This window comes from Bos taurus, chromosome 29 (genome assembly GCF_002263795.3).
Source record: "Bos taurus isolate L1 Dominette 01449 registration number 42190680 breed Hereford chromosome 29, ARS-UCD2.0, whole genome shotgun sequence".
NCBI classification, from domain to species: Eukaryota; Metazoa; Chordata; class Mammalia; order Artiodactyla; family Bovidae; genus Bos; species Bos taurus.
Window position 1 is genome coordinate 930,073 of NC_037356.1, and position 121,896 is coordinate 1,051,968.

General features: G+C 43.4%; 2 protein-coding genes across 5 annotated transcripts; one reads left to right on the top strand and one right to left on the bottom strand.

Moving 5' to 3' along the window:
* Nucleotides 1-44,911: 44,911 nt before the first annotated feature.
* Nucleotides 44,912-81,592, top strand: VSTM5 (V-set and transmembrane domain containing 5). 4 transcript variants are annotated; one of them, XR_009493303.1, is made up of 5 exons: nt 44,912-45,026; nt 72,763-73,089; nt 73,202-73,342; nt 73,451-78,260; nt 79,318-81,592. XR_009493303.1 is itself a non-coding variant. In NM_001206964.1 (4 exons), the coding sequence occupies exons 1-4, from the start codon at nt 44,936-44,938 to the stop codon at nt 73,492-73,494; spliced, it is 603 nt and encodes a 200-aa protein (NP_001193893.1). The 4 variants fall into 4 exon arrangements, 1 of the variants encoding a protein (NP_001193893.1); XR_009493302.1 differs by having other exon boundaries at nt 80,825-81,592; XR_009493304.1 differs by having other exon boundaries at nt 73,451-73,963; nt 76,009-81,592.
* A 2,738-nt stretch (nt 81,593-84,330) lies between these two features.
* On the bottom strand, nt 84,331-113,463 carry MED17 (mediator complex subunit 17). The gene is made up of 12 exons (NM_001034730.2): nt 113,100-113,463; nt 109,525-109,691; nt 108,593-108,812; nt 106,239-106,375; nt 106,064-106,148; nt 105,279-105,431; nt 103,585-103,715; nt 102,316-102,500; nt 91,166-91,303; nt 88,195-88,312; nt 86,390-86,549; nt 84,331-84,918 (listed from the first exon to the last, which is right to left on the bottom strand). Exons 1-12 carry the CDS (start codon nt 113,347-113,349, stop codon nt 84,707-84,709), a joined length of 1,956 nt encoding a protein of 651 aa, NP_001029902.2. The 5' UTR covers nt 113,350-113,463; the 3' UTR covers nt 84,331-84,706.
* Nucleotides 113,464-121,896: the final 8,433 nt, after the last annotated feature.

Below are 121,896 nucleotides of genomic sequence, written 5' to 3' on the forward strand. Positions count from 1 at the left end.
CTTCCTCACTTTGTGGATGCACCTGGAATCTAACTCCTGCTTAAACAAACTTGTAGCCAATTCTCCAATGCTTAGCCTCATATTTATCCCATCTTTCCAGAAGGACTTGGTGCCACCCTGTCTGAGTCTGTAAAGGGTCCCATGGTGTAAATAGGCCCTTGACTTTTCCCCAGAATTTTTTTTCTGCTCACCCAGAATTAGCCCTATTCCATTCCATCTTCCAAAATTTTGTTTCTATCATATCTTTTCTCCTCTATTAATCCTTAAGAGTGTGTGCTTTAAAAAAAAAAAAATCCTCTTATCATTGTTAATTTAGAGGGGTTTCAAGAGGGAACAGATCTGAATGGGTATGTTCAACCTGCCTCCTTCAATCAGAAGTCCAGGCCTTGGGTTTGGCTCCCCATTTTAAATAAACTTCAATCACTTTATCACTTTTGGTTGAGCATGAGAGTGAAGTGAAAGTGTTAGTCACTCAGTCATGTCCAACTCTTTGTGACCCCATGGACTGCAGTCCGCAAGCCGCCTCTGTCCATGAAATTTTCCAGGTAAGAATACTGGAAGGGATAGCCATTTCCTTTTCCAGGGGATCTTCCTGACCCACGGATTGAATCCGAGTCTCCTGCATTGCAGGCAGACTTTTTACCATGTACATTTCCTTAAACTTGTCCAGGAGTCTTTCATACTCTAGACCTGGGTTTGGGAGCAGAATGGATGGTGTTCATCATCTGAGAAATGAATCACCTGTCTCCACCACTTTCCATGAGGATTTCAGGTGTTTCCCCAAAAAGGATTTGCCTCTAATGGCCCAAACTTTGGAAAAATCCTTTTTAGGCAAAGTATCTGTCATATCCATGTTTAATCACATTACTTATCAATCAAATGAATGGATTGGATGAGCAGTAAAGAGTGCGACTCAGTTGTCTTTCTATGGGGAGTTGTCTAATGCAGAGACTCTCAAACACCCATCCACAAGTGTTTCCACCAATTCACAACAAAAGGAGAAAAATGGGACTGTTGTATTAATGTCCATTCAGTGAAATACATTCAATGTATAAGGCTACTTTGTTGTTAATCCTTCCCACTTTAATGTTAAATTATTTTAATGCCATGCTGGAAAGTGTAGATTTTAGAGTTTATTGTTTTACTGATTTTTGTTTCTCAGCAAAATAAAACATTGTTGACCTTCTGTTAGCTAATTGTTAAAATTTTCACATTTCCATGAAATTCTTGAGCCTGGGAGCTGTGGGTACAATAGGAGTTCTCAGTGGAAAGGACTTTTGGAGCCATGGAGGGGCATGAATGGGGCCAGCAGTGGGTGAAACAGTGGTGTCAGCAAGCTGTGGTTTGAAATCTTCCCACAGCTGCCCATTCTTCTTCTCCATTCCCATTACCCTCTCTGAGGTCACACCAGCTCTAAATGCCTACACACCACACTGTCCAAACTGAGAACTGCCTGTCTCCTATGAATGCTGTGGCGTGTTGAGGGGTGTTCCGGGAAAGAGACTGGGGGGGCCACTCATCACTGTGTGTCAGGTTTTATTACCTGGTCTCTCACGGGGGTGTTTTTGCCTCATCTTGGTTCAACATTCTGGGACTTCTTTTCTACATATGACAACTTGACATATTCTGGCTATAAAGGCAATGTGATACTGGAGAAGGAACTCTGGACTCAGAGCCAGAAACAGGACACCACTTTCCAGCCATGCGACGGGGGCAACCTCTCTGACCTCAGTTTCCTCATCTGCAAAATAAACATAATGATGCCACTTTCATGGACTTGTTGCAGGAATTAATTATTTTAACATAGGTTTTAGTCCATTTGGGGGGCTATTGCAAAAGTACCATAGATTGGCTTGAACAACAACCATTTATTTCTCACAGTTCTGGAAGCTGGTTAAGCCCAAGATAAAGGTATTAGCAGATTCTGTGTCTGGTGAGAGCCTCCTTCTTGGTTCATGCATGTGTGTGCTCAGTCACTAAGTCATGTCCAATTCTTTGTGACCCTGTGGACTGTAGAACACCAGGCTCCTCAGTCCATGGGATTTTCCAGACAAATAATACTGGAGTGGGTTGCCATTTTCTTCTCCAGGGGATCTTCCCAATCCAGGGATCGAAACTGCATTTCCCGCATCTCCTGCATTGCAGTTGAATCCTTTACTACTGAGCCATCGTTGCCTTCTTTCTGTGTGTCCTCACATGGTGGAAGGGGCAAGGGAAATCTCCTGGGTCTCTTTTATAAGGTCACTACTCCCATTCAGGAGGCCTCCAACCTCATTACCTTATCATCCACCTCCTAACACCATCACAGTGGGGCTCATGATTAAGCACATGAATTGGGAGGGGACACATATACTCAGTCTATAGCAGGATGGAAAAGCAAGCATGGTCTCTAGCATCTCAACAGTACTCAACAAATGTTATTTGAATCTGATGGTAAGAAAATAAGAGCTGAGAGCAGTTTTCCCCCCAAACTCCGATTCCCGTAAGAGGAATTGCAAATGTGGATTATAGGTTAAGTAGGCAGCTATGAAGCAGATCATGATTCCTCAGCTCATGTCCCTCATCCAGGACTAGTGTTCCCACTCTCTGCTCACAACCTCCTCACCCTGAATCCCTCAGTCACTGGCTCACTTGGCTTCCCTCTTAAGTTTCATTCCTTGTTTAAAATATGTGTGTGTGTGTGTGTGTGTGTGTGTGTGTGTGTTAATGTATTTGACTGCACAGGACTTACTTGTGACACATAGGATCTTCGATCTTCAGTGTGGCATGTGGCGTCTTTAGTTGTTGTTGCCTGTGGGATTTGTTTTTTAATTGCAGTGTACAAGATCTTTAGTTGTGGCATACAAACTCTCAGTTGTGGCATGTGGAAATCAAACCCAGCCCCCTGAGTTAGGAAAGTGGAGTCTTAGCCACTGGCCTGCCAGGAAAGTCCCTTTAACACTCATCCTTATGTTGTAACACCTGGGATTTAATAACTGGATCATGGAGTTGCTTGAAAACCCACTGGGCCCTGCCTCTGTTGTTCTCAGAATCCCTGGGTACCACAAGTCTACTCTGACCCACCCAGTCTTCCCCCTGCTCCCCATCCACAACCTATGAGAACAATTGAACCACAAACACATGAGAAACCCAAGTCACCAGACATTTGGTCGGTCTTCCTGCCTCCATACCCAGCAAAGCCCTTCTTTTGGGGTCAAGTAGGGCCTATCCCTCAGAGAAGGCAATGGCACCCCACTCCTGTACTCTTGCCTGGAAAAATCCCATGGACAGAGGAGCCTTGTAGGCTGCAATCCATGGAGTTGCTAAGAGATGGACACGACTGAGTGACTTCCCTCTCACTTTTCACTTTCATGCATTGGAGAAGGAAATGGCAACCCACTCCAGTGTTCCTGCCTGGAGAATCCCAGGGATGGGGGAGCCTGGTGGGCTGCTGTCTATGGGGTCGCACAGAGTCAGACGTGACTGAAGTGACTTAGCAGCAGCAGCAGCGGGGCCTCTCCCTAGGCTTTCCAAGTGGCAGTAGTGGTAAAGAACCCTTCTGCTAATGCAGGAGACTTACGAGACTCAGGTTCAATCCCTGGATTCAGAAGATCCCCTGGCAGAGGGCATGGCAACCTACTCCAGTATTTTTGCCTGGAGAACCCCATGGACAGAGGAGCCTGGTAGGCTATGGTCTATAAAGTCACAACAATTGGGCATGACTGAAATGTGTCCAAACATTGACCCCCACCTCAAAGAGCACAGCACAGGGTCTGTCCCCAGGTAAAGCTGACTCTGTCAGACAGTATTGCCTGCCCAAATGAGTCTGGTCTGATTCCTCAGTCTAAACTTGAGCTATTACAACTAGCTAGTGAGAAAGATATATCAGTTTTAGGAACTAAAAAACCATGTCCTCTTAGCACATCTCAGTGTAGTATGAAAACGTTGACCCCACCTCAAAGAGAGGGTGGGTTATCCACTTACCAATGTCTCTCCTACAGGACCTTGTCAGTTTTCCTCACTATTGCATTCCCAGAGACTAGCACATAATAATAATTAAAGAATTTTTTGAAGAATGGATAAGTGAACAAAAATGAAAGAATGAAAGTGGGGGTGAAAGAAAAGACATCTCTTCTATCAACAGCATCATGAAAGGAGAGCTGAGGGTGATAGGTGGGAATCTGGGCAAATTCAAAGGGACAGAGTTAGGAGGCAGAGTTAGTCTCCACAAGGTGTCTCTTTCTTTATCTTGAGTTGGGGGTGGGGGATTATCTCCTGAAAGGGAGGGGTGGCAAGGAACAGGAAATAGGATTGAGGGCAGAAGTGAAGGTTTGAGACAGTTGCTGTGGGGGGTGGACTAGTGTCCACTAGAGCCTTGTGGAGGGGTCCTGGGCAGCAGAGTGGCCTGGCCAACCATGATGCCAGGGCAGCAGGTGCCATCAGCCCCGAAAGGGAACAGATGGGACAAAGCCTAATTCCAGGAAGAGTTATGAGGAGTAAGACTTGCAGATAGAGCTAGTCAACTCAGATCAAGAATTTGTGAGGCTCCTACTATGTCCTAAACCTGCTCACTGAGTACAAAGAAAAATTGGAGAGCTTGACCGCAAGGAGATCCAACCAGTCCATCCTAAAGGAGATCAGTCCTGGGTGTTCACTGGAAGGACTGATGCTGAGGCTGAAACTCCAATACTTTGGACACCTCATGTGAAGAGTTGACTCATTGGAAAAGACCCTGATGCTGGGATGGATTGAGGGCAGGAGGAGAAGGGGACGACAGAGGATGAGATGGCTGGATGGCATCACCAACTCGATGCACGTGAGTTTGGGTGGACTCCGGGTGTTGGTGGTGGACTGGGAGGCCTGGCGTGCTGCGATTCATGGGGTCGCAAAGAGTCAGACATGACTGAGTGACTGAACTGAACTGAACTGAACTGAGATTTGGAGGAACTAGAAAATGCATCAAGTATGGGGGAGTCATAAATGCCTAAGTAAAACCACAAGAAGTCTCAGACAGCGACTCAATTGTGAATGTGAATGCAAAGGATGCAAAGACCAAAGGTGTTTTCTCTTCTCCCTTTTCATTCTCCTTTTAAACCAAAATTCACATCCTTGTCTTCATGTCCAGAATTCTCCAGCAAATATGACCAACACTCAGTAATCCTGTATCGCCACCTGGTGGGATTTCAGTGTACAGTGTTAGTCGCTCAGTCGTGTCCAACTCTTTGAGATCCCACAGACTGTAGCCCACCAGGCTACTCTGTCCATGGAGCTCTCCAGGCAAGAATAGTGGAGTGGATTGCCATTTCCTTCTCCAGGTGAGATTTCAAGGTATTACATATTTAGCTTCCAGAGGAAAAGATTCTATTCATAGATTATAAGACCAGGAGAACAAAGTGCATTCATTCAGCAATATTTATTCCCTAAAACTCTGTAACAGTCACAAGCAATACAAACAGATATCTTCAAGTTTCTTCCAACTTAATAAGAAAAAAAATGTAATAGTTTATTAGGACTTATATTAATTTATAAATTGAAAGTGTATATGAATTCAAATTTAATAAGAACTAAGACCTGAAGACCTGATAGCTGAATTATGATTCCTTATAGAAGAGAACTGGAGAAGGCAATGGCACCCCACTCCAGTACTCTTGCCTGGAAAATCCCATGGATGGAGGAGCCTGGTGGGCTGCCGTCTATGGGGTTGCACAGAGTCGGACACAACTGAAGCGACTTAGCAGCATAGAAGAGAACATAGTGTCCACTATTAAACAGAAAATAAAAAGTCTAGTCCATCCATGAAAACTGTTTTGGTTTCTGAGCCTACTCTCATCTTCTCTGGCTTCCCAAATTTTACTCCAGCCAAGTACAACAAAATCCCACATCTTCAAAGGTGCTAACAGGCAAGGCAACTCTAGGCACAAAAGGGAGAATCAACTGAAGTCAAAAGTCCTGAACTTGAGCTAAACAAAGAAAAGTGAGCTTGAGCAAGTCTCTTTTTGGCTGCACTGAGTCTTATTGTGCACGTGGGCTCAGTAATTGTGGTATTCGGGCTTAGTTGTCCCCTGGAATTTGGGATCTGAGTTCCCTGACCGGGGGTTGAACCCGTCTCCTGCATTGGAAGGCAGATTTTTAACTGCTAGCTTACCAGAGAAGTCCTGAGAAAGTCTTTTATGTTTCTGAGTTTGGATCCTTATTAGTGAAATGTAATTTAAAATATTTACCTTTGGGGATGGTTACAAGGATTAAATGGAGAAGGCAATGGCACCCCACTCCAGTACTCTTGCCTGGAAAATCCCATGGACAGAGGAGCCTGGTAGGCTGCAGTCCATGGGGTCGATAAGAGTCGGACACGACTGAGTGACTTCACTTTCACTTTTCACTTTTCACTTTCATGCATTGGAGAAGGAAATGGCAATCCACTCCAGTGTTCTTGCCTGGAGAATCCCAGGGACGGAGGAGACTGGTGGGCTACCGTCTATGGGGTCACACAGAGTCGGACATGACTGAAGTGACTTAGCAGCACAAGGATTAAATAAGGCAATAAAGCAGGAAACACACTTTAAAGTACTTAAAATTTGGTTATTACTGATATGGGTCAGTAATAGGAAAAATGAGAAAGGAAAAATGCATCCCTTTCTCACTGATGAGCTATCACTGGCCCAGATAAATGAGGGAAAGTTGAGGTCAATGCTGTGAACATCTTATCAAAGATCTCTTGCTAATTTATTTAGTTTAATTAATTAATTAATTTTGACTGCACTGGGTCTGTGTTTCTGCTCAAGGGCTTTCTCTAGCTGCAGTGAGCAGGAGCTACTCTTCATTGGAGTGCATGGGCTTCTCATTGCTGTGGCTTTTCTTGTGGTGGAGCCCGGGTTCTAGGGCACACAGGCTTAGTAATTGCAGCACATGGACTTAGTTGCCTCGTGGCATGTGGGATCTTCCTGGACCAAGGACGAACCCGTAGCCCTTGCATTAAAAGGCAAATTCTTAACCACTAGACCACCACGGAAGTCCTAAGAATGTTTGCATTTCAAAAAAAAAAAACTACATAGAAAAATTGTATGTATGGCAGACAGATTCTACCTTTTATAATCACATCAAAAATATGAAGCACCTGCGAATAAATAAAAGTTGTGCAAGGTTTTAACAAAGAAAATTTCCAAACTTATTGAGACACATTAAAGATAATTGAATTAAATTAAGATAGATCATGTTCATGGATTGTAAGATGTAATATTGTAAAAATGTCAATTCTTTCAAATCAACTATCGAGTTGATGCAGTTCCAGTCAAAATTACAACAGTTTTTTTAATAACATTTGACAAGTTAATCCTCAAATTTTTGTGGAGATGCAAAGGGAAAGGGACAGGCAAGATGCAAGAAGAACCAGAAGAGGGGAACACGGAGGACTCGGACTACCAGGTATCAAGGCTTGCTGTGAAGCTATAATGTTTAAAACAGTATGGCTTGGTACAGGGTCAACAGACAGACCTATACAACAAAGTCCAGAAAAAGGACTTGATATTATATGAGCACTTGATACATGATAGAGGCTGGCAAAAGACAGTTTTTCAGTGAGTGCTGCTAAGACAATTAACTCCCCATATAGGTTAAACGTATAGATTGCACTTCCCTGTTGGCTCAGCTGGTAAAGAATCTGCTTGCAATGTGGGAGACCTGGGTCCAATCCCTGGGTTGGGAAGATCCCCTGGAGAAGGAAACAAATACCCACTCTAGTACTCTGGGCTGGAGAATTCCATGGACTGAATAGTCCATGAGGTCACAAAGAGTCGGACACGACTGAGCGACTTTTTTAAATTAATGACTGGGTTCTTTGGTAGCTCAGACTGTAAAGAATCTGCCTGCAATGCAGGAGACCCAGGTTCAATCCCTGGGTCAGGAAGATTCCCCTGGAGAAAGGAATGGCAACTCACTCCAGTATTCTTACCTGGAGCATTCCATAGACAGAGGAGCCTGGCAGGCTACAGTCCATGGGGTCACAAAGAGTCAGACATGACTGAGCAACTTTCATTTCATAGGTTAAACAGAGATCAATTCCTGGTGTATCCAAGTCCTTAAGTTAAAAGGCAAAATTATAACGCTTAAAGAAGATAAAAAATAGGAGGATATCTCCATGACTCTGGAGTAGGAAGCTTTATTAAAATAAGTATAAAATAGGTGAGTGTGTGTGTGTTAGTCACTCACTTGCATCTGACTTACTCTTTGTGGGCCCATGGACTGTAGCCTCCCAGGCTCCTCTGTCCATGGAATTCTCCAGGCAAGAATACAGGAGTGGGTGACCATTCCCTTCTCCAGGGAACCTTCCTGACCCAGGGATTTAACCTGAGTCTTCTACATTGCAGGCAGATTCTTTACCATCTGAGCCACCAGGGAAGCCCTAACTGTTAAAGAAAGCACTGATAAATTTTGACTACATCAGAGTTAAGAAGCTCTATTCATCAAAATATACCTTAAGAGAATGAAAAGGCAAACCACAAATTTAAGACATACATAACTAATGAAAGGATTCATATTCAAAATAAAGTACTCCTTCAAATCAGTGAGAAAAAAAAATCCCATAGAAAAATAGTAAAGGTATTGGTGTGGAATCAGTATTTTTAAATATATATATATATTTAATAACCTTTACAGGGAAACCCTAGATTCCAATGACAATGATACAATGCTACAGACTCATCAAATAGGTGAACATTTCTAAAGTTGGTATTATTAAGTGTTGTTGGGGATGTATAGCAACCAGAATTTTCATACATTGCTGTTGGGGATTAAATTGGCACAAATGCTTTGGAAAAATGAGTTATCTACTAAATTTGAATGCATGTGTATTTTGTTGTATATCTAAATTTGAATGTATGTATATTGTCTTGGCAGGAAAGTTATGACAAACCTAGACAGTGTTTAAAAGCAGAGACATTAATCTGCCAACAAAGGTCCATATAGTCAAGGCTATGGTCTTCCCAGTGGTCACGTACAGTTGTGAGAGCTGGACCATAAAGAAGGCAGGGTGCTGAAGAATCGATGCCTTCGAACTGTGGTGCTGGGTAAGACTCCTGAGAGTCCCTTGGACAGCAAGATGATCAAACCAGTTAATCTTAAGGAAAATAAACTCTGAATACTCATTAGAAGGACTCATGCTGAATCTGAAACTCCAGTACTTTGGCCGTCTGATGCAAACAGCTGATTCATTGGAAAAGTCCCTAATGCTGGGAAAGATTGAGGGCAGAAGAAGGCATCAGAGAATGAGAAGACTGGATGGCATCACCAATGCAATGGACATGAACTTGGGCAAACTTTGGGAGATGGTGAGGGACAGGGAGGCCTGGCATGCTATAGTCCATGGGGTCGCAGAGTCAGACATGACTGGGCGACTGAACAACAACATGTATATTTTCACTCCTAGATACATTTCTTAGAGAAACATACGTACAACTGCAGCAGAATACATGTATACGAATATTCACAGAAGCATTCCTCAGGAGTCAAAACACCGCAGACCACCCAAATACCCATCAAGAATGTAAAAGAAAAGTAAATGATGGTGTTCATATACAGCTGGGTTCAGAAAAGCATTTCCTGTGAAGGGCCAGAGAATAAACATTCTAGGCTTTGTAGGTCTGTGTCTCAAAATCTTAGTCTTTTTCTCCCCAACTTTATAAATATAAAAAAGCATTCTTAACTCATGGACTATATAAAAACATGGCCCATGGACTGTGGGTTGCCAACCCCTGATGTAGAGGAAAACTACAGAGCATTGAAAACAAATGAACTACAGCTATCTGCAACCCTGTAAATGATTCTTACAAACATGACACTGAGCTAAAGAAAAACACAAATATGCACATATATACAAATCATATATAGAAAATCATAAACAAAACCTACAAAAATATACTTCTGTTCACATAAAATAAGCACAATGACACTATAGGATTTAGACATGTACAAACAGGCCTTAAAACCACAAAGAAATGCAGGAAAGTAGTTACCATACATATCAGGATCATGGACACTTACATGTGAGGGAGGGGACTGTGACCTGAAAGGGACCTCTGGGCTCTGCCAATATTTTATTTCTCAGCCTGGATAATGGTAACAGAGGTATTGGCCTTATCATTATTTGTTAACTCATGTGTTTGTGTTTGTTAATTCTCAAACTGTGTGTTTATGTTTTATGCATTTTCCTGTGGATATTGTGTTTGGACAGTATCAATTGAGCTTGAAGTTGAGGTTGACAAAGACAACAGTGCAGGAAAGAATAGAAGAGAAACCTACAGTCAGATGACCTACTGCTCAAGCAACAAGGAAGAGGAACTGAGAGGAAGATGTCCCTGAGGAAAGAGGAGGCTGGCCGTGTTCAAACATATGGAATTCAAAGGTGGGGTAGCCACTGGGCCAGAGAAGCCCTGGTTAGAAGCAGCACTGGGCAGTGGCAAGAGGGCTGCCTAATTTTTCTGGTTCTGATGGGAACTGGGACTGGAAAGTCACTCTACAGATTCCAGCAGAGCACAGACACCAGACAGGCTGGAAGGGCCACTGGAAGAAAAGAACAGGACTGACGAGGTGGGACAAGGCAGCTTGGAGCAGCCTGAACAGTGGAAACGGTGAGCAGTTTATACCCTCTCTGTGCCTCACTCTCCACACTCCCTCCTGGGCACAGGGAACCATGCAGGAGAGCTTGTGCAGAAGGACAAACATTTTAACATGCAAACTTTTTTTTCCCCTACTTTTGGATGCACTGTGTGGCATGTGGTTCTTAGTTCCCTGACCAGGGATCAACCCCATGCCCTTTGCAGTAGGAGCACAAAGTCTTAACACTAGACTGCCAGGAAAGTCCATAAAATACATGTGAAAGTGCAAGTTGGTTGCTCAGTCATGTCCGACTCTTTGCGACTTTTTAAAAATACCTACTTTTTAAGTTTGTCATACAGATCAAGAAATTGAGAATCAAGGAAGTTAAGAGATGTGTTTAAGGTGACAGATTAGTAAATGGTACAGATGAGATTGGGGGCTAGGACCCCATCTTATCAATGCTGTAGTCAGCCTCCCTCCCCCACACTGCCAAAAGCCAAAACAGAACAAATAGGGGAGGCTGAGAGACAGACAAGGACAGAGAGACACAAAGGGACAGAGATTGATTTTAAGGAGTCGACTCATGCCAGTGGCAGGTCTGAACTCAGCAGAACAGACCCTGGGGCTATATGCTCAAGCAGGCTTTCTATGATTCAATATCGAAGCAGAACTGCTTCTTCAGAAAATCTCAGTATTTGCTCTTAAGGCCTTTGACTGATTGTGTGAGGCCCACCCACATTGTGAAGGGCAATCACCTTTACTTAAAGTCAGCAGATTATAAGTGCTAATCACTTTCACAGACACCTTTACAGTAACATCTAGATTAGTATTTGAACAAGTTGTCATCATACTTTGGTGAAGTTTTCTGTGGGTTTTCGGTTGGGGAAGCACACTATACGGCTTGTGGGATCTTAGTTTCCCAACTAGGGATTGAAAGCCCTGAGTTCTAACCACTGGGCTGCCAGGGAAGTCCCTGTAGCGTAGTCATATAAAATTAACCATCACAGCTGGACATGAGAACCCCCCATTGACAGACTGGCCTAACATATGGTGATTGAGTTAACTTAGGCAGGTGTCCCAGGTAGGAAGCATGGCCACATTAGTGTTCCCACCATACAGCCAGGAGAATGAGGCAAGGCCGTATTGACTGACCTGTCCTGGTAATTAGCATCAAGGCTGGGTCTGCCCCTGTCTCCAGATTCCAATGCCTGGCTCTTTTCTTCTGGCCACACCATTCTCTGTAGCTGCTCCTCACTTTCCCTCTGCTCCAGGGTGGCCCAGGCACTAAGCCCAAGCTTGCCAGGCTTGGTTGGGCCTTGCAGTCCTGGCCTGTTTCACCCTCCTAATGAGAACACTGAACTGTATTGGAAATTAATTTCTTTTTGCTAGAGTGTTCAACAGAACTATACTGGGCATGTTTAATGCTAAAACAGGCAATCTCCTGTACCAAAAATGGCCTCCCTTCTCTGTGGGCACAAAAAAACCACCAGTCATCCTTTGGCTCGAAGGTCTGCAGAGAGAAGTCTTCTCTCTCCCACTTTTCTCGTGGCCTGGTGAAGGACAGGGAAGCCTGGTGTGCTGCAGTTGATGGGGGTCACAAAGAGTCAGACACAACTGAGCAACTGAACAACAACCTGTGAAGGACAGTCCCCTGCTTAGAAAAGCTAAGCCACACTCCACTTGTGGGTTCAAACCTAGCAAGCATGTTTGGGCCACTGTTGGCTAGGGACCAGTTTCATATCAGGAACAAACTGCATCTTGGGAAATTATTCATCCTAATAGAAGAACCCCTCATATTTGGGGGCAGGTGTTTCAGCAACAATGGAGAGAGACATGAATCTCAATGTCGGGTGATGCCTACCTCTCAGATCGTACATTGGGAGGTGTGATGAGGAGTGTGGACCAAGAAGCCAACGAGTGGGTGTCTAATACCTCCATAGGACAGCGGCTCTGTGGCTGGTGAGGGCATGTAGCGCCCATGGGAGTGAGATGTGCTTGTCCTCTTGGAGTAAGGGCTACAGCTCTTAGAGACATGAAGGAGAAAAGGTGAGCGATGGTCTCTTCCAGAGAGAGATGACTAGAAAAGCTTAGTGAATCCTAGGTCAGTTCAGATCAGATCAATTCCCTTCTATGTACCAGCCCGGGAGGCGCACAGATGAACAACACACAGCCCTTGTCTTCTCAGAACGGAAGGACTGGCGGGGGAAATAGACAATATCAATAAGAGTAAGTGCTGTGAGAGAAACATGCTCAGGGTGCCATAGGAGCCTGGTGGCGGGGCACCCCATCCCACAAAGGGGTCTGGCTACCAGAAGGAATTGACACTTGAGCTGATCAAGTATGAGCAAGAATTTACTCTTGCAGAGCTTCCTTGGTAGCTCAGTGGTAAAGAATCTACCTGCCAATGCAGGAGACATGGCTTTGAGCCCTGATCCGGGAAGATTCCACATGTCGTGGAGCAACTAAACCTGTGCGCCACAACTACTGACCCTGCACTCTACAGCCCGGGAAACGCAACTACTGAGTCCACATGCCGCAACTACTGAAGCCTATGCACCCTACAGCCGGTGCCCTGCAGCAGAGAAGCCTCCGCACGGAGAAGCCCGTGCCCTGCAGCAAGAGAAGCCTCAGCACGGAAAAGCCTGTGCCCTGAAGCAAGAGAAGCCTCTGCACGGAGAAGCCCGTGCCCTCCAGCAAGAGAAGCCTCAGCACGGAGAAGCCCGTGTTCTGCAACAAGAGAAGCCTCCGCACGGAGAAGCCCGTGCCCTGCAGCAAGAGAAGCCTCAGCACGGAGAAGCCCGTGTTCTGCAACAAGAGAAGCCTCCGCACGGAGAAGCCCGTGCCCTCCAGCAAGAGAAGCCTCAGCACGGAGAAGCCCGTGTTCTGCAACAAGAGAAGCCTCCGCACGGAGAAGCCTGTGCCCTGCAGCAAGAGAAGCCTCAGCACGGAGAAGCCTGTGCCCTGAAGCAAGAGAAGCCTCAGCACGGAGAAGCCCGTGTTCTGCAACAAGAGAAGCCTCAGCACGGAGAAGCCTGTGCCCTGCAGCAAGAGAGCCTCCGCACGGAGAAGCCCGTGCCCTCCAGCAAGAGAAGCCTCCGCACGGAGAAGCCCGTGCCCTGCAGCAAAGAGTAGGCCCCGTTCTTCACAACTAGAGAAAAGCCCGCGCAGCAGTGAAGACCCAGTGCAGCCAAAAATAAATAAATAAAATTTTTAAAAAGAATTTACTCATGGAAGAAAGTGAGACAAACACTCAGGCAGAAACAACGGTGTAAATGAAGACCCAGAAGCATTAACAGCAGGGGTGAGTTAAGGAAACAAGCTGAGAGTTCATAGGTCAGAAAATAGGAAGATAGAAGGCCAAGGAGCTAAGGCCAGTAGTGAGAGGGAGGGGCCACGCTCTGTGATCAAACTAGTAAACAGGTTAGACTTTATTCTATAAGCTATAAAGAGGCCCGACAGACTTTAAGTAGGAGTATGAGTCCACTGGAGAAGGGAATGGCAAACCACTTTAGTATTCTTGCCTTGAGAACCCCATAAACAGTATGAAAAGGCAAAATGATAGGATACTGACTGGGGAACTCCCTGGGTTGGTAGGGGCCCAATATGCTACTGGAGATCAGTGGGGAAATAACTCCAGAAAGAATGAAGGGATGGAACCAAAGCAAGAAGAATACCCAGCTGTGGATGTGACTGGTGATAGAAGCAAGGTCCGATGCTGTAAAGAGCACTATTGCATAGGAACCTGGAATGTCAGGTCCATGAATCAAGGCAAATTGGAAGTGGTCAAACAAGAGATGGCAAGAGTGAATGTTGACATTCTAGGAATCAGCGAACTGAAATGGACTGGAATGGGTGAATTTAACTCAGATGACCATTGTATCTACTACTGCAGGCAGGAATCCCTCAGAAGAAATGGAGTGGCCATCATGGTCAACAAAAGAGTCCGAAATGCAGTACTTGGATGCAATCTCAAAAATGACAGAATGATCTCTGTTCGTTTCCAAGGCACACCATTCAATATCACGGTAATCCAAGTCTATGCCCCAACCAGTAACGCTGAAGAAGCTGAAGTTGAACGGTTCTATGAAGACCTACAAGACCTTTTAGAACTAATACCCAAAAAAAGATGTCCTTTTCATTATAGGGGACTGGAATGCAAAAGTAGGAAGTCAAGAAACACCTGAAGTAACAGGCAAATTTGGCCTCGGAATACAGAATGAAGCAGGGCAAAGACTAATAGAGTTTTGCCAAGAAAATGCACTGGTCATAGCAAACACCCTCTTACAACAACACAAGAGAAGACTCTATACATGGACATCACCAGATGGTCAACACTGAAATCAGATTAATTATATTCTTTGCAGCCAAAGATAGAGAAGCTCTATACAGTCAGCAAAAACAAGACCAGGAGCTGACTGTGGCTCAGACCATGAGCTCCTTATTGCCAAATTCAGACTTAAATTGAAGAAAGTAGGGAAAACCACTAGACCATTCAGGTATGACCTAAATCAAATCGCTTATGATGATACAGGGGAAGTGAGAAATAGATTTAAGGGCCTAGATCTGATAGATAGAGTGCCTGATGAGCTATGGAATGAGGTTCATGACATTGTACAGGAGACAGGGATCAAGACCATCCCCATGGAAAAGAAATGCAAAAAAGCAAAATGGCTGTCTGAGGAGGCCTTACAAATAGCTGTGAAAAGAAGAGAAGTGAAAAGCAAAGGAGAAAAGGAAAGATATAAACATCTGAATGCAGAGTTCCAAAGAATAGCAAGAAGAGATAAGAAAGCCTTCCTCAGCGATCAATGCAAAGAAATAGAGGAAAACAACAGAATGGGAAAGACTAGAGATCTCTTCAAGAAAATTGGAGATACCAAAGGAACATTTCATGCAAAGATGGGCTCGATAAAGGACAGAAATGGTATGGACCTAACAGAAGCAGAAGATATTAAGAAGACGTGGCAAGAATACACAGAAGAACTGTACAAAAAAGATCTTCACGATCCAGATAATCACGATGGTGTGATCACTCACCTAGAGCCAGACATCCTGAAATGTGAAATCAAGTGGGCCTTAGAAAGCATCACTACAAACAAAGCTAGTGGAGGTGATAGAATTCCAGTTGAGCTATTCCAAATCCTGAAAGATGATACTGTGAAAGTGCTGCACTCAATATGCCAGCAAATTTGGAAAACTCAGCAGTGGCCACAGGACCGGAAAAGGTCAGTTTTCATTCTGATCCCAAAGAAAGGCAATGCCAAAGAATGCTCAAACTAGCACACAATTACACTCATCTCACACGCTAGGAAAGTAATGCTCAAAATTCTACAAGCCAGGCTTCAGCAATATGTGAACCATGAACTTCCTGATGTTCAAGCTGGTTTTAGAAAAGGCAGAGGAACCAGAGATCAAATTGCCAACATCCGGTGGATCATGGAAAAAGCAAGAGAGTTCCAGAAAAACCTCTATTTCTGCTTTATTGACTATGCCAAAGCCTTTGACTGTGTGGATCACAATAAACTGTGGAAAATTCTGAAAGAGAATGGGAATACCAGACCACCTGATCTGCCTCTTGAGAAATTTGTATGCAGGTCAGGAAGCAACAGTTAGAACTGGACATGGAACAACGGACTGGTTCCAAATAGGAAAAGGAGTACGTCAAGGCTGTATATTGTCACCATGCTTATTTAACTTATATGCAGAGTACATCATGAGAAATGCTGGACTGGAAGAAACACAAGCGGGAATCAAGATTGCTGGGAGAAATATCAATAACCTCAGATATGCAGATGACACCACCCTTATGGCAGAAAGTGAGGAACTCAAAAGCCTCTTGACGAAAGTGAAAGTGGAGAGTGAAAAAGTTGGCTTAAAGCTCAACATTCAGAAAATGAAGATCATGGCATCCGGTCCCACCATTTCATGGCAAATAGATGGGGAAACAGTGGAAACAGTGTCAGACTTTATTTTTCTGGGCTCCAAAACCACTGCAGATGGTGACTGCAGCCATGAAATTAAAAGATGCTTACTCCTTGGAAGGAAAGTTATGACCAACCTAGATAGCATATTCAAAAGCAGAGACATTACTTTGCCAACAAAGGTTCGTCTAGTCAAGGCTATGGATTTTCCTGTGGTGATGTATGGATGTTAGAGTTGGACTGTGAAGAAGGCTGAGCACTGAAGAATTGATGCTTTTGAACTGTGGTGTTGGAGAAGACTCTTGAGAGTCCCTTGGACTGCAAGGAGATCCAACCAGTCCATTCTGAAGGAGATCAGCCCTGGGATTTCTCTGGGAGGAATGATGCCAAACTCCAGTACTTTGGCCACCTCATGCAAAGAGTTGACTCATTGGAAAAGTCTCTGATTATGGGAGGGATTGGGGGCAGGAGGAGAAGGGGACGACAGAGGATGAGATGGCTGGATGGCATCACTGATTCGATGGACTTGAGTCTGAGTGAACTCCGGGAGTTGGTGATGGACAGGGAGGCCTGGCGTGCTGCGATTCATGGGGTCAAAAAGAGTTGGACATGACTGAGCGACTGATCTGACCTGATCTGATCTGATGGCCCATTTATAGAGTCCCAAATTGCAACAGGTATCATCAATTTCTATATGCCCACCCTCAAACTATTAGGTTCCAGAGTGGTCTTTCGAATGTACAAATCCAATGACATAGTATGCATGAGTGAATGAATCAGAAGAGTTATTCTAGAACAAAGAGAAAAGTTGTCAAGCTGCACTGAGGATCCAGCTGAGATTAGAAATCACGAATTTGCAATGACGTCAACCTCCACCGCTGTATCATTCTCTCCAGTAAGAAGCAAAAAAGTCACGTCTGTGAGATGGATACGAAGTTGGAATTTTGTCATGTCAGACCTGAGAGTGAAGGGTGTTGATGACATAGTAACTTTAAAAAAAAAAAAGTTTTATTGATTTATTTTATTTATTGTTGATGGTGCTGGGTCTTCATTGCTTCATGGACTTTTCTCTAGTCACAGAGAGGGGAGGCTCTAGCTGCCATGTGCAGGCTTCTGTTTGCACTGGCTTCTCCTGTTGCTGCGCAGGGCTCTAGAGTGCTCAGGCTTCAGTAGTTGTGGAGCCCCGGCTCCAGAGCACAGACCCAGTGGTCGCAGTACTCGGGCTTAATTTCTCTGCCATGTGGGATCTTCCCAGACCAGAGATCGAACTTGTATCTCCTGCACTAGCAGGCGGATTCTTCACTACCCAGCCACCAGGAAAGCCCCTGTGAGCCAGTAAATTTGAGGACTCACCATAAGCTGCAGGTTGGGGAAGAGGGAGCTTAGCACAGTGCCTGGCACATACTGGGGCTCAGTACATTTCTGTGGAATGGTGAGCTGAGAGGTACAGGGGTTTAAATCCCAGCAAGGGTGCCTCTTCTTCCAGTAAGACACACCCACTCTCCTGACCACAAACGTGGCCACGTGATCTCAGGCTGGCCAATCAGTGCTCCCCAGCTCCCTCACACAGGGATAGGCCTGAGGCAGTCCCATGACCACAACAGGCCCATCTGTGCTCTTCCCGGGCTGAAGTGGGGTAGCTGGAGGCTGGCCTTAGGCCTGTAGAGTTATGCCGGGAGAATGAGAGACTTGGGCTCCCCACAGCCATCTTCCCCACCACACAGAGAAACCCCCTCAACAGCAGTGCGGATAACAAGCAGAGCTGAGAGCTGAGTGAAATACTGTCCAGGGACATCCGAGACTACACAGCACCTTCGTGTGAATTAGGGAATTCCCTGGTGGTCTAGCAGTTGGGGGTCAGCACTTTCACTGCCACAGGCCTGAGTTCATTTCCTGGCTGGGGAACTAAGATCCTTCAAGCTTTGCAGAACTCAAGAAAAATAAGCAAATAAATAAGTATCTATAGATGTAGGTACATAGATACAGATATCAGAGTACAACCTGAACAACCCTAAGTCATAGGCCCTGGAAATAGGAACAAAGGTGAATGCCCTCTGCCGTGCTCAGTAACCCTGGTCGTGGCCACTCTGAAGGAGTGTTCCAGCCCAAGTGGTCATCCTGCCATCTTAGAAAGGCTGGAATTGGAGAGTAGGGGGACAGGAACATGCCTCTGAGAGTCATAGGTGAGAGAAGCAGCCATTAAGGAGGCAAGGAGTGGTTGGGTCAGGGCACAGATTGCACTTGTGTGCACATATTCTCCTGAGCTTGTTCAGGGCCAAAGTGGCTTTATTAAAGAGGGGACTCTTGCTCACTGCTCCAGGACTTAGCTGAAACTATCTTACCTACCTGCAGATCTCATGTAGGTGAGTATGTAAATGACATGTATTTCACATACAATGCCATGGGGATGGTGCTTCCTTAAGATGTGGTGCCCTTGTGCAGTCCACAACCTGAACAACTGTACACAGGAACCCCAAGTCTGACAAGTTCCTCTGACCCTATTGTATCTCTGCCATTTCGAGTTGAAAAAAAAACAAACAAACAAACATCAAAACTTCCTCTCTAAGTAAGCATAAAATGGGTTCTTACACTGGACAAGCCCTATTAATAAACACTGACAAACAAAGTGTAACCGAGAGATCAGGGCCCAGACTACAGGCTCCGGAGGTAAGAAAGTTATTTAAAATATCAGAGGTAGGGTTGATCTTGGTTACAGCAGAGTCAGAGATGGGCCCTGGGAGTGGGGTCTGAAGCAGATGGAGCGAAGGGGAGAAAGTTGAGCTTTGAGGCTAGGCCATGCTCACAGACACTGAAGTTCCCCAAGTGGGTTGCAAGCAAGAGGTAGAAAACCACCTCAGAGAATTATGGGTAATGTTCTTTCCCCTCAAACCCCTCCCCACTCTTTCCCACTTAAACTTGATTGGTTGGTTTGTCCCTAAATTTGCCTGAAGCCCAGCTGCACCAGCTAATGAGGACTTTCTATCTCTGGGGCTGGGGGGAAGCCAAATAAAATCCAATATGTTAACTCCCAGGACTTCCCTGGTGGCTCAGCAGTAAAGAACATGCCTGCAATGCAAGAGACCAAGTTTCAATCTCTGGGTCGGGAAGATCCCATGGAGGAGGAAATGGCAACCCACCCCAGGATTCTGACTTGAGGAATTCCATAGACAGAGGAGCCTGGTGGACTATAGTCCATAGGGTCGCAAAGAGTCGGACACGACTGAAGTGAGTTAGCATGTACATAGTATTATGAGGAAACAAATACAACTGGGCTTAGAGTAATTGATATTGCAAACAAGTTTTAAAAATTATTGCTGTTGGATGAGGGGAGACTGGAGTTTTCAGACTACCCCCAGAGTCTGTATTTGGCTTGGTAGAGTATAGACTAAGGATGGCATTGCCCACATTTGCCACATGCCTTGACCTTGGCAGATGTTACTGCTCAACTACCACCCTGCTCCCTTAGAGCCCAAATATAGCCTCATAATCCCTTTCATCACTCTAGATTCATTAATCTTCAATCAAGTTGCGATAATGGGGTTTCCGTGGTGGATCAGTGGTAAAGAATCCACCTGCCAACCCAAGAGTCATGAGTTCAATACCTGATCCAGGAAGGTCCCACATGCTGTGAACTGAACTAAGCCTGTGTGCCACAACTATTGAGCCTGAGCTCCAGAACCTGGGAACCGCAACTCCTGAAGCCCCAGGGCTCTGGAGGCTGTGCTCCACAACAAGAGAAGCCACAGCAATGAGAAACCTGCGCACCACAATGAAAAGGAGCCCCTTCCCGCCGCAACTAGAGAGAAGCCTGAGCAGTGATGAAGATCCAGCACAGCCAAAAATAAATAAGGAAAATTATTTTTTTTTAAGTTGAGATAAGGGATGAACTTCTTTGCATCCTTGTTCTAGAGCAATGGTTCTTAACCCTGGTACATGCTGGAATCACCTGGGAGGAGGGGTAGGCAGATTTCAAAGACAGCCCTCAATGAGTCCCACTTCCTGGTGGTCATGTCCCTCTGGAATCCTCTCCCTTCTACTGTGGGCTGGACTGGGTAACTTGTTTCCAGTGAATAGAATATGCAAAAATAATGGAGTGTCATTTGCAAATGGGTTAGAAAGGAGTGTGACTTTCGTCTTGGAAGTGGACCTTGCTCAGTTGACCTTGACTGAAGCCTTCTGAGAGACTTTGGGCCAACACCTTGATTGCAACTTTGTGAGAGACCCTGAAGCAGAGGCTCCAGCTGAGCTGTGTCTGGACTCATGAATACAGACACTGTGAGATAATAAATGCATGTTCTTTGAAACCACTAAGCAATAGATAGCGAAAACAAGTGGGAAAATTTTTTTTAAAAAATACATACTGCTGCTGCTGCTGCTAAGTGGCTTCAGTCGTGTCTGACTCTGTGCGACCCCATAGACAGCAGCCTACCAGGCTCCTCCATCCTTGGGATTCTCCAGGCAAGAATGCTGCATAGTACCTCTAACTAATTAAATCAAGATTTCATAGAAATTTCCCCAAAGAAGACATATGGCCAGAAAGCATATGAAAAGAGGCTCTACATCACTAATTATCAGAGAAATGCAAATCAAAATTACAAAGGGGTACCACCTCACAGCAGTCAGAATGGCCATCATCAAAAAGTCCACAAACAATAAATGCTAGAGAGGGTATGGAGAAAAGAGAACCCTCCTACACCGTCGGTGGAAATGTAAATTGGTACAGCCACTATGGAGAACAGTATGGAGGTTCCTTTAAAAACTGAAAATAGAGTTAACATGTGATCCAGGAATCCTTCTCCTGAGCATATATCCAGAGGAAACCATAATTCAAAAAAATACATGCACCCCAATGTTCATTGCGGGACTACTTACATTAGCCAGGACTTGGAAGCAACCTGACTGTCCATCAATAGAGGAATGGATAAAGAAGATGTGGTACATATATACAACGGAATATCACTCAGCCACAAAAAGAATGAAATAATGCCATTTGTAGCAATATGGATGGACCCAGAGATTATCATATTAAGTGAAGTCAGACAAAGAAAAACAAATATCATATGACATCACTCATATGTGGAATCTAATTTTAAAGTATGAAATAAATGAACTTATTTGTAAAATAGAAACAGGCTTCTGCTACTGCTGCTGCTGCCAAGTCGCTTCAGTCGTATCTGACTCTGTGCGACCCCATAGACAGCAGCCCACTAGGCTTCTCTGTCCCTGGGATTCTCCAGGCAAGAATACTGGAGTGGGTTGCCATTTCCTTCTCCAATGCATGAAAGTGAAAAGTGAAAGTGAAGTCGCTCAGTCGTGTCCGACTGTAGCGACCCCATGGACTGCAGCCTACCAGGCTCCTCAGTCCATGGGATTTTCCAGGCAAGAGTACTGGAGTGGGGTGCCATTGCCTTCTCCGAACAGGCTTCTAGATATCAAAAACAAACTTATGGTTCAGTTCAGTTCAGTCGCTCAGTCGTGTCCGACTCTTTGTGACCCCATGAATTGCAGCACGCCAGGCCTCCCTGTCCATCACCAACTCCCGAAGTTCACTCAGACTCACGTCCATAGAGTCAGTGATGCCATCCAGCCATCTCATCCTCTGTGGTCCCCTTCTCCCCCTACCCCCAACCCCTCCCAGCATCAGAGTCTTTTCCAATGAGTCAACTCTTCACACGAGGTGGCCAAAGTACTAGAGTTTCAGCTTTAGCATCATTCCTTCCAAAGAAATCCCAGGGCTGATCTCCTTCAGAATGGACTGGTTGGATCTCCTTGCAGTCCAAGGGACTCTCAAGAGTCTTCTCCAACACCACAGTTCAAAGCATCAATTCTTCGGCGCTCAGCCTTCTTCACAGTCCAACTCTCACATCCAATATGACCGCTGGAAAAACCATAGCCTTGACTAGACGGACCTTTGTTGGCCAAGTAATGTCTCTGCTTTTCAATATGCTATGTAGGTTGGACATAACTTTCCTTCCAAGGAGTAAGCATCTTTTAATTTCATGGCTGCAGTCACTATCTGTAGTGATTTTGGAGCCCAAAAAAATAAAGTCTGACACTGTTTCCACTGTTTCCCCATCTATTTCCCATGAAGTGATGGGACCAGATGCCATGATCTTCATTTTCTGAATGTTGAGCTTTAAGCCAACTTTTTCACTCTCCACTTTCACTTTCATCAAGAGGCTTTTTAGTTCCTAAACATGGGTTGGGGGAGGGATAAATTAGGTGCTTACACACTACTCTCTATAAGTTAGATAATCAACAAAGACTTACTGTATAGCACAGGGAACTCAATATTCTATAATAATTTATATGAGAAAAAATCTGAAAAAGAATGAATATATGCATATGTGAAACTGAAATACTTTGTGGTACCCATGAAATTAACATGAAATTGTAAATCAACTATATTCCAATAAAATTAAAATTAAATAGGATTTCTAAGGTTAGGACCCAATCATTGGTAGTTTTTACATCTCCCCATGTGATTCTAGGAGAAGGCAATGGCACACCACTCCAGTACTCTCGCCTGGAAAATCCCATGGGTGGAGGAGCCTGGTGGGCTGCAGTCCATGGGGTCGCTAGAGTCAGACATGACTGAGCGACTTCACTTTTCACTTTCATGCATTGGAGAAGGAAATGGCAACCCACTCCAGTGTTCTTGCCTGGAGAATCCCAGGGACAGGGGAGCCTGGTGGGCTGCCGTCTATGGGGTCGCACAGAGTCGGACACAACAAAGCGACTTAGCAGCCGCAGCAGCATGTGATTCTAATATATAGCCAGACTCCACTGACTAGGCTTCTCATACAGTAAAGTGCAGAGGAGTCATCTAAGTATTTTGTCAAAATGTACACTAGGGTGGAGCCTAAGGTTTTGCATTTCCAACAAGCTCCCATGTTATGCTAATACTGATGGTCCCCAAGACTACACAAAGCAGCAAGGCTCTAGAGAATCTAGACACAGGGCAAGATAGGCCTGGGCTCAGTGTATGAGTCTGGAAATAGTGTGGAGCAGGAGGGTGTGAAGTGCATGAAGAGATGTTCCTTAGGTCTTGGCAATCAACTGGGCATGGAGGGTGGAGGCAAGGGGGCCAGCTATCTTAAGGTTTGAAGTCCAGAGGGCTGGGAAGAAGCTGGCATTTTTAGGTAAAATGAGGAATTTTAAAAGAAGTCTGATTGGGAGAAAAAAATAACCCATGATGGAAGCAACCTGTTAGAGATGATCAAGACATAATTTATGGGACCCAGTATAAAATGAAGATGTGGAGCCCCTTGTTCAAAATTATTAAGTACTTCTGCAGAATCTAAAATATGACACAATCAAACTTATCTACAAAACAGAAGCAGACTCAGAGACATAGAGAACAGACGTTTGGTTGCCTGGTGTGGGGGTGGGGTGGGGGGTTCAGTTCAGTTCAGTCACTCAGTTGTGTCCGACTCTTTGTGACCCCATGAAGCACACCACACCAGGCCTCCCTGTCCATCATCAACTCCCGGAGTCCACCCCAAACCCATGTCCATTGAGTCAGTGATGCCATCCAACAATCTCATCCGCTGTTGTCCCCTTCTCCTCCCGCCTTCAATCTTTCCCAGCATCAGGGTCATTTCAAATGAGTCAGCTCTTGGCATCAGGTGCCAAAGTATTGGAGTTTCGGCTTCAACATCAGTCCTTCCAGTGAACACCCAGGACTGATTTCCTTTAGGATGGACTGGTTGGATCTCCTTGCAGTCCATGGGACTCTCAAGAGTCTTCTCCAACACCGCAGTTCAAAAGTATCAATACTTTGGTGCTCAGCTTTCTTCACAGTCCAACTCTCACAGCCATACATGACCACTGGAAAAACCATAGCCTTGACGTGATGGACCTTTGGGGTTGGGGGAGGAAGGATGAATTGGGAGTTTAGGATTAGCAGATGCAAACTATGACATTATATATGGAAAAGACAGACAAGGTTCTACTGTATAGCATGCAGAACTATATTTAATATCCTGTAATCATAATGGAAAATAATATGAAAAAGAATATATATATATACTCAGTTATATATATATATATATATTCAGTTATATATATAACTGAATCACTTTGTTGTACACCAGAAACTAACACGGCATTGTAAATCAACTGCACTTCAATGAAATAATTATTTTTTAATTATTAAGAATTTCAAGGGATTTCCCTGGTGGCTAAGACTCTGTGCTCCCAAAGTAGGGGCCCTGGGTTTGACCATGGTTGGGGAACTAGACCCCGTATGCTGCAGCTAAGACACAGTACAGCCAAATAAATAAAAATTAAAAAAAAAAAAAAAAAAAAGAATTCCAAGATGGTGAGAGCAGAGCATTAATTCAATGATGGGAGGCCCTCTGAGCATGGGTCATACACCCTGGGACAGATTTGTCAAAAGCAAGACTTACCTCCTCTTTGGTGACCCTGACACCCCCTGTTCCAGCCCCTCTTCCTTGCTCTGTGCTCGGGGCTCCCTCCCACCTTCTCCTCCCACAAGGCTCTGGTCTTGCTGGCTCCTGTGGCTGCTCCTCAGTGAGACTGGAAGTTGATGGAGGGCAGACACTGCTTTGCTATCTGCCCCCCCCCCCCCCCCCGCCCCAACCAGGTCTCATAGCAGACTGGGAGTGGCTTGTTCAGTCCCGCCAGGGTGCTGGCCTGGCCTGGGTCCCTTTCCTGCACCTGCCTCCCCTGTGCCAAGGCAGATCTGTGCTGCCTTGAGCTACAGCAGTCTGCTTTCTCTCCCTCCACGCCCTCCCTGGATCTGTGGGCCTCTCCTAGATCGGTCGCCCCAGTAATAGGCTATGAACAGAGTTCACAGCCTGTAACTCCAAGGATGTTCCTCAATAGTTATTTTCAGCAGACTGCTTATGGTTTATATCAGAAAAGGCTGTTCCCAGGGGTAGAGGGTTGGAGAATTGGATGAGGCAGTCAAAAGGTACAAACTTCCAGTTATGAAATAAGTGTTAGGATGTAATGTATTATTATCAACGTGCTGTGTTGTGCTAAGTCGCTTCAGTCATGTCTGACTCTTTGCGACGCTATGGACTGTAGCCCACCAGGCTCCTCTTTCCATGTGGATTCTCCAAGCGAGAACACTGGAGTAGATTGCCATTTCCTCCTCCAGGGGATCTTCCCAACCCAGGGATCAAACCTGCATCTCTTATGTCTCCTGCATTGGCAGGCAAGTTCTTTACTACCAGCGCCAATACAGCATCACTAATATAATTAATACTGCTGTATGTTATATATAAAAATTACTGAGAGGAAATCCTGAGTTCTCATCACAAGGAAAAAATATTTTCTCTTTAATTTTATATCTGTATGAAATGGTGGATGTTCACTACACTTACTGTGGTAATCATTTCATGATGTATGAAGTCATATCATTATGCTGTACACCTTATACTGTGCTGTATGTCAATTATATCTCAATAAAGCTGGAAGAAAGAAAAGAAAATAGCTGTTCCCTCCCTGAGGCTCCTGGCTGATTATTTAACATCATTTGGTTTCCTCTGGTTGCCTGAGAATTGCTTACAATGCTAACCTGGACACCCTCATGATCAGATACCACTCTCAGGCCAGCCCCTAGATTTGCCTTAAAAGGGACTAGGAACTCTCCTTTTGGGCCAAAGTATGAATAAAAATTCATAATTTACTGGAAAAGTATGTAATCAAACTCATCTACTTGGAAAACTTATTATCCTGCAAGTGCTTAAATCAGGTCTCATGAGATGCAAGAAATTGAAATGTCTAGAGGATGAAAATAATGCAGTGTAGCCGTCTATGATCTTCCTTGGTGGCTCAGATGGTTTAAAAAATAAAAAATAAACAAATCCACCTGCCAATGCAGGAGATGCAGTTTTGATCCCTGGGCTGGGAAGATCCCCCAGAGAAAGAAATGGCAACCCACTCCAGTATTCTTGCCTGGGAAATTCTACAGACAGAAGAGCCTTGGAGGCTGCAGTCCATGGGGTCGCAAAGAATCAGACACAACTAAACAACAACAACAAATCACAGTCTACAAAATTCCATTGAATTTTACCTGTTGCAACTTTGTGTGTATGGTCCTGAAATTATAAGTAAATGGTGAGATATTTGGCATCTTGCTCTGTGACTTTATACTTAAGAAAGAAAGAAATGAATATTTACTGTGAAGCTAGTATGTGTCAGATACTGTGCTGGACATTTCACACATATCTGGCTTAACAGCCTAGAGAAGCAGAATAACACTGATGTGGAGAACAATCTTATAAACTCAACAGCTGGGTACAAGTGAAGTTCTGTTCTTACTAACTTGTGCCACAATTTCCTCATCTGGGGACTTTCCTGGTGACCCAGTGGCTAAGACTCTGAACTCCCAATGTAGGGGGGCCAGGTTTGACCCCTTGGTCAGGGAACTAGATCCCATATGCCACACCTAAGACCAGGCACAGCCAAACACATAAATATATATTTTCAAATGTTTCTTATCTGTGAACCAGAGCTTCTCAGGTGGCACTACTGGTAAAGAACCTGCCTGCCAATGCAGAAGACTTAAGAGATGCAGGTTCAATCCCTGGGACAAGAAGATCTCCTGGAGGAGGGCATGGCAACCCACTCCAGTATTCTTGCCTGGAAAATCCCATGGGCAGAGGAACTTGGCAGGCTACAATCCATAGGGTAGCAAAGAGTCGGACACAACTGAAGAGACTTAGCACGTATCTGTGAAATGATGTGAATGATAACAATAGTATTTTCCTCATGGGGCTGATGAACTGATTAAAGAAATAAGTGAATTATTACTTATAAGGCATTTAGGTCAGCACTGGCTTTCCATGGTTAATAATCTACCTTTATATTGCACAACCTTCTGAGGTAGTGTGATAATGCTCAATTTATAGATGAAGTAACAGAAAATCAGAGACATGAAAACAATTTGCACAACGTCACAAAGCTAATATTGCCAAAGCTGATAATTGAACTCAAGAATGCTCCAAGTACAGCTCAACACTGAAATTCCTGGCATTATTCATTTCCTGAGCTCCCGTCATGTGTCAAGCACTGCAGAAAAAGTGGAGAACTATGCTGTGTGTGCTATGCTAAATTACTTCAGTTCAGTTCGGTTCAGTTCATTTCAGTTGCTCAGTCGTGTCCGACTCTTTGCGACCCCATGAATCACAGCATGCCAAGCCTCCCTCTCCATCACAAACTCCCGGAGTTCACTCAAACTCATGTCCATCGAGTCGGTGATGCCATCCAGCCATCTCTTCCTCTGTCGTTCCCTTCTCCTCTTGCCCCCAATCCCTCCCAGCATCAGGGTCTTTTCCAATGAGTCAGCTCTTCACATCAGGTAGCCAAATTATGTGAGTTTCAGCTTCAACATCATTCCTTCCAAAGAACATCCAGGACTGATCTCCTTTAGGATGGACTGGTTGGATCTCCTTGCAGTCCAAGGGACTCTCAAGAGTCTTCTCCAACACCACAGTTCAAAAGCATCAATTCTTCAGCACTCAGCTTTCTTCACAGTCCAACTCTCACATCCATATATGACCACTGGAAAAACCATAGCCTTGACTAGACATACCGTTATTGGCCAAGTAATGTCTCTGTTTTTGAATATGCTATCTAGGTTGGTCATAACTTTCCTTTCAAGGAGTAAGCGTCTTGTAATTTCATGGCTGCAATCACCATCTGCAGTAATTTTGGAGCCCCCCAAAATAAAGTCTGACACTGTTTCCCCATCTATTTCCCATGAAGTGATGGGACCAGATGCCATGATCTTCGTTTTCTGAATGTTGAGCTTTAAGCCAACTTTTTCACTCTCCTGTTTCACTTTCATCAAGAGGCTTTTTAGTTCCTCTTCACTTTCTGCCATAAGCATGGTGTCATCTGCATATCTGAGGTTATTGATATTTCTCCCGGCAATCTTGATTCCAGCTTGTGCTTCTTCCAGCCCAGTGTTTCTCATGATATACTCTGCATAGAAGTTAAATAAGCAGGGTGACAATATACAGCCTTGACGAACTCCTTTTCCTATTTGGAACCAGTCTGTTGTTCCATGTCCAGTTCTGACTCTTGCTTCCTGACCTGAATATAGGTTTCTCACGAGGGAGGTCAGGTGGTCTGGTATTCCCATGTCTTTCAGAATTTTCCACAGTTTATTATGATCCACACAGTCAAAGGCTTTGGCATAGTCAATAAAGCAGAAATAGAGGTTTTTCTGGAACTCTCTTGCTTTTTCCATGATCCACCGGATGTTGGCAATTTGATCTCTGGTTCCTCTGCCTTTTCTAAAACCAGCTTGAACATCAGGACGTTCATGGTTCACATATTGCTGAAGCCTGGCTTGGAGAATTTTGAGCATTACTTTCCTAGCGTGTGAGATGAGTGCAATTGTGCGGTAGTCTGAGCATTCTTTGGCATTGCCTTTCTTTGGGATTGGAATGAAAACCGACTTTTTCCAGTCCTGTGGCCACTGCTGAGTATTCCAAATTTGCTGGCATATTGAGTGCAGCACTTTCACAGCATCATCTTTCAGGATTTGGAATAACTCAACTGGAATTCCATCATCTCCACTAGCTTTGTTCGTAGTGATGCTTTCTAAGGCCCACTTGATTTCACATTCCAGGATGTCTGGCTCTAGGTGAGTGATCACACCATCGTGATTATCTGGGTCATGAAGATCTTTTTTGTACACTTCTTCTGTGTATTCTTGCCACGTCTTCTTAATCTCTTCTGCTTCTGTTAGGTCCATACCATTTCTGTCCTTTATCGAGCCCATCTTTGCATGAAATGTTCCTTTGGTATCTCCAATTTTCTTGAAGAGATCTCTAGTCTTTCCCATTCTGTTGTTTTCCTCTATTTCTTTGCATTGATCGCTGAGGAAGGCTTTCTTATCTCTTCTTGCTATTCTTTGGAACTCTGCATTCAGATGTTTATATCTTTCCTTTTCTCCTTTGCTTTTCACTTCTCTTCTTTTCACAGCTCTTTGTAAGGCCTCCTCAGACAGTCATTTTGCGTTTTCGCATTTTTTTCCATGGGAACGGTCTTGATTCCTGTGTCCTGTACACTGTCACAAACCTCTGTCCATAGTTCATCAGGCACCCTATCAGATCTAGTCCCTTAAATCTATTTCTCACTTCCACTGTATAGTCATAAGGGACTTGATTTAGGTCATACCTGAATGGTCTAGTGGTTTTCCCCACTTTCTTCAATTTAAGTCTGAATTTGGCAATAAGGAGTTCATGATCTTAGCCACAGTCAGCTCCTGGTCTTGTTTTTGCTGACTGTATGGAGCTTCTCCATCTTTGGCTGCAGAGAATATAATCAATCTGATTTTGGTGTTGGCCATCTGGTGACATCCATGTGTAGTCTTCTCTTGTGTTGTTGGAAGAGGGTGTTTGTTATGACCAGTGCATTCACTTGGCAAAACTCTATTAGCTTTTGCCCTGCTTCATTCTGTACTCCAAGGCCAAATTTGCCTGTTACTCCAGGTGTTTCTTGACTTTCTACTTTTGCATTCCAGTCCCCTATAATGAAAAGACATCTTTTTTGGGTGTTAGTTTTAAAAGGTCTTGTAGGTCTTCATAGAACCATTCAACTTCAGCTTCTTCAGCATTACTGGTTGGGGCATAAGCTTGGATTACCGTGATATTGAATGGTTTGCCTTGGAAACAAACAGAGATCATTCCGTCATTTTTGAGATTGCATCCAAGTACTGCATTTCGGACTCTTTTGTTGACCATGATGGCTACTCCATTTCTTCTAAGGAATCCTGCCCGAAGTAGTAGATATAATGGTCATCTGAGTTAAATTCACCCATTCCAGTCCATTTTAGTTCTCTGACTCCTAGAATGTCGACGTTCACTCTTGCCATCCCCTGTTTGACCACTTCCAATTTGCCTTGATTCATGGACCTAGCATTCCAGGTTCCTATGCAATATTGCTCTTTACAGCATCAGACTTTGCTTCTATCACCAGTCGCATCCACAACTGGATATTGTTTTTGCTTTGGCTCCATCCCTTCATTCTTTCTGGAGTTATTTCCCCACTGATCTCCAGTAGCATATTGGGCCCCTACCGACCCAGGGAGTTCCCCTGTCAGTATCCTATCATTTTGCCTTTTCATACTGTTTATGGGGTTCTCAAGGCAAGAATACTAAAGTGGTTTGCCATTCCCTTCTCCAGTGGACCACATTCTGTCAGACCTCTCCACCATGACCCATCGGTCTTGGGTGGCCCCACACGGCATGGCTTGGTTTGATTGAGTTAGACAAGGCTGTGGTCCATGTGATCAGATTGGCTAGTTTTCTGTGATTATGGTTTCAGTATGTCTGCCTTCTGATGCCCTCTCACAACACCTACCGTCTTACTTGGGTTTTTCTTACCTTGGATGTGGGGTATCTCTTCACGGCTGTTCCAGTAAAGCGCAGCCGCTGCTCCTTACCTTGGACAAGGGGTATCTCCTCACAGACACCCCTCCTGACCTTGAACATGGAGTAGCTCCTCTCAGCCCTCCTGCACCCACGCAGCCACCGCTCCTTGGATGTGAGGTTGTGTCCAAGTCTTTGTGACCCCGTGGACTGTAGCCTGCCAGGTTCCTCTGTCTATGGAATTCTCCAGGCAAGAATACTGGAGTGGGTTGCCATTTCCTACTCCAGGGGATGACTGCTGCTGCTGCTGCTAAGTCGCACCACATGTCCCACTCTGTGCGACCCCAGAGAAGGCAACCAACCAGGCTCCCCCGTCCCTGGGATTCTTCAGGTGAGAATACTGGAGTGGGTTGACATTTCCTTCTCTAATGCAGGAAAGTGAAAAGTGAAAGTGTAGTCACTCAGATGTGTCTGACTCTTAGCGACCCATGGACTGCAGCCTACAAGGCTCCTCCATCCATGGGATTTTCCAGGCAAGAGTACTGGAGTGGGTCACCAGTGCCTTCTCCCCAGGGGATGGCAACCCTACAGAAAAAGTGGAGAACTGGAAGAGGTTCCAGCTAGGGGAGAAGAGAGGAGGCAAACACCCCCCCAACAGATGAAGGAGGTAATTTCAGGCAGTGATAATGCAGTGAAGATAATGAAACAGACTGATGTCAATAGGCAAAGACTGAAAATAACCTAAATGGCTAATGAAGACACAAATGGCAGTAGATCCATACAACGTGGCATATAGGTCACCTTAATTTTTTTTAATATGATGGCAAACCATGATTTTTAAAATATGACTACCAAGTTTTCATCATACCTATTATATTTTTTGTTTTATTTTTTATTAATTAATTTATTTATTTACTTTGTTTGACTATACTGGATCTTAGTTGTGGTATTCGGAACCTTCAGTTGTGACTCACAGGATTTTTAGTTGCAGCATGTGAACTCTTAATTGCAGTATGTGGGATCTATTCCTCTAATCAGAGCCTCAAACTTGAGAGCCCTGCATTAGGAGCACAGAGTCTTAACCAATAGACCACCATGAAAGTCCCTCATCATGTCTGCTTTAATTTCCTTCATTGTGCCCTTTGTGGCTTTTTCATAGACTTTTATTGAAATCAGACTTGACTAGCTCAAATCCCATGCTGTATATGAGATATCCAGCTCATCCTGGTCCCTAACAATGATGTCAGATACTGCTAGTCAACTAGCTCAAAAATGCTAGCTAATTCAGGGAAACTGTTATTTGTTTGTTTTTCTAATCTATGTGTTTGTTTTGTTATTTTTGACTGAAAACCTCCTGCAGATCATATTCTGGAATCAAGCACATGGCATCGATTTTTACCAGTGAAGAAGCTGAGACCCAGAGATATGAAATCATTTCTGTAATAGAACACCTAAATTAGGATTAGACTTTTGCTTTCCACCACGTATCTGTTGAACACCTTCTTTATACTGGGCACTGTGCAGGAAGAGACAGCCCAGAGACGGTACGGAAGAAACAATCTCTGCCTTTGAGAAGTTTTAGGTAGTTAGAATAGGAAAAAGGAGTCCAGAATGGTGGTGGCTAAAAGACAAAGAAGGGAAAAGCCCACAAAAATTGAAGGAAGAAAGGTCTGAGGACCAGAGTGAGAACCTCAGTTGAAGCAAACACCTCTCCTGGCTAGCCCAGTTTACATAGGGCAGGCTCATGGGGAGGAGAAAAAAAACATATAAAAGGAAGAGCCAAAATTGAGCCTCTTGCCTCCCTTCTCTTCGCGTCTTTTGGGTCAGCCCGCTCTCGCGCCTTGAGGATGTATTTTCCTTTGCTTGACAAATAAAACTGAGCTGTAACATTGGTCCATCTGTCACTTCAAAATTTTGCTGCAGCAAGACAGAACCAAGAAAATTACACCCTCCATTGGCAAGAAGTATAGTCTTAGAGATCAAGACTAAAAAGCATGAACCCACCAGAGAAATGTGTTCAGTTGCCAAGCACCTATTATCACAGCACTGGGCGCTAGACGCTGTGATAATAACTGACGTGAATCAGGGGTTCCCCTGCAACCATCCCACTTCGCAATTGTATTTTATTTGACTCTCCCAGCAGCATTACTGAGTAGGAATATCAAAATCCCATTTTACAGAGAAGGAAACTGCTGGAAAGAAATGCTAAACAGCCTGAGGTCACACAGCTAGAAGTGGAAAAGCTGGGCTTTTCCTGCATCTGTCTGACTCCAGAGCCAGAGTTCTTACCCAGTGTGCTCCCCAGAAGCACTACTATCATGCAGAAGGGATATTAAGCGATTAAGTTTTGGTATTCATCCCTAAGGGGGACCATAAACTAATAGGGAACAAGGCTTGTCTGCATCACAACTCCACAACTCCTTGTCATAGAGGCTAACACAGGCTGTGTGGTACAGGCAATTTGGACCAGCCAAGTTCAAGGGAGGAAAATAATTTCATTTTGAGTCTACCAACTTAGAAGTCTTGGCCTACATGGGGCTGCAGGGTGACATGGGGAATATGTATCAGCTCAGCTTAGGAACCTTAAGACACCATAAAAGCTCAGTTCAAAGCAACCAATTTTAATAAAAATTTGTACGGGTCTTTCATACTGCAACATTCAACACAATTCCCTCCCAGTTCAACCACCTGCCTGGCACCCTAACACCATGTACACAATAAACAACAAGCATATTTTCAAAGGAGACCAAAAAACAAACAAACCCCAGAACTTACAGGTTATCTGAATGTGATGACCAATTTTTCAGAGCCAAACACCAAGATATGTGGTCTCACAAATTCATATGTCCTTACAGGAACAACAGGATAGCAAATTAAAAATCAGAACTGGAAGCAGTCCTAAGATGGTGGAGGAATATGATGAGGAGACCACTTTCTCCCCCACAAATTCATTGAAAGAACATTTGAGCACCAAATTCCACAGAAAAACTTCTGAATGCTGGCAGAGGACATCAGACACCCAGAAAAGCAGCCATTGTCTTCGAAAGGAGGTAGGACAAAATATAAAAGATAAAAAGAGATGCAAAAGAGGTAGGGATGGAGATCCATCCTGAGAAGGGAGTCTTAAAAAACAGAAAAGTTTCCAAACACCAGGAAACACTCTCTCTGGCGGGTCTGTGGTGAGCCTTGGAATCTCAGAGGGCAAAATAACTGTGTGTGGGGGGGGGGGGTGGGGGGGTGGGGGGTGGTATAAATAATTAAAACCCACAGATTATGTGCCCAACAGCAACTCCCAGACGTGCAACAGCCCAGATGCTCGCATCACCCACTAGCAAGTGGGGGAGAGACAGGGAGGAGCAGGCGGCATTACTTAGGATAAGGACCGGGCCTGAATGCCCTGGGGGCAATCTGAGGGAACTAGCTTGAGCTAGCAACCCAGACTGTGGGATAGCTATCCTGTGATACCTCGAAAAGCCCTAACCACTGCCAGGCACGCTCACAGAACAAAGGACTGAGCAGAGCTACCCGTCTGTGGACCAGCCCATCTCCCGCTGGAGACAGGCAGGCGAAGGCAGCCAGAGCCAGAAGGGGGCAATCGCGGCCCCAGAGAGGCATCCTATACCAAACTGCAAGCAAACTTCGTTGCTAACCAAGACTTCTTGGGATTCTGGAAGATCGACATCCGCTGGGAGGGTCGCAGCCAGAGATCAGCTTCCCAGAAGAGAGAAGGTGCGCCCATTGTACACCCAGAAAACCGAGCAGCTCAGATGGGGGAGGGGATAAGTTGCAGCCTTCAACTGGGGGCGACTATGCGCACCAAGTACCTGGTCACCTGAGCTGCTCGGACCTGGGACGGGCGAAAAACGCAGCCCCAACCAAGTCTGCGCCTTTGTGGAGTTCCCGAGAACCTCAACCTGAGCAGCTTAGACCTGGGAAGTGCATGCAAACCAGGGCCTGCATCAGACAGTTCCTGGCAGAGCAACCTAGAGTCTGAGCAGTGTAGACTGGGAAAGCACACACGCCATGAGTGGGGGCAAACCCAGTGTGGCTGAATCACTGTGAACACATGCCAGTGATATTTGTTTTCAGTGTTCCTCCCTCCCTAAAGCACGACTGAACAAGCGAGCCCAGAAAAAAGTGACCACCACCACGCCCCTTGTGTCAGGGCAGAAATTACACACTGAAGAGACCAGCAAACAGAATAAGCTAACATAAACAGAGGGAACCGCTTTGGAAGAGACAGGTGCAATAGATTAAAACCCTGTAGTTAGCACCGACTACATAGGAAGGGAAATAGATGGAGAAACAGTGGAAACAGTATCAGACTTTATTTTGGGGGACTCCAAAATCACTGCACATGGTGATTGCAGCCATGAAATTAAAAGACACTTACTCCTTGGAAGGAAAGTTATGTCCAACCTACATAGCATATTGAAAAGCAGAGACACTACTTTGCCAACAAAGGTCCATCTAGTCAAGGCTATGGTTTTCCCAGTAGTCATGTATGGATGTGAGAGTTGGACTGTGAAGAAAGCTGAGCGCCAAAGAATTGATGTTTTTGAACTGTGGTGTTGGAGAAGACTCTTGAGAGTCCCTTGGACTGCAAGGAGATCCAACCAGTCCATTCTAAAGGATATCAGTCCTGGGTGTTCTTTGGAAAGAATGATGCTAAAGCTAAAACTCCAGTACTTTGGCCACCTCATGTGAAGAGTTGACTCATTGGAAAAGACTCTGATGCTGGGAGGGATTGGGGGCAGGAGGAGAAGGGGATGACAGAGGATGAGATGGCTGGATGGCATCACCGACTCGATGGACGTGAGTTTGAGTGAACTCTGGGAGTTGGTGATGGACAGGGAGGCCTGGAGTGCTACAATTCATGGGGTCGCAAAGAGTCGGACATGACTGAGCGACTGAACTGAACTGAACCGAACGTAGAAAGGGGCCTATAGACCGAGAGAAGTACAAGCCAGACCAAGGAACTATCTGCAAATGAACTGACCACACACTGTCCGCAACAGCTCCAGAGAAAGTCGTAGATATATTTTTACTATTATCATTTTTTAAATTAAATTTTTTTTGTTATTTTTAAGTCCCCATTACTCCTTCAATTTTCATTTTTATAACCTACTATTACCTTGCAAAAAAAAGAAAGAAAGAAAGACCCTATTTTTAAAGCAAACTTCATATATATAAATATATATATATATATATATATATATAATAATAATTTCTGTGACTTTGTGGGGGGTTTTTGTTTGTTTTTTGTTTTGGGGGTTTTTTTTGTTTTGTTTTGTTTTGTTTTTAATATTGTATCTTTGAGAATTTAACCTCTACTCAAGATTTTTAATCTTTGTTTTTTGGTATTTGTTATCAACTTTTTACCTTTAAGAACCCAATCTTCAGTACCCATTTTTACTTGGGAGCGAGATCATTGGCCTGATTGCTGTCTCCCCCTTTTGACTCTACTTTTTCTCCACCAAGTTGCCTCTATCTCCCCTCTCCCCCTTTTATTCTCTACCAAACTAGGTAAATCTCTTTGTTTGTTCCAGGCTGTGGAGAACACTTAGGGAACTGATTACTGGCTGGATCTGTCTCTCTCCTTTTGATTCCTCCTTTTATTTTCCTGGCCACCTCTGTCTCCTTCCTTCCTCTTCTCTTCTCTGTGTAACTCTGTGAACATCTCTGAGGGATCCAGACTGTGGAGAACACATAGGGAAGTGATTACTGGCTAGCTCGCTGTCTCCCCTTTTGATTCCCCCTCTTCTCCTCCTGGTCACCTCTATCTCCCTCCTCCCTCTTCTCTTCTCCATGTAACTCTGTGTACCTCTCTGGGTGCCCCTCACTGTGAAGAAACTTTTCATCATTAACCTAGATGTTTTATCATTGGTGCTGTATAGATGGAGAAGTCTTGAGCTTACTGTAAGAATAACACTGAAAACCAGAAGCAGGAGGCTTAAGTCCAAATCCTGAGAACACCAGAGAATTCCTGAATCCAGGGAACATTAATCAATAGGAGCTCATCAAACACCTCCATACCTACACTGAAACCAAGCACCACCCAAGGACCAACAAGCTCCAGAGCAATACACCATGCAAATTCTCCAGCAACACAGGAACATCACCCTGAGCCTCAACATACAGGCTACCCAAAGTCACACCAAACCCATAGACATCTCAAAACTTATTACTGGACACTTCATTGCACTTCAGAAAGAAGAAATCCAGCCCCACCCACCAGAACACCGACACAAGCTTCCCTAACCAGAAAACCTTGACAAGCCACCTGTCCAATCCCACCCACAGGGAGGAACCTCCACAATAAAGAGGAACCACCAACTTCAAGAATAAAGAAAGGCCAACCCAAACACAGCAATATAAACAAGACGAAAAGGCAGAGAAATACCCAACAGGTAAAGGAACAGGATAAATGCCCACCAAACCAAACAAAAGAGGAAGAGATGGGGAATCTATCTGATAAAGAATTCTGAATAATAATAGTGAAAATGATCCAAAATCTTGAAAACAAATTGGAATTACAGATAAATAGCCTGGAGACAAGGATCAAGAAGATGCAAGAAAGGTTTAACAAGGACCTAGAAGAAATAAAAAAGAGTCAATATATAATGAATAATGCAATAAATGAGATCAAAAACACTTTGGAGGGAACCAACCAGAATAACAGAGGCAGAAGATAGGATAAGTGAGGTAGAAGATAGAATGGTAGAAATAAATGAAACAGAGAGGAAAAAAGAAAAAAGAATTAAAAGAAATAAGGACAACCTCAGACACCTCTGGGACAATGTGAAACACCCCAACATTTGAATCATAGGAGTCCCAGAAGAAGAAGACAAAAAGAAAGACCATGAGAAAATACTTGAGAAGATAATAGTTGAAAATTTCCCTAAAATGGGGAAGGAAATAATTACCCAAGTCCAAGAAACCCAGAGAGTCCCAAACAGGATAAATCCAAGGCAAAACACCCCAAGACACATATTAATCAATTTAACAAAGATCAAACACAAAGAACAAATATTAAAAGCAGCAAGGGAAAAACAACAAATAACACACAAGGGGATTCCCATAAGGATAACAGCTGATCTTTCAATAGAAACTCTTCAGGCCAGAAGGGAATGGCAGGACATATTAAAGTGATGAAAGAAAAAACCCTACAGCCCAGATTACTGTACCCAGCAAGGATCTCATTCAAATATGAAGGAGAAATCAAAAGTTTTACAGACAAGCAAAAGCTCAGAGAATTCAGCACCACCAAAACAGCTCTCCAACAAATGCTAAAGAATCTTCTCTAGACAGGAAACACAGAAAGGATGTATAAACTCTAACCCAAAACAACAAAGTAAATGGCAATGGGATCGTACTTATCAATAATTACCTTAAATGTAAATGGGTTGAATGCCCCAACCAAAAGACAAAGACTGGCTGAATAGATGAAAAAACAAGACCCCTATATATGTTGTCTACAAGAGACCCACCTCGAAACAAGGAACACATACAGACTGAAACTGAGGGCTGGAAAAAGATATTCCATGCAAGTAGAGACCAAGAGAAAGCAGGAGTAGCAATACTCATATCAGATAAAATAGACTTTAAAACAAAGGCTGTGAAAAGAGCCAAAGATGGACACTACATAATGATCAAAGGATCAATCCAAGAAGAAGATATAACAATTATAAATATATCTGCACCCTACATAAGAGCACCACAATATGTAAGACAAATGCTAACAAGTATGAAAGGAGAAAATAACAATAACACAGTAATAGTGGGAGACTTTAATACCCCACTCACACCTACGGATAGATCAGCTACACAGAAAACTAACAAGGAAACACAAACTTTAAATGATACAATAGACCAGCTAGACCTGATTGATATCTATAGGACATTTTACCCCAAAACAATGAATTTCACCTTTTTCTCAAGCGCACACAGAACCTTCTCCAGGATAGATCACATCCTGGGCCATAAATCTAGCCTTGGCAAATTCAAAAAAATTGAAATCATTCCAAGCATCTTTTCTGACCACAATTCAGTAAGATTAGATGTCAATTACAGGAGAAAAACTATTAAAAATCTCAACATATAGAGGCTGAACAATATGCTGCTGAATAAACAACAAATCACAGAAGAAATCAAAATATGCATAGAAATGAATGAAAATGAAAACACAACAACCCAAAACCTATGGGGCACTGTAAAACCAGTACTAACAGGAAAGTTCATAGCAATACAGGCTTACCTCAAGAAACAAGAAAAAAGTCAAATAAATAACCTAAATCTACACCTAATGCAACTTAAAAAGGAAGAAATTATTAACCCCAGGGTTAGTAAAAGGAAAGAAATCTTTAAAATTAGGGCATAAATAAATGCAAAAGAAACAAAAGAGACCATAGCAAAAATCAACACAACCAAAAGCTGGTTCTTAGAGAAGATAAATAAAACTGACAAACCATTAGCCAGATTCATCAAGAAAGAAAGGGATAAAAAGCAAATCAACAAAATTAGAAATGAAAATGGAGAGATCACAAGAGACAACACAGAAATACTAAGGATCATAAGAGACTATTATCAGCAACTAAATGCAAATAAAACGGACAACTTGGAAGAAATGGACAAATTCTTAGAAAAGTACAACTTTCCAAAATTGAACCAGTAATAAATAGAAAATCTTAACAAATCTATCACAAGCATGGAAATTGAAACTGTAATCAGAAATCGTCCAACAAACAAAAGCCTAGGACCAGATGGCTTCACAGCTGAATTCTACCAAAAATTTAGAGAAGAACTAACATCTATGCAACTCAAACTCTTCCAGAAAACTGAAGAGGAAGGTAAACTTCTAAACTCATTCTATGAGGCCACCATCACCCTAATACCAAAACCTGACAAAGATGCCACACACACACACACACACACACACACACACACACACACACACAAACTACTGGCTAATATCACTGATGAACATAAATGCAAAGATCCTTAACAAAATTCTAGCAAACAGAATCTAACAACATATTAAAAAGATCATACATCGTGACCAAGTGGGCTTTATCCCAGGGATGCAAGGATTCTTCAATATCCACAAATTAATCAATGTAATACACCACATTAACAAATTGAAAAATAAAAGCCATATGATTATCTCAATAGATGCAGAGAAAGCCTTTGACAAAATTCAACATACGTTTATGATAAAAAAGAAAAAAGACTCTCCAGAAAGCAGGAATAGAAGGAACATCAGTTCAGTTCAGTTCAGTCGCTCAGTCATGTCCGACTCTTTGCGACCCCATGAACTGCAGCATGCCAGGTCTCCCTGTCCATCACCAACTCCCGGAGTTCACTCAGACTCACATCCATCGAGTCAGTGATGCCATCCAGCCATCTCATCCTCTGTCCTCCCCTTCTCCTCTTGCCCCCAATCCCTCCCAGCATCAGAGTCTTTTCCAATGAGTCAACTCTTCACATGAGGTGGCCAAAGTACTAGAGTTTCAGCTTTAGCGTCATTCCTTCCAAAGAAATCCCAGGGCTGATCTCTTTCAGAATGGACTGGTTGGATCTCCTTGCAGTCCAAGGGACACTCAAGAGTCTTCTCCAACACCACAGTTCAAAAGCATCAATTCTTCAGTGCTCAGCTTTCTTCACAGTCCAACTCTCGCCTTGACTAGACGGACCTTTGTTGGCAAAGTAGTGTCTCTGCTTTTGAATATGCTATCTAGGTTGGTCATAACTTTCCTTCCAAGGAGTAAGTGACGTCTTTTAATTTCATGGCTGCAGTCACCATCTGCAGTGATTTTTGAGCCCAGAAAAATAAAGTCTGACACTGTTTCCACTGTTTCCCCATCTATTTCCCAAGAAGTGATGGGACCGGATGCCATGATCTTCGTTTTCTGAATGTTGAGCTTTAAGCCAACTTTTTCACTCTCCACTTTCACTTTCATCAAGAGGGTTTTTAGTTCCTCTTCACTTTCTGCCATAAGGGTGGTGTCATCTGCATATCATGCCTCAACATAAAAGCTATATGTGACAAACCCTCAGCAAACATTATCCTCAATGGTGAAAAATTGAAAGCATTTCCCCTAAAGTCAGGAACAAGACAAGGGTACCCACTCTCACCACTACTATTCAACATAGTTTTGGAAGTTTGGGCCACAGCAATCAGAGCAGAAAAAGAAATAAAAGGAATCCAGATTTGAAAAGAACAAGAAAAACTCTCACTGTTTGTAGGTGACATGATCCTCTACATAGAAAACCCTAAAGACTCCACCAGAAAATTACTAGAGCTAATCAATGAATATAGTAAAGTTGCAGGATATAAAATTAACACACAGAAATCCCTTGCATTCCTATACACTAACAATGAGAAAACAGAAAGAGAAATTAAGGAAACAATTCCATTCACCATTGCAACAAAAAGAATAAAATACTTAGGAATATATCTACCTAAATAAACAAAAGACCTACATATAGAAAACTATAAAACACTGGTGAAAGAAATCAAACAGGACACTAATAGATGGAGAAGTATACCGTGTTTATGGATCGAAAGAATCAATATAGTGAAAATGAGTGTACTACCCAAAGCAATCTATAGATTCAATGCAATTCCTATCAAGCTACCAACGGTATTCTTCACAGAGCTAGAACAAATAATTTCACAATTTGTATGGAAATATAAAAAACCTCGAATAGCCAAAGCAATCTTGAGAAAGAAGAATGGAACTGGAGGAATCAACCAGCCTGACTTCAGGCTCTACTACAAAGCCACAGTCATCAAGATAATATGCTACTGGCACAAAGACAGAAATATAGATCAATGGAACAAAATAGAAAACCCAGAGATAAATCCACGCACATATGGACACCTTACCTTTGACAAAGTAGGCAAGAATAAACAATGGAGAAAAGACAATCTCTTTAAGTGGTGCTGGGAAAACTGGTCAACCAGTTGTAAAAGAATGAAACTAGAACACTTTCTAACACCATACACAAAAATAAACTCAAAATGGATTAAAGATCTAAATGTAAGACCAGAAACTATTAAACTCCTAGAGGAAAACATAGGCAAAACACTCTCCAACATAAACCACAGCAGGATCCTCTATAACCCACCTCCCAGAATATTGGAAATAAAAGCAAAAATAAACAAATGGGACCTAATTAAAATTAAAAGCTTCTGCATAACAAAGAAAACTATAAACAAGGTGAAAAGACAGCCTTCAGAATGGGAGAAAATAATAGCAAATGAAGCAACTGACAAACAACTAATCTCAAAAATATACAAGCAACTCCTGGAGCTCAATTTCAGGAAAATAAATGACCCAATCAAAAAGTGGGCCAGAGAACTAAACAGATATTTCTCCAAAGAAGACATACAGATGGCTAACAAACACATGAAAAGATGCTCAACATCACTCATTATCAGAGAAATGCAAATCAAAACCACTATGAGGTACCATTTCACACCAGTCAGAATGGCTGCGATCCAAAAGTCTACAAACAATAAATGCTGGAGAGGGTGTGGAGAAAAGGGAACCCTCTTACACTGTTGGTGGGAATGCAAACTAGTACAGCCACTATGGAGAACAGTTTGGAGATTCCTTTAAAAACTGGAAATAGAACTGCCATATGACCCAGCAATCCCACTGCTGGGCATACACACTGAGGAAACCAGAATCGAAAGAGACATGTGTACCCCAATGTTCATCACAGCACTGTTTATAATAGCCAGCACATGGAAGCAACCTAGATGTCCATCAGCAGATGAATGGATAAGAAAGCTGTGGTACATATACACAATGGGATATTACTCAACCATTAAAAAGAATACATTTGAATCAGTTCTAATGAGGTGGATGAAACTGGAGCCTATTATACAGAGTGAAGTAAGCCAGAAAGAAAAACACCAATACAGTATACCAACACATATATATGGAATTTAGAAAGAAGGTAACGAAAACCCTGTATGCGAGACAGCAAAAGAGACACAGATGTATTGAACAATCTTTTGGACTCTGTGGGAGAGGGCGAGGGTGGGATGATATGGGAGAATGGCACTGAAACATGTAAAATATCATATGTGAAACGAGTGCCAGTCCAGGTTTGATTCATGATACAGGGTGCTCGGGGATGGTGCACTGGGATGACCCAGAGGGATGGGATTGGGAGGGAGGAAGGAGGAGGGTTCAGGATGGGGAACACATGTACACCCATGGTGGATTCAAGTCAATGTATGGCAAAACCAATAAAATATTGTAAAGTAAAATAAATTAATTAATTTTTAAAAAATAAAATAAAAGAACTGTCTCTGAACATGAGAATTGTTTGAGGATATATGGCTGTCATAAAGCTAGGTCACTATAAACACACATCATTTGCTTCTATTGGAAGTGAAGAATGGCTCTTAAGGTTTTGAGGAAATAAACTCTGGTTGGTGTTCTTTTTAAACCAAGTGGTTGATTGGTGAGAAGAATTACCAAATACCTGAGGGATAAAGTATATGTCAAAGATTGCAAAGGAGAAGACTACATTTCATACTCATTATGAATCTTGAATTATATCCTTATAGAAAAAAACAAGCATCCTCAGTATTAGTATGTGTGTGTGCCCAGTCTCTTCAGCCATGTCTGACTGACTGGCTACCAACTGTAGCCCACTAGGCTTCTCTGTTCATAGGATTCTCCAGGCAAGAATACTGCAGTGGGTTGCCTTGCCCTCCTCCAAGGGATCTTCCGGACTCAGGGGTCAAACCCACATCTCCTGCATCTCTTGTATTGCAGGCAGACTCTTTACCACTGAGCCACCAAGGAATCCCCCAGTATCAGTATATAGACCTCTCAAATCTTAGTCCCAACATGCTTTTCTAGTTTTCTTCCCTATTCTTCTTCTCTGCCTCAACCAGATTTATTGCCATACACAGGACCTTGTAGGCACTAAACTAATAATTGTAAAAAGAAAGGAAGGGAAGGAAGGAGGGATGGAGAGAGAGAATGAACAAATGAAACAGCAGATATAATCATGGCTTAAATGGACTCGTGCTATCATGCTCCTCCCCTCTATGAAATCCTACTCTAAGTAAAGGATCTGATAAATTCAGATCAAAATGTCTTTAAATATGACACAAGAAGCTTCTAACTAACCTAGAGCAGTGGTTTTCCACTCTGGCTGCACTTTAGAATCGTCCAGTGAGCCGGCAGGTAATGACTCTTGCTCTGAGTCTGTGTAGCCTACTGGGCCTCCCTCATCAAAGATACACATGCTCTGTACAGCAATTGTTTGTTTTTCTAGCCCCTACCTCTTGTTAGGATTTCTGAAGACTTGTATCTTGTTCATGTTGTATTCCCAGCCTTTAGCACAGTGCCCAGCTTCATTCCATCAGTGTTTTATGAGTATTTACCATGTGTTAGGCCTGTGCAAATAAATAGGCTCTCAGTGAACAAATCTCGGATGCATGGATGAATGGAGGTATGGATGGTGGCTGGATAAATAGTGGATGGAAGAATGGTGGATGGGAGATGGATAGATGGGTGGATGGACTGAGGATGGATGGATGGATGGATGATGGGTGGATGGATGGATGGTGTTCAGATGCATGGATGGTACCTGGTGGACAACTATCACCACTGCCCAACGGCTCCACCCAGAGCAGCCTGAGGCTCCCTCATCCTCTTCTCATCCCTTTCATTCCAGACTGTCATTTCACTTTTCTGAAAGCCTTCTCGTTTCACATGGAGCCATTAGATGGTCCCTCTCGGTCCTCAGGCAACAGCTAATAGTTTCCCTCCCTTCTGCTGCCCAGCTGAAACCTGAATCAACACCAGTAAAGTGGGTGTGAACGGAAGGAGACTACATGATTTGCTATAATTTACCCCCGAGTGGTGCATTCCTCTCCTCCCTCCCTCCTCGCTCCTTTTCTTTGCCCGCTCCCTGGGAACTGGTTCAACCGGAGCAGCGCCAGTGCCCGGCATCTGCCCCCGGGGCCCGCGGGACGCAGCCGAGGAGGCGGGGCGCGCGCGGGCCGCGCCTTCGCGCCCCGGACGCCGGTGCGGGGCGGCCGGCGCGGCGGGCGCGCTCATGAGGCCGCCGCCGGGCGGGAGGACGCGGAGACGCGGCCTCTCGCTGGGAGTCCTCGCCCTCTGCGTGGCCGCCGCCCGCTGTCTGCAGAGTAAGCGCGGGCCGGGCCGGGCCGGGCGGGGGGCGGACTGTCCCGGGTGGGGGTCGCGGCCACCGGCCGGCGGGGCGGGGCGCGGCCTGGAGCGGGAAGCGGCCCCCGGTGCGATCGGAGCCGAAAGCCGCCGGGGGAGAGCCGGCTGCCCCTGGACCCTCCGCCTCTGCGTTCTGTATTCCTTGTTCTTGGAATAACCGGGCTGCGGCCCTGGCATCCTTGACCCCGGCGCACGCGCGCCCCGCCCCTGCTGTGGGGACCCCCTCTCCCTCGCGTCTTCTTGTGTCCCCAGCGCTGGTCCCTGGTGCTTTAGGCCCCCACCTCTTAGAGGAACCCCCAGCAGACCCTCTCAAAGAGGAAAGGGGGTAGGGGCCGGGGTCGGGGTCTGAAGTCCTCAGGCTGGAGATGGCCCTCACCGCTCTGCCGCGGGGGAAGGATTCAGATGTCTGGATCCCGGGGACCCAGACCACAGATCAGAGGGCATCTGCGCCTTCTCATTTAGTCACTCCCCTTATGATCACTCCCATTTTACAGATTAGTCATCCGAGGTTTCCAGAATGACCAGCGCGGGGCCGCGGGCGGGGAGGACCTCTAGGTAGAGCCGCTGCTTACTAAGCGCCTTTGCGCTTACTGTCCCCAGGGCTTGACGGCACGTCTATCATTGAATCCTCAGAGCAACTCTATGTACAAAGTGCCACTCTTCTTATTTCCCCTTAATTTTCATTGGAGTGTAGTTGCTTTACAGTGTTGTGTTAGTTTCTGCTGTACAGCAAAGGGAATCAAAAAGTGCCGCTCTCATGCCTATTTCACAAGTGAGGAAACAGGCACAGCTGTCGCCACCTAGGCAGTGATAGAGTTAGTATTTAAACCAGGGTTAATGTGGCACGGTTGACCTTTACACCTCTCCATCTACAGCCCAGTTTCGAAGGCTGCGAATCTCAGGAACCCACAAAGACTGGTAGGGACTGGGCCTCTGGCTGTCTGTGGAGCAGGAAGTAGGTTAGTCCATCAGATGAGTGGGTGCGTCTGGCGTCGTAGTGACCTTTACTATCATTTTGCACCCCTCCAACGTGTTTCCAACCAGACATTCTGACGTAACATCTGTACAGCTGTCCCTGAGGTTCAGGGGTCAGCCGTTCACCACAGTGCAGATTTCATTTATTCGTTCACTCATTCACGGCCCCCTCTGCTTCGAGGAAGCAGGCCACAGAGGTACTGGGAATTCTGTGGTTCAAAGGGTTGCCGTCAGACAAGCAAACAAGAGTGCTGGCTGGGAGTGGCCAGTCCTGAGAGGCAGGGAGTGCCAAAGTTCTGGAAGCTCTAGAGGCTCAGAACCCAGAGGTGAGGAATTAGACCAAGACTCCCAAAGGGAGCTGTGCCTACCCAGTGACAGATGGACAGAGCCACCCGGGAATGGGACAGTGGGACACAGGGCATCCTAGATGAAGAGGAAACGCATGCAAAACCGGGAGGAAGGGTCACCGTTTTGCAGTTCTCTGTTGAGGAGCGACTCCTGCAGAGCTGTAAACTGCAGGAAGGCAGGTCCCTAGCACTTGCCCAGTGCCAGCCGGCATCTGCCCTGTGCCCCTGCCTGAGGGGGGCTATGTTTCCAGGCCAGCCCCAATGACGTGGGGAGGGGGGCTCCACCCTCTCACCAGCTCCCTCCATTCTCTTCTTCTGCAGCCTCTGCCCAAAGCCTCCACCCAGAAAGCCAGATACGCATCACTGACACTGAAGCCTGCGTGAAAGCATGTGCCACAACCTCACACACACACACACACCCTGCATGTGCAGCCTTTTCTCTGTGAATGAGACCATTATGGATGGAATGCTTGTGTCCCCAAAGTTCCCATGTTGAAACCCTAACCCACAAAGTGATGGTATCTGGAGGTGGAGCCTTTGGGAGGCATTAGGTTTAGAGGAGGTCATGATGTTGCGATCCCCTGATGGGGAGGAAGAGACACCAGAGAGCCCCTCCTCTCTTGCTGCCTCGGGAGGACACAGTGAGATGGCAGCTGTCTGCAGGGAAGGAAAAGAGTCCTCCAAATCTGCCAGAACCTTGATCTTGGCTGTCTCAGCCTCCAGAGCTATGCTCCTTAAGCCGCCCAGTCAATAGTATTCTGTTACAGCAGTCCAAGCTGACTAAGACAGAAGTAAAAAGTGCTGATGTCATAAATACCCCCAAAATGTAGAAGCAGCTTTGGAACTGAGTAATGGGTAGAAGCTGGACAAGTTTGGAAGTACATGCTAGAAATACGGACTCTAAGGGCCGTTCTGGTGAGGTTTCAGATGGAAATGAGGAACAAATTGTTGGACAATAGGGAAAAGGTGATCCTTGTTAGAAAGTGGCAAAGAACTTAGCTGAGCTGTGTTCATGTTCCAGAGTTCGCATTGAATGTGGAGCTTGGAAATGATGAAATTAGATAATTAACTGAGGAGATTCTTAAGCGAAGTGTTGAAGGAGCAGCTTGGTTCCTCCTGTCTGCTTAGAGTAAAATGCAAGAAGAGAAAAATGACTTTAAGAAGGAATTCTTAAGCAAAAAGGAACAGGAACTTAAAGATGTGGAAAATTGTCAACCTATGTTATAAAAAAGAGAGTATGTTCAGAAGAGAGCACAGAGATTGTGACAAACCACTGTTTGATAAGATTAGCCTGGGTGTGAACCATGGGCCTAATCAGCGCCCCCACCAGGAACAACTCCAGTGTAGCTGCAAGAGTGAAGACAGAGGGAAGTGAGGGGAGGCTGTTGGACTTGATGGATGTATCGCTGTCTAGCTGTGTATGCTATTTTTCAGGATAAGAAAAGTATGAAGGCAATTCAGCCAGCATCAGAGTTATCTCCTTGGTTTCAAATGTGGGGGGAAGGGGGCAGGGTATTGGTTTCAACAGGCAAGGCGGAGGCTTTGCTGAGCCCCCTGGGGGGCCTGGGGATGTCCAGCGGAGCTGCAGGGGTGAGGTGACCCCTGCCTCGGTGGGTCCTGAAGGCAGAGCCTGGCACCACAGAGGATTATGAGTGAGTCTTAAGGGCTAATGGATTTACCTTGCTAGGTTTTGGACTCATCTGGGACCTGTCACTCCTTTCTTCCTTCTGATCTCTCCTTTTTGGGAATGAGAGTGTATATCCTATGCTTGTTCCACTGCATTTTGGAAGCACATTAACTTAGCTGGTTTCACAGGTTCTCAGCTGGAGAATAATTTTCTTCCAAGAAGAATCATACCTCAAGTCTTATCCAGTCTGATTTATTATAGATGAGACTTTAGAGTTGAAGGAGAAATGAGTTGACTTTGGGAACTGTTGGGATGGAATTAATTTTTTTTTTTCTTTCTTACTAACTATTCAGGCTTTCAGCAGATTGGGTGAGGTCCACCTACTTTGGAGAGGGCATTCTGCTCTACTGTCCTTTTTTTTTTTATTATTCATGCAGGAATTCACTGCATGAATTTTGGGGGACCAGGGACAGAATGTTATGGACTAAATGTTTCTGTCCCCCCAGAAAGCCATTATGTTGAAGCCCTAACTCCCAATATAATGGTATGTGGAGGTGGGGCCTTGATGGGGCAATTAAGTTTAGAGTTGAAATCATGAGGGTAGGACTTCTGTGAGGGGTTGGTGTCTCTCTAAGGAGAGAGAGAGACCACCAATCCCCCTCACTGCATATGATGGTACAGCAGGAAGGTGCCCGTCGACAAGGCAGGAAGAGGGCCCTCAGCGAGAACTGAGTCTTTTGGCACCTTGACCTTGGACTTTCCAGTCTCCACAACTGTGAGGAGTAAATGTCTGTTGTTTGGGCCCCTGGTTCATGGTATTTTGTTATAGCAGCACAAGCTGACTAAGACAGAGCCTTAAAAGCCCTGAAAGCTGGCAGGTCTCCTGCACCTGGCCAGGTGGAGTGCTTTTCCAGGACCTTGTTCATCTCCTGTCTCAGCTCTCAGCACCAGAAGTTAGCCATCAGGCCTCTGAGTATCAGTGCCCTGCTCATCTGGATGCAGATGATCCAAGACTCAAGTAGGAACGCCTTGGGTTTTTTTCTTGTTGGTTGGTTGTTTTTAATTGAAGTACAGTTGATTTACAATGTTGTGTTAATTTCTGCCATACAGCAGAGTGATTCAGTTATACATATATATACATTCTTTTTTAATATTCTTTTCCATTGTGGTTTATCCTAGGATATAAACCTATATAGTAGGACCTGTTGTTAAGTAGAACAATTTAGTTGGTGGCCTGAGCCAAGCCAGCTTGCTGCCTGCATTTCAACCCCAGCTTCTAAAAAGCAGCCTGCTCCCCTAGCACGCACCCACACCCACTCACACACGTGCACATGTGAACATACACACAACTATTCCGCATCCCCGCTTTACCAGGGTGGAGCCGGGGTGGAGGAGCTGGCCCTGCTGAGTCGCTCCTGGCCAGAGCCCAGGAGAACGGAGGAGCAGCCGGGGCCGGGGCTCAGCCTGGGGACCGGCAGGGAGGCCAGGGCAGCCACAGCCGCGTGGAACCAAGGTTCCAGCTTAGCTGGAGGTGGCATGGGGTGGGCGGGAAGGGAAGGACAGCCTAGGGAGAATCCCTGGAGAGACCCCAGGATCCATCACCACAGGATACAGCCCCGCTGGCACCTGCTTGGCCATCCGTGTTGGCACGCGAGTATTGTTACTGAGCGCATAAGGTGCACTCCACTGAGCCAGGCGAAACCGACGGATGAGGTGTGGGCTCTCTCTAATTTATAGACAATGGTCTTGCATACATATAAACATACCCACCCACAAGAATGGTGCTTGGGTATGCTTTTTAAAAACGCAGTAAAAAATGGAATCATGCTGTGCTTGTTACTCAGCAGCTTACTTTTTATAGCAATCTTTTTTTTTAGCTCTGTCCACATTGATAGCCAAGATCTTGCTCATGCCTCTCAACTATTAATATTATACGTATGTCCTATCCATATCTACTTTCTTCTTAGCTAGCCCGTCCTGAGAGACATAATATCTTGTGGCTGGCAGCCCTTTCTGTGGGGAGAGCAGAGCCCTGATATGGGGTGAATGTGGCGCTGCTGATGTGACATCGTGTGGAGGGCAAGCCAGGCTGACGGGTGCCCTCTGCTCACGCCTCCCCTGGGGGTGGTGCTCAGAAATGCCTGGGACTTACACTGAAGTTATTGAGGGAGGGGCAGCATCACCAGAAAGTCACCCTAATGGTTTCATCCCTGGTTTCCAAGAGAGTCCTGAGGCCACACTGTGCTGGGCTGGGAAAGGGCTGCAGTCAGGAGACTTCCTTTTTCCATTGTCCCCAGGGCTTCAGGCCACTTATTTTTTCCATCTGCTCTCAGGCTTTTTTTCCTTTTAGTATTCTGATGTATCTAAACTCATGGTGCATATTATAAATCAGTAGCTTTGCTGTAATCTCTGTGGCCTGGACTGAAATTGAGTTCTTCCCAAGAGAACGTGTATTGCTTCTATCGGTCACGGTCAGCAGGAAGCGTCCTCCTCCGTGGAGGGTGGGATGGAGAAGCTGAGGTTGAATCTTGAAGGATAAGCAAGTGCATACAGCAGGACGGGGTGGAGAAGAGAGCTCCAGGCATACAGCAGGTATGGAGGAAGCTAGGAGGACAGATCCTCATGGAGCCTGACACGGTCTGGGCATGCTAAGTGACAGAAGCAGTAAGGGTGTTGCCTCAGCAAGCACTTACTGGGGATTTAACTGGTCCCCCATCCGACACCCACTGACTCTGCACCCCCTTAGCCTGTGCTCTCAGGACCCTCTTCTGCCTGCACCTGGGTTTTTCCTAGAACACAGGCTTGGGTTAAGAAAGGATTTATCTATCCGGCAGAAATGGGAATAGGAGAGAGGCACAGTTGGCAAGTACAACGTTGGGCAATGATTTTCTTCTGTAACTGGTTTGCCAGGCTGGGAAGGCACCAGTCAGCCCTAAAGGGACACGCCAGACCATCAAGTGAGCACAGAATATTCCTGCTGCTCACCGTGGTCCAGGAAGCTCAATGGCCTGCCTCTGCAGAGGCACATCCCTGGGGGCAGCTCAGGCTGATACCATCTGGACCCCAGAGGAACCCCACAGCTCTGGGGCATCCCGTAAGTCCCCCACTGGGAAGGATAGGGCCCGAGGTCTGGTCCCAGTGCTGGCGGCAAGCCCTGTCACCTTCCTTCTCTGAGCGCACGGGGCCAGGAGGGTGGGTTCGTGGTTCTCAATCGGGGCTGCACATAAGAACCTCTTGGAAGGCTTGTAAGACCTACAGACAGCTATGCCCCTCCTTCTTGTCTCAAAGAAACAGGCTGGCAGGAAGTGTGCGCCTCTCTCCCATCGTCCATTCTCAGAACGTCTACCACTGTGTGCAGGAGAGTCTCGCTTCTCCCTTCAGTTCAGTTCAGTTCAGTTCAGTTGCTCAGTTGTGTCCGACTCTTTGCAACCCCATGAATTGCAGCATACCAGGCCTCCCTGTCCATCACCAACTCCTGGAGTTCACCCAGACTCACATCCATCGAGTGAGTGATACCATCCAGCCATCTCATCCTTTGTCGTCCCCTTCTCCTCCTGCCCCCAATCCCTCCCAGCATCACAGTCTTTTCCAATGAGTCAACTCTTCACATGAGGTGGCCAAAGTACTAGAGTTTCAGCTTTAGCATCATTCCTTCCAAAGAAATCCCAGGGCTGATATCCTTCAAAATGGACTGGTTGGATCTCCTTGCAGTCCAAGGGACTCTCAAGAGTCTTCTCCAACACCACAGTTCAAAAGCATCAATTCTTCAGCACTCAGCCTTCTTCACAGTCCAACTCTCACATCCATACATGACCACAGGAAAAACCATAGCCTTGACTAGACAAACCTTTGTTGGCAAAGTAACGTCTCTGCTTTTGAATATGCTATCTAGGTTGGTCATAACTTTCCTTCCAAGGAGTAAGCGTCTTTTAATTTCATGGCTGCAGTCACCATCTGCAGTGATTTTGGAGCCCAGAAAAATAAAGTCTGACACTTTCCACTGTTTCCCCATCTATTTCCCATGAAGTGATAGGACCAGATGCCATGATCTTCGCTTTCTGAATGTTGAGCTTTAAGCCAACTTTTTCACTCTCCACTTTCACTTTCATCAAGAGGCTTTTGAGTTCCTCTTCACTTTCTGCCATAAGGGTGGTGTCATCTGCATATCTGAGGTTATTGATATTTCTCCTGGCAATCTTGATTCCAGCTTGTGTTTCTTCCAGTCCAGCGTTTCTCATGATGTACTCTGCATATAAGTTAAATAAGCAGGGTGACAGTATACAGCCTTGACGTACTCCTTTTCCTATTTGGAACCAGTCTGTTGTTCCATGTCCAGTTCTAACTGTTGCTTCCTGACCTGCATACAAATTTCTCAACAGGCAGATCAGGTGGTCTGGTATTCCCATTTCTTTCAGAATTTTCCACAGTTTATTGTGATCCACACAGTCAAAGGCTTTGGCATAGTCAATAAAGCAGAAATAGATGTTTTTCTGGAACGCTTCTCCCTTACTGGTAGTTTAATCCTGACAAACCCACGGACATTCTGCCACTAGGCTTAGGTCAGGAGACAAGAATGTTTCTCTTTGAAGTTTGGTTTGGTTTAGTAAATGGTTCCTGAGCACCTAGTGAGGAAGGGGCATTGTGCCAGGGGCCAGGGACACCAAGCACGGTCCCTGCAGTGGGGATCACGTGACCCGGCGGGCAGGGTCGGGTCCCACCCGAACGATTGGTGGTCAGATGCTCGGGGAGTATGAGAGAGGCATTCAGCTGAGGGCTGGAAGGAGGCTTCTTGAACCAGCAGCCTTGAAGTCATAGTAGGAGGAAGCCAGGAGAGGAGGGAGGAGTAGGTTCTGAGCAACAGGAATAATGAGCACAGACACGGCAGCACCGTCTTCTTGCCCTTGGGGCCAGTAGCCACTGGCAGTGCCTTAGTTAAATCAGGTTTTTCAGCCCTGGTCAGTTTCTTCATATTCAATCTGATAAATTGTCTAGAGAAATGGGATTGGGAAAGTCTTGGATCTTAGGTGCCAGAGTAGTTCCTCTGATAGACTTACAGCAGCACCGGGGGTCAGGAGGGAGATGTGAGTCCTCCGCAGCAGACCCTGCCGGGGACCCCATGGGGCTCTCCGCAGCATGCCGTCAGCCCTGTGGCAGGGTTCCCAGCCCAGGCTCACTGTGGAGCTGGGGCACATTCCTTTTGAAAGCCAGTGCCCAGAAACGGGGCACCAGACCCTCTCTCTCCTCTCACCATCAAGCAAGCCCTCCACATGCTCTGGGATGGGCGGCCAGGGGTCCTTCAACAAGAACTGGTTCCTTTATGCAGGTAGACTGTCAGCTCAGCTCGAGCACCTCAGTCTGAGTGAACCATCCATCACGTCGTACCCTGCAGGGGTGCCGGCAATCCGGACTGGACTGTGTGCTCGCCTGCTCCTTCCAGCCGGGAAATGGGCACTCCCTCCCCCAGCCTGAGTGGAAAGCCCCCTGGGAGCTGCACTGTGCGGGCTGATTGAGCCTGGCAGAGGAGGGGACATTCAGGATGGACCCTTCCAGTGAGCAGAAACCTGAGAATGGGGAGGGTGATGTGAGCCGAGCTACAGAGGAAAGGCCGCAGCGGGGAGTGGGCCACAGTCTATGCAACAGCAAGTGGGGAGAGGTGACTAGTCTTGGGCGATGGGGCAGGAAAAGGAGGATGAGGCCAGGTTTCTTGGGTCTTTCAGAGGAGACACAGCTAGGTGGCTTTAGAGAGATTACTAACAATATTCTCCAGCCAACAAAGAAAAGAAAAGCCAGTACCTCCCAAGTGTTTACAATTGTTTTTTGACAATGAGACAATGATACCTGTGACTGTTTATCGGTCAAATGCTTTGTGCCAAGCACATTAACTGCTGCCTTCCATGCATGTGTGCATGCATGCTAAGTCACTTCAGTCATGTCTGACTCTTTGTGACCCCATTGACTGTATAGCCCACCAGTCTCCTCTGTCCATGGGGATTCTCCAGGCAAGAATACTGGAGTGGGTTGCCGTGCCCTCCTCCAGGGGATCTTCCCAACCCAGGGATTGAACCTGTGTCTCTTATGTCTTCTGCATAGGCAGGCAAGTTCTTTACCACTAATGCCACCTGGGAAGCCCTCTTCATAGTAATCTTGCCAATGGGGACTATGAGTCCCCATTTTATAGATGGGGAAACTAAGGCTCAGAGAGATTGAGGGACTTGCCTAAAGACCTTCATTCTCTCATCATGTGTTTATGGGAAGCCCACAGTGCCAGATACTGTGCCTGGCCTTGGGGATCCCATGGAAAACAAGGTAGACTAGCCCCCTGGGTTCATAGCTGACAATTGATCTAGGAGGATGGACCATTAATCAAGAGGAATTACAGAGGGGGATTTCCCTGTGATTGAGGCCCAGTGATTGAGACTGCACTTCCACTGCAGGGGGCGCGGGATGGATCCCTGAACCGGGAAGGTCTGCGTGCCATGTGACACGGCCAAAAGAAAAAAAAAGAGAAATTACAGCGGACTGGGTTAAGTTGATAGAGAGGAACATGGAGCTCTGGGAATCCAGAGCTGGGGCACCCTGGTGTTGAGGGACTTTAGAAGGCTCCCTGGAAGAAGTGATGTTTAAGGACCTGATGGACGTGAGTCTGGGTGAACTCCAGGAGTTGGTGATGGACAGGGAGGCCTGGCGTGCTGCAATTCATGGGGTCGCAAAGAGTCGGACACGACTGAGTGACAACTGAACTGAACTGAACTGGGCTGGAGAGGGGCTGGCCCTCAGTCTCACTGAAGGAGAAGCTGTGTACTCTCACCGCGGTCCCCAGTCACTCGTGCGTCTGAATTGTCTTTTGCTCACTCTGCACCCGTCTCCCAAGTGCCTTCAGGCATCCTGGGAAGTCCTCCCAGAAGAACTGTTAGAGGTCAGAGCCTCATCTCTGCCTTCATGCTCCTGTTGCACACACGTTTCCACAGAAGTGTCCGAGGAGGCACCTCCCTCCCAGTTTCCCAGGCTCACCGTAAGTCCTGCAGCCCAGCTCTGCAGAGGGTAAACCCAGGGGCACCTCACTCTCTTAAGACTGGGCAGGGGCAGGCAACCATCTCCGCCATACCTGGCTTTCTTAACCTCCAAGGAGAAACACAGCAGCGATATGACTGTAGCCTGTGGCTGTCCCGAAAAGCGTTCAGCTTTCCAGCAAGGATGGCTCTTGCTTAAGTTAAAAAGATTCCAGAAGGAATTCCACAGGGAGGAAATTCAGGTCACCCAACTCTTGCCACACTTCTGCAAGTGAATCATAGATTTACAAATGCTGATTCAAGTTCTAAACCTGTTATGCAATTTGAGCTGAAAGAATGAGCCTCCTTCACTCAACACTTCAGCTCCCAGCCAGCTTTACTGCTTCAGTCCCTGGTACAACTCCAACTTCTGCTTACATACCCCTGAGGATGGGGAACTCACCACCTCAATAAGCAAGTCAGTGCATCTTCAAAGAATTCTCTTCAATAAAAGAGAAATTATCTGTAAAGAAAAAAATATTCACTTTAATATTGTTGAATGGTCACCAAATGTTAGAAACTCTGATAAACTCCTTATATGTATTGCCTCCCTTAAACTTCATTCAGACGTCCCAGGCGGAGGCGGCTCAGTGGTAAAGAATACTCCTGCCAATGCAGGAGCCACAGGGGATGCAGGTTTGATCCTTGAGTTGAGAAGATCCCCTGGAGGAGGAAATGGCAGCCCATTCCAGTATTCTTGCCTGGAGAATCCCATGGGCAGAGGAGTCTAGCAGGCTACAGACCATAGAGTGGCAAAGAGTCAAAGAGTCGGAAGAGACTTAGCCCATAGACAAACGTTGAGAAACTTTGCTTTACAGAGTTGCAGGGGGTGAAGGAGGCAAAGGAAGTTGCTTAGCTCACCTCTTCTTTCTTCCTAACCCCAAGCATCTCTAGAAATAGGAGTGGATACAATCAAATTTGACTGATGCCAGAAAGAGTCCATTTCCCCCAGAAATCTTGCTGAAAGGCTGTCACGGAGTCTCAAGCATTCCTTTTCACACAATGGCCCTTCATTCTTTTGGTTTAGGCATTGTTAATGCCCAATTGGGTCTGCATTTCAGCTGCTAAGCCTTTAGTGTGGATTTGCTCAGTGGTTTTCAGTTTTGGCTGCACTCTGGTATCACATAGGGACTTTTAAAAAGCACAGAGGCTTTGGTCTCACCCCTAAAAATTCTGAACTCATAAGTCCAAGGTAGGCTTTTTAAAAACTTCCCCAAATGGTCTGATATTCACAGATTGATAATAACTAGATTAGATCAGGTGGTTCACCTTGGTTCAGCCTCCTGTGACTGGGGAAGTGGGTTTGCAGGGCCTTCTCTGCGGGGCACTGAGAACAGGTTGGGTGGCACTGTTTGGATGCAGAGTACTTGATTAGCCAAGTAGCGAATGGTGGACTTGCGTGTGGTGTGTGTGACTCTGGGTTGGTGCTCCATCAGGGTTAGACCCTTTTACTTCCTTCCCAAATATTTGTTGAATGAGAGGAGACTGGATTAAGTCTGGATGAAAAATCACAAAAGGGAGCTCCTCTGTGCCCTTGGGATTGTTCCTGGTGCTCAAGTGCTCTCATTCACATTCGTGTGGGCTTTTTAAAAGACTGAAGCACTGAAGCCAAGCCATGATGATCCTTAGTTACAAATGAGGAAAGGATGACTCAGAGAGGGAGGGGATTTGCATAGTCGCCCAGATAGGGCATGGCGCGGCCAAAACAAGACTGGGGTCTTCAGATTCTGGGGCTTCCCCAGCCAGCATCTTGTACTCCTCTGCCACCTTCTGCCCCCACAGGCAGTTGTGCCTTCTGGGCATCTGGAGAGAAGGGCGGCATTTCCACTCTGCAGTCAGAGGTGGAACTGAGAAGAGCCCCAGATGAATACAATGGCCCAGAAGCCACAGGGCGTTTCAAGCAGTAAAGGGTGCTCTGCAGTGTTCCAGATGGACAAGCTTATCTGCTGGGAATGAGGAGGAATTTGGAGGTCTGGAGAGATTGGGGGAAACTGCTCATAATAATCATAGAGAAAGGATGAGTGAATTTACTTGAGAAGTACAGTAAGGCAGTCTGGAGGACCATCTCGAGGGTACACTGTGCTCCGTTGCTCTGGAGACTGTCTGCTGTGGACTTTGTGCCGCCGTGTTGACTGCTCAGGCCTCAGGTCTGGGCAGAGAGGAAGTGGAGAACAGTTGATCCAGGGTGAGTGTTTTCAGGGACAGATGATGAAAAGGGAGAGGCTGCTAGAGTTTGAAGAATCTTGGCCAAGGAGAGGGAGGAGGTTCTTGTAGATGAGGGTGCTAGAGACATGGGGGCTGATGCCGGGACCTCACAGCAGATTTCTGCTTGTTGGAAGAATGAAAAGGAAATTCTGGAGGAATAGAGCGCTCACGTTGACGAGGGTGGATTTTTCTGGAGAGGGTGGAGGATGATGGTCTAAACCAGTGGTATTCAAAAAAACTATAATGTGAGCCACACACACACATGCCACATATATCATTCTAAATTTTCTAGTGGTTACCTTAAAAAAGAAAGAAAAAATAAAAAAAGAAACAGGCATGATTAATTTTAACAATGTATTTTGTTTTACCTAATATGTCTAAAATATTATTTCAACGTGTAATCAATACAAAAATTATTAATGATCTATTTTACATTTTGTTTAACATATCTTAATACATTAAACAGAATCTTCAAAGTCTCCCAAATCTGGTGTGCATTTAACATTTAGAGCACATCTCATCTCAGACTGGCTAATTTCAAGTGCTCAGTAGGTACTGTGAGGTGCAGCTCCTGTCTCAGAAAGCCCAGGCCTAAACTCCTGCTTCTTGTCACATCTGCCTCCCAAGTCTGTACCAGCACTGAGTGATGTGCTGTGTTGGGAAATGAGAGAGTGAAAACCTCCACCTCTGTAGCCCAAGCACCTCATCTTACTAGAGTAAGCTGTGGAGCGGTGAAGGGAGGGCTGGGCTCCAGTCCCAGCTCTGATCTTCTACTCAGCGGGAATTTGAACACATATCATGCCTCATCTTTTTTTTTTTTTTTAATGAATAAATGTACTGTGGGTTTAATAAGATTCTGCTCTAAAACATTCTGATCACAGACTATCTTTTAAATTGAGATATAGTTGATTAGTTTCAGGTATTTTGATTCAAAACTTTTATAGATTATATTCCAATTATAGTTTAAAATATTGGATGTATTCCTTGTGCCGTACAATATATCCTTGTAGCTTATTTATTTCATAATAGTAGTTGTATCTCATCCTCCCCTACTCCATCTTGCCTCTCCCCACTTTCTTCTTCCCACAATAACCTCTAGTTTATTCTCTGTATCTGTGAGTCTATTTCTGTTTTGTTATATTCACTAGTTGGTTTAATTTTTTAGAGTCCATATATAAGTGATAACATACAGAATTTGTCTTTCTTTGTCTTACTTATTTCACTAAGCATAATACTTTCCAAATTCATCCATGTTGTCCCAAATGGCAAATTTTCATTCTTTTTCAGGGCTGAGTAATTTTCAGTATAAACTGTGTATTTATACCACATCTTCTTTATCCATTCATCTGTTGATAGACACTTAGGTTGCTTTCATATCTTGACTATTGCAAATAATGCTTCAGTGAACATTGGGGTACACATATCTTTTCAAATTAGTGTTATTGTTTTTTTCGATGCATACCCAGGAGTGGAATTGCTGGTTCATATAGTGATTCTATTTTTAGTTTTTTGAGGAACCACCATGCTGTTTTCCATAATGGCTCTACCAGTTGACATTCCCACCAACACTGTACAAGGGTTCCCTTTGCTCCACATCTCACCAATATTTATTTGTAGTTTTTGATGAGGGCCATTTGACAGGTGTGAGGTGGTAGCTCATTTTGGTTCTGATTTGCATTTCCCTGATTAGCCGTGTTGAGCATCTGATTTTCATGGGCCTGTTACCCATCTGCCTGTCTTCTCTGGAAAAATGTCTATTCAAGTCTTCTGTATACTTTTTAATTGTATTCTTTGGGTTTTCTTTTTATAGTGAGTTGTATGAACTGTTTATACATTTTGAATATTAACCCCTTATTGGTTATATCATTTGCAGATATTTTCTCCCATTCAGTAGGTTGTCCTTTTACTTTGTCAATGGTTTTCTTTGCTATGCAAAAGTTTTTAAGTTTGATTAGATCTTATTTGTTTATTTTTACCTTAGACAGATTTTTAAAAAATGTTGCTACAATTTATGTCAGAGTGTTCTGCCTATGTTTTCTTTTAGGAGTTTTATAGTTTCAGGTCTTACCTTTAGGTCTTTAATACATTTTGAGCTTATTTTTGTGCATGGTGTGAGAAAATGTTCTAATTTCATTCTTTCACATGTATCTATCCAGTTTTTCCAGCACCGTTTACTTAAGAGACTGCCTTTTCTTCATTGACCATAGGTGCATGGGTTTATTTCTGAGCTCTTGATGCTGTTTTGTTAATCTTTGTGTCTATTTTTGTGCCAGTACTACACTTGTTTTGATTACTGTAGCTTTGTAGTATAGTTTAAAATCAGGGTGCATGATACGTCCAGTTTTGGTCCTCTTTCTCAAGGTTGTTTTGACTCTTGGGGTCTTTTGAGTTTTCATACAAATTGATGATTTTGGGCTGTGGTGTTGGAGAAGACTCTTGAGAGTCCCTTGGACTGCAGGGAGATCCAACCAGTCTATCCTAAAGGAAATCACTCCTGAATATTCATTGGAAGGACTGATGTTGAATCTGAAACTCCAATACTTTGGCCACCTGATGTGAAGAACTGGTTCATTTGAAGAGACCCTGATGCTGGGAAAGATTGAAGGCAGGAGGAGAAGGAGATGACAGAGGATGAGATGGTTGGATGGCATCACCGACTCAATGGATATGAGTTTGAGTAAACTCCAGGAGTTGGTGATGGACAGGGAAGCCTGGTGTGCTGCAGTCCATGAGGTCACAAAGAGTCAGACATGACTGAGCAACTGAACTGAACTGAACCAATTTTAAAATTATTTGTTATAGTTCTGGGAAAATTTCCATTGTTTTGATAGGGATTGCATTGAATATGTAGATTGCTTTGTATAGTATGGACATTTTAACATTAGCTCTTTCAGATCATCTTATCATGATATATATCAAAAGATACTTGATAGGATTGTTTCCTTAATTTTTCTCTGATAGGTTGTTGTTAGTGTATAGAATTGCAACAGATTTCTGTGTATCAATTTTGTATGTGCAATCTTATCAGATTCATTAATGAGCTCTATAGTTTTCTTGGTGGAATCTTTAGGATTTTCTATGTATAGTATCACATCTTTTGCAAACTGTCACAGTTCTACTTCATCCTTCCCAATTTGGATTCCTTTTACTTCTTTTTCTTCTCTGATTGCTGTCACTAGGACTTACAATAGTATATTGAATAAAAGTGGCAAGAGTGGATATCCTTGTCTTATTCCTTATCTTAGAGGAAATGCTTTCAGTTTTTCATCAAGTATGATTTTATTTGTGGGTTTGTCATGTATGACCTTTTTTATGTATGTATGACCTTTTTATGGTCAGGTATGTTCCTTCTATGCCCACTTTCTAGAGAGTTTTTATAATAAATGAATGTTGAATTTTGTCAAAAGCTTTTTCTGCATCTATCAAGATGATCATATTTTATTCTTCAATTTGTTAATGTGGCATATCATTCTGATTTTCTCATGTTGAACTGTTCTTATATCCCTGGGATAAATCACACTTGATCGTGGTGTATGATTGTTTTAATGTATTGTTGGATTTGGTTTGCTAGTTTTTTTTCTGAGGAATTTTGCGTCTGTGTTCTTTATCAGTGATATTGGACTGTTTTCTTTTTCTGTGGTATCTTTGTCTGCCTTTGATATCATGATGGTGCTTGCCTAGTAGAATAAATTCAGAAGACTTTGTTCATCTGCAGTTTTTTGGAATAGTTTCAGAAGGCTAGATGTTAATTCTTCTTTATATGTTTGGTAGAATTCACCTATGAAGTCATCTGGTTCTGGACTTCTGTTTGTTGAGAGCTTTTTAAATTAGTAATTCAGCTTCATTACTGCTAATTGCTCTGTTTATATTTTCTATTTCTTCTTGTCTCAGTCTTGATTGTATGTTTCTAAGAATTTGTCCATTTCTTCTAGATTATCGATTTTGTTGGTATATAGTTGTTAGTAGTAATCTCTTATGAGCCTTTATATTTCTATAGTGTCAGTTGTAATTTCTTTTTCATTTTTGACTTTATTGATTTGGGCCCTCTCTTTTTTTTCTTGATGACTCTATCTAATGGTTTATCAATTTTGTTTGTCTTTTTAAAGAACCAGCTCTTAGTTTCATGGTTTTTTTTTTCTATTTTTTTTAGTGTCTATTTCTGCTCTGTTCTTTATGATTTTTTCCTTCTAATTTGGGAGAGAATTGTTATTCTTTTTCTAATTCCTTTTGGTACAAGGTTAGGTTGTTGATTTGAGATTTCTTTTGTTTCATTGTTGATTTGAGACTTTTTTTTTCTGTTTCCTGAGGTAAGTGTGTATCCCTATAAACTTCCCTCTTAGAACTGCCTTGCTGCAACCCGTAGAAGATGGATCGTTATGTTTTCTTTTTTTTGGTTTCCAGGTATTCCTTTGATTCCTTTGATTTCTTCAGTGAACCGTTGGTTGTTTAGTATGTATTGTTTAGCCTTCATGTGTTTGTGATATTTGCAGTGTTTTTCACGTTGTTGATTTCTAGTGTCATAGTGTTGTACCAGAAAAGATACTTGATAGGATTTCACTTTTCTTAAATTACCTGAGACTTGTTTTGTGGCCTAGCATATGATCTATCCTGGAGAATGTTCTGTGTGCACTTGAAAAGATGTGTATTCTGCTGCCTTGAAGTGGAATATTATTTATATATCTATTAAGTCCCTCTGGTCTAATGTGTCATTTAAAGCCAGTGTTTCCTTATTGATTTTCTGTCTGGATGATCTGTCTATTGCTACAGTAGGGTTTTAAAGCACCCTACTATATGTATTACTGTCTATATATATATATCGGAGAAGGCAACGGCACCCCACTCCAGTACTCTTGCCTGGAAAATCCCATGGATGGAGGAGCCTGGTAGGCTGCAGTCCGTGGGGTCGCTAAGAGTCGGACACGACTGAGCGACTTCCCTTTCACTTTTCACTTTCATGCATTGGAGAAGGAAATGGCAACCCACTCCAGCGTTCTTGCCTGGAGAATCCCAGGGACGGGGGAGCCTGGTGGGCTTCCCTCTATGGGGTCGCACAGAGTTGGGACATGACTATAGTGACTTAGCAGCATATATATATATATATATATGTGTGTGTGTGTGTGTGTATAAAAGTATATATAAGTAAGTATATATATTTACTGCCAATTTATCCATGTATGTCTGTTCATATTTGCTTTATATTTAGGTGCTCCTGTGTTGAGTGCATATAGTTAGTGATCAAATAAGCAAGTACCTGTGAAGCAAAAAGCATGGATCTTTTACCCTAATCTCCTGCCTGCCTCACAGGTTGAGATAGTGCTTGTGAAGTACTTTGTCAATTGTATTAATATAAATGTGAATTGCCAACATTTTCAAATGTGAAAAATCTGGGACTCTGACCCAATCTTGGCATGCATTTTGTTTATTTATTATTTTTATTTAAATAATACTCATACTCACTAAAATATTCTAACTGTTCAAAAGGATATAAAGTGAAATGTAAAGTTTTCTCCCATCCCAGACACCCAGTCCTTTCCCTGAAGACAACCAAAGACACCTGATTTTTAGAATACCCTTGGGAGATACTTTGTGCATGTTATGGATAAATGTGCATATCTGTGTGTGTGCACATGTGCATATATACATTAGTTTACTCAAATAGAACAGTTTGTACACACTGTACTGCTCTGTGCTTTTTCATTATTTTTGAGATCATCTAATATCAATGCTTACAGGATATCTCATTTTTAAAGTTCTGGTGTAATATTCCAAAGTATGAATATTGATGATTTACTTAATCAGTTGTGACATAATAAGAAATATGTATTTGTTTTCTGCTCCTTATTCCCTAAAACCTAGTAATTTCCTGGGTGATATCAGTGATAGAAACTTCTCTTTTTTTTTTTTGGCTGTACCTTGTGGCATGCAAGATCTTACTTCCATGACCAGGGATCAGACCCATGGCCCCTGCAGTGGATGTGCAGGGTCTTAACCACTGGACCAACAGGGAAGTCCCAGGACCATTTTTTTTTTTTTTTTTTTTTTACCATATTTGGTCTATTCTTTGGTTCCTGACATATAAGCTTCTAAGACCCTTGGATTCTCCAGAGTCATGAATGCTTTTTTTGTTTGTTTGTTTGTTAAGGATGTGACTCTTGGAAGATGAGGGCTCGTTGGCAGGGATTAGAAAGTTGGAACTTTCAAGGCTTCCCTGGTAGCTCAATGGTAAAGCAGCTATCTGCCAGTGCAGGAGACACAGGGTTCAATCCATGATTTGGAAAGATCCCACATGCTACAGAGCAAGTAAACCCACGTGCCACCACCACTGAACCTGTGCTCTAGAGCCTGGAAGCTGCAACTACTAAGCCCATGTGCTGCAGCTACTGAAGCCTGTGCTCCGCAGCAAGAGAAGCCACCATGATGAGAAGCCTGCTTTCCACAACTAGAGAGTAGCCCCCGCTCGCCACAGCTAGAGAAAAGCCACGCAGCAACAAAAACCCAGCTCAGCTGTAAATAACTTTAAAAAAAAAGGAAAACCTGAACTTTTAGCTCCTACCCCTGAAGGAAGAAATGCTGGGGATTAAGTTAATCACTAATGGCCAATGATTTAATCATGCTCATGTCAAAGTGAAAGTGAAAGTCGCTCAGTCATGTCTGACTCTCTGTGACCCCAGGGACTGTAGCCTATCATGCTCTTCGTTCATGGGATTTTCCAGGCAAGAATACTGGAGTGGGTTGCCATTTCCTTCTCCAGAGGATCTTCCCAACCCAGGGATCTAACCCAGTTCTCCTGCATTGTAGGCAGATGCTTTACCATCTGAGCCACCAGAGAAGCATGTCATGGGAGCTCCCCCTAAAACACTAACTGAATAAGTTGGAAGAGGAGAGCTTCTGTGCTGGTGAACAGATGTAGATGCTGGGAGAGTGGTGTGGCCAGAGAGGATATATGAGAGGTCCACGTCCCTCCTACATACCTTGCCCTGTGGCATCTTTTCCATGTGGCTGTTCCTGAGTTGTATCCTTTATAATAAAGTGCTCATAGTAAGTAATGTGCCTTCCTGAGTTCTGTGAGATGTTCTAGCAAATTATCAAACTTGAGAAACCATGGAAACCCCCAATTTATACGCAGTCGGTCAGAAGTACAGAAACTTGGACTTGTGATTGGTGTCTGAAGTGGGGAGCAGTCTTGTGAGACTGAGCCCTTAACCTGTGGGATCTGCACTAAGTTCTGGTAGTAAATGTCAGAAGCATTCTTTATGGAGTAAGAAACAGTTTCCTCTACTGGTTTCTTACCAGCTAACACACACGTTGTCACCAGTCTTCTGCTACTGCAATTGACTGTACTACGCCTCAGTGACAGTATCTGCACCTGTATCTTTGTATCTCTGTGCCCTTACTACTTGTAGGATAAGTTCCTAGAAATAGGATTTCTGGGTCAAAAGGTATGTGCTATTTAATATTTCTATAGGTTTCACCATATTGCCCTTCAAGCAGGTCACGTCCACTTATAGTCACCACAGTAATGATTCAGTATAACTTCTACACACTCCTGACAACATAATGTTATCAAACTTTCTCACTGTTCCTAGTCTGATAGCAGCCAAGTCAATCAGCTTTCGCAGCCTAGGTTTCACTGGACTGTGATAAATGTATATGACAGGTAGTACTTAACGAGTGTTGCAACTAGAAATGGTGGCCCTTGCTGTTTTGCGGTGATATTTCTAGTTGGGGTACAAATACAGAAACCTGAAAGAAAGCAGCCTGCCAGCCTTGATCTCAGCTTGCATCTCTTTTGTTTGGGCTTGGCTGACATCTGGGTGACTTCCCAAGGCCATTATATAGCAATGTCAAGGGGATGGGAGGAGCTCCCTCAGGGAGGAGCTGAGCTTTGGTCTCTGAGTAATCAGGCACCAAGCTGGGGAATTACTACCTGAGCTAACAGGAGGGATAGGTACCCTATAAATTATGTGTAGATGTCAATCATTAACACCATTCATGGCATCTAAACCAGAAAGCCAGTATTTGGGGTTGCTGTGTTGGCTCCTCATGAAGCTATATTTCTTAAACTCCAGGCTTGCTTGTTTCAAGCGTATTTTAGTTCCAACTTAAAATTGTGCTATTTCTCATCTTAGCTATTTGACTCTAATAGGAAAAGGAGTCTTGTCAGGACCTCCCTCAATCAGAACTGTTGCCTCCTCAGCACAGGTCCAATGCCACACTTTCCTGTTCTTTCCCAATGGGCAGCAGTTCAAGAGGCAGGGCATGTGTGTTTATTTATCCTTTATTTGTTCTTTCCTACGAGTATATTGTGAGCAACTACGAAGCGCTGGGCCCTGTACTGGGCACTAGTATTTCTGAAATGAACTGGAGATGAGTTGTCCCAGCAGATACCTGTTCAAGGCAGCTCTGCCCTGCGTGTATGCACTTCCTGCCCCACCCCCACTGCTGTCTCCCCAGTCCTGGTCAGAGGCGGGCCCAGGTCTGTCCACACTCAGCATTGCAGGGTGCTCCCAACTGGATTCCAGCCATGAGTTCTCCTGAAGGTGCATAGGACAGGAACATGTGGTGGGCCCAGGGCAGTGCAGGTGAGGTGCATAGATGATAAGATCGTGGATTCTGCAGCCAGATTGCCCTTTCTGAAGCCCGGTTTAGATATGTCATGCAGATGGCACTAGTTGGTAAAGAATTTTCCTGCCAGTGCAAGAGAAATAAGAGATGCAGACTCAATTCCTGGGTTGGAAAGATCCCCTGGAGGAGGAGGTGGCAACCTGCTCCAGTGTTCTTGCCTGGAGAATCCCAGGGACAGAGGAGCCTGGTGGGCTACAGTCCAGGGGGCTGCAAAGAGTCAGGCATGAATGAGCAACTGAGCACACACTTCCTCTTGAACACCATCCTGGGGCCTCACTGCCTGCAGTAACACATGCAGTTGATCCCAGCCTGTGACAGATTCCTCGTGGTACAGCTCGTCTGTGCTTCCCATTCACCAAGCCTCAAACATAAGCACCTATCGTGCCCCTCTAGGTGGGCTGTTTTCTCAGCTGGGATTGCCCTTATTCCCTTTCAAAATCTTAGTCTTCAAGCCTCAGTTTTAATGATGTCTTACCTCTTCCCAGCTCCTGGAAATACCTGGCTTATTACCGGGACAGTTGAAGAGTACCCCAGATTTCCATCTCTGCTCTGACACTTAAACTGTGATACTGCACAAATTACCTAGCCTCAGTGACTTTCCTCCTCTTTAAAATGGGGATGATGGTATACTTTCCTCCGGTCAACACCCACGAACCAGTGCCCTGCTGTGGATGGGTGTGGGGAGTGCAGGGCTGTGCTCGATCACTAAAAAGGAGATGCAATGAGATTGCTGAGCTGTGGAGATGCCTTTGGAAGACAGAGGGTTAAGGAAGAATGACTTGGGACTTACCCGGTGGTCCAGTGGTTGAGAACCTGCCTCCCAATGCCAGGGATGAGGATTTGACCCCTGGTCATGAACTGAGGGCCCACATGCTGCAGGGCGGCTAAGCGCATGGCTTCAGCTAGAGAAGCCCGGCACCACGGGTACTGAAGCGTTGCATCTGGAGCCCACATCCCGCAGCTCAGCACGGCTGAGAGAGCACAGGGCAGAAGAGCTCTGTCCTGCCTACCTAGAGCTGCCTCTGTGCCCACTGTCAAGCCCCCTGAGCGCCTCAGGAACCAGCTGCTGTCTGTCTGGTTTATTCTTCAGTGTTTCTGTGAATCTCAGAAAGGGTGACCGGCTGTCCTGTTTTGCCCATGACTATCCTGATTTTAGCCCTGAAGCTCTTGAACCTGGGAAAACTTGCAGCCCTGGGCAAACCAGGAGTCTTGGTCACTCGAGCCCAGTGACCCACTGATGGGGAGGGGATGGGGGGAGCTGCAGGCCCTGGGCAGGCTCTGCATGCTGAGTCCGGCTGGGCCTTGCATGTGCTGTGTTGCCTCATCCTTGCAGCCCTGCTCTGGAGGTGTTCCAGTCATTCCACAGCAGAGGAAGCGAGGCTTCCAGCAGTGAAGGCTCTGTCTGCAGGTCTCACAGCTAGGAGGTCCCCAGGGTGAGCCCCTGTAGACCCACCCGCGGCAGGTGTCTCCACCACACCTCACCACACCTGGAATGACCCTTCCGTGACGGGACTCATCACTCCAGCACCCTGCTCCAGTCCTTCCAAGTTAGGACTCCGAGACTTGGCTTTCTGACTCATAGTTTAGCTGCATACAGTCTTTTTTTTAATGTAATTTTATTTATTTTTATTCAGTTAGTTTTAGTTGTGCTGGGTCTTCACTGCTGCACGGGCTTCTCATGGCAGTGGCTTCTGTCGTTGCGGAGTACAGGCTCCAGGCACAAGGGCTCGGTGGCTCCAGACACCAGAGCAGAGGCTCAATAGTTGTGACACACAGACTTGGTTGCTCCAAGGCATGTGGGATCTTCCTGGATCAGGGATCAAACCCATGGGTCCTGCATTGGCAGGTGGATTCTTTACCACTGAGCCACTGGGGAGGCCCCTTAGCCGCATACAGTCTTGATAAGGAGGCTTGTGACAATGATGCTTTTTCCTGGGCCTCTCCTGATGATCACACAGACTGGATAGGTGGCTTTCCAGATAAGTGAGGTGAAAATGAGTTGTGCTGATTAAGGTGCATCCTCCATAATGGGTAATATGTATCTCCCCATTAATTCATGTTCTTATCTCCTGAAACTGTGGCCCAAATACTAAACAGTATTATCCTTTATTGTGATTTGGCTTGGCTTTCTCACAAGGAGGATATATTTAAGGGAATATATCCTCCTTAAATAATCAATTTTTAAAGGCAGCGAAGCACTACCTCTGTAATTTACTTGTAGGAAAAGGAATAAGGACCAATCCTGAGTGTTATATTCCAGCCTGCTGCTCGGTAGCTGGTGGCACTTGCCTGGTACTTTCTCTTTGACTGGTCTCCAGTGGATGTCAGCAGCTCTAGGAAGTCAGGTTTTCAGGAAGCCCCTTGGTTCAGGTTCCAGTGACTTCTGTCCTGCTGATGTCCTCAGTTCATGACCTCTTCCTATCTTGGAAATTGGTAGAATTTAGTTCTTCTCTTCTCTCCATAAAGAATTCGAGTAAATACAAAGAGCAAGGTAAACTTTTAAACTTTGCTCACCAGATTGGTCTAATCAGGAGAACTTTAAAAGGTTTCTTAAACATTTTTAAATTGTCAATTTAATTAGTGTGAAAATTCAAAATGATATAAATGTATAACTTAAATTTTCTGTTGCCATCCAATCTCTAATGCATAATCCCTATTAATAGAGCATATATTACTCCAACATTTTTCTACACAGAATATATACAAATTAGCACATATTTACTCATATGTAAATCAGATCATAGCGTACTGTTTTACAAATATAAAAGAACATTTTTTGGCTGTGCTGGGCCTTCACTGATGCACACGGGCTCTCTCGAGGTGTGGCACGCCGGCTTCTCGTCGCTGCGGCTTCTCTTGGTGTGGGGTCAGGCTCGAGAGAACACGGGCTTCCGTCGTTGTGGTACTCAGGCTTAGGTGCCTTGAGGCATGCAGACTCTTCCGGATCAGGGATGAAACTGTGTCCCTGCGTTGGCTGGTGGGTTCCTAACCAATGAACCAAAAGGGAAGGCCTATAAATTTATTTTTTAACTGAATACCATGTCATAGATATCTTCCTTGGTCCACACAAAATTCATTCTTGTTCATGGCTGCCTGGCATCCATTTTACAAGTGAAATCTGATTTACTGCATAACTTCCTTGAGTAGAACATTTGAGCCAGGTCTGAATGTTGGCCTGGCCACTCAGTTCCTCTGGACTTGTTCTGGAATGATTTTGGCATATGGTGCAGGGATGGTTACTCATTAATTCAACTTTTTAAACAATTGACAAACAGTTTGCCTTTAAACACTTAGAATTATTAATTTTCCTATTAATCTTTACCATAGACAGTTTATTCTTAATTCTGTGTACCAGGAAGAGGAGGAACTCTTTGTTCCTAAAACCTAATTAAATGCCTGATTCATTTGTCAGATTAGGAGGAGGTTTCTCTGATCAAAAGAAAATACAGAAACTAACAAGGACCTGTTGGCCAGTTTGCAGCTGTGTCAGCATCTGAAAAACTTGGGCTTACTATTTTTGTTTTTCAGTTTTGCTGTTTCTTGAGCCAAAGTAACTGAAAGGCTCGAAATGGAGGTTCCCGAGGTCCCTATTAAAGCGCTTCCCTGGTGGCTCAGATGGTAAAGAAACTGCCTGCAACGTGGGAGATCTGAGTTTGATCCCTGGGTCCGGAATATCCCCTGGAGAAGGAAATGGCAACCCTCTCCAGTATTCTTGCCTGGAGAATCTCATGGAGAGAGGAGCCTGGCAGGCTCTAGTCTATGGGGCCAACAAGAGTTGGACACAACTGAGCGACTAACACACTTCACTTTTTTCTATGTGTGTAGAAACTTTTGTTTGTTGTTGCTGTTTAGTTGCTAAGTCGTGTCTGACTCTGTGACTTCATGGACTGTAGCCCACCAGGCTTCTCTGTCCATGGGATTCTCCAGGCAAGAATACTGGAGTGGGTTACCATTTCCTTCTTCAGGGGATATTCCTGACTCAGGGATCAAATACGTGTTTCCTGCATTGCAGACAGATTTTTTACCACTGACCACCAGGGAAGCCGAACCACCCAAGCAGCAACATTTCTATGAGAACATTTCAAGAAGGCTCACCTCCTTGTTCACATAATTGTTAGTCGTTCACTTACTCATTCAACAAACACTTATTGGCCAATTGCTGGGTGTCAGGCGTTATGCTGCGTACAGGGAGTACTGAGATGAAGAAAGCACTTACCTCCTACCCTCTAAGGGCTGACCTGAAACTTAACCTCTGTTTCCTTCCAGAGAGAGAGAAAGCAAATGTGGCAAAATGTTATTAATTGGTGAATTTAGTAGAGGGTGCATAGATATTAATTATACTTGTCTTTCAACCTTTCTGTGAGTTTAACGTTTTTAAAAATGAAGTTGAGGAGAAAATATTTTTCTGTTACTTGGCAGCTGTAATTCTTAAAAGCCATTATTACCTCCCAGTTTTTCAGCGTAGAACCTATTGGATTATCCCCAGCCACTTGGCAAAGATTTAGGAGAGGAATGGTAATAGGATATTCTGGGGATATGTGTGCATGTACTAAGTTGCTTCAGTCGTGTCCAACTCTTTGTGACCCCATGGACCCCATGAGCCCACCAGGCTCCTCTGTCCATGGGATTCTCTAGGCAAGAATACTGGAATGGGTTGCCGTTTCCTACTCCAGGCGATCTTCCCGACCCACGGATAGAACCTGAATCTCCTGTGTCTCCCGCATTGCAGGCAGATTCTTTACCCAGGCAGATTCTTCTACCCCTGAGCCATCGGGGAAGCCCATGTTCTGGGGATAGGAGAGGACAATGAGAAAATTAACAGATGTGGTTACCTGCAGCCACACAGCAGGAGCCCTGAGGCAACTGGGCACCCAACAAGTAAAGGGGTTAAATAGGAAGTGGAGGTGGAAACCCAGGCATGGGCTCCAAGCCCGAATCCTGCCCTACCCCGTCTCCAGCCAGCCCTGGCCGTCCTGTGTGTGTGTGATTGAGGGGGAGAGGGGGCTGGCACACGTTTGTTACATTCTGTGCCCTCCACTGGCAACCACTGACCTTTGACTTGAGCATAGAGGTTAAATATTTGTGAGAATCTCAGCCTTGCAGGGTGAACTTAAACCAGCTAGTGAAACCTGTTGATGCTGGAGTTTGTTACAGCCTGGATAGAATTGCAGGGGGTTGTGTGATGCTTTAAAGACACAGTGGTGTGTGAAGCAGTTAGCACAGGGCCTGTGCCTGGCACCTACTTAATAAATGTATCATAACATCTACCATCCTAGCCAGCTCACGCAGACGTCTCTGCTTGATGCCTCTTTGCCTTGCCCACCCCACAGCTATAATTAGCAGGTTCTGTCCTTTGCTCCCACACACATCCTAAGTCAGACCCCCTCACTCTTTTCAAGGCTGTCTTCATTTGTAGCCGCTGCAGCAGCCGCCTGACTGTTTTTCCTGCCTCCACACTGGCTCCCTCACCTCCAGACATTCTCCATGGTGGGCTTTCTCAAGCTCGGTGGAGAATGTCACCTTTCTTCTCAGCCTTCTTACGGCTTCCCGTCACCCTGACTCCCACATCACGACCCGAGTTCCGCCCAGCCCTCCAGCCTCGCCTCCTGAACTCCCCCTGGCTCCCTGCACTCTACATTCTGGCCTTCCTCCTGTCCCTCAGACGTGCCAGTTCACTCTCACTTCAGTCTTTCAGTTGCCCTCTCTGCCTGAAATGCTTGTCTTCACATGGTTGCCTCCTTTTCCTCTCTGTTCCTTGGCTCCAGTTCATTTCCACAGAGGGGTGCTCTCTGACCATCCTAATGTTGTGTACCACCTCCATCGCCACCTACCTGTTTCGTTATCTTTAAAGCACTTATAAAGTGATCTTGTATGCTTATTTAACTCTTGTATGTCTCCCTTATACAATGGAAGCTCTAGGAAATAGTGAGTGATAACCTTGTGTTTTGTTCAGTGTTCTAGCTTGGGATGCCATAACAAAATATGGCAGATTGGGGAGTTTAAGCAACACAGATTTATTTTCATACAGTTTGGAGGCTGTGAAGTCTCAGATCAAGGTTCTGGCATGGTTTGGTTTCCAAGGAGAATTCTCTTCCTGGTTGCAGACATCTGCCTTCTCACTGTGACCTCAAATGGTCCTTTCTCCATATGAGAGAGAGAGAGACTGTTCTTATAGACACTAATCCCTAAGGACTTTCCTGGTGGCCCAATGGTTAAGATTCCACACTTTTCAGTATAGGGGGTGTGTTTGACCCCTAGTTGAGGAACTGAGATTCCATATATCATGTGCCGTGGCAAGAAAAACCCAAAAAAGCCAAACCACTAATCCTACTGGAGCAGGGCCCCACACTTACGACCTCATTTAACCCTAATTCCTCCTTAGAGACACCACTTCCAAATATAGCCACCTGGGTGGGATGGGGAAGGGCTTCAACTTAGAAATTGGGGGGAAGGGGACTATAAACATTCAGTCCATAATATTCACCTCTGTAGTGTCACCATCAGAACCCAGAAGAGAGCCTGACATGTAATGTGTGCTAAGTCGCTTCAGTTGTGTCCAACTCTTTGCGACCCTATGGACCGTATGTAGCCCACCAGGCTCCTCTGTCCATGGGACTCTCTAGGCAGTAATACTGGAGTGAGTTGGCATGCCCTCCTCCAGGGGATCTTCCCAATCCAGGGATCGAACCCATGTCTCTTATGTCTCCTGCATTGGCAGGTGGATTCTTTACCACTAGCGCCACCTGGGAAGCCCCTGCCATGTAATAGGCACTCAATAAATACTCGCTAAGTAAAAGAATGCAGGATGGAAGTTGACTTCCCTGCGAGCCCGTGTAAGTGGCCCCACGTCTAGCGCTCCATCCCACAGGTCAGGGCGTATCACTGTACATTCCCCAGCCAGCCATCAACGCCACGGTGGAAGAGGACATCCTGCTCTCGGTTGACTACTCCTGCCACGGGATCCCCACCATCGAATGGAAGTACACGTCCAGCTGGGGAGTGCAGAAGATCGTGGAGTGGAAGCCGGGGACTCAGGCCAACATCTCCCAGAGCCACAAGGACAGGGTGTGCACCTTCGACAACGGCTCCATCCAGCTCTTCAGCGTGGGCGTGCGGGACTCCGGCTCCTACATCGTCACGGTGACCGAGCGCCTGGGGAGCAGCCGGTTTGGCACCATCGTGCTGCACGTCTCAGGTGAGACGCTCCCGGGGCCCCAGGGGCCTCTAGAAAATTGGAGTGTGTGGGAGGCCAACTTGATATTAAGAGATGTTATCTGCCCCCCCCCCACCCCCCACACACCCTGTAGAGATCCTCTATGAAGACCTCCACTTTGTCGCTGTCTTCCTTGCTTTTCTCGTTGCCGTGGCGGCGCTGCTGATCAGCCTCATGTGGGTTTGTAATAAGTGTGCCTATAAATTCCAAAGGAAGAGAAGACACAAGCTCAAAGGTAATTCTCCGGCCTTGTGATAATCGATGCCCGTGTTACCTTCTTCTCACCAAGAAAGCACCCCCAGCTGAGTGGCAACTCACACCCAGTGTGTCTTTTGCTTTGCAGAAAGCACAACAGAGGAGATTGAGCTGCAGGATGTAGAGTGTTAGCCAAGGCCAGACCCAGTGACATTCCTACCTCAAGAGGAAGACGCGATTTTCCAACGAAAGGAACACATGCGGCCAGTCCTGCCCGAGCCTCTTGTTCTGCCGTAGCCACACGTTGCTGCTGGGATAGCTGCATGTTGACGAAGATGACTGCCTGGAGCTGGACTGTGGCTTGGACCACGTCAGTCCCAGTGGCCTGGAGGTCAACGAGGAGGAGGGCAGGGCTGTGAGCCCGCGCTGTGTTCAGCCCTGGGGCCACGGCAGCCCAGTGCCCGGTCTGCTTCCTCACTGCACTCTGCTCTGGCGGGGCGGGGGTCACTGGAGGGGTCCCCATGGACTGTAGCCCACCAGGCTCCTCTGCCCATGGGATTCTCCAGGCAAGAACACTACAGAGGGTTGCCATTTCCTCCTCCAGGGGGTCTTCCCGACCCAGGGATCGAACCCGTGTTTCTTGTGGCTCCTTGCCTTGCAGGTGGGTTCTTTACCTCCTGAGCCATCGGGAAGCCCCATAGCAGAGGCGGGAGTATTTCCAGACCAAGCATGCAGCACTCTAACATGCTCTCTGTGCTCTAGTCTTCTCTGCCTGTGGCCGCCTCCAGCTTCTCCCATGGAGACTGCTGTGAGCACCTCTCAGAGCAGGGAGAGCACCCCCTCCTCCCTGTGGCTTGGAGCTTTAGGGAGAAGAGCTAAATTTGTTCTGGGGGGACCACCATTGGGAACAAGGGACAGGGAGAGAATTGCCTCTTTTCCTCTCTCACTCCAGCGTTAGACTTTCCCTCCTGAGGCCCCAGGGGAGGCCACTGTGAGGAAAGCAGCTCATCTCCACGTGGGCGGCCCCCTGACAAGCTGGGGACACCACCTGTGTGAAGGCTGAGACCGCAGGATGGGCAGGAAAGTCACCGTGGGCTTCGAACCTACCCCTTCAGTCACTCACGCTTCCCGGCACGCCAGGGCCTCCCTGGCTCCCAGTGGGCTGGGGAACACCTGGCCCTGACCTACCTCACCCTCAGAGTATCAAGTGAAGCCCACAGTAGCACAGAGCACTCCGAGCAATTAAAGGAAGCTGTGAAGAATCTTCCAGAGCCTAGGACGCAATGAGAGCTATGCCAGGTCCTGGAGAAAGTCAAGCACCCTGGAGTGCTGGGGCTTCAGGTCCACTGGGGATGGGCCACAGCTGGTCCTGGCCCTTAGCTTCTGAAGTCACTGGCCACCGTGGGTACCTGTATCTCTCCGTGCCAGCCTCCTTTCAGCAAGTTCTAAAGCAGGCCTAATTTATCTTCCATTCTCCTTTTTTTCTCCAACATTCTTAGCTACAAATCAAAGGTACCACTCCATTTATTGGTGGAATTTGACCTTATTAGCTGTGTCCCCAGCCCTCAGCTGCAGATTCACCCATGCACACATGAAGGAGACCTAGAACATTCTCTTCTCCCTCCCTCCAAGTCCCAAGTGTCCATATCACTTCAAGAAAGTTGCCTGGAGACATTAGTATGAGGCTTTTGCCTACATACTGTCTCCAGGGTTGCAGGAAGGAATCTTTTGGGGTTACAGGAGCTATCATTGATCCAGAGGCATTACTTGATTCAGAATGCCAGAGAGCAGCTAATCCGCATGACTGATTTGTAGCCCAAGTGCATGACAGACACGGGCCACCTCGGGCCACCTCGGTCACAGAGGTGTACACAGACACACCTGTGCCCTTTCCCCACGCAGCACCCAGTGGAACCAGACCTCCGCCATGGAGGACAGGTTTCTTGTACTGGTCTCCAGCACCATGAGGAAGCAGGATGAGACATGCCAGAAAGGATCAACCTGACTGTCCCTTTTTCTCACAGCAAGCCCATTAGCAGGAAATTGGATTAAATCTAGTTAGCTGCCAGAACCTCTGTCCTCTTGACAGCTTACCTGCTTTCCAGAACTCTGCCTCTCAGCTTCTCAGAAGTCAAGGGTGGTAATCTTCGTATAAAAGGAGAAGTGGAAAAGAATACCCAGCGAGACGTACCAATCCAGATATAAATTAAATTTGCTCCCCCACCCCAAATCTTCATCAAAGGTTGTTCCTTCAGCTTTCCATGTCTCTATTTTGCACTTTGAAAGCTCCCCCCAGTTTGAATATTCCTGTGGAAAGTTCTTGATTCTTGAGCCTGGGAGTTCTATTTTCCAAAAAAGAAAACATTAAATCATAGAGGTTTAGCCACTGCACATGTTAAACTGCAAGTTATGTTTCAAGCTGTGAAAAAAAAATGAAGTTTTAAAGGCTGAAATAAAACCTAAAAATAAAGCCCCGATCCTTTATTTGTGAGCCTATCCCTGCAGAGAACTCAGAGGCCTAGAAGAGGTTTCTGTCAGCTGCAGACAAGCAAAACCCTCAGCCAGAGCCAGGGGCCTGGCAAAGTTTTAATTGACTGTGGAATTAATCACATTGATTCTAACCATAAATATTCTTCAGCAAGTCAGAAAAACACCATTATTCTCCCCTGCGTTATAACCAGACTAATTTGAAGCTCTTGCTTCCAGAATGTGACTTACAATTCAGTAGAGCCCTTCCTGCTTCTGGAAGGGGTCAAATCGAGGATGTGGAGGGTGTATCACCCAGTCAACGGTGCGTAGGACGCGGGACAGAACGTACGTACCCTGTGGACAGAATGTCCTGTCTGAGACTGTGATCTCAAAAACCCAGAAGCATGTACACTTCTCTTTCATTTCATGGTGTTCCAGGTGGGCGAGGATTGCTGCACGAGAACCTCGGTCCTCTGGAGTCGAGGGAGATGCTAAACACCCCGCGGGACTTCATACTCCCTCTGATTTGAAATTGAACCACACACAACTGAGGAGCCCAGGCAGTGAGAGATAGCGAGGTTATCAGCATGTCTGGCTCAGTTCAGGGATGCAGAGACAAGGCCTGAGAGTGTATCGGGTTCAGAAAGGCTAGGTGTCTGTATTGAAGGCAGAGAAGAGGTGGCAGACTAGAATGCTAGGAGATGGAACCATGAGGAGCCGAATGTGATGGAGTGAAACTGCAGGGCCGTTGGGCGAAGGAAAACCCTGTCTCCATCATCAGCCTTTATATATCGTTTGTTTCTTCTGCCCAGTTTCCAGGAAGACTCAGATGCTTCCAGTTTGCTGAAAGCAGAGTATGTCCTTGTGATTACGGGCAGTGTGTCTATCCACAGCTCAGCTTCTGATAGTGAATCTCCAGTACGTGCGCTTGTCTGCACATCCGTCACCCGTCCCCACTGTAAGCTTTTCCAGCCCTTCAGAACACAGTTACTGGGCCCACTATTTATACTGCTTTTAATTAAAATAAACTTTTTATTTATTGTAGTGTAGTGATAGCTTACAGTGAACGATATCAGATTTGTGATCTTCGAAGATTTAGCATTGGGACCAGGGACCAGGCTTGATCACTCAAGAGCTTTTGTATAGCAGAGTTTTATTAAAGTATAAAAAGGCACAGAGAAAGCTTCTGACATAGACACCAGAAGGGTGATGGAGAGTGCCCTCTTGCTAGTCTACACAAGGGAGTTATATACTTTTTAATTAGTTATTACAATAATCAAGAGTGTCTCAAGGTTGTAAAGATCTTACTAGACCCACTCCCATAATTTACATTTTGAGAGAACAGGATTAGCCAGAAGGTTTACAGGAGGACAAACTGTCCTCAAGCAGGATACACTGTTGTTATATAACCCTTAGTACAGAGTTTAAACCGAGTTGTTTGTTGTGTAATCATCAGTTCTGGGCTTAAAGATACAAACGTTTTATGTGACTAAGACTAAGGAATGTAGAGGGAAAAAAGTTTGTCCTTTCCTCCTCCTTGAGAATTCCAGATCCCTGTCTCCTCCTCGAGAACCCCAGACCCCTCTCTCCTCAGGGACCCCAGACTTCTTGTCAACCTGCCTAGGAATTGACTCTCTCAGTAGTTGATTCACAATGTTCAGTTGGTTTCAGGTGTACAACAAAGTGAATCTGTTATGTATCAGTTATACATATATATACATATACATATATAGTTGTCTGACTCTTTGTGACCCCATGGGCTGTAGCCCGCCAGGCTCCTCTGTCCATGGAATTTCCCAGGCAAGAATACTGGAGCAGATTGCCATTTCCTTCTCCAGGGAATCTCTCTAACCCAGGGATTGAACTCTAGTCTCCTGCGTTGGCAGGCAGTCTCACCAGTGAGTGTGTGTGTGTGCACGTGCACACGTGCATGCTTAGTCACTTCAGTCGTGTCCAACTCTTTCTGACCCCATGGACTGTAGCCCACCAGGTTCTTCTGTCCATGGGATTCTCCAGGCAAGAACACTGGAGTGCCATGCCCTCCTCCAGGGGATCTTCCCAACCCAGGTCTCCTGCACTGCAGGCAGATTCTTTACCATCTGAGCCACCAGGGAAGCCAATATATATATATACACATCCGTTCTTTCTCAGATTCTTTTCCCATATACGGTAGTACAGAATATTGATAAGTTCCCTGTGCTGTACTGGAGAAGGCAATGGCACCCCACTCCAGTATTCTTACCCGGAAAATCCCATGGACGGAGGAGCCTGGTAGGCTGAAGTCCATGGGGTCACGAAGAGCCGGACACAACTGAGCTAATTCACTTTCACTTTTCCCTTTCATGCATTGGAAGAGGAAATGGCAACCCACTCCAGTGTTCTTGCCTGGAGAATCCCAGGGACGGGGGAGTCTGGTGGGCTGCCGTCTATTGGGTCGCACAGAGCTGGACATGACTGAAGCGACTCAGCAGCAGCAGCTATGCTGTACAGTAGGTTCTTATTCATAATTTATATATAGCAGTGTGTATATGTTAATCTCCATTTCCTAACTTATCCCTTCCCTCTACATTTCCCCTTTAGTAACCGTAAGTGTGAGATCTGTGAGTCTGTTTCTGTTTAATAAGTAAGTGCATTTGTGTAATTTTTAAAATTAGATTTCATGTGTGGTATCTCCACTACCTTTTACGCATTAGGTAGGTGTTCACAAAGGAGATAAATCCTTTAAAATTAAAATGATATTGATGTCCATATATAAAGAAAAATTCAGTCCTACTCAATAAACTCGTGTATCCTTCTAGACCTGCTATATATGAACATATCTATATATACACATACTACAATATGCATATTTTAACTATTTTCTTTTTAGGCCAAGTAGGATTCTATTATACACATTACCTTACAACTTGCTTATTCTCCTTTAATGTTTCTTGGGCATTATTTCATGTCTCTACCTATTGCTAAATATTCTTACTGCCTCCACAATGTAATTCATAGCATGGATACATTGTAATTGTTCATTCACTTAAGAATTTTTATTTCAAGTGGTATATACAAAAATAAATATCTTGGGCAATCAATTATATCAGACTTGTTCCTTCTGCCGAGATGGCTTCCTCTTGTTAACTAAGGTGTTCAACTATCATCTATGAATCACTTCCTCTTAGGAAATTCAATTTTTTGTAAGATTAAAAAAATTTTTTTGAAGTATAGATGATTTACAATGCTGTGTTTAAGTGTGCATCAAATTGAGTCAGTTATACACACACACACACACACATTCTTTTTCAGATTCTTTTCCATAATAGGGTATTACAAGATATTAAATATAGTTCCCTGTGCTACACAGTAAGTCCTTGTTATTTACCTATTTTATATATAGTGGTGTGTATATGTTTGTTGTTGTTGCTTTCTTTTTAATAAGTTCATTTGTATCATAGAGTCCACATTTATGATATTTGTCTTTTGCCTTATTTCACTTAGTATTATCTTTAGGTCCTTCCATGTTGCTGCAAATGGCATAATTTCATTCTTTTTTATGACTAGTATTCCAGTGTGCTGTGTGTGTGTGTATACTGCATCTTTTTGATCTGGTCACCTGTTGATGGACACCGGTTGCTTGCATGTTGCTATTGCAAAGTGCTGCAATGAACACTGAGGTGCAAGTGTCTTCTAATTATGATTTTCTCCAGATATATGTCCAGGAGTACAACTGCTGAATCATATGGTAACTCTATTTTTAGTTTTTTAAGAAACCTCCATACTGTTCTTCATAATTTCCATTGGCTGCCCCAGTTTACATTCCCATCAACAGCATAGGAGGCTTGTCTTTTCCTCACTCTCTCCGGCATTACTTGTAAACTTTTTGATGATGGCCACTCTGACTGGTGTGAGGTGATACCTCATTCTACTTTTGATTTGCATTTCTCTAATAGTGATGGTGAGCATCTTTTCATGTGCCTGTTGGCCACTGGTACATTTTAAGAAATTTATTTAGGTCTTCTGCCTATATTTTGATTGGGTTGTCTGTCTTTTTTTAATGTTTTCTAATGTTGGTGGGGTTTCTATAAAATTTAGCAAAGACTGAGTGTTGGGAGAGAGAGAAAGAGTACTACTAATGTAAAATCAAAGGATTTTAGCTTCAGATTTGACCTTATCAAGTGCACCCATAGGTCCATTTGATACAACAGACCAGTGGTTGTTCAGGAAATTCTGTCTATAAATATGCCAAGGTACCTCACAGTTTGAAAGAACTTTTTCTCACTAAAGTGAACTTACTTAATAATAATTCAGTTTTCTGTTTTTATTCAACGATATACAAATGCCAATTAGAATTCCGGGTCAGCATGAAATTATCAGGACTCTTCACTTTGATTTCATGGTGTTCTGGCAAAGAAATCTGATGGTAAAGTTAGAGGATAAATGTATGATTTCTGTGGCTGATTACCACAGACCACAGCTCTCTCTTTGGGTCTCAAGGGGATCAGATGAGACTATGTGTAGAGGTTAAAAGAGAGGCCATGAATCGAATTGAGTGGAAGAAGAGATTCTGCCACTGGCCTCATCTTGGTGTATCACTAAGTCATCAGGAAGTTTTCCAGATTGTATGTTACTTTTCTACCTCAAACTTCTCCCTCATCTACCAGATTTCAGGCCAAGTATAGCCTGAAACAATAGTTCACAATCACTAAATAAGGAAAGGAAAATAGCATAACATGGAAGTTTCTCTGGTGCATAAGCAAGGCAAGTCAGAACATCAGGAGTAGAAGAACTCCCCAGCCATTCAGGCTCAACGTTTAGAGGAGTGCAAACGAGTGCCTGCGTTTGCAACCCCTGTACCATAGTTTTAGTCATTCTTTCCAATGTTTACATTGGTCTCAGTTTTTCACTTTTACAGACTTCCTGAATAACCCTAAACAATGATCTTTGTGAAGTATGACTATAAACAAATTTCTGGAAGTGACCTTGCAGATAGTTAACAGCAAACTTCAGGGCAAAACCCAGTTCTGGTCACTGACTTGAGTACCACTTGCATCACTGTGTGTTTTTCCAGCGGTCACGTATGGATGTGAGATTTGGACTACAAAGCAAGCTGAGTGCCGAAGAACTGATGCTTTTGAACTGTGGTGTTGGAGAAGGCTCTTGAGAGTCCCTTGGATTGCAAGGAGATCCAACCAGTCCATTCTGAAGGAGATCAGTCCTGGGTGTTCATTGGAAGGACTGATGCTGAAGCTGAAACTCCAATACTTTGGCCACCTGATGTGAAGAGCTGACTCATTTGAAAAGACCCTGATGCTGGGAAAGATTGAGGGCAGGAGGAGAAGGGGAAGACAGATGAGATGGTTGGATGGCATCACCGACTCGATGGACACGGGTTTGGGTGGACTCCGGGAGTTGGTGATGGAGAGGGATGCCTGGCGTGCTGCAACCTATGGGGTCGCAAAGAGTTGGATGCATCTGAAGTGAACTGAACTGTGTTACTGTGCTTGCTGCTTTGAAAACATGAAAGCTTTCTCTGTGGTGAACTGCTTTTCATTCCCATCCTAAAATGAGATATAAAGAGAGCTGACTTTAGCTCCAAGTATTTAAGGCATCAACAAAGAGCAAGAGTAGGAAAGTGAAAGTCAGTGAAAGACCAAGGCACAGGGTATGAGGAAAGGTCAACCAGAGAGATCGGCTTTAACAATGGACATGGAAAAAATAAATCTTCCACCCACAAATGTGCTGTCTTTACCATCTAGAAATTTTTTATACAGGACATGCTAAAACACCTAAAACACCTTCTCCTACTGATGAATAAAATTTAAACTGGTTATCTGTACCATTTTTCCAACTTCTAATTGCTTTTGGGTGGCCTTGGCTTGCAATGGCTTGAAGCAGGGCTTGGGTTCCCAGCCAGAGATCGAGGCTGGGTCGCAGCAGTGAAAGCACCTAACCTAGCCACTAGATCAGTGGTCAGTGACAAGGGCTCTGGCCCTGAGGCTTTGCAGAAAGGAATTTCCACATAGAAAGTAGTGAAGCAAATGAAGTATTTATTAGGAGGAAAAACAGTACAGTACCTGTGGATAGACACATGGGCAGACTCAAAGGGAGAGTCCCTGAGTTGCACCCTCATGGCACTTTAAATCACTTATATGAGGTATTTCTTACAATTTTCCCTTGGCCAATCATTTTGATTTGCCTCATTCACATTCCCTATCTGGTATATCTCAGGATCCTTTTGTGTGTACACGTCTCTTAGCCAAGATGGATCCTACCACAAAGGCATTTGGGTAGAGCATCCCTTGACATTGTAACCCCCTTGGCTTGCAAGGAGCCTTTCTGTGCATGTGTGGTCTGGGGAAGTCTTCTGACTTTAACGAGAATATGTGGTCTGGGCAGGGCCCAGCCTCCTCCCTTAATCATCAAACTGCTCTCATCTTGGGAGTTTCAGTCAACAGGGAATGAATCTCCAACTGCTTTACCCGCTGGGGAAGGGGGTCCATCTGCCCCCTGCCTCATAATTAGCTGGATTTTTACAGTTGCTTCGTTTTACATTTGCACGTCTTAGAATTTAGTATCTATCACCAACCATAACTAAGCCTTTGAACCAGCCCTGTGGTTAGCAGAGGCATTCCTTCTTCCTATTTTATGTGCATGGAAACAGTTTCAGAGAGGATAACACTGCCAAGCACACAGCTAAGCAGGAGAGCCAACGTTCCAACACAGCTCTTTTGCCAACTGTTAAACACTTGGTGAGGGGCTAATTGGTTTTCTCCAACCTCTCTCCCAAAGGCCACAGCACATCCTTCCAACTGTGGGTAACTCAGGTTGAACCACTGCTGCCACAGCAACTGACCTGCCAGCCACTTTCCCATGCCTACCTTAGCTTCCATTCCTCTCAGACAGGAAATGACTGAGCTCTGAACGTGCCTTAAAACAATGGGGCAAGGAAGGCCTTTGATCACCCCTGTCCATTCCGACGAAGTATATGTGAGTGGGTGGTAATTATGCACGTATTCTCATCCGTTCTACTCCAAGACTGGTCCTTTTACTGGTTTGTGACAAGATAATCATAGAAACAAAATAAAACATTCAAACTTTTATATTTGACATTCAATTTATGTCCATTATAATAAAGAGGGGGCTTTCATTTTGTATCTTTTTAGATTTGTCTAGTAATTCTATTTTTAATAAATTTTATTATATATATATTTGGCTGCACTAGGTTCTAGTTGGGGCTCACGGGCTTCTCTCCCAGTTGTGGCATGTGGGTTTCTCTTGTTGTGACCAAAGGGCTCTAGAGCACACGGGCTCAGCTGTGGCACACAGGCTTCTCTGCAGTTGAGACTCGTGAGCTTAGCTGCCCCTAAGGATGTGGGATCTTAGTTCCCTGACCAGGGATTGAACCCACATCCCCTGAATGATTCTTAACCACTGGACCACCAGGGAAGTCCCTCCAGTAATTCACTTTACTGTATTTTACCAAAAGTATCAATCAGCAAAGGATGGAAATGAAAAAAAATAAGTAAAAACTAGTCCTTTGCTGAAAGTTTGAGATTCACTGTACTGCAGTTTGAGCCTTCATAAAAGACTCCATATGTGAGCAGATGTGTACAGATTAGCTTACTATAATGTGCAAAGCAACTTTTGGGACACCATAACTTAGGAAGCACTGGAAATTTTTAAAATACTTGCAGATTTATATTAATCTTTTAATTTCCCTGGATAGAAAGATGCAGAAGCTTAATCAGAGGAGGCAAAAAACACACAAAAACACAAAAGTATTATTGTATTTCATGGCTTACAAGCTCCACTTATCTTTTAAAACAGAAATACAAAGGATTTTTAGTTACTTCGGTCATAAATTATTAAGATACCCATCTTTTAAAAATTGAAAGCCTTCCTCATAAGGAAACTACAGATTACTTACAGATGATTTTTAGTGGCACCAAAAGGCCCATAAACCCAAATTTCTTATTAAGGGAAGTTCTTCAGACACATTTTAGGGCTGGGGCACTATTTCTAAATTCATGTTATCTATTCTTTGCAAAATGTATTCCATTAATCCATTAGTATTTTTCCTGGGAAAATGCAGAGACCTAGTGAAATAAGATGGAACAAATTTTTAACCAGAAGCAGCAATCCAGGGTTGCTGGCTGAGGCTGGGGACTGCCAAGGTCAGGGTAAGGCAGGAGTGGAGCAAGGCAAATAAGGTCATTCAAGTGGGAAAAAAAGACCAAGGAGAAATGGAGGAAACCCTAAAGATACAATACTATCTGCCTTCTAAGCCTTCAGGTGGAGCTCTAAGGAATTTCTCAGCGGACTGAGACCCAGGCATGCGTAACAAAGACAATCAGAGGGAAAAGTACTTTATCCACTAACACAAGAGCTGGTTTTAATAGGTCTAATGGGGAGGGCAGGACAGGCTCCACTGGTTGGAAAGTACTTTGTTGCACTTAGGAGAAAGGATCTGCTTCTCTCATTGTGAGGGAATTTCTGTATGAAAGCTGGGTCTTAAGAGTGTTTAAATATTCTTAAGCAATAACAAACAATGGAATGATATGACATAATTCATTTAGGTTAAGAGTTCAGAGTGTCTGGAATTTTTAACCATAATCTTTATTTGATGTCAACATCAAAGGGATATTTTAAAAAGCTAATGTCAATCCATGTAGTAATGTTTCAAGTCAACTGCATAAAAAAAGTACCATCTCTCCATGTTGGTATACCCTATAACTGTACATAAACTTTTGCATTTTAAAGCACTTGTCACTTATAAAGTGAAAGGTTTCAAAATGCTAAATAAACATTTGCTAATTATTACTTTTTAAAAACAATATTCCTTTAGAAGATTCCTCTTCTTTGTGCTTATTGTTGATCTGCAAACATTCCTGAAAGTTTCTGGAAACTTCTCTGGGGAAAAAAAATCTGGAAACTGGTCCAGAAAAAAAAATCACAGTAGACAAGGACTAAGTGCAGACATAAGCAGCTCCATTTTATAAACAAAGTTTCGGCCTTCCATTTTATTCCACTGAACTTCTTTGAATGGCCCACGAAGATGATTCCACTTGCTATCTTGTAAAACATCACTTTTTGGAAGGTCTTTACACTGGTTACGGGGAAACTGAACCATAATCTTGCTGCCACTTTCAGGGCCATTACGAACTGTGGAGCAAAACCAAAATATCAATATATTCATTTTCCAAGCTAGAAACAACAAAGATCACACAACTTCACTTTCCATGAGCATAAAAAGCCTTGTCTACCAACTCGAAAGTGCTTATTTAAAAGTACTTTTCAGGTTCAATATGCTAAAATAAAATTTACTAATTTATAGATATTGTGTGTATTTGTGTGTGTGCTCAGTAGTGTCTGACTCTGCAATCCCATGGACTGTAGCCAACCAGGCTCCTCTATCCACGTATAGTTTTCCAGACAAGAATACTGGAGTGGGTTGCCATTTCCTACTCCAGGGGATCCTCCCAACCCAGGGATCAAACTCAAGTCTCCTGCACTGGCAGGCGGAGTCTTTACCACTGTGCACGTGGAAAGCCCCTTATAGATACCAGGCTGGTAAAAATATTTATGAATTAACATTTGTAATACAAAAATGTGGCAATATACCTGTGGCGGATTCATTTTGATATTTGGCAAAACTAATACAATTATGTAAAGTTTAAAAATTAAATAAAATTGAAAAAAAAATAAAAAAAATTAAAAAGTCAAAAAAAAATGTGGCAAAGATGAGTGTTGGTTTAGGAAAATCAAATGTTCTATATATTTTCAGAACATCATTTTTTTTCCCTAAAATACTTGATAACCTAATCATTTAACAACTTGGTTAATATACACCCACAATGTGATGAAAGTCAAACATTCAAAATCAGAACTGGAAGGAATGGATGAAAGATTATTCTGAATATGAACTTCAGGTTTTAATGAGGTTTTATAACTCAGGCAAGAAGAAAGGGTATTTAGAAATTCTTATCAATAATGGTCTTGCAATGATCAAGCCTACAGATTCACAAGCTGTGATCCTGTGGGGAAGAATGTCTAACTACCTACTCTTTCAGATATTTAGAGCAAGTATTAAAGAAGATCACACTGAAACGATATAAATTTTCAACAAGACAAAATGTATACACGCCTATCAAAGTGCCCCATTCATGGTAGGTGCTTCACAAAACACCTCTCTGTTCTATCCCTTGACCATCTTTAGGATCAGATACTATTCTTCTTGCACATTTGCACCAGTGTATTTATAAACTTAAAAAAAATTTTTTGGCCCCATCATGCAGCATGTGGGATCTTAGTTCCCTGACCAGGGACTGAACCTGGGTCCATAGCAATGAAAGTGAGTCCTAATTACTGCAGGAGTAATAATGCTGATGGCATTTTTCAGATAATCTCCTAGGAAAATGTGTTGCCAACCAAAACATCTTTTATAACTACTATAAAAAGACATAATAACCTGTTGCTCTGAATAATAGCTATGATGAGATAAACACTCAACATAATTAATAAAGGAACTCACCTACTACAGAGGTAAGTTACTCTTATGTATGGTAACTACTAAAGCTAAGTGAAAAGGCCAAACTCCCAAAGGTCTCTTCACATTCAGAGAAGTAAAAAGTACCTGAGATAGCATAGTCACCGTTCGGGGAGGCCACAGTTATGGCAGAGGCATTGCCAATGCTCTCTACAGGCCCCAGTCCCACGTGATTACTGAAGCTCAGGACCTGCCAGCCCATAACCTTGGCTAGCTGCTGAACTGCGTGCACCTGATGCTGTGACATCTGTAAATGAAAAAGGAAACTTCATTGACAATCAGAACGGGTATTTACTTGGCAGTGACTTGACATCATGGCTGTAAAGTGAACTTTCATTGGGGTTTTCACTGCCTAGCAAAGGAACCCTATCTTATGTTTCAGGAATTCTCCTCTGTGTGGAGCAAGGGAACAAGATCCCACCTTCCACTGTAGAAGCTAAAACAGCCTGATACTTGTTTTCCTGTACACTGGCAGCAGGAACACAGCCCACAAGCTGAACTTGGCCAGCTGGAGCCTCCCACCTGGATCACTGAGTTTGGAGGAATGTTCAAACAGCAGTGTAGCTCAGTATCTTCCACTGATCCCATCAAGTCCACTCTCCAACCTACTTTGTTCTGGGAGGCTGTCACACTAATAGCTTTTGTACTGATCCTTAGTAAAGAGACAACCCTGAAACCACCCTGAGAGACCCTGACTGATGCACAGGGCAATTAAGAGTGCATCTGCCACCGGTGAGGAAGGTGGTGGTACTGGGATGCAGCAGCAGGGGCCCCGCCTGCCCGTGGTTCTCACATCCAGCCTCCTTTGATCCTGAGCCATTCTCAAGCCTTATTCTCTAGACTTCTTAGAAATTCTGGAAGTTCTTTAAAAGGCTTTCATTACACTTCTGCATGTGTGCTTAAGCTATCCAAAGCTATTTTAGGTACAATCAACCAAGAGCTGCCATACGTCACAAATGCCCTGTAAAGGCACCGAGGCAAATCAGTATAATAGATTACTGCTTCTATTATGGAGAGGGTCAGTATTTTTGTAAAAATTTCTGTGAAATATAAATATGTGTTTCATGTGAAAGATATATTAGCAGTGCAAAAACTGACCCTTTATCCCATAACTCAGTATTTCAATGGATCATCACAACTCCATGAAGAAGGTAGGAAAAATACTGTTCTTACTTTATAGATGAAAGAAAAAAAGGTCAAAAAATTTGTCCAATGTCACAAAGCAAGTCTGTGGTATAGTTGGTACTAGAACTCAACACTTTCCATACTGTCCCTTACTATGAGGAACGCTGTCCTAGGGCTTACACATAAAATGCTCCATTCATCATTATGGAGAATGGATACTATAGTTTTGTATTTGATCGTCCTTTCTCTGGTTTTCTTGGATTAATACTTCACTTTCATGTGGTCCTGGAGGTGTTGTAAATCTCGGCTAACAGGAGAAATTAAAAAAGTTTGGTAGTCTCAGAACTGGTCATGCATCTTAAATACAAACTAACAGTTGAAACAAATCTAGGACAGTTTATCAACATTTTCAATTAGCCAAAAGGTGGTAAAGTGTGCACTAGAAATCACTGTTTAGTCACTCAGTTGTTTCTGACTCTCTGTGACCCCCTGGACTGTTGCCCTCTAAGCTCCTCTGTCCATGGGGACCCTCCAGGCAAGAAGAGTTGCCATGCCCTGCTCCAGCAGATCTTCCTGATCCAGGATCAAACCCGCATCTCTTTGTGTCTCCTGCAATGGCAGATGGGTTCGTTACCACTGAGCTACCCGGGAAGCTCTGCACTAGAAATTAGTTGGCAAGAAGAAACAGCTTTTAAAAAATAATGTTACTTCTTATCGGCTTTGTTCTTTCAACGGGTAGAATGGAACGGGCTCAGGAGCTGTATTACCTGAGACAGAAGGAAGTCCTGAAGCTCCTGGCCCTCATGAGACAGTGTGATCACCCTCCCATCTCTGTGCACGACCCGGATCTGCTCAACTCCAATATTCAACTGCAGCTGAATGGACCTTTATAGACAACACACACTAAAAATCAGAAATGTCCAAAATTACCTTATACAAATGTCAAGAACCTTTAGAGCAAAGAAAAACAATACAACAGTTTTGATAATCTACACGAAGACCCATGGTGGGTAAGAGTTTCCTCAGGTTCAGTGAAAACTATCAGACTCTAGTTCACTAAACTACTGACACCACAGGCCACGGATCACCAGTCTACTCAGAAGGATGCGGGGCAGGAAGCACAGCTTGTCACCCTGCCAACAGCCCCTGCTCCTCTTCTCCTGAGGGCAGGAGGCTGTCAACACAGCAGCCACACACCTGTGTTAAATAAGAAGAGATGTGCACTGAGAGCTTGTGGGGCCTGCCCTGACCCAAAAACCTGGGTCCTCACAGGAGCCATGCACTCTTGCAACAGCTTCACAAGCCCGGATTCCAGGGTCCCCACAGGAGACTTGGCCCACTGATATCACTCACCCCACCCTGGGACATCCAAAGCCACCCCCAGCAAGGGCTTGTAATTTCTCCCAGTCCAGAACCATTTACCAACTGGGGATCATTTTTGCCATAAGCACTGTTGCCTAGTAACACACATGGCATCTTTCCTTATCAAGTTACGAGGTAACTAGAGTGAGAGAGTTAGCCAAAGGTCAAATTCTCATACAGAAAGGAAAAACGGTTAACTTTTCACTCTCTTCTGAAATAATCAGCTAACAAGTCAAAATATGTATGCTCTACTAACTCAGCTTAGGTCAAAGAAACTCATAAAATAGCCAACGAATATATATATACAGGTCACAAATCTCTTCCAAGTCAGTTCACAAATTTTTAGCATATGACATGTACAAGAAACACAAAACTCCTCAAATAATACAGGTGAACAAATGCAGGAAAAAACAGCATTATAGCTTTCCACATCTGATAGTACCTTTTTTTTCCTAACTTTGCTTTTACAGCCAATATTTAAGAATAAAAAACATTTTGGTAACTATATAAAACTGTAATTTTGATGAATAAAAGTTTATACATTTCTTTTGAAGGGAAAAAAAAAATTTACAAGGCTTAAAGAAGAAAAAGACTTATAAATCTAACCACATTTCTGAATCTTCTTTTTTAAACCCAGGTATAAGGAAAAAGAAAGTTGTATCACCATTGATGGGCGCATACACATGGCAATCACTCTGAAAGCAAATCACGGGACTTTCCTGGTGGTCCAGTGGTTAAGAATCCTTCCTCCAATGTAGGGAACTAGGGTTCAATCCTTGGTCATGGAACTAAAATCCCACATGCTGTGGGGCAACTGAGCCCACACACCACGACTGGAGAGAACCTTGCAAACCACCAGCACCACCACAGAAGGATCCTACATGCCGCACAAAGGCCCTAAGTGCCACACTAAGACCCAATACAGCCAAAGAAAGAAAGAATTTTTAAAAAGGAAGCAGAAAGAAAAGCAAATCGGTAACAACAATGAAAATCTTAAATGTCCTTATCTTTTGACACAGCAATTACACTTGGAGGACTTTATCCTATAGACATGGTTGCACACGTACAAATCACTGTTCTGGCATCCAACTAAAATAAAATGTTCAATGACAGGAATTTGGGGGGGAGGGGGTTCTAAGAAAGAGAACTACTTTCAATTTTAAAAAGTGTAAGATGACCCTACCAGCTACAGAAGGTAGGTAAGGACATTCTATACTGCCTTCCACTTTCTCTTCTGTCCTGACACTGACTTCTCTTCACAGAAGTTTAAAAGGTATATGCTGGATTCAATGCCCATAATCCCACAGTTGTTTCATATTAGCTGTAGATGCAAACAATTCCAAGTTGATCAATTTTTTCTTTTCCTTTCCTTAGTGCTGTAGGTTTGTACCTTTTGACCACCTTCACCAACATCCCACTACTGAAAACAACCAATCTACTATCTGTGTATTAACTTGTGATTTATGAACATACATCAAGTAGACAGCTTCTCCAGGAATGCTGGGGACAGAAGTCATTAAGGGCACAATCATGAACTGGAATAGACACAGGGGTTGTTTTAGGCTAAACGTTATGGAAAGTATGGGCTCTAACATAAACGACCCTCTTTACTTCAAATACCAGAGACTGGCCATGGCCTCCAGGCAAGAACTGAAGCGGATCAGAGTCTGAGGAAGCATGGCGGGCTTTCCACTCAGTGCTGGGGTTCACTTCTGATCATAGCTCAAACATGCGGCATTTACATAGAGACTATGTAAATAGTCTCTGTGACTGCTAAGTCACTGCTAAGTCACTTCAGTCGTGTCCAACTCTGTGTGACCCCACAGATGGCAGCCCACCAGGCTCCCCCGTCCCTGGGATTCTCCAGGCAAGAACACTGGAGTGGGTTGCCATTTCCTTCTCCAATGCATTAAAGTGAAAGTGAAGTCGCTCAGTCATGTCCGACCCTCAGCGACCCCATGGACTGCAGCCTTCCAGGCGCCCCCATCCATGGGATTTTCCAGGCAAGAGTACTGGAGTGGGGTGCCATTGCCTTCTCCAGAGACTATTAAATAGAGACTATTTTGGACATTCTTGCCTGTCATTTTTTTTTTCTTCCCTGTATATTTTGGCCTCACCACGTGGCATGTGGGATCTTAGTTCTCCAACCAAGGATAGAACCCACAACCCGTGCCCAGGAAGCATGGAGTCTTAACCCCTGGACTGCCACGGAAGTCCTTATCTCTTACTTTTAAAAACACTCTACAGCTCAAATAATTTACTGGAATGTTATGCTTCCCTATCAAATAAAACCCAAAATCTTGATGTAATCACTCTGCAAACATCAATACATAATAAGCAACTTAATGTATTAAACAACTTCTTTTCAATACTTACTTGCATATCTGTTCATAGCCTTGCGATGTGATTAAGACTTTCACACTAGATTCATAAACATCATTAATATTTGACCAATGAGCCTGTATCTGAGGATCTTCAATGCGACTTGCTAAGCTGTCAATGGTTGCAGCAGTCCTTTTAAAGAAAAGAAGTTAAAAATTTTTATAGTCACCATATAAAATAATAAGGTGATAAACTGCTTATCAGTTTTATGGCTATTTGAAAACAGATGGTGACTTTCTGAAAATACCACTATTTGAAAAGCAAAGATTTAACAGAAAAGTCAGATGTAGCTCTGATGTACTGGTTCTCAACTTCACATCACAACACATTCTCAGGCCACACTGATTTCCTTTTAACTCCATTTGTTTTCTGCCACTCAGAAAATCTTACCAGAACACAAGTGAAAGGCATACTTGTAGGGTACTAATCTAATCTCTAAAAAGAATATAAATTATTCATAAATATCAGTATTTGATCCCTGGTAACAAATAACTTGGGATATATCCACACTTGAGAACTATTACTGTCATGGAATTAGTATTTTCAAGAAAAGCTAGAAAGATTTACTGCACAATTAAAACCTATACCCCAAGAAAGATATGTATAAGTGAGAAATAAGATTTATTAAGTGATTATGTACCAAATACTGTAATAAGTGCTTTCATGAATTATTTTAACCTTATGAACAACAAAAGTAGACACTACTACTATTACCTCCATTTTTCAGAAGGAACAAAAGCAGTTTAGCGAAGTTTAGTGACTTGCCCAAAGTTTGAAGCTATTTGGGGCAGAAAATCTGGAAGTCTAACTCCAGAGCCAATAATCTTTCCTTTACATTTTATACACACTAATGAATAGCCACTGCCTAGAAACAAAGCATAAATTACGTAAATCAACCAAACTACAAGATCCTCAGTGTCTAAAATCTGATATTAGCACTTTATCAGCTAGAGAAGGAAAAGGAATGAGGAAATGGAAGAAATGAGACTAGCTACTGAGGACAGGTGATTTTTATATCAATTTTTATATGCTCTTGTATCCTGTTCCTGCTCTAGTACTAATTTCTTTCAGTCCATTTTTAACTTTCCCTTCTTCTTCTGTGATTTGTTTCCCTGGCAGTGCTTCAAGAATTTTTACAGCAGATAAATATGTGAGAGTTTTCATCTCAGTGTTAATATATATCAACAAATTGGAAATAAAAAGATATATAGCAATTGAGAATTGGTAAAAGAAATCATGGAATATTTACACAATGGGCTATCACATAGCTATTAAAATATCTTTGAAGGTAGGGTATAAAATTTTATGATACCATATTTACTTAAAAAAAAAATGCCCTGACACATATACTGTTGACCCATGAACAATGGGTCTGAACTGCACCTGTACACTTACAAGAGAATCTTTTTCACAAAATAATTACTACAACACTGCACAATTCATGGTTGCTTAAATCCAGGAATGGCAGATCTGGGAAATGGAGGAACTGCCTGTTTGGTGCCCAAGCATAACTTATATCTGGATTTTCAATACAGAGGGTCGGTACCCCTAACTCTTGTGTTGTTCAATGGTCAAATGTATGTAAAAATATATGAATGTTAACTGTATGGAATTACACAGATGGGGCAATACATTTAGAACATTATTTCTATACCTAAGGGGAGAAAAGGGAACATTTTTTAAAGTTTTGCTGCTTCCAAGATTACAACTACTATTCTGAAATGCATTAGCTGCTCACTTGTATCTGACTCTCTGTGACCCCATGGTTGCATGGACTATAGCCCGCCAGGATCCTCTGTCCATGAAATTCTCCAGGCAAGAATACTGGAGTAGGTAGCCATTCCCTTCTCCAGGGGATTTTCCCGACCAGGAATCTAACCCAGGTCTCCTGCATTGCAGGCAGGCAGATTCTTTATTGCCTGAGCCACCAGGGAAGCCCAATTCTGAAACAAAATGGTTCTAAAGATAACTTTTCCCATGCCCCTCATTTATTTCAGGGAATATTTAACTTTATGGTTAATCAGAAATTTTCAACATTAACATACTCAATAGCTTTTATACTTGAAATGTACAAATGGAAAGTAACAGTCATCTAACATAGTACTCCTACTGTTTATAAGGAACCTGTGTATCCACTATTCAATTTGACCAGAGTCCTTTAACCCCAATTGAGAGAGGATTAGATATTAAGTGCTGCTGCTGCTAAGTCACGTCAGTCATGTCCAACTCTGTGCGACCCCATAGACGGCGGCCCACCAGGTTCCCGTCCCTGGGATTCTCCAGGCAAGCATAGTGGAGTGGGTTGCCATTTCCTTCTCCAGTACATGAAAGTGAAAAGTGAAAGTGAAGTTGCTCAGTCGTGTCTGACTCTTTGCGACCCCATGGACTGTAGCCTACCAGGCTCCTCCATCCATGGGATTTCCCAGGCAAGAGTACTGGAGTGGGCTGCCACTGCCTTGAAGTGAAGTGAAGTCACTCAGTGGTGTCCGACTCTTTGCGATCCCTACCAGGCTCCTCCCTCCATGGGATTCTCCAGGCAAGACTACTGGAGTGGGTTGCCATTTCTTTCTCCAGGGGACCTTCCTGACCCAGGGATCGAATCCAGGTTTCCCACATTCCAGGCAGATGCTTTAACCTCTAAGCCACCAGGGAAGCCACTGCCTTAACTTGCCCCAAATTACTCAGCAAGTGGCTGAGCCCTGGCTGAAGTGTATCTTTCATCCTGAATTCCGTACTCCTTTCAATGTATCATGCTGTTGTCTCAACATGTCTTCCAAATTCATTTTACTGAAAGTTTCCATCCTGAGACTAATATAAAACCATGACAAATAAAGCTATGACTGTATTAACAGGAAAAATAAAATTCAAAGTAAAATGTCATCCACAAAAACAGTGTGCCCTCGCCTGCTGAGTACCATCAAGGCACCATCACTGAAAGAAGTAAAAACAGACCTCTTCACTAAGTGCCAATAAGGAAACAGAAGAGCACCCTGTGGCATTTGGAAAAGACTTTGTTTAGGGCCAATCATGCCAAGTTCTTTAGTAAATGATGTACGGAAGAAAGAAAATCAGAGGGCGGTCCCAAGATGGTCGAGGAATAGGATGGGGAAACCACTTTCTCCCCCATAAATTCATCAAAAAATCATCTGAATGCTGAGCAACTTCCACAAAACAATTTCTGAACACTGGCAGAAGACACCAGGCACCCAGAAAGGCAGCCTACTCACTTCAAAAGGAGGCAGGACAAAATATAAAAGACAAAGAGACAAAAGAGTTAGGGACAGAGACCTGTCTTGGGGAGGGAGTCGTGAAGGAGGAGAAGTTTCCAAACAGCAGGAAACCCTCTCACCAGCGGGTCTGTGGGTAGTTTTTGAGTGTCAGAGGGCAACATAACCAAGAGAGAGAAAAAAAAAAAACCCCACAAAATACACGCCTAACCGCAACTCCCAGGGGAGAAGCAGCCCGGATGCTTGCCTCCGCCACCAGCGAGCAGGGGATGGACAGGGAGGCGCAGGCTCTAACCTAAGGTGCAGCCTGGCCCGCACACAGAACAAAGGACTGAGCGATCACCAAAGGAGAGCTGGCCGGCTGCGGACCGGCCCCTCCCCCCGCCAGAGGCAAAGAGGCAGGTGAGCGACAGTCAGAGCCAGAAGGCAAGGGGCAATCTTGGCCCCAGGGCAGGGCAACCTCAACCAAATTGTGAGCGGGCTCCTAGTTGCTAACCATGTCCTCCTGGTGTCCTGGATGGCTGACACCTGCCAGGAGGGTTGCAGCCTGAGATTAGCTCACCAGAGGACACACACAGTACACCCAGGAAACCGAGCGTCCAGGACCGGGGAGGTGATTAAGACACACGGCCCACCTGGGTAGAGTGTGCTCGCCAAGCACCTGGTTGCCGGAGCTGCTCGGACCTGGGAAGGGCACAAAATGCAGGCCCAGCCAAGTCTGTGCCCTTGTGGAGTACCTAAGAATCTGAGCAGCTTAGAGCTGGGAAGTGCACAAAATGCAGGGCCCGCTTTGGACAGTGCCCTGCAGAGCACCCTGGAGCCTGAGCAGTGTAGACCCGTAAAGCAAACGCCATGAGTTGGGGCAGACTCAGTGTGGTCCACATACTGCGAGCACTCCCCACATACGCCAGTGATATTTGTTTGCAGTGTTCCTCCCTCCCCACAGCACAATTGAACAAGTGAGCCTAAATAAGTGACCACCTTCACTCCCTTGTTTCAGGGCAGAAATTAGAAACAGAGGAAGCCAAATGAAGCAAACAAGAGGGAACCGCTCTGGAACTGACAGGTGCAACTGATTAAAACCCTGTAGTTAACTGAGAACTGGAGGGGGCCTCTGTACAAGGAACTATGTGAAACTGAACTGACCCCACACTGCCCGCAACAGCTCCAGAGAAATTCCTAGATATATTTTTACTATTATCCCTTTAAAAATTTTTAAGTTCTTTATTGCTCCTTTAATTTTCATTTTTATAACCTATTATTACCTTGCAAAAAAAAAGACCCTATTTTTAAAGCAAATTTCATACATATATTTTTTATAATTTTTGTGATTGATTTTGTTTTCTATTTTTAATATTGTATTTTTGAGACTCTATTCTCTACTCTAGATTTTTAATCTTGGCTTTCTGGTATTTGTTATCAATTTTTTACCTTTAAGAATCTAATCTCCAGTATCCATTTTCACTTACGGATGTGATTACTAGCTTGATTACTCTCTCTCCTTTTGATTCTCCCTTTTCTCCTGGTCACCTCTATCTCCTCCTTCCCCCCTCTTCTCCATGTAACTCTGTGAACTTCTCTGAGTGTTCCAGACTGTGGAGAACACATAGGGAATTGATTACTGGCTAGACTGCTCTCTCCCCTTTTGATTCCCCCTCTTCTCTTCCTGGTCACCTCTATCTCCCTCCTCCCTCTTCTCTTCTCCATGTAATTCTGTGAACCTCTCTGGGTGTCCCTCACTGTGGAGAATTTTTTCACCATTAACCGAGATGTTTTATCATCTGCACTGTATGGATGGATAAGTCTTGAGGCTACTGTAAGAATAAGACTGAAAGCCAGAGGCAGGAGGCTTAAATCCAAAACTTGAGAACTCCTGATCCCAGGGAATATTAATAGACTAGAGCTCCTCCAAAAGCGTCCATACTGACACGGAAACCAAGCTCCACCCAAGAGCCAACAAATACCAGAGCAAGACACACCAAGCTAATTCTCCAGCAAAGCAGGAACACAATCCTGAGCATTAAAAGACAGGCTGCCCAAAGCCATGCCAAACCCATCGATGCCCTAAAACTCACTACTGGACACTTCATTGCACTTCAGAGAGAAGAGATCCAGCTCCACCCACGAGAACACAGATGCAAGCTTCCCTAACCAGGAAACCTTGACAAGCCACTTGTCCAACCCCACCCACAGGGAGGAACCTCCACAATAAAGAGGAACCACAAACTTCCAGAAAGGGTACCCCAAACACAGCAATCTAAACAAAATGAAAAGGGAGAGAAATATTCAGCAGGTAAAGGAACATGATAAATGCACACCAAACCAAACCAGAGGAGGAGATAGGAGTCTACCTGAAAAAGAATTCAGAATAATGATAGTAAAGATGATCCAAAATCTTGAAAACAAAATGGAGTTACAGATAAACAGACTAGAGGCAAGGATTGAGAAGATGCAGGGAATGTTTAACAAGGACCTAGAAGAAATAAAAAAGAGTCAGTCAATAATGAATAACACAATAACTGAGATCAAAAGCAATCTGGAGGTAACCAACAGTAGAATAACTAAGGCAGAAGATAGTACAAGTAAGATGGAAGATAGAATGGTGGAAATAAAATGAAGCAGAGAGGAAAAAAGGAAAAAAGAATTAAAAGAAATGAGGACAAGCTCAGAGACCTCTGGGACAATGTTAAATGCCCCAACATTCGAATCATAGGAGTCCCAAAACAAGAAGACAAAAGAAAGGCTATGAGAAAATACTTGAGGACATAATAGTTGAAAACTTACCTAAAATTGGGCAGGAAATAGCCACCCAAGTCCAAGAAACCCAGAGAGTCCCAACAGGATGAACCCAAGGCGAAACACCGTAAGACACATATTAATCATATTAACGAAGATCAAACACAAAGAACAAATACTAAAAGCAGTAAGATAAAAGCAACAAGTAATACACAAGGAGATCCCCATAAGGGTAACAACTCATCTTTCAATAGCAACTCTTCAGGCCAGAAGGGACTAGCAGGACATACTTAAAGTGATGAAACAGAAAAACCTACAACCCAGATTACTATACCCAGCCAGGATCTCATTCAAATATGAAGGAGAAATCAAAAGCTTTACAGACAAGCAAAAGCTGAGAGAATTCAACACCACCAAACCAGCTCTTTAACAAATGCTAAAGGATCTTCTCTAGACAGGAAACACAGAAAAGGTGTATAAACTCAAACCCAAAACAACAAAGTAAATGACAGCAGGATCACACTTTTCAATACTTACCTTAAATGTAAATGGGTTGAATATCCCAACCAAAAGACAAAGACTGGCTGAATGGATACAAAAACAAGACCCCCATAATGCTGTCTACAAGAGACCCACCTCTAACAAAGGGACACACACAGAATGAAAGTGAAGGACTGGAAAAAGATATTTCACGCAAATGGAGACCAAAAGAAAGCAGTAGCAATACCCATATCAGATAAAATAGACTTTGAAATAAAGGCCGTGAAAAGAGACAAAGAAGAACAGTACATAGTGATCAAAGGATCAATCCAAGAAGAGGTTTAAAACAATTATAAATATATATGCACCCAACATAGGAGCACCAGAATAGGTAAGGCAAATGTTAACAAGTATGAAAGGGGAAATTAACAATAATAGTGGGAGATTCTAATACCCCACTCACACCTATGGATAGATCAACCAAACAGAAAATTAGCAAGGAAATACAAACTTTAAATGATACAATGGATACAGTTAGACATAATTGATATCTATAGGACATTTCACCTCAAAACAATGAATTTCACCTTTTTCTCAAGGCACACGAACATTCTCCAGGTTAGATCACATCCTGGCCATAAATCTAGCCTTGGTAAATTCAAAAAAACTGAAATCATTCCAAGCATATTTTCTGACCACAATGCAGGAAGATCAGATGTCAATTACAGAAGAAAAACTATTAAAAACCCCAACATATGGAGGCTGAACAACATGCTGCTGAATAAACAACAAATCCCAGAAGAAATCAAAATATGCATAGAAACAAATGAAAACACGACAAACCAAAACTTATGGGATTCAGTAAAAGCAGTGCTCTGAGGAGGTTCATAGCAACACAAGCTTACCTCAAGAAACAAGAGAAAAATAAATAACCTAACTTCACACCTAAAGCAACTTGAAAAAGAAGAAATGAAGAACCCCAGGGTTAGTAGAAGGAAAGAAATCATAAAAATCAGGGCAGAAATAAAAGAAAAAGAAATAAAGGAGACTACAGCAAAAATCAACAAAACTAAAAGCTGGTTTTTCGAGAAGATAAAATAGACAAACTATTAGCCAGACTCATCAAACAAAAAAGCAACAAGAATCAAATCAATCAAATTTGAAATGAAAATGGAGAAATCACAACAGACAACACAGATATACAAAGGATCATAAGAAACTACTATCAGCAACTATATGACAATAAAATGGACAACTTGGAAGAAATGGACAAATTCTTAGAAAAGTATAACTTTCCAAAACTGAACCAGGAAGAAATAGAAAATCTTAACAGACCTATCACAAGCACAGAAATAGAAACTGTACTCAAACATCTTCCAACAAACAAAAGCCCAGGACCAGATGGCTTCACAGCTGAATTCTACCAAAAATTTAGAGAAGAGCTAACACCTATCCTACTCAAACTCTTCCAGAAAATTGCAGAGGAAGGTAAACTGCCAAACTCATTCTACGAGGCCACCATCACCCTAATACCAAAGCCAGACAAAGATGCCACAAAAACAGAAAACTACAGGCCAATATCACTGATGAACACAGATGCAAAAATCCTTAACAAAATTCTAGCAAACAGAATCCAACAACATACTAAAAAGATCATACATCATGATCAAGTGGGCTTTATCCCAGGGATGCAAAGATTCTTCAGTATTCACAAATCAATCAACATATTCACAAATCAATCAACATACTTGACATTAACAAATTGAAAGATAAAAACTACATGATTATCTCAAAGGTGCAGAGAAAGCCTCTGACAAAATTCAACATCCATTTATGATAAAAACCCTCCAAAAGCAGGCATAAAAGGACATACTTCAACATATTAAATGCCATATATAATAAACCCACAGCAAACATTATCCTCAATGGTGAAAAACTGAAAGCATTTTCCCTAAAGTCAGGAACAAGACAAGGGTGCCCACTCTCACCACTACTATTCAACATAGTTTTGGAAGTTTTAGCCACAACAATCAGAGAAAAAAAGAAATAAAAGGAATCCAGATTGGGAAAGAAGAAGTAAAACTCTCACTGTTTGCAGATGACATGATTCTCCACATAGAAAACCCTAAAGACTCCACCAGAAAATTACTAGAGCTAATCAATGAATATAGTAAAGCTGCAGGATATAAAATTAATACACAGAAATCCCCTGCATTCCTATACACTAACAATGAAAAACAGAGAAATTAAAGAAACAATTCCATTCACCATTGCAACAAAAAGAATAAAATACTTAGGACTAAATCTACTTAAAGAAACAAAAGACCTATATACAGAAAACTATAAAATACTGATGAAAGAAAATAAAAGATGACACAAATAGATGGAGAAATATACCAAGTTCATGGATCAGAAGAATCAATGTAAATGAGTATACTACCCAAAGCAATCTACAGATTCAATGCAATCCCTATCAAGCTACCAACGGTATTTTTCACAGAACTAGAACAAATAATTTCAACATTTGTATGGAAATACAAAAAACCTCAAATAATCAAAGCAATCTTGAGAAAGAAGAATGGAACTGGAGGAATCAACCTGCCTGACTTCAGACTATACTATAAAGCTATAGTTATCAAGACAGTATGGTACTGGCACAAAGACAGAACTATAGATCAATGGAACAAAATAGAAAGCCCAGAGATAAATCCACACACCTATGGATACCTTATCTTTGAGAAAGAAAGCAAGAATATACAATGGAGAAAAGACAATCTCTTTAACAAGTGGTGCTGGGAAAACTGGTTAACCATTTGTAAACGAATGAAACTAGAACACTTTCTAACACTATACACAAAATTAAACTCAAAATGGATTAAAGATCTAATGTAAACTATAAAACTCTTAGAGGAAAACATAGGCAAAACACTCTGACATAAATCACAGCAGGATCCTCTATGACCCACCTCCCAGAGTAATGGGAATAAAAGCAAAAATAAACAAATGGGACCTAATTAGACTTAAAACCTTTTGCACAACAAAGGAAACTCTAAGCAAGGTGAAAAGACAGCCTTCAGAGTGGGAGAAAATAATAGCAAATGAAGCAACTGACAGAGAATTATTGTCAAAAATATACAAGCTGATCATGCAGCTCAATACTAGAAAAATAAATGACCCAATCAAAAATTGGGCCAAAGAACTAAACAGATATTTCTCCAAAGATGACATACAGATGGCTAACAAACACATGAAAAGATGCTCAACATCACTCATCATCAGAGAAATGCAAATCAAAACCACAATGAGGTACCATTTCAAGTCAGTCAGAATGGCTGCTATCCAAAAGTGTACAAACAATAAATACTGGAGAGGGTGTGGAGAAAAGGGAACCCTCTTACACTGTTGGTGGGAATGCAAACTAGTACAGCCACTATGGAGAACAGTGTGGAGATTCCTTAAAAAACTGGAAATAGAACTGCCATACGACCCAACAATCCCACTGCTGGGTGTACACACCGAGGAAACCAGAATTGAAAGCGACCCATGTACCCCAATGTTCATCGCAGCACTGTTTATAATAGCCAGGACATGGAAGCAACCTAGATGTCCATCAGCAGATGAATGGATGAGAAAGTTGTGGTACACATACACAATGGAATATTAGTCAGCCATTAAAAAGAATGTATTTGAATCAGTTCTAATGATGTGGATGAAACTGGAGCCTATTATACAGAGTGAAGTCAGTCAGAAAGAAGAAGACCAAAACAGTACATTAATGCATATATATGTAATTTAGAAAGATGGTAATGATGACCCTATATGCAAGACAGCAAAAGAGACACAGACGTATAGATCAGTCTTTTGGACTCTGTGGCAGAAAGTGAGGGTGGGATGATTTGAGAGAATAGCACTGAAACATGTATTATTACCGTATGTGAGACAGATCACCAGTCCAATTGAGATGCATGAAACAGGGCACTCAAAGCCAGTGCACTGGGAACAACCCTGAGGGTTAGGATGGGGAGGGAGGCAGGAGGGGGGTTCAGGATGGGGGACACATGTACACCCATGGCTGATTCATGTCAATGTATGGCAAAACCACTACAATGTTGTAAAGTAATTAGCCTCCAATTAAAATAAATAAAATTTTTAAAAAAGAACAAAAATGAGCTTTGAAGTTAGGCCTAAATCCTGACTTTGCTAACCTTTTAGTTGTATAACCTTGAGCAAGTGGAACAACTTCTCTGAATCCCAGTTTTACCATCGTAAAAAATATGCTAACACGACCTGACCCACAACTAAGCATCAAATAAGTCAACATATAGGAGAGTGCCTTCCAAAATCCTAAAATGCGGGACAACCGAAAAATATATGGAAAGCTTCAAAAAAGGTTTCAACCAGTTCAGGAAAAGTAGCTCATGGACGGGTTATCATAGAAAGTTTGGTGTTCCAAGGCACGTTCCTACTCAGCTGTCTTTCAAAACTTTAATGCCAAGTGTTGGAAACAAAAAAGTTACATGGGCAATAGATCTAAGGCTTCCCCAAACTTGACAGGGCCATCGACAACCATAAACTCTTATACTGCAGTCACCTCCCTCTCCCTGGGAAAAAAGATTAAAGTATGCCAAAAATAATGTACATAAGGTAACATAAAGAAAAAAGGACTGCAGTTTCAAAGAAAGATAGTAACTTTGTCCTTACCTACTCCTCAGAAATATATGCTTTGCTTGTTTAATTATTTTTTCCAGAAGCCCTTCACTTGACTGTATTGAATTAATTTCATTTTTATCAAAAGCTTGAGGACCAGAAAGTCGCATTCTCTTGTGGCCGAAAGGTGCACTTGCTGGATGTGGCATCATAATGGAACTCAAGGTCTGTTTATGAAACTGTAACAAGAACAGCCATTTTCAACACCCAATACCCACATATTAACTACACAATGTTCGATCAAATCATGGCTCAAAGTTTAGAAACACGAAAGCAATGTATTGGAAGCACATATAAAGGTAGTCTAGGCACACAGATAACATGTTAACATCTACTGCTGCTAAGTCACTTCAGTCGTGTCCGACTCTGTGCGACGCCATAGACGGCAGCCTACCAGGCTCCCCCGTCCCTGGGATTCTCCAGGCAAGAACACTGGAGTGGGTTGCCATTGCCTTCTCCAATGCATGAAAGTGAAAAGTGAAAGTGAAGTCGCTCAGTCGTGTCCAACTCTTAGCGACCCCATGGACTGCAGCCTACCAGGCTCCTCCGCCCATGGGATTTTCCAGGCAGGAGTACTGGAGTGGGCTGCCATTGCCTTCTCCCAACATCTATTAGGCTATGCTAAATGTGTTGCTAAAGAAAAGGGTCTCTCTCCAGCTGTCGTTAGTTTTTATGTTAAAACTTTTATAAAAAACAAAAATAAATATTCTTCAGTAAGTCCCATTGACAGAACACATGCAATCAGTAGATAGTTATTCTACTATATCCTGGATTAGAGGTTGTAAAACCTAGGTACAACAGAACCACCTTAGGAATATAAAAAAAGTACTGATCCTTACACCATCACAACTAACTAGACCAGATCTTGGGGTGAGGCATGGGCGGATGGAATATATATTCTTATTAGAAGATTCTCAGGACAGTTCTAAATAACCTGTAAGTAGAATGTATCCTGAAATAATTCAAGTAATCCTGTTCATAGGCACTGGCAAGACATTTTCTGATTACCCAATCAGAATCAACCTTTAGCATGCATTTCTTACACCTCTCTATAAAACCTGTGGTAGAATAGAAGCTATGCTTGGCCACAGAGACCATATTCATATTCTCTGTGTTCCCTGAGCCCATAACAAGATCTTTCACAGCACAACTAGTGAATGTCATTGCTTTATGAATAACGAGGACTCAGCAGTGAGAAGGTTGTGTACTTTCACTGCTGTACGTACACTTAGCACAATGCAAAGAAAACATTTACTTCATTACCTCTCTAATCAGTAGATGCAAATTATGCTCTAGAACATAAAGATGGTCCTCTGGACTTTGCTTCTCAGTAGCAGATTTTGGGGATTTCTTATCATTTGAAGAATGGCACAAAGAAATAGATAACTGCAAGCCTATTTATAAAAATAAGTAGGATAGACATAAATAACCTATAATATGGAAAAGCACAAACTATTTTCATAAAGTATTATCACAGCCCATTTTCAAAAGATACATTCTGAACTTAAAGAGGAGGCTTTTGTGATTAACATTTTTACACCAAAATGACTAACCATGAATACGATAAATTACCATGTATTCAATTTCTACTGACTTATAATGTGGCTGCTGACCTTCAGTTATGGCTAAAGACAGGTGAACAGAAACTGTAATTTGTTACTTCTAGATTTTAAATTAAAAAATAAAACAGAGTTAATATCTGGTATTACTGACTAGAAGACCTTCCCTGTTCCCATGAGAATCAGGATGAAATTTTTCACTCCAGAAACCCATTCTCTTAACAAGATCTAAGAAGATACTCAGAATTTATGTAAAAAAACAAGTGGAGTTAATTAAAAATTGATCTCTTGTTAAATCTGTTTCTGAAAAATATTTTAAATCCAATTTCCATAAATTTAGGATATTATGGATATTTAATTAAGCATCTTCTAAATAGAAACACTAACTGAAAAAGATACATGCACCCCAATGTTCATAGAAGTATTATACACAATTGCCAAGGTATGGAAGCAACAGATGAGTGGATAAAAAAGATGTGGTATACATAAATACAGTGGAGTACTACGCAGTCATAAAAAATGACATTTTGTCATATGCAACAACATGGATAGACTTAGAGAGTATTACGCTAAATGAAATTAGAGAAAGACAAATGTTGCATGGTATCACTTACAAATGGATTCTAAAAAATAAACAAACTAGTGAATATAACAAAAAAGAAACAGACACACAGAGAACAAACTACTGGTTACTAGTGGGAAGAGGGAAGCAGGGAGGGGTAACATAGGGGCAGAGGATCAAGAATACACAAAAGACCTTGAAGAATACATCAAACGGTAAAACTACTTGTGATTATGAATGAGTTTTTTGCTTCTTGTGTTTTTTTTTTTTTGTTTCCTATTATGCACATCTTAACTTTTAAGAAATGAATGTTATTTTTAAAACTTTTTTTAAAAAAGTAAAAACTATGTATAAAATAAGTTACAAGGATCTATATTCTATAACTATAAATGGAATACAACATTTAAAGATTGTAAATTGCTATGTTGTACACCTGAAACTTATACATCAACTATACCTCAATACAAAATTTAAAAATATTTTAAAATTAAGCATTTTCTAATTGACATCTCATCTAGATAATATGAGGACCTTAGGAAATCTTCTACAAATAGTGTTGGCATAGACACCTCAAAGCAACTGCTACCTAATAACAGGTTTGCTAGGGCAAACTTTAACAGATATTGTTTAAAGCCAGGAGTGACACCACTACACAGAACAGTCAGCAGTGCAGACTGGGCTGCACACTTTGCTGGCTGTTATGGCTGTTATTTGGGGCTGCACACTACTTCTCTGCTGTTACTATTCCTTCAACATACCCAAATTGCTACCCTCTTTGTCCTGGCCCCCAAATCACAAAGTTTTAATTATCACTCAAAAGGGTAGGCTGCACTTACTTGGGAAGGGCTGAGAGATAATCTGATTTTTCACCACAATGTGAGGGATCTGTGATTTAATTTGAACAGCTTCCCGGGAGAGCTGTGCAAAAATTTCTTTACATAAGAGAACATTTTGTGCTGCTTCTAATTTTGTCTGCCAATGTGGGGAACCTGAAAAACAGGGAACATGCGTACATAGTCATTACCCAATTGTTATTACTTTTTTAAGATTTGTGTTGAAGTAGGTCTTCATTGCAGGTCTTGGGCCTAGCTACCCTACAGCACGTGGGATCCTAGTTCCCTGACCAGGGATCAAATCTGTGTACCCCCTACTCCCAACCACTGAACCAGCAGGGAAGTCCCTTAATTACCTAACTATCTTAGGCATTAACTAGCTTAAATGATGATCTAAATACGCACAACAAAAGTTCAGAAAACTATGTATTACAGCATACCCTTTCCAAAATATAGAATTTTTTACTTCTTCTACACAGAGAAAAATGGTAAATAAGTTCAACCTTTCAAAAAAGACTGCACAGGAATTCCTTCGTGATCCTGTCATGAGGATTCTGCACTCTCGCTACTGAGGGCCTGTGTTCAATTCCTGGTCAGAGAACTAAAATTTTACAAGGTGCATGGTGTGGCGAAAAAACAAAAGGACTGCACAGCTATTCACTAATAATTGATTAACAAATTATAAAGTCATATTTCCAATTGCTCTTATTTAAAGTACCTATTTTTCCTAACTATATTTACTTTTAGTCAGGGCAGACAAGACCAGAAGTTAGAGAACAGAACTATACCTGGTTTGGATTTAGGCAAAGGTCGTTTGAAGAGGTTAACTGTGCCAAGGTCACCTATGTCTGGAGCCTGTTTTTGAATTGAAACCTATGTGAAAATAATAACACAAAAATATGTTAGCTAATTAGCTTCTGGGCTATTAATAGGAAATTACTTGAAAAATACTTAGACAAATACCCTGATATATGCAGACCCTTCTAAATCACTAGGAATCTGGACATCAAGGGGACAGTAATCTTCAGGTATCTTCTTGTCTAGATCAATATCTGTATTCTTTATTACTTCAAATGTACCATGATGGGGAAACAGAGACCCTAATGGGATATTAAAAACAGGAAAATCAAAACAGTTAACATGTTTATTCAACAGAAATTACTGAGTATATAATAATATCTCACCTACATATCAGTGAAGTATACATTAAGTTCCCACCAAAAATGTGTGTTTCAGGGGTGTGGGGAGGAAGAGGCATGGTAAGCAAAAAGAAGAAAGGAAGCAGGAGAAAACAGCTATTTACCTTAAAAAAAAAAATAACATGTCTTAGTCTAATGGTATCATTATAAGAACTCCACAGGCTATCCAAACTGTTTTATTCCAATGGAGTTTTGATAAAATGAATATAATTCTAGACTATATATACATATATATATTCACAGTAATATAAGTAATATAATCTACTTACACAGATTTAAACCTTGGAGACTAAACACTTCTGGAGCTCAGCCTCTGTAATAAGGTTGCGACTGAAGGGTTCTGAATTCAACAAGAGAAGGACAAAAAGATAGCATATACACCACTTTTTGTCAACCAACTCCTAGACTTTATGTGATGTCTTTGTATGTAGTGCATAAGATTGAGATAGCTGCCCTGGGCTGCTGAATTACCTAAGGAAGGTGTAGATAAATGTAACTGCTATATTATAATACAAAAAGATGCTCAAGATTTTCTTGCAATTAAAAACAGAATTTAATCAAATCCTCTTACAACACAAGTAACCGTTTCAGGTAAAGTTCTTATGCATAATTATTTGTTGAGAAGAGCTTACAATGTCCAGAGCCAGAAAAGTACTGCTTCTATAAACATCTATTAAAATGTAAAAATGTCTTTGTCATCTTAATTCATCTTCTGATGGAACTTTAGCATTAGAACTCAAAATGTCCCAATTCACATCAATACTAAGGCATACAGGTCCTTGAGTTAACCACTTCAAATTATATTCCTTTAATTTGAAGATACTCATGGCTTGCTCTGGAAATGAATCCTTTTCAAATATCACTCCACTACTGTTATCTCAGTGATTACAGCCAGTGCTCCTTGCTTTTTTTAATCCCTTGACACTCAAGAGCTTTTACCCCATTGAGCTGTGAATCTTACAAACTTTTACTGTACAGCTCCTCTGAATACACTTCAGCAGCTTAAAGACATTGCCACAATTGCTTTGAGAAACCTGCTATTACATATTATAGTTCAACAACAAAGAATTTATACCAGAAGATGTGAAGTCAAGACATCCAGCTTTGTTATATACTCCAACAAAATATATTCCTTAAGTTAGGGTTGCAGCCCTGGCTGAATGGAAAAAAAGGTGAAGTGTTTTCACCATTATATCTCTTTGCTGCCACTGCTGCTAAGCCGCTTCAGTCGTGTCCGACTCTGTGCGACCCCATAGAGGGCAGCCCACCAGGATCCCCCGTCCCTGGGATTCTCCAGGCAAGAACACTGAAGTGGGTTGCCATTTCCTCCTCCAATGCATGAAAGTGAAAAGTGAGAGTGAAGTCGCTCAGTCGTGTCTGACTCTTTGCAACCCCATGGACTGCAGCCTACCAGGCTCCTCCGTCCATGGGATTTTCCAGGCAAGAGTACTGGAGTGGGGTGCCACTGCTTTCTTACCCAGGAGTTAAAAACAGCTTACCAGACTTAAGGAAGAAAAACAGAATAAGAAAGAAAAGAAATGTTTCTTTTTTTCTTTTATGCTCAGTGTTTAAGGTACTGATCAAACTCCCCAGCTGAGGAGTCCAGTCCCGCCTCCTATTTCTGACTAAAACGTCAATTATGGTTCAGGGTGTGTTAGCACATAAACTCTATCTCTGAACTTTCTGTTAACTGAACCTAAAATTTTTTCAAATTAACTATATGTCTTTATATATGGCTGACTTCCCAGGTGGCACCAGTGGTAAAGAACCTGTCTGCCAATGCAGGAGACGCAGGAAATGAAGATTCAATCCCTGGGTCAGGAAGATCCCCTGGAGTAAGAAATGGCAACCCATTCCAATATTTTTCCCTGGAAAATTTCATGGACAGAAGAGCCTGGTGGGCTATATAGTCCTTGGGGTTGCAAAGAGACACGACTGAACCTACACACACATATAAGGCTATGATGAGAATAATTTGAGTTTTTTCAGGCTTATGTGTACAGAAATTAAAACTTCAAAATATAACATGTAATTGAGAGTATTATTATAAAAGAATCAACATTTATAGTTTTTAACAAACTATTGTTAAAAAGCAGAGTTTTTAACAGTTATCTATACCTGCACTTCTGTAGCTCAGATCTCCAAGAATTTTATCTCCAACTTTTCTAAGCTTCCAGTGTTGCCTCAATCTCAAAAGCTCAGAGTTGAAGTCTCTTTGTAGCTTGTTTTCCTGGTTTTCAGTGACTGATTTTGTCAGTCTCTCTGCCCCCTTCAGTAGGATCTGTGCTGCTCCAGCAAGTGACTTCTTTTTAGATATTAACTGCAATGTCTGAGGATTCTATCAGAAACAATCCAGAAGTGTAGGGCTGTATTATTTTTAAATGCTTTTTTAAAATGATACATTTCCTCAAAAATAAAATACCTACTCAAGGGAAAATTAAAAAAGAAAAGCAAGGAGAAGGGAGAAAAGCACATAATGTTTAAAAGAATAATAACCTTAACCCACTTCTTTGGTCACTTGATAAGAGACTTATGCTAAACTAAAACACTACACCATCAGAACTTAACACTGCATAAACCTGGCCCAGCCTAGGTTAGGTTCCCCTCTCTGCACTGCCATTCCTCTCTTTATGTACGGCACTCTCCACATCACCCACAAGAACACCCTTTCAAGGCACTCATTTATACTTCAGAGAAAAGTCTGTAACTGGGAAACTGATGAGAAATCAAAACCTATGTATTATATATACATACATAAATATCCATAGTCACTATCAATCCATGCACTATCAATTCCAAAAAGCCAAGTTTAGTAGAAGTTTTCTGGCTGCATAAGAATCAAAATAATAAAGGTTCATAAAAAATGTCACAATTTTTTATCACATTACAGAACCTAATTTTGAGTTTTTGGAGAGCTTAAAACAGTCTTTAAAAGTTCATATGGACTTAATTTTGCATCTAAGGAAAAGGAAACAATAGACACACAGCCTAAAAGATGGTATTGAGACTTAATAAAATGGCACCATTATTCAATCAAAGCCCACAAATACCTGTTTTGGAGGAAGTGCATCCTGAGAGACAGGATCAAGAGTCATAAATTTTTTATCCCTAACAATACTAAGAACATCATAGAGAACACACATCTCTGTCAGGGCACTTCTCAAATTGTTCCTCACTGAATCCCAAGGCCAAAGGGAGGGTTGAAATTTCACCAATCCTAAAAAGTGAAAGAAAAAAATACCCAGATATTAGTTATAGAAAACTCACTTAGAGATTCAAAAGTACTAAAAAAACAAGAAAAAAAGTACTAAAAGAAGAAATAATGAATTCTATTTCAAATTGTTCCCTCTTTTATCCCATTCACTCCACCCTTTCTATAATCTTTGTTAACATTTAAGTTGGCATTCCTACAATGGCAAAACTAATTCTAATTTCCTAAGTTAAATCTAATAGTAGTAGGCATTCAAATCTTTTAAAATCTAAGCAAGCCTTTTTAATAATCTTTTTTTTCTTCCAGCTTTTAAAACCTGAAGAATTGTTGAATTTTCAATACATAGAAAAGTACAAAACTACAAATGACCTATAACGGCAGCATTCTGATAGTAAACACTATTATCTTCCAACCTCTTAATCACTTTTAGGAATTAAATTTCATGTATAGATTCTCACCATAGAGAGTTCAAACAACAGAAATACAGAGTAAAAAGTGAAAGTTTTCCTTTATTCCCCACCCCTAATTCTCTCTCGTCCTGAGAGGCAATCACTAATAACTGTTGGGGTATCCCCATCCAAATTTTTTTTATGTATTTATATACATATACTCCCAATTTTCCATTACTTGCTTCCCCTGCCCCTCAATATGTCCTAAAGACACCTTCACATCAGAATATAGAGCTACTTCATTCTTTTAACACTGTAAAATATTCTGGAGCATGCACTGTGTTCTCAGTCACTCAGTCATGTCTGAAGCATAGATATACAGTAAATTCAAGAATTCTCTGGCAGTCCAGTGGTTAGGACTCTGCTGTTCCTCTGCAGGGGGCCTGGCTTTGATCCCTGGTAGGGGAACTAGAAGGCAATGGACCCCACTCCAGTAGTCTTGCCTGGAAAATCCCATGCACGGAGGAGCCTGGTAGGCTACAGTCCACGGGGTCGCGAAAAGTCAGACACAACTGAGCGACTTCACTTTCACTTTTCACTTTCATGCCTTGAAGAAGGAAATGGCAACCGATTCCAGTGTTCTTGCCTGGAAAATCCCAGGGATGGGGGAGCCTCGTGGGCTGCCATCTATGGGGTCACAGAGTTGGACACGACTGAAGTAACTTAGCAGCAGCAGCAGCAGGGGAACTAAGATCCCTGCAAGCTGTGCAATGTGGCCAAAAATAATAATAATAATTGAACAATGTACAGTGAATTTAACCATTTCTGTGTGATGGGCACATAGACTGGTTCCAACAATGCCAGTTTTGGCCTATTTTTTCAATGAACTGTCTTCCTTTCAGTTTGAAGGGACGCTGAATGTCAGGGATATTAACCGTTTGTGTGTCATATGTGTTGTATATACTTTCCCCAGCCTGTTATTTATCTTTTTACTTTGTGGCATCTTTTTCCATTACTATTGTTAAATTTTATGCAATTAATACACCTATCTTTTCTTTCATAGCATCTGTTTCCTATCTTGCTTAAGAAGGTCTCTCCTGGGATTTCCCTGATGGGCCAATAGCTAAGACTCTGCATTTCCAATGCAGGGGGCTCGGGTTTGATCCCTTGTCAGGGAACTAAATCCCACATACAACTAAGATCCAGCCCAGCTAAAAAAGTAAATAAACGGCGGGGGGCGGGGGGTGGGGTGAAGGTCTTTCCTAGAGCCAAAGCTACATGATTATAACTTCTTTTCAATAATTTACCTTATTTTCTTCATCTTTATTTCAATCCTTATGGAAATATTTCTGTGTGAGGTTTGAGGCATTATTTACCAAATGGATCCCTAATTGTCCTAATACAGCTGGCTTGAAATGCTATCTTTAAATTCTGATTTACACAGAGTCTGTTCACATAACTAAATCAAGAACTGCTAGATTTTTTTATTTTTGACAATAAGAATCCAAAACCATTCATACTTTTTCTATAACTAGTTTTATTTTCCCATTTACTATAATCCATTTATATAATCCATTTACTATATATATAGCATCCAGCGTAATCTTCTGTAAACAAAATCATCTGTCTACTTGAAATCTTTCAAAAGCTTTCAGCTGTCCTTCTAATAAAAGCCAAACGCATACAGTGGCTGACTGGATCTACGTGATTTGGCCTCTGCCTACCTCCTAGACCTTATCACATACTCCTGTCAATATAATCTCCTCTCAGTAAGAGTTAGTAACATCATGCATATTGCACATGGAAACACAGTGATTAGTTCAAAGTCACATAGCTAATACACGGCAGAACAGAGACGCGAACTCGAGGGCTCCTAACCAGGGTGCCACATTAGGGATGCTACCTGTTTGCAGGTCAGGAAGCAAAAGTTAGAACTGGACATGGAACAACAGACTGGTTCCAAATAGGAAAAGGAGTACGTCAAGGTTGTATATTGTCACCCTGCTTATTTAACTTATATGCAGAGAAACGCTGGGCTGGAAGAAGCACAAGCTGGAATCAAGATTGCCAGGAGAAATATCAATAACCTCAGATATGCAGATGACACCACCCTTATGGCAGAAAGTGAAGAGGAACTAAAGCTCCTCTTGATGAAAGTGAAAGAGGAGTGAAAAAGTTGGCTTAAAGCTCAACATTCAGAAAACGAAGATCATGGCATCTGGGCCCATCACTTCATGGCAAATAGATGGGAAAACAGTGGAAACAATGGCTGACTTAATTTTTCTGGGCTCCAAAATCACTGCAGACGGTGACTACAGCCATGAAATTAAAAGACGCTTACTCCTTGGAAGGAAAGTTATGACCAACTTAGACAGCATATTAAAAAGCAGAGACATCACATTACTTTGCCAACAAAGGTCGGTCTAGTCAAGGCTATGGTTTTTCCAGTAGTCATGTATGGATGTGAGAGTTGGACTATAAAGAAAGCTGAGTGCTGAAGAACTGATGCTTTTTAACTGTAGTGCTGGAGAAGACTCTTGAGAGTCCCTTGGACTGCAAGGAGATCCAACCAGTCCATCCTAAAGGAGATCAGTCCTGGGTGTTCATTGGAAGGACTGATGTTAAAAGCTGAAACTCCAATACTTTGGCCACCTCACGCGAAGAGCTGACTCATTTGAAAAGACCCTGATGCTGAGAAAGATTGAGGGCAGGAGGAGAAGGGGACGACAGAGGATGAGATGGTTGGATGGCATCACGGACTCGACGGACATGGGTTTGGGTGGATTCCAGGAGTTGGTGATGGACAGGGAGGCCTGGCGTGCTGCGGTTCATGGGACACGACTGAGTAAATGAACTGAACTGAAAACCCAAACACTCCCCCAGCGACAGCGTCTCAACGCTGTCTCTCAAGGAAACCTGCACAGACACGAGGACTGAGAGGCGAGCAGTGCCCAAAAGTGTCCGGACGCCGCCGCCCCACGCGGCCATGGCCACAGCACCTCACCGGGCGCGCCCGCGGCCTCACCTTCCTCGTCGTCCTGGTCAGCGCTGGACCCCGCGCCCGCCCAATCCTGCGCGTCGCCCTCGGCGCCGGCCGCCTCCTCCTCCTCGGAGCCGGAGCCCTGGCTGAAGTCGATCCGCTGAGCCAGGCGCGCCAGGTTCTGAGACATGGACAGAGGCTGCAGGTACGTCTCGGTGCCGTCCAGGCCCACCTCCTGGACCTGCTTCTCGCAGGCCGACTCGATGCTGATCCGCACAGCGCGCACCCCAGACATGCTGGCGGCGTCGGCTCGGCGCCCGCACCAGGCGACAACCGAAGGAAGGAGTTGGAGCGCCTCAGGGCACCCAGGACCGCGGCGCAGGGGAAGCGCGCGAGGAGACCGAGCGCGGCTCCAGGTCTGGAAACAAAGCCCACACCGGACGCTTTCCCACAATGCACCGCAGGCCCCAGCCCTCACCCCGTCCCAGCTCGCAGTCTCGCGGGAGGAAAGCGGCCGCCGCGGGGCCCAGACTTCCGGCCGCGCGCCTGGGTTGAATCCCGCTGCGGCGCGCGGAAGAGCTTCTCGGTCTGTGAAAGGCGTGGCCGGCCGCGGGAAGGCGGGATCCCTGCGGTCTTCCTCCGTTTTAACTGTTGCTTGTTGGAAAGTGATGGAGGAAGGCAGGAAGAAGTCGGCCGAAAACGAATAGGGAAAAGGAGATGAATGGGTCCCTGCATCTTAGCAACGAGAGGCCCTCCGAGAGTGCGGAGATGTGAGGAGAAACGACGGATCTGAAGACTTGTAAAATCTCATCAGACAAGTCTAAAGAGTTATAAAATAAGGGTGTAGTTTGAGGAAAACAATGAATTGTGTTTAAAGCACAGTTATAAAATTTATAAAATTACACTGCATAATTAGTTTATTATCTAAACTCCCGTAGTAGTAAACTCTAGGATGGCAACAATCTCAGGCATGTAATATGCGCATAATATTAATTTTATGCCTGACTGAAAGTAATATATGTACGGTTAAAGAGCAGTGATGTAACTTAAGTCTCCGAGTTCCTAAGAAAGTGTCTCATCAGTAGTATTTCCACTGGGAATTATGAAGGGGGACAAGGAATTCTTTCGTTACAAAACTATTTAACTGAAGGAATTATGTATATCATTTATCACGGGCCTTTCCAAGTTTTGTGCTAAGTTTAAGTGTTTAAGTTTTAAACTTTTTCTAAGGTACTTAGGAAAATATGGTTGCCATGGTATCAGTCTGCTTAAGTAATACATGTGTGTGTTGGGGGGTTCTGTGAATTTTCAAGGGAGGAACCTATTTTTGCAAGCTCAACTGATATTGCTGGACAATCATGTTTGAGAATTACTGTGCTTACTCTTTATACATAAGTTTGTAAAAGGTTTTAATACCTTGTTTCAAAATTTGATTAATATTTATCATGGAGTCTATTTGTGCCAGTAACTGCTAAGTGTGTTAAACATTTTTCATTTAATCTTTATAAGGTGCTCATACTTCTGCAGTTTGGCTGGGGCAACTGCTGTCTCAGCTGGACTGGACCTGAGGGTCCCTTGGTCTAGGCTGGGCTCAGCTGGTTGATTCTGTTAGGGGAAACACACTCATTGAAACCGCCCACCCTGGCCAGGCACCATAGTAACAATTGCATACATTATTTTAGGACAGGAGGTCCTGCTAAGGAACAGGGAACTAATAAGCCACCACCCACAGGAAAAGTTTGGAAAAGTTCAAAAGGAGATACCACATGTCCAACCACCTCCCAGAATCCTCTCTGGCATCCATCTTGGCAGAACAAGGCGTGCACCACCAGGAAGGACTCTGAGTCAGAATGATTGGCTAAGGACAACCCAGAAATTAATCCCATCACCATAAAACCCGAGACTGCAAGCCATGCGGCAGAGCTGTTCTCCTAGGTTCCCATACCCTACTGCTCTCCACCTGGGTCCCCTTTCCCAATAAAATCTCTTGCTTTGTCAGCAAGTGTGTCTCCTTGGACAATTCATTTCTGAGTGTTAGACAAGAGCCCAGTTTCGGGCCCTGGAAGGGATCCCCATTCCTGCAACAGTTCTAATTCCAGTTATAGATCTACAGATTATTCGGAAGGCTTTGTGCCATATCGCTCATTGTACTAGCAAGCTGGTCAGGATATGTTCTTTCCATGGAAACAGTAGAGATACAAGATCTAAGCCTTGCTTCCATTATATATCCAAAATCCACAAGTACTATGGCCAAACCCAAACGTCAAAGATGGAAGAGGACTTATATTCAGCCTTTTTAGTTGCAGAAGCTGAAGACTTGCAAAGAAAAGGGTGTGGATAATGGGAGGAACAGGGCCAACAACCTATCACATATGGAAAATAATACAGTTGCACCCTTATGTCAAATCCTAAATAAAAATAAGTTCCAAATGGATTAATGAGCTAAGTGTGAAAAACGGTGAAGTCTTGGAACTTCCCTGGTGATGCAATGCTTAAGAATCCTCCTGCCAATGCAGGGGTCATGAGTTTGATCCCTGGTTCAGGAAGATTCTACATGCCACGGAGCAACTAAGTCCATGCTTCACAACTACTGAGCCTGTGCTCTAGAGCCCGAGAGCCACAACTACTGAACCCCCAAATTGCAATTGCTGAAGCCCACGCCCTAGAGCCTGTGCTCTGCAAAAAGAGAAGCCACAACAATGAGAAGCCCACACACCACAGCTAGAGAGTAGCCCCCAGTCTCTGAAGCAGGGAAGCCCAATAGCAGCAAGGAAGACCTAGTGCAAACCAAATTATAATTAAGTTAAACACACACACACACAGTGACGTGTTCTGCACATTTGGATACATATGAAACTAAGATCTGCCTAGAGGGAAGTATATTTGTCAGATTTTGAGGGTTCATGGAACTCAGATCTCCCAAAGGGAAGAACTGCACCCCCTACCATCTTTTAGGACCTAAGAGGGAGAGCTTGCATTCAGATGTGGCCTGAATTTTATTTAAAAGGAAACCCGGCCCCACCCCAGCTGGATCTCTGATTACAATCAGTCTTTCCTCGGCCTAACAAAAGTGGAAATCCTCACTGCTGGAAGATTAATTTAGTAGTAGTAGTATTAAGTCGTGAAATAGTGGCTGAAACCAAAAACAAAAACCCATAGTCAGGAACATATTCATGGATGATCAAAACATTGGAGATGGGAGGCAAGGACTTTAACAGATTAGTATGTTAAAGAAAATAGAGGAAAATGGACAAGATGAATGAAAAGATGGGGTTTCAATAGAAAAATTTGTCTATTAAAAAGAGAATCAAAATATACATTCTAGACTAAAAGTAATGTTTTTTATTTTTTATTTTTTTTGCTATGGATCATTTTAAAAGTCTTTATTGATTTTGTTACAATATTGCTTCTGTTTTTATCTTCTGATTTTTTGGCCAAGATTACGTTCTGGTTTTTTGGTCATGAGGCATGTGAGATTTTAGCTCCCCAACTTGGGGCTGAACCCACACCCCTCTGCACTGGAACGTGAAGACTCAACCATTGGACCACGAGGGACATCCCCAAAGTAACCGAAATTAATGGTTTATAAGGTGGCACTTTGGTAAAGAACCCACCTGCCAAATACCGGAGACCTAAAAAGACTTGGGGAGAAGGCAATGGCACCCCACTCCAGTACCCTTGCCTGGAAAATCCCATGGACAGAGGAGCCTGGTGCGTTGCAGTCCATGGGGTCCCTAGGAGTCAGACACGACTGAGTGACTTCACTTTTACTTTTCACTTTCCTGCATTGGAGAAGGAAACGGCAACCCACTCCAGTGTTCTTGCCTGGAGAATCCCAGGGACGGGGGAGCCTGGTGGGCTGCCGTCTATGGGGTCACACAGAGTCGAACATGACTGAAGTGACTTAGCAGCAGCAGCAGCAGCAAAAAGACTTGAATTCGATCCCTGGGTCATGAAATCCCCTGGAGGAGGGCATGGCAACCCACTCCAGTATTCTTGCCTGGAGAATCCCATGGACAGAAGAGCTTGGTGGTGCATCCATGGGGTTGCAAAGAATTGGACACGACTGAAGTGACTTAGCACAAGATAAGTTTACTAGGAGATCTGACATAGCACAGAACAAGATTAGTGAACTCATAGTTTGGTCAATGAAAAAACCCAAAACATAGAACAGAACAGATTGTAAGATAACTTGGGATACACTTTCAAAATTCTTACAGACATTAAAAGGCTAATGTAAAAAAAAAAAAAAGCTAATAAAGGGAATATTGTGAATAGCACCCCTTTTCCTGCTTCTTGCCACAAATACCAGTTTTTCTTAGTTTTGCTGCTAAGTCACTTCAGTCGTGTCCGACTCTGTGTGACCCCATAGACGGCAGCCCATCAGGCTCCCCCGTCCCTGGGATTCTCCAGGCAAGAACACTGGAGTGGGTTGCCATTTCCTTCTCCAATGCATGAAAGTGAAAAGTGAAAGTGAAGTCGCTCAGTCATGTCTGACTCTTAGCGACCCCATGGACTGCAGCCTACTAGGCTCCTCCATCCGTGGAATTTTCCAGGCAAGAGTACTGGAGTGGGGTGCCATTGCCTTCTCCATTCTTAGTTTTAGTGCCCTCTTAATATCCCAGGCTGTAATGTAGTTCTTCACAACTGGGGCCACCCTCCAGTTATGAAGAACTACATTTCTCTTGAAGCACCAAGAGAAAAGAGACAGAAAAACGCGACCCCAAGAAGTCCATTTCCTGACTCCTCTGGGATCATTTTTCTCTTGCTCTTTTAGGTAACAGCTCCACTAAAACCACCGATGCAGCGGTGCTGCTCTGACTGCACCGGGGTAAAGCCTTTGGGCAGAGCCAAGAGATAGAAAAAGAACAAGAGAAAAATGGAGACTTTCACACTGTGGCCTGCTGGGACCCCCTTTCCTGCTTCTCTAGCCAAAATGAACTGTCTCTTGGGAGTTTTTGGACTTCCCTGGTGGCTCAGACGGTAAAGCGTCTGTCTATGATGTTGGAGACCTGGGTTTGATCCCTGGGTTGCGAAGATCCCCTGGAGAAGGAAATGGCAATCCACTCCAGTACTATTGCCTGGAAAATCCCATGAACAGAGGAGCCTGGTAGGCTATAGTCCATGGGGTAGTAAAGAGTCGGACACGACTGAGCAACTTCATGTTCATGTTGGGAGTTTTTGCTGTCCATGCCCCTTGCATTGTTCTGTGACCCAGTCTGCCTTGGATAAAAGAGGAGAGAAAAATCAGGAAACTCATCATCAGTATTGTTCATTTTTCAAGTTTGGACTTCCTTCTTCAACCATTCAGTCAAAATGGTTTAATTTTCAACAGTCTTCTGGGAGTTGCTGTCTGCATTTTGTTCAAAGTTTTGTATTTTGTAATTGTTGAAGAAATAGGCTGCTGTGGGCTTATTCCATCTTGGCCAGCACCAGAAATTCATGTGTTCTTTAGTAAATTTATTTTTGTGTTTGTGAGATGAAGTTTCCTCTATAATGTACAATACATTACAGAGTAATACTAATAGGACTTACCGTATTGTAACTATTTGTTCATATGTCAGTCAGTGTCTGATCCTGCATCCCTGGTACAGTGCTTTGGCATGTGGATGATGTTCATAAAATTGACATTGAATGAGCAATAGAACATGACATACAGAGGCTTCACAGAGAATCTAAAAGGAAGCTGGGCTTTTAAAACCAGAAGGAAATGAGTGTCTGCTTTTAGGTATCTGTTCTAGTGGCACATGTTAGAGTGTTAATGTAACTAACCTAAGCATTGCTTGCATGCTAAGTCACTTCAGTTGTGTCCAACTCTGCAGCCCCATGGACTGTAGCCCACCAGGCTCCTCTGTCCATGGGGATGTTCCTGGCAAGAGTACTGGAGTTAGTTGCCATGACCTCCTCCAGGGCATCTTCCCTGGAGTGTAAGTTTAAACCTAGGGATCGAACCCACGTCTCCTGCATGTCAGGCAGATTCTTTACCACTGAGCCACTGGGGAAGCCCAACCCAAGCATTATTGTAAACTTAAATTAGTTTTTCTTGCCACACTTAATACACTTCAGGAAAACACAATGTTTCAGACAAATGGGACATATCAAGAGAAATGGGCCATAGGTAGAAGTTCCAGGAATACTAACCATGTATTTGACCAATGAATGAATATACCAGATTTTCTGTAGAAAACTCAGTATTTAATGTTTTATTACTTTAGTCACATAATTGCCTTTGTAGTGTCAGATTGTGTTCTTATTTTAGGTTTGGAAAGGTGATGTAAATGTATCTGATCTCCAAGCTCTTTGAACTGAAAATCACAAAACTTTTTAGCTGAAACCCCTAACAGAATGTAACTTCAGAAATGTATGCAAAAATAGAAATTAAAAGGATGAAATAAAATATGTAAAGGCATTCTAATATTCCTGCACCACTTGGAATGTCCTTTGCAGTTGCCGTGGTTCTTGCACCCCTCTTTGGAGAGCACTGATGGAGAGGGAAAGGCGGTTTTCACACACTCATCAGGGGAAGAGGCTCCAGACCCTTTCAGAGGACAACTCCCTGCTCCCGCCCCCATGCCATAAGAAATCTGATGAGAAGCAGCTTGCGAGTAGGACTGCAGCTAATTCACTCTAGAACTGCTTTAATGTTGCAGGGGTTCTCAGCTCAGGTCCTTAAGGCAAATCTAGAACTCCCCACCAGGCAGGTTTGTAGGACAGTTCACTTCTCCCAAGGGCTGTAATGCCTCAGTAACTCAATCCCCCTCACAGCTTTGTTAGAACAGGTTCTTAGTGGCTGTGCTGTTTCACACTCCACTGTTCTCACTCACTGCATATAGAACCCCCTGCTTATTTTATTTTTTTACCCCCTGCTTTATTAATCCTCTTCTTTCAGGGCCAAATCCTCTTCACCCTTTATCTACACTTCTTTTGAGTTTTTATGTCACCGCATCAGGACAGACACTTAAAAAGCTGACTTGTCATTTCATTCATAATTTGTCCCATAGGAATTCACTAATATCTAAGATCCATTGGTATATCATGACCCATTCTTTCTTAAAACAGATATTCCAGTACATTTCATAGGAAAACATCACATAGTATATTGCCATTGATATTTTATCAGTCTTTCCAAAGGCAAATAAAATATTCTTACCCAGCATAGTCCTCTCTCTATTACTGTCCACCACTTCCCACATGTCATAAATGCAGGCCACTGAACATGCAAAGGATAACTCCTTCAGGAAAAAAGTCATATATAAGAATAGGATAGCAATGTGTCAGAAAAAAGTCTAATCCAGTCAAGAAAACAAAAGGGAAGTATTTAATTTGAAAATAATTGAATATTAATTACCAAGTCACCATAATTCTTTAGTATAAACTGAAAAATATTTTAAGAAAATGCATGAAAAATTAAGTACAAAAGAAAATACTTTTAAAACAGAGATTCACAATACTATGTCCTTAACTTTATATTTGTCAAAAAGAAGATAACAACAAACACCTGTGTTTTCACACCCAGCTTAATAACGACTACTGATATAGCTGAAGCTCCTTTGTGCTCTTCCTAGCTCACTTCTCCCTTCCTCCTAGAAATAACCACTCCTTGTCATTTCTTTGTATTTATTTTTAAAGTTAGCCACCTACTGCTGTGTAACAAAGCATCCCCAAAGTCACAGGCTTACAACAGTAATCACTCATACTTGAAGATTCTTTATGTCCTGAAGGTTAGCTGGGCTTCCATCCTCTTGGCCTTTCTTGTTAACTCTTCAGTACCTTCAAGAAGATATGTTTTATGTTTTGAAGCTTTTAAAATTATCTTTAGTGAGATGATTCATCTGAATTATTTAATCTATTATTACTGGAAATAGAAATCTTAAATTTAACAGTGACCCCTGGGGACTTCCCTGGTGGTGCAGTGCTAAAACTCTGCACTCCCAGTGCAGGAGGCCAGGGTTTGATGCCTGGTTGGGTAACTGGATCCCACATGCATGCCACCGCAAATAAGACGGAGTGCAGCCAGTAGCCATTGGTTTTTCTGCCAAATACCAGTTCATAATTTCAGCCTATTTTTCTACTAGAAGTTCCTCTTTTTCTTATTGACTTGTAGATGTTAATGCATCCTGAATAGTTCAGTTCAGTTCAGTCACTCAGTTAAGTCTGACTCTTTGTGACCCCATCATGTCCATCGAGTCAGTGATGCCATCCAACTATCTCATCCTCTGTCGTCCCCTTCTCCTCCTGCCTTCAATCTTTCCTGCTGCTGCTGCTAAGTCGCTTCAGTCATGTCCGACTCTGTGCGACCCCATAGACGGCAGCCCACCAGGCTCCCTGTCCCTGGGATTCTCCAGGCCAGAACACTGGAGTGGGTTGCCATTTCCTTCTCCAGTGCAGGAAAGTAAAAAGTGAAAGTGAAGTCGCTCAGTCGTGTCCGACTCTTATCGACCCCATGGACTGCAGCCTACCAGGCTCCTCCATCCATGGGATTTTCCAGGCAAGAGTACTGGCATGGGGTGCCATTGCCTCCTCCGCAATCTTTCCTAGCATCAGGGTCTTCTCCAAGGAGTCAGTTCTTCACATCATGAATTTAATCAGCTATATTTTGAAAATATATTCTCCTAGTCTGTGGTTTGTTTTCTTCCTAAGTTATCATTTGACCAACAAGTGTTACATTTTAATGTTGTCAGATCAGATTTATTTATATTTTATATAGTCTGTGCCTTATGTTGTTTAGAAAATCTTTTCATGCCCTTAGGTCATAAAGATACCTCCCATATTTTCTTCTAAAACTTTAAAAGTTTTCTTGTTCACCTGTAGGTCTTTAATTTGCCAGGCATTGAGTTCAATC

Bases quoted from the DNA above. Each gene is read 5' to 3' on its own strand.
- VSTM5 (NM_001206964.1), top strand. From the start codon at position 44,936: ATGAGGCCGCCGCCGGGCGGGAGGACGCGGAGACGCGGCCTCTCGCTG. The intron at 45,027-72,762 runs GTAAGCGCGGGC...TCCATCCCACAG, and splicing joins CGCCGCCCGCTGTCTGCAGA to GTCAGGGCGTATCACTGTAC. The intron at 73,343-73,450 runs GTAATTCTCCGG...TTTGCTTTGCAG, and splicing joins GAGAAGACACAAGCTCAAAG to AAAGCACAACAGAGGAGATT.
- MED17 (NM_001034730.2), bottom strand. From the start codon at position 113,349: ATGTCTGGGGTGCGCGCTGTGCGGATCAGCATCGAGTCGGCCTGCGAG. The intron at 108,813-109,524 runs GTATTTGTGGGC...TGTTTCTGATAG, and splicing joins ATGCACTTCCTCCAAAACAG to AATCCTCAGACATTGCAGTT. The intron at 106,376-108,592 runs GTATAGATAACT...ATATCCCATTAG, and splicing joins TCTGAGCTACAGAAGTGCAG to GGTCTCTGTTTCCCCATCAT.